This window comes from Pelmatolapia mariae, linkage group LG16_19, assembly GCF_036321145.2.
Source record: "Pelmatolapia mariae isolate MD_Pm_ZW linkage group LG16_19, Pm_UMD_F_2, whole genome shotgun sequence".
Lineage (NCBI taxonomy): Eukaryota > Metazoa > Chordata > Actinopteri > Cichliformes > Cichlidae > Pelmatolapia > Pelmatolapia mariae.
In genome coordinates, this window is record NC_086241.1 from 9,126,795 (window position 1) to 9,270,973 (window position 144,179).

Genomic DNA, 144,179 nt, shown 5'->3' on the forward strand with positions numbered 1-144,179 from the left:
AACATTATTTTAAACAGTTCCCTATGACCTTGTCCACAAATGTGCAAAACCAACCATTAAGTTTTGGATAGTTGGCATATGGTGCAACTATTGTGTGAAACAAGTCATTCCACCTGCATGTAATAAGAATCTTTATCACTGTTTCTACACGTTCCTGTGTGCGATCCCTCATTTCAGTGGAGGCAAACTAAAGCAAAGAGGATCCACAGGCTTTGTGCTCCCTATCACTCTGCATTAGCATAATGTTGTTTTCTTTGTCTTCTCATATTCTTCACCTTCTGATCTGCTCTGCTGCTCCACCGGTGACTCCTTTTCATGCTGCAGCTGAAGGCACGAAGTGTTCGGTGAGGTGCCTCTCCCCACCACCCCCCGACTATTCACCCATCTCCATTCACCTTGACATAAGCCAAGTGTCAAAAATAATGGATGAGAACATGTGGAAGAAGTGAAGTTTGCACTTTAAACAGACTTAAAAGAATTGACATATATACCCCCAAAAGCTTTACAGTGAATACACTAAAAACAGTGCGCCACTGTAACATTAGCTCTCAGTAAACACATGCATCACTCTTTGAAAGCCTGTCCTGGTGGTGCTTTCATGTGGCATTGGAATAAGTGGAAAAATCACTGCCCTACTGGAAGAATTCATGTAAACAACAGCTCAGAAAGTTGGAAAATTTTGTTACATGACTTGCCAGGTAGCTGACATCATATAGACAGAAATAAAGTAAATGTTCAATACATAGAAAAAACATTTGTTTAATGGGAGAAATTAATCTACCATATATCAGTTTTTTGCTTAGGTTGTCACACTTGGTTCCGGTTCATGTAGAATACCCTCAATTAGATGGAAAAGTTGTTTATTTAAAATAACAAGTCCATGGTGGGTCAGATTTTTGCCTTGTATGAGTGGTTCAGGCTGCTGGTGGTGTAATGGTGTGTGGAATATTTCCTTGGTGTACTTCGCCCCCTTTAGTAAATGCCACAGAGTACCTGAGTATTGTTGCTCTCCATCCCCTTATGACCACAGTCTACCCATTTTCTAATGGTTGTTTCTAGCAGAGTAACACACCAAGTCACAAACTCAAATCATCTCAAACTGGTTGAACATGACAGAGAGTTCAGTGTACTCAAATGACCTCCACAGTCAGCGGATCTCAATCCACCTTTGGGATATGATGGAACATGATTTTCCTATCACAGATGTGCAGCTGACAAATTTGCAGCAACTGTGTGATGCTATGATGTCAACCTGGACCAAAATTTCTGAGAAATGTTTTTTTTTTAGCACCATCTTGAATTTATTCTATGCAAAACCTGGTGCTAACCTGGTACTAGCAAGGTGTACCCAAGGAAATGGCCAGTGACAACATTCATGGCCCAAAGTTTTTCTATTACGAGATTTCAGGTGAAAATTCCTTATACCAGCGGTCCCCAACCTTTTTTGCGCCACGGACGGTTTAATGTCAGACAATATTTTCACAGACCGGCCTTTAAGGTGTCGCGGATAAATACAACAAAATAAAATGATACGACCAAGACAAAAGCTGTGGTATGTTGTAAATATAATAATAAACGCAAATTCACTGTGTAATTGTGTAACTAGCAATGTCCTCCTGAAATGCGCCAACAACATTGAGAGTAACATCCTCCTCTCTGTCCCTTAATGCTCTCTGGTCGCTGGACGCATAAATATTGCTTTCAAAATAAGACACATAACTACAACACGGGAAAAGACCCAGGGAAACCGAGTTAACGATAAAAACCCTGAAAACCATAAATTTCACACCCAAGCCTCTACTCTCACGGCCCGGTACCAAATGACTCATGGACCGGTACCAGTCCGGGGCCTGGGGGTTGGGGACCGGTGCCTTATACAGAAGTAGACGTGTACCTCACCATAACCATAAACAGGTCACTGGTGGATTAAGGAAATGTGTACTTTTTTAAGAATGACAGATAGACAGTCATTTCCAGTTAGTCATTTCCAGTTAGTCATTTCGATATTCATTTGAAAACAATCTGAAGGGAACACAACTGGGCGCTTTGTTCAGGACATTCAGGTCACAGACAGCTGAGGTCACGCTCTTATAATTGCACAGCATGACATACATATCCAACCAATTTCAGAGAAGGAAGCACACTGCATGCAGCCATAAATCAATGCCTGAAGCAGAGGCAGGTGAATGGAGAGAGAGAGCAAATGAAAAGAGAGAGGGAGGAATCAAAGATAAAGAGGTGAGATAGAGAGCTGGGGAGAGGGAGAGGAAGAGAAGAAGTGGCAAAGTTTTGTGCTCCAAACCACATTCGTCTCCTGCCAAACCCATTTCTTTCCTTGCCTCTGTTCTCTTGTTGAAATGTATTTATTCTGGGACTATTTCTCCTCTGTGAACTCTTAACTCATCACATGATGGATCATTAAATGATTGTACAGAGGCAGTTCAGTGCACTGAAATCATTTTTAATATTCCACATATACAACTCATGCAATTGCTCATGTAAGTGGGATGTCTTTCCCAATTCTTCATCTGATGTAGGCAGTGCGTCTCTGTAAACATGTCATCGGTCCTATTTCTAACCGGCATGTTTTCCAGAGCACATAATGCTGCAGTAAGCTCGGGAGCTCAAATTACAGATTATGTCATGTAGCCATTACAGTGAATAAGGCCAAAAAAAATCAGTCAACTGTTAATGGTGTTAAAATTTCCTCGAGTGTGATTTTCATTATAGTTGTGATTTATTTCTCACTAAATGTGAGGAAGGCAGTTTGTGGAGATGGCAAATGCAAAGCTGTCAGCTGAAAGTGTTTCCATGCCAAAAGTGTTTTCAGGGAGCAAAAATTGTCATATAAACCTGGAAATTACATTAATGCTTTTTTTTAGAGTGCCGTGTCAGGAAAATACATATCCATCTTCTTTTTAAACTATAATTTAGCCAGCATGCTATTTCCTTTGAACATCCTTTGAACATCCACCAAGTTACTGTTGATTCATTCATCTGTGATTCATCTACAGTTAGAGAAAGTCAGAGATAGGCTCTGTTGGGATCACCTGAAATCTTTTAATACAGAAATTGTAATGCCAAAATATATATGAAACTTGCTTAAAAAGTATTTCTAATTCTAGTTTATTGTTGTTGTTGTTGTTAGCTACAGGACCTCATGACCTTTTATGGAAAACTCAAAAGAAAAAAGTGTTTGATCTCTGAATATCCACTAGGTTGCCTGCTGGTAGGCAAAATCAACCCCTCTGGTAATTTCAGTTTTTCTGTCTTGACCCTGGTCTTATTTTCTCAACCCCTTAAAGTTACATCATGTCATCAGCAGCGTAGCAGGGTTTGGGTTTTTTGCTTAGCCACATGCTAAATAAGCAGATTTTTTTGGACTACATGATGTTGCATTTTGATTTAAATCTCACATATTTTGTCTGAACAGTTTTTCTGTTAACTTCTCAACATCCTCCAGGGCACCTTTTAGTGTTAGGTTCACATGTACATATTTATAAGGAATAGTCAGGACTGTCGTAGCCAAATGTAAATCTTCTAACAGTAGATTTCCAAAGATAAAATCCCTGGAGAAGACTGGAACTGAAAGGCAACATCATCTACTTTTTGAAACGTGCATTTTTATCATGTGGCTAAAATGCAGCCTTATCCTCTATTCATAAGTGATTTAGGGATGACCTTGTGGATGTCAAGATTTTAAAAGATTTTCCATAAAAATATTTGAAAATTAATTAAACCCAAACCTAGATGTAGTGGCAATGACCTGATGGACATCGATCTCATACTTCCACAAGGTCCTCCATCTAGGGTTAGGGTTTGACTTTAGCCACATGCTAGAGGCAAATTTCTAGAAACTAGCAGATTTTTCCTTTTTTTTTCCTTTGTATTCAAATATTTTAAGCACACAAAACTTCTATAAAAATGGGTGAACATTACCAAACCCAAACCCTAATTGTTTCTGAGAAAAATGAGATCCACATTTGAGGACATTCGCTTTAAATTTCGATAGAACAGTGGCAGTATAATGTCTTCGTAAGTGGATATCAGGCCCTTGTAGATCAAAATTTAGTATTTTGGTCTAGACAACCCAAAATGTGATGTCCACATATGTGGACGCCAGGTCCTAGGAGGTTAAGGATCTGAAAGGCATGTCAGAATGTCTTACACATTTATTTTTCCAAACTGTGCTGGCCATTTCAGTCAGAAAGAACAAATAAACAGCCTTCACAGTCCCTCCATCCTTGTAGCTTTGAGAAAACAGAAAAAGCAGAAGCTGACTGTAGGGAGCAAGCTATTGTTATTACACCGCCTCGTCTTGAGTTTTTTCACCCACGGTGGCGTGGAGCACAAATTGTGCGTGGCCGGAGCTGGACAAACCACAGAACGAGCATCCATTGTGTGAAAGATAAAACTGGCCTAGACTTTATTTGTGTTGCTGAACTACACCAAGGGAAATACATGGGTTACATTGGTGGGGGTGATCTGGGCAGGTGGATGGGCTTAACCTCAGTAACTTTATTTGTTCTTATCTTTTTTGGAGGTGACACTACTCAAAGCAGCAGATGAATAGTTAGGTTTGCTGTTGGCTCTCTAAACTGTATCCAAGGGTAATAGTTGTGGTACCAAATGGTTTCTGGTTTCTGCTTGTAGTCTGCAGAGAGTTCACGACCTAACTCAGCTCTAGAGAGAGCGATTTACACTCTGAGCCTCATTTGGCGAGACCTCGGGGTTTGGTCTGAGGATGGCAGAAAGTGCACTGACTGATAAAAGCATTGGAAAGAGCAGCTTTCTGATTATTTCCTGTTTCGTGTTAAGGAAAAAAATCATTGTTGTTCTAAGTTTTCACAGCAGAGCTCACTCGGGCAATCACATGTCCATTTTGTAGAATTTATCTAAAATAGCTTTCCCAGTATATGCCTCTTTGGTACTGAACCAATGTCATATAGTACCAATGTTAAATAACTAAATAGAAAACTTTTAAGAGGATTTTATCATATTATTTGTGACATGTAGGAATGTAGACACATTAAAGGGCATCTTATGTTGACAAGCAGGACTGTCTCATTTGCTGTCTTTCTGAGCGAGACATTTGGTAAATTTAATGATTGAACATTCTCTTTGGCCAATTTTGAAAGGATAGCAATATTAACAGTTAGAGTTGAGGTACTTAGGTTTTGAATATGTTTTGTTTGGTGGTGATGATTGAACTAATGGAAAAATAAAATGAAAGCTATATTCCTGCATGGTGTTCGATTTTTTTCTCCTGATTCTCACAAAGTCAAGAAAAAAAATCTTAGAATAAAATAAATAACAGAGCCCTGTAGTGTAATTACAGTGCAAGCCATAAAGTTGTCATAAGAAAGATGTGATCTTAACATATTTCATTTTGTGTTTCAAACCAAAAGAACTTTACATTGTGACTATTGCGCAACACCCAACCAGATTTTTTCATCATCATCATCATCACATTATGGAACTTTTAAAAGTTTATCTGTGACATATTTCCTGCCTCTCCTATGGGTCATAATAACATTTAGAAAGAGATCACACAGTTTGTTGTTTTTTAACTTTCATCTGATATAACTTTGTATATTTCTATGTGTTGTAATTACATTTTAAATTATAAATAATGTTTTCTACTATCTACTTTTACAAGTTTTCATAGTTTTTCAAAAGGAATTGGTCCTTGGTGAGACATAGATGATGGAAAGCTGTGTGAAATTCAGTATCTGTCTTTTATTACAACATTTTGTGCTTCGATTTCATTGCACTGAAACATGGCTTTGAGGCTAAGAGCAGAAAGATTTCTTGACATTTTTGCTCAGATTTAAGGAAGACTGTAATGTGTTGTTGGTTAAAGTATTACAAAGTCATCAGTTTATCTAGATTTTGGAGTAAAAATGATCGTAGGATACTGTAATACATAGTGCAGTAAAAGATAACCTAATATTTTTTTCTAACATTACTAAAATATGGAGCTTTTTGCAAGAAGCAACAGATGAGGATCCTATGATTTTTGTTATATAAAATGAAATATGACAGGGACATGATGCTTCAGTATATATTAGTGGGACTAACATAGTTTGGTTACTTGAGGGTCAATAAACAGATCACAGAGAGCATCTGACTGTTCTCAGGCCAGTGAGTGGAAATTCTCCCAGATGTGCGAGACATGGCCAAAAGTACGTGGACACCCACACTTTGAATCAATCGTTGTATGGGTGATGCCAAAACCAGTATCTCCCACTGTAACAGCTTCTGGGAAGGCTTTCCACCAGATGTTGGAGCACAGCTGCAGGGATTTGGTCTCATTCAGGGTTGATAAGTTCTGGCTCACACTCCGCGTTCCAGCTGATTCCCAAGGTGTTGGATGGGGTTGAGGTCAGGCCTCTGTGAAGGTTCCTTTGCAGCAAATGGGAAGAACATTTTTCTTTTTGAAGCTGGCTTCGTCATACATAAAAGTATGTGGACTGGTCACTTTTGTTTTGAGGTATTCGGTGTGATATGTCCTGCAGGTACAGCTGATGTCATGCTCATTTACACTCAGGTGATGCACAATTTGAACTCATGACCTCCTGAGGCGATACTATAGTTTCTCCAGCCAAAAAAGCACTGTGTCGCTTAGCCCAGAACAGCACTCAGTTGGAAAGTTAAAAAAATAAAAAATAAATAAATCCCTTGTTTATTACCTGATACTTCTGATCCTCCAGGCCATATCCCCTATAATGGGTAGCAGACATCATAGCTGGGTTTGAGGTGATTGCTCTAGGTCAGGGGCCGGCTTCACAAAGCCACACTTGTGTATTTGTGTCAGTGTGAGTCTGTGTGTGCAGGGCAGACATGAAAGAAATTAAAGTCCAGGGCCTGCCTCAGCATGGCCCAGTCCCCTCGGATGTCTTGTCTTGTCTCGTCGCCAGCCTCTGATTTCACCAGGACCTTATCTCTAACAACAGACCGTCCATTTGTGCCGACCCCGCCGCGTCTGTCTTTCCAGGAAAACATGGATGACACCCACGCTTAGTCCCCTGGTAAGAGACTGTAACAATGCTGGGAGGTTCACAGTAACTCAAGCGCACATGCCCACGCAGAAATGTCCACATCGAAAACACACACACAGTTTTTCTCCCTCTTTATAACTTATTTGTTCCTCAGTCTGATTCCTGTCCTACACTCACATTTGCAGCACTAGAGGTCAGACAGCTCTAATCACTGTGTGTGCAGGGGGCTGTACGGTATCATACCCAGTGCAGTTAATGCTTTCTTCCTATCTGCAGTGTCATACATCCACATTAATCCTGATGCCACGCAACGTGAGCATGCTGGAGTCTGATCAGGTCCAGAAAGTCCATACGTGGCTCAAACCAAAAAAAAAAAATCATGAATGGGGCTCTTACAGAGTTTTATTCATATCCTCCAGTGGCTGGGTGATTTATGATGGTGAAAATTAAACTTCCTCATGCAGTATTTGCTCACTAGTCTTCATCAGAGAAAACATTTTTCAAGCATTTGGGGCTCAACAGCATCCAGGACTAGAAGTAAAAACATGGAGAAATGTCCAGTTTCTTTAGTCTTTAACCTCTCAATCAATAGCAATTAGCAGAGCTTACTTTTTCTCTGAGTATGGGAGAGTTGGAACATTTCTAACTGTGGGCATGCGAGTGGAGTTTGTGTTTGAGTATTTCTCCTCAACATCCAGATGGGGTGTATATCAAAGGAAGTCATGTAGAACCAAGAAAATAAGGAGGGAAAATGCATTCCTGGTCTGCAATGAGGTGAACTCCGCCAAGCCTGGCCTCAAAACCTCCATACAGTCCTCAGACTCGTGTGTTTTGATTAAAAGTTGTTTACTCAATGAAAGGCCGTGTTCACTGGGTCTGAGATTCCAGCAAATAACAGTGCGCCTTCTTGTTTAATCAGTCCGGTTGGAGCTTAAAGATGCAATTTGAGAGTGAATTTCTTTTTCTTTCTTTTTTTTTGGTTCTTTACAAATTACAGACATTTGCTCAGTTCAGTCTGTTTTTTTTCCCCCTCTGTCCTGTCTTTTATTTTTCTGAGTTCTTTCTGCTGGAAAATGACAGATCCCTGCCGGCAGTTTATTTTCTCTTGTTGATTAAGTTGAGGCCCTGATGCTGATGGTGAAGCCTTGGACAGACCTGGGCATGCTGCTGCTCCAAGACCCGTGAATGCTGATGGTGTGAAAACACAAACCACACATGTCTATGCAGTATTCTCAGCTTTCTATCAGTGTGTTGCTTGTGCTTTACACCGCTGTACTGCTGGAATCAGGGCCAAGCGGTAGCAAGAGCAGGAAGAGTTTCTGTTTGCAGAACAATGAATACTACTACTTACCTGTATCAGGTAAGTAATATTAATGCATGTTGTCATTATCAGAGAGAAAATCCCCAAAAATCAGATGCTCACCTAAAAGGAGCACTTGGTGACAGTGGGAAGGAAGAGACCTCTAACCACAGAACCAGGCTCAGGGATGGGCGACTGCTGTGACCAGTTTTGGGTGGGGCTGAAAGAGAAGAGAGAAAAGATGAGCATAAAGAGATGAGGACAAAACACAAATGACAGGATAGAGAACATATGAGAAAACTGAGCTTGTAGCATCCTAACTAAGAGATGCCTAAGGGTCACCTGAACCAGCCCTAACTATAAGCTTCATCAGGAAGGAAAGTTTGAAGTCATCCATCCATTCGCTTCCGCTTATCCTTTTCAGGGTCGCGGGGGGCGCTGGAGCCTATCCCAGCTATCATAGGGCGAGAGGCAGGGTACGCCCTGGACAGGTCGCCAGTCTGTCGCAGGGCTAACATACAGGGACAGACAACCATTCGCACTCACATTCACTCGCACATTTACACCTAGTGGCAATTTGGCTTATCCAATTAACCTATCCCCACAAGCTGCATGTTTTTGGACAGTGGGAGGAAGCCGGAGTACCCGGAGAGAACCCACGCAAACACGGGGAGAACATGCAAACTCCACACAGAAAGACCCCGGCCTGATGTTGGAATTGAACTCAGGACCTTCTTGCTGTGCGGCAACAGTGCTAACCACCGTGCCACCGTGCTGCCAGTTTGAAGTCAAATCTAAGAAAAATGGACTCTTTGTTGTCAAGCTACAAATAAGCTCCTCTTAAATCTTTGATTGTCTGTATTTCATGACTCCTGCTGCTAACAACTCCACAGCTGTAAGGTCAAAATGAACAGCCATGGATTGTTTGGGTCAGTTTCTGTCCCCATGACCATGTCAGAGTGAGATCTGAAAAACCATAGCAAAGAGTGGACTTTATCTATTAATCAGTGTAGAAACAGCCCTGTAACAGTGTGTCTTCAGCATCCTTTGTAAAATGGTGGTGGATTATTTGTCGATAAGACGTGGTCTGGGCCTGTTTCGATGCCACCCAACTGGAATATTTGGCATTTATTTTTCTTGAGCCCAATGCTTAATATTCACTTGATTTTGATTTGCTGAATTGCTGGTTAACTATGCTTTAACTGGAAACTCTCTTGTTCTCTTCTCGCTGTGTGAGTCGCCATCTGATCTCTGTCATTAATAGCTCATACAGACTCATGTTTTGTCTACAGTTCCCTCCTTATGACGATGTCTGTGTTCATTACCTCTAACATTCCCGCCTGCTTTAGCGTCTGAGACTTAAACAAGAATATCTGCAGTCACAGCCTTTTGAACGATGGAGCGTAACAGGGGTCTTTGCTGTGGCTTTGAGGCAGCAGGCGGTTTGTGGTGGGGGATTTTGGGTGCTAGCATGGCAGTGGAAAAAGGAGGCAGTGGTGATAATGTAGAACGGATGCCCGCTCCGCCACGGCAGGGACTGTTTTTGCTCTCCAGGGCAACTGATGAGCCCCAGATGGACGACCAGCTGCTTTGGGTTTCTGAGCCCAGGAAAGGCGGGCGTCTCTGAGGAAGGTGGGGGCATGTTTTGAGGAGTTGGTATGCAGGTCAAGGGGGCACCTCTGTGTGAAGGTGCAGACTCGAAGAAATGTTTTCTTATTCATGGTCCCTTAGCAACCTTATTACCAAATTATATTTTGCTAGGAGGGGTTTCTATTGTTGGCCAGAAGGGTCCTCAAGGTGCTCTGGATCACTAGACCTCGATAAGTGAAGTCAAACTATCCATCTGCCAGTTTTCATCCACTCCCTGCCTCCCCTACCTGAGGAGTAATTAAAAGGCCACCTGATATCCTTCTTGTACCTGGCTCTCAACCTATTAATACACCCAAAACACCAAACTGTGTCTCTTCCTGATGGCCTGCCCTCAAGATGAACCCTTCATGTGACTAAACGTCACAAAAAGATGTAAACCTGGTGATTGTCCTGCCAAATATCTCATGCGCGAACATAAAATACACAAAAAAACTCCTCTTCTGTTTGAAGGTGAGTTCTTTTATTTTCAGGCCACTGATTTGGACTGAGCCGCTTGTCAGCCCATCGCTGATTAATTTGGATGATTGCCCCTCGACTAACTGGGGGCTTTTTAGACATCCTGTGTGCTTCCTTTTATTTCCTCTCATCACTTACATAGAGACGATGGCCCTACTGAAAAACCTCTGTGTACAGTTCGGTGGATCATTATTTGTCATCCGTATAACCACAGTCCACAGCTGCGTACACTGCGGATTTTCCGCCCGACCAATAGAAACAACAAAAACAAACGGGGCCTAAGAGAAAGCAAATGTGAGTATTGAAGCGAGGCGTGGGACGTGGCAGACATTTGTAATGCACAATTCAGCCCCACGCAATCCCCCTTCTTCATCCTAGTTTCCCATCAACCCTTGCTCCCTGCATCCTAATCAACCCAGAGTAGAGAGTGGATATTAAGCCAGTTGAAATGCACCATTTCCCTGCAAATACATGGAAAGTAAATCAAATAAAATGAACTGTCTCTTCAAAAGACACACATGCAGCACACAGACCTCAACCCACAGACTAATTGTGTTTATTCAACACAACTCAACCCGCCCACCCGGTCTCCTCCCTTCTGGACCTTTCCATCAAGATGCAAATTCTAACTATTTGTGAATATCAATAACATCTGGCAGGGCTTCCCGAACAGAGAGGCTGGGATGTCTTGAGGCCATGCCAGTCACAGCTAAGCCCCCATGAATAAAGATTTCTCACACAGAGAGCTACTTCCTCTCCTTTCCTCGCACTTCAGCTCTAATTAACACAGGGTTCGAAAACAGATCCCCACTCAGGAAGTGCACAGAGGATGCGAGTGGGTCCCAATTCTCCAGGTGATGGAGGTCAAATGGTCTAGTGTGATTATTCAATTATCTGCTTTGATAAACATAATAAAACAAGCTTTAATGGGCACATAGATCCATATGGAGTTAAGTTTTTAACATCCACCATGATACAGTTGACCCATCTACAGAATTATTAGGGTTAGCTCTGTGGTTAGGGTTCAGTTTTATTTCAGAAACTGCAAGATGACGCCTTTTATAGCTCTCATACATTCATTGTGACTAAAATATTTTCCACAGAAGCAAAAACTGCATAAAAATGGGTGGACATGAACTGAACCCTAACCCTCGATAGGTTTCCAGTAACCTGGTTGATGTCAAGAGGTTTTTCATTTAAACTACTGTTTAAATGACTGGCCAAAGAAAATAGAAATATAAATCACAATCACTGTTGAAGCTTCAAAGAGCCCCCTGCCATCAAACAAAGAGTTACCTGCTCAGACCGGAACACATCTGGGCGCATCTGTCTCAGCTTAGATCTCCAGTCAAGTGGAGCTGCTTGTTAAGTTGCTCCAGATATTGGACAGCAAAGCCCCACCCTCCCCGAACCATCAAAGATGTGGCAAATTTGCTAACAACAGAAGATGATAAAAGCAAATGTCTCTCATCTGGAAACCATCCTCGTGCTGTCCCAGGCCACTGCGCTGCCGATCCCATGTATTGTTTGCTGAGCATCGATTACACATGCTTACCCTGCTCTGTTTAAAATGAACAAATGCCAAGATTCCACTTTATTCTCATGGTGGGGGCCGAACACGTGATGGGCTCCAAAGATAACACCAGGGGGAAGAGGTTCAATGTGTGTGTTCGCTCTGCTCTTTACAAGCATTTAACTGTCTGATTCCACAGAATGCCTCTCAGGCTTGGATTTCCTCATCGCCTTCCTCGGCAGTCTCAGCTTGCAGAGATGATTCCCAGCCTCTACAAAGGAGCACGATAGATACTCGAGTTTTGAAGCTCAAGCTAGGATTTATATCACACATTGACTGATTAATATCAAAACACTGCATAAACATTGTGATGATTGTTCTTTAAAATTCCACAAATCCAGTGCCAAGGTTGAAGTAGCTAACAACATCTGTATCAACTTATCAGAACCCACTAGTCAAAAAATTAATGGCGCCACTCGTTGGCTACGGAGAAGAAATTTTACTAAACAGCTTTTACAGAGTGTGAATTGATGTCTAATTCAATGCATTCCTCTTATATTAGTCTTTATTCAGAGTAAGACGGGAAAAGAAGATGATTTCTGTCGTGGTACGGAATTATTTGACCCCGTGTTTCTTAACTTAGAAGTCTTTACTTCAACATTCTGCTCTGATTTGTGGTTTATTTCATAGTTATAACTGTTTTGTGTATTCTTAGTATTTTTCCTGTAGCTGTCAGTTCTTAGTGGCATTAGACTTTAATTCCTCCCTCATTGTAAGATGTTATGTTCGTTCATGTGTCTGTTTTTTTTTTCAGTTATCTCACTTCCTGCATTACTTTGACTGTTAATGTGTCTTGTGCTTTCTCTCATATTCTGTGATTTAGTTTGCCTGTGTCTCACTGTTTTCACTCGTCCATTGTCAGAGTGTCTGTTTCTGTTCCTCTAATGGTTCTTCTTCCTGGCGTGTGTCTGTCCCTGTTGTTTCCAGTGTTCCCCTTTTGGACTTTTGTTTACCTTTTAGATTTCTGCTAACAGTCTTATAATAAAGAGTTTCAGATAAGTTAAGATTCAGTCTGCATTTCCAGTAGATTGTGACAGATTTCATTGAAAGAGGTCCCATCAAACCTCTTTCAAAAAATCTCCATGTTTTTCAGCCCTAGAAATATTTGTAGCATTCTTTTGCAGTAGTCATTGGCAGATGTTCATGTAAAAGCTGGCAAGTAGAGGTGGTTGTGGCACCTTCTAGGTGAGATGTGTGGATGCGGGAGAGATTACATTTCCACTATCCCCATATTTGAGCTGGAGGAGGTGACTGAGGAGGAGGTCAACTGCATATCTGCTTGGACTGCTACCCCAAAACAAATTCTTTTTCAAAAACCGCAAGATTTTATGTTTCAGATTGGGGCATTGTAGGTTTTTTTTGATAAAGGATTTTCCATTTGGGTGTTCCACACAGGCAACGACTATAAATACCTGCATAAATGGTAGAAAATGTATGAAGGTTTTGCTGTGATTATTGGTTCTGATAGTGTTGATTTCTAGTTTATTCTTTGAGACCCCAGTTAGTGTGTTGAGACAGTGCAACAGGAATTTCAGCACTTTGCAGTCATACATTTCTGCTTTCACTAAGGGCACCAGATATCTTTGAGTCATTGTTTATTAATGTTACTTTGTCCTGTCTTCATGGTTTGACTGTAATCACTAGAAGGTCACATTTCCCAAAATAAATGGAAAAGATCAAGTTGTAACCAACAGGTCTATGAAAGATATAGGTACCGTGTGTATTTGGGGTTCTGGCTGGCTCTATGTGGAATGTCCCTGCTGCCTCAGCAGAGCTGTGATAGTGCAAAACATCAGAACTAAATGAAAGAGTCACTCTGAGCAAAGAAGGATTTTCTCAGCAGCAGATCTTGGCTATGCTGAAGGTTTCTAAGGGGGCAGTGCACACAGCTCAAAAATACTTTGTGGAAACTTGATCAGTTGTATCCAAAGCCAGATCAGCCACACCAAAAGTGACCACATCACAAGATCAATACATCAGCCTTTGTTCACTGAGGCACACACGATCAGCTACATTAAGACTCCAATCAGCAAAGGCCCTGTCAAACAAAGGCTGTGTAGTGGTGGTCTCTGAGGAACTTTAGCATCTCTAAATTACTTCTCAGGAGGGGAAACAAGGCCAAGCTCTCAGGGTGGGCTCAGAATTACCAGCGTTTCACAGTGGATGATGAAAAAAGGTCCTTTTTACTGATGAAGAGAGTTAGAGATTAGCAGCAAGAACAGAAGGGTGGAAAATGACACCACAGTAAATCAAAACTGCATTCAAACATGCTCAGCAACTAATCCACACTGTTCTCGTTCTCAGGGCATCAAATACTGTCGAGGCAGCTGGTGTCTCGTGGATACAAACACGTTCTGCATTGGTGCTTGACAGGTCTGTCACTCCAAGCTCGTCACATGTGGACATGTAAATGCACTGGGTACATCTTATTTTTCATCATGCAAGGGGACCCGAACAATTTTTCTTTTTCATAGACCTAACCAAGGAGGTTTCAGTACCTAAATCCTGATGAGTAGTTTTCACAAATCTTTAGAATGGGCAGCTAAAGCATTACTCCAGAGTCCAGAAGGTGTGAGGGGCCCAGTGATGTGATTATCAAACTGGCATTCGAGCCATATTATATGGCATAGGCTGACAAACTGGTAATAGAATCCTGAAAAGTTTTGCTGGTGAAAAATATATGTCACCAGCAAAACAGGAAGTACAATATATATATATATATATATATATATATATATATATATATATATATATATATATATATATATATTTAAAAGCTTATTATATGAAACTACCTTCAAGTAAGTTTCACTGGAGGATGTCTCATCACTTCTACAAACTTACACTGCAATATTGGCAGGTGTTTGTGTTTATGTAACATTTAAATTAGGCTTGTTCTGCATGCCTTAACAAATGAGCTTAAGAAGTAAATGGCATTTCACAAGTAACAAATCAGCCTAACAATTGGTGTGAGACAAGAAAGGGCGGAGAGTCTTATTAAAATCAGCGGTATGGATTCAGGCTCGTCGGGTGGAACGTGTTGTTTAGAGCACCAGCAGAATGTGTAGGAAAACCCTCAACCAGCGTTTCACCTGACATTTAGCTGGGAATTAACTCAACATATTACAGTGCAGCTCATAAAATGAACTTGCTTTCGATCAAGCGCCGTGATGGCCATATTTCAGGGTGCTGAGATAAGGTCAGCTGTCACGGAGGAATGTTTGCCGAATAAAAATTGATGCATAACAAGATGAAAAGCAGGTTGAAGTTGGGCTTTCTCTTGCCTGCACGCTGCTGATCCTGACCTTTACTTTATACAACTCAATATGGTTCACCTCATATGTGTGTTTGTTCTATTCTGCCAAATTGAGAGAAGGCCCCCTTGGTTACCATTCGCCACAGAGCCTTTCATCCCATTTGTATCCCTCATGTATTTGTTATTTTGTTCCAGCATGGAGGCAGACTGAATGAAACTGCTTTTTGATTCTTTTCCCCATCTGCACTCGTGTATGTGTGTGTGTGTGTGTGTTTTCTTTTATGAAAGCTTTTATTTTTCTTGCAGAGCTAGATCTTAGTTGTGCTTGTTTCATTTTTTACCAGCTTTTTTCTTGGATTACAGCGAATGGAGGGAGATAAAACAGAGGCACTGAGCAAGTCTCAATGTGTTAGATGTACATTTGAACTCCTGAGCTCCTTGGCCAATTAGCAGGATACAGCAATCCCAGCAGTGTGTGTTTAAGACAGCAAGTAAGGGGGTGTGTGCATGTGCAGGTTGTTGTTGGTGTTTTTTCTTTTTTAAATTTTATTTAATTGTATCCTTTTTTTTTAACACTTCTGCTCTTACCAGGGCAAACAAAAAGTCTATTTGTGTATGTTTATCTGTGTACAAGGTAGCAATATCATACCGCAAGGTCAAAAATATGGAAAGTGGTATACAGTGGTAGAGGAGATGAGCAGTACAAATTGCAAGCATCCCCCCAGACATGCTTTCACATAACAGCGGACTAACCGTCAGGGGAAACAAGACACTACTCAGGAATGAGCAGAAGCACCTCTCAGAATCCGAGCATGACTCTGCCACAATCTACAGACTGAAAGCTCTCTTCACATCTTCCAGAGCACAAAAATGCATATTAATGTCTGAAGAATGGTTGCACCACTGAAAATTCATTAAGGCTTTTGGTCGTGCACCTATCCTTTGCATACCTTGAAAGCTTATAGTCAGATTGGTTTGTCAGCCTGAGTTTGTCTGTATTTGGAATTAGGATACCTGCAATCCCAGGTGGATTGCAGGTATCCTAACCTAACGTTAAATATATACAAGTATTTAATCATTACATTTTGTGTTAATTACAGATATTCTACAAAAATACAAATTTGTAGACCCTCTCTACACCTCCCTTCAGTCTTGTTTTGAGAGGAATTAACTCAAACCTGATTTTTTTGGTACAGCGATGAGCATAAATAACAAATAACAAACTAACTGAGTGACCTGAGATCATGATCATCTCTCACAACACATGCAGAAGGTATACTTCTGAGCAATGTTCCCTCTAATTTTTCATGTGTCTGAGTGAACACACAAACTCCCTGAGTGGACACTTGGACCACTGTGAGCAACAGCAGACGTGTGCACTGCGGTCACGCCAGCATCGAATCCATCCAAGTTACATGGTTTATTAAAATAATCAAATTACAGCATTTATGTTAGACTACTTTTAATTAACTGCTTTAGCCCACTTACAATGAAAATTTAAAAAAATCTTGTTCATGACCTGTGTAGTATGTTAACACTATTGGAAGTAAAAAAAATAACTTGAACTCCAATTTTGAAAACACAACTTTCTTTTTTATTTTATTGTATTTATTTTTTTATAAAGCTCTGACTTGTATTATGAGTATGAGTCTGTGGTCTGGGAGAGAGTCCTGTAACTCTCTGTCTGCAAAATACTGTATATAATGACCAGTGTTGGGCAATTTAATTATATAGTTACTTCTTCAAAAAAAGTAACCGAGTTATGCAAACAACAAAGTTTTTTGCAGCTATTTACCTAAAAATGCAGCCAAGGCGGTTTTTAAAATAAGCATTTCAAACTATTTACAGAACAATCAGCTGTTCTGCATCAAATTTGATGCCACACAAATTATTTGTGCCACTCCAAAAAATAATTTCTGTCCACTATGAGATAAAGGAGAACAACAGCCTGATACCTGCAGGCCTGACAACAGGAGATGTATCACTCCTGTAACACCTGTAACATTCAGCAGTCGCCTCATTGTTCTGACACACACAACAAAACTATTGACTACACTACACACTAACTACACAAGATTTGCACTAAACGTTGCAAATCTCTCACATCTCAAAACACCGCCATCACTCCTAAAACTTCCCCCTTTCCTAAACACCTAAATGCCATGTTGCCATATCATTTTTTGATTGGTCCATGGTACATTTTTTCCACCAATAGGAAAGGGTGGAGTTTTTTTGGTTTTGTTCTTGCTCACAGGCGGAGAGTGCTTTCAAGCGTTTTCCTTATAAAATGCCGTTTTTACCGTTTCTTCCCGCAGTAAATATAAACAACGATAGTATTCAGGAAGAAAACCAAACATTGCATATATTTTTATCATAACTCTGGTTTTACGTGGCCTATCAGCACAATTTAAAAACTGCTATAAAGTCCACACTTTTTCCGTCAATTGTTCCATCTGTCCTGCTCACATCTCCAATGGTTGTACACGTTGTCATTAACGTGGCTTCACTGCTGCACATAAGGACGCTGTCATAGCCTGTCAAGGACGTTGATTAGCTGCGTATATACGAATGTGAATCGCATTATTGGCTGGACTATGGGATAAGGTGGCATCGTTCTTATCCCATGCGGGAGCAGCCAGTCACTTACTGACTAACACTGCAAAACAGAATTGTTAAAGTTTTAATTTTAATTTCAATTCAGGTTAGATTTTTTTGTGCGCAACGCAGATTTTCTGTGCGCAGAGACCGTGCCTGCAGTGCGCAATTGCACACGCACACAGCTTAGAGGGAACATTGCTTCTGAGTTAAATCTGCCCTGTTGAAATGTTGGAACTGTAAATCCCTCTGAATCCCTACACTCTAACTTGATGTGCACCTTCACAAGAAGTGTGATTAGCTTGTTCGGTATTATAGTTTCCACCTATTCATTTCCAACAAATGTGTTCACTCCCAGTATTTTTCTGAACAACTGGAAGAGAAAGGATCAACTCAAAGGAAGCATGAAATAAGGTAGGGCTAGTCTAAATGGCCTAGGATGGAGTCAGATCTCTGGCAGCCAATTATTGTTTTGACTGTATAATTGCAGAGTGATGCAGGCACACACACAGATACAGTATAAATGCTGACAAAACCAATGGCCAGCGGGTCCTAGCACTATATATATATATATATATATATATATATATATATATATATATATATATATATATGTATATATATATATATATATATATATATATATATATATATATAAGACAGATGATCAAATTATGCTTAACTAGTGATAGATTTGCCTCAAAATATAGTAAAGAATAGATTCTAATAGTTCTCTTTAACTAATATTTGATAAGTTAAAGTGGATCTGTCGTGCTTTTTGCTTATTTCCTATCCCATCGGTGGAGGCCAGTGTGAGTCAAAACCTCAGGCTGCAGTTTAAAGCCCACCTGCTCTTTGAATCTTTTGTTTGCCAGGAGCAGCCAATCAGAGGGCATAACCTTCAAGCAACCAAGTTTTAACTAAAAAGAGTGTGGATTAATGACAGGAGTACATTTTCTATGCTTTAAGCTTCACTGTAACTCAACAAGGACATTAATATATTTCTGCAGGTTTTCTATTTTATTACAGGAAGTGGTCCATTGGTGTAGTGAGGATCATGGAACATTATGTAAAATATATCTGTCTGGGTTTGGGGTTTTTTTTTTGTTTTTTGGGAGGTTTTTTTGTTTTGTTTTGGGGGTTCTTTTGTTTTGTTTTTTGGGGTGGCAGGGTTACATTTTAGGCTTTCATTTGATCATAATTTCTTAAGTGATATGAAATATCACAAAACAAGGTAACAAGGAATGAAAAAACTTCTGTGGATAATTTGTAAGTGTCATTTAGACTTTTGTGTTTAAATGACCCCAGCATACAGTGACACATAATTCAATCAAACATACCCTCATTTTTAAAATTGTTTTACTGAAACAAAGAAAATTAGTTTTGTGAGAGGTAACAGAACACCTTTTAACTCTTTTTGTGCAACAAAATGATTGAAAACCACAATTAATGCCATTAGAACATTTCAGAATATTTTTTCACACATAAAGGGAAAACCACAAACAGAACCATTATGACGGTATTTCTGTATAAATGCCCCAGGTGATCATTTTAGTTGTTATATAGGGCAGTTGTGTAAGGGTTAAAGAGCTCTGTAGCTAACTGACATTAGCGCCTATTGTTTTGTCTCTGCTGGATCTCATTCAGATACGAGGCATCGTTATCATCATCATATCACACAGAAGTAAAATATTTTACAATTACATGTTTAAACAGGCGTCCTCACATTTAATAGAAATTGTAATTCCTAGCAAATGAAACAACTGTCAGTGAATCTAAGGGAGCGATGTGGAATCACTGTGAGACCCCCTCCCTGTTTAATGTCTCTTTCCCTCTGGCACATTTAGTAAACTGTTCAAATCACACTGATCTCCTGCTGCCTGCAAGGATGTTTCCCTTTGTGTTTGCACAGTGGGTCCACAGACAGTGAGTAAAAGAAATAAAAAATATATATATAAATATGCTCAGAAAATAACAAGGCCATGTGTATACCTGTATGCCCCTCATGAGCCCTACTCTAATTAGACTGTAGTTATTGCACCTGCTTTGTTTCCCAGTTTTCTCTCTGCTGTATGAAAGTTTCAGCTGTTGTTTAGTTTGATGCTACTTGATGCTCAAACTCCAATAACTTCCACATGAAGAATTGCTTTCTACTCTTTTTCCCAGGCTAATGTGACACATTTAGTTAATAGCTACTTAATAGTGCTTCACTGATCACAAATGACAATTAAATATAATGCGTTTTTAAAAAATATTTTACATTAGAAAGAAATATTTAGTCATTTTTGCCATGTAACTATTTAATTACCAGCCAGCATCTTTGAATGTTGGCTACTTTTTGTTCCATTCTCTGTAAAAACGGATCCACACTGCTTCAATAATGTTAAAAATTTCAAATTTGGATTAATTAGTCCATCAGACTAGTTGGCACTAAAGTATAGCCAGGATTATAGTGAATTAATTTGTCTTATGAGTTGCTGAGTGAAGGGATCAGTATGAGTGGCCTTCACAGTTGCAACATAACCTATTAGGACCATTTCATTTTACCATTACTATTTCAGCCAGCATTGTTATTTTGTTTTCCTGAATCCGCAATTTCCTGAATTCCTGAGTCTCCTTCATCTGTCCTTCACCTTGTGATATTTTCCACTGAAATCAAGTTAAAGTTATTAGGAAAGGACATACAAGGTCATTTATGAACTTGCCACAGTATCTCAAGGGTGAAGAATCTTTTTCTGTTATATGTGAACTTCACCTTTATCATTTACAGAAATCATGCCATTGGCTTCCCGTCCACTCTCATGTCTTCCACCTCCTCCCTCTGATTTCTTCATGCTGCATTTCAGATCCTGTGGCTCGTTGACTTATGAATACATCAGAAACAGCTTTATTACCTGGGTCAAGCTACGAGGTGCAGCTTCAGCGATAAGCATGCAAATGAACTGCTGTTTACTGTGTTTTGTAAGGCAATATATGTTTATATATAGTGCTTAGATGTCCCCAGGGCAACCGCAGCCAAACATCAATTACTCTCAGAGGTTGTGGATGATTGCACAGGCAGGTGGCGATGGATGATGTGTTTGTGAAGTGGATGATGGGTGGAAAGACACAACATTTTTTATGATTACATGTAAAATATGAGCGAGACAAAGAGACTGTGAGGGAGACAGATGACACAATAACATTCTTTCCTTAGGTGTTGGACCCGGATAAGTCATGATAAGATCTAGGCAATAACAGGCTATACTCAGATAAAAAGTACTGTAGTGTACCTTTAGGGGTACAATTATTTATCACTGGGGTGGTACCATTTCACGTGCTGCAGTTTTCCCTTTGCTGGGAACAACAAGGATACAAATATGCAGACTGTCAAAGTAAATGTTTATTTTATTTGAATGCATTGTTCAGCCAACAACAAGGAAAAAGAGGTGCCCGCTGAGGTCTTAATCTCTAGAACTTCAGATATAAAAAACAAATGAAGACATTCTGTTAAGATTACAACAGCAGGCTTGGACCTCTAGAGTAACACTTTTGTACTTTCCTATTTCTGGTCTTACTGGCCAGACTAAGACTTGTGTGTGTAAGTGTGTGAATGTGTGTGTGAATGGGTGAATGACTGAATGTAGTGTAAAGCGCTTTGGGGTCCTTAGAGACTAAGTAAAGCGCTATACAAATGCAGGCCATTTACCATTTTATCTAAAAATAGGCTAACAGGACGTAGATAGTGACTAGCTGTGGTTGTTCTAAGAGAAAACTGAAAACAATATTGTTTTAACAATATGAATATCTCATTTTTACATGTATACCAGTGTATGTTTATACCACTAAATCTGAGTGCAAACATGTATGTGCTGTTTAGGACTTTTAGGACTTTTTTGGTTTTCATCACTGAATTGTAAGCCTTTTCCTGATTGGATGTCCCTTTACCTCGATGTCTAATTACAAGTGGGGACAAATAGGACCAATAAACTCAGTGATAGAAAGTTACAGAGCTATCTGGCAGCGCCTCTCTGGCTGTAATAGAAAAATCGCAACAAGTGAGATGGAAAGTAAGGCAGATGACACTATACTAACCAGCACTGTTCGGCAGTACTCGAATATAGCAAATGAGTGGTTGCAGTGGTGTTTCATCTGGGCAAGCAAGAGAGGTACTGCTTGCCCAGTGAAATCTAAAAATAGACATCAGTTAAAACAAATGGTTAAACAATGGCTTGAGCTTGTCAAGCTGTGAGGCCAGCACCTCTTTTGCTATTTCTGTTCATAGTAGATTCACTTCTGCGTTTTGACATGAAACTGACAGAAGATCAGCATACCGGACAAGCTACCACTGGATCTTTCAGTTTGTGTGTTGTGTGGAAACAGAGCTAGCATTAGCAGGTAAACAAGCTTTTTCCGTTTCATTAACACATCTTGGAGAATCTCTAGTACCTAGCTTTAAAGGTGCATTCATTATGTCTTTTACTGTAGCCTGATTTTTGAGACTGTAGGATGGGGCCAGACCATATGATGCCTCTGTTATCCAGCATGATCATCCAATAAGAAGGGCCTGTGAGGAAAGCTCAAGACAGAAGCTCTGGCCGAGGACAGAGCTTGTTAGCCAGACATGCTGCTTTGTCCCCAGAGCTGGTTTGTGTATTCACCAACATGTACAGTAGAGTGTGTGCACCCAGAAAAAAATGGAGGAACACTCTCTCTCTCTCTCTCTCTCTCTCTCTCTCTCTCACACACACACACACACACAAATCATGAACAGATTGAGAAACAGGTCACATAAGTCTGGAGCACACACATTAAATATCCACACACACACACAAGCAGTGTGTCATGAGGCTGCCTTCGGCTTCCAAAGTAGGTTTATTAGACTCAGCACAGATGGACTATCTGTACTGAGTCCAGCTGAAATCACTGTCAGTGTCACTCAAAGCTAAAAGCAGGAAGACTCAGTAGGTGGCAGAATGCAGATAGCCACACACAGCACTCACTAGTGATACTAATAGCTTCACCTAATTTGCTTTAGCACTGCAAAGTCATTATGAACATTTCACAAGCTGATGGTGGAGGCATCCAAATTCAAGGAAACGTTATGGCACAGAGATAAAAGTTTAGATGGGAAACCATGGATGTGTAGGAATTAAAAGGTGTGTAGATCAAACTTCTTCCTGCTTAATGCAAGTAAGATTGAAGGCTTTCTTAATGTCACTTGGAACATCCACAAGATCATCAGCAACTTATCCATGGTCAGACTTGTTTTCCTTTTTCTTTTTCTTTTTACCCAGTGTTAAATAAACTTCCACTTTTCCACTTTTTTCCTGTCTACTTGATTACAACATAACATAGCCTAAAAAGTCTCAAAATTATACTACAGACAGGAAATAATCCTCCTGCAGCAGTCTGGAAGTTGTGGTCACTGTTGCAAAGGTAAAAAGAAAAAAAGATGAGAATGCATGGCCCTAAACTAATGCAATATAGACACCATGAACCCATGAGCAAAGCATTTGCTCATAGGTTTATGCAGTCCTCTTCTTTTGGCTGCTCCCTCCAACCCTCTGCATATCCTCCATTACATCCATGATTCTCCTCTGTGGTTTTCCTCCTTCCTGGCAGCTCCATATTCAGAATCATTTGTTTGGACATATATTGAAAGAAGGGATAGTGAATATATTGGACAATCTCAGCCTAGCCTCTCCAACTTTGTCGCCAAACAGGTCTTTTTACAACCAGAGGAGACGCCCCCTGCTGTACATGGAAGCCGTGTTCATCTTTAATGTACAGTCTGTGGCCTAGCATTAAGTTTTGGACTTCTTTTTCTTCTTTGGTAGTGTAGGAGGGGTCAAGCAACAGAAGTATAAAACAGCTCCCCCCCCCGTCAAACAGACGAACTCTGAGAAAGAATACCTCTTAGTGCTTTTTCGGTGCAGCTCTTTTCATCTCTCGCTCCTTCTCATCTCTTCCACTCTTCATCGCTCTGTGGGGAAGATGAAAGGAGACACTGGCACTGGCTGTGAACTGGACATGAACACAATATTTCTTTTGTGTGTCTCTGTCTCTGTTGATGTTTTTTTCGTCCCAGACAGCACAAACAACTTTTTGTTGGTGCCACTTAAAACCAAAAATTGAAAGAGACTAAGGAGATTTTTTTTTGCAGAAAAATTATTATTACACCTTCTGCCTGGTTCACCATCAGTTAAATAGTTTTTATCTCTTGTGGATTGTTAGTTTCAGCTGGGTCCTATCTCCTTTTAAATGAATAGAGAGAAATGTAAAACTTTGCTCATCAGTTTTATAGAAAAACAATGCCAAGTTACATTTATATGCATCCTGCAATACTGCAAAGCACACTTCATTTGTTTTCCAGTAGTATTCACTCATAAAGCTGTATGCTTCTATTTAGAAAACTTTAACTTCATTGATGTTTAATCCCATCAGGCATAATTCTGGTTAAAACCACATGCCTGAAAGCTCCATTCTCTAGGTAAGCTGGAGAACTGGTTCTGCACAGAGAACCTTGGAAACACAAGTCCCAGATGCAAAACATAAGTCAAATTAAAATGTATTCATTTTAGAGTTGTTTGGCCTTTCCAGTAAGTGTTTTGCCCCCTACCAGTATTATCAAAGGTGTCCATTGGAGTTGATGCCTTGATGGTCCAACCACACAACAGTCAAGGCTAAAAGTCAAGCCAGCTTGCATTGATGTTCATGTTGACATGTGTACATTTACCTGAGGGATTCCACATATATAACCTTTATCACTGCTTCTTTTTACTCTATTTGGTATTCTGGGAAGAAGCTCTGGAACGTTCTGAGCTGATGTATTCATCATGAAAATTTAATCACTCTTCTGCTTTATAGTCACTATCAGGGTTTCTGTTTAAGAAGCCCAAACCTCAGATTTCAATGTGTAAGCTGTGAACTGGTTACCGTCGACCGCCACTGTTCACATTTGCAGTTTGCAGTTGATGATTTCATTAATTTTCTCTGGATGAGTTACATAGACGATGGCGCTTACTGGACTCTTAATTACAGCTCACTTCGTCCATACATATTTCCATATAAATAGGGCTATCGTCCAATAAATTATTAAGTGTTTTCTCCAAGTTTCACTGCCTCAGAAACACTTTTTTCAACACCTAAAAATGCAGAGCCTCTCGAATTTGTCCCTTTTTGCGTGGGACTCAGCCAATCAAAATCCTTTCTCTGATTATTTTCCAGGGATTAGGGGTATTTTTCCGGTAGTATGTAATAGCCCTTGTGTATTTTAACCTCCTTTTAATCAGCGGGGAAAAGGAACAATCAGTTACATCACTGAATGCAGAGTGCCGGTTTGCCCCCAAGCCGAGCCAAGTGTGCTGCTTATTTATCCAGCATCTAAGGCTGCCCTGGTTTATTTTATCTGACTGAGTGAAATTCCAGTATCAGCCCAAGTTTCTTCAGGGCGGTGGGCCTTGTCTGGTCCGTTTTCTTTCTTAGCAGATGTGGAGAAGTAGACTGGAGGTGGAGGGAGTGTGAGCACAAGGGGGAAGAGCTGTCTGACTGTGGTCCTAATAGTGGAAATGTTTCAATGATTGGTAATTTGATCATTTAAAGACTGGTGACAGACACATGGGCAAACAGGCAGAGTGCAGTAAGAGAAGGAATTGGAATGATGTAATACATGCATGTTGTACTACTTAAAAAATACTTTAATAGTATTATACTTATTAGTTTTTATGTTTTTTTGTCTTCTGGTCCAGATCGTAAGAAAGACTAACTATGCTGGAAGGAAATGTGTTATATTTGGGGTTTCCATACAACCATACATCCATCAATTTTCTACCACTTATCCAAGTTCAGGTTGTGAGGGCAGCAGACCAAGCAGAGATGCATAAACCTCACTATCATTCTCCTCGAGCGCTTCCGGAAGAATGCCAAGGTGTTTCCAAGCCAGTGTGTGCTGGGGCTGCCCCGAGGATTCGTCCTGGTTGGACATGCAGGAAATCACAGTCTAGAGGTCAAGTTCAGTGATTTGAATGAGTGGTGAGCAGACAGCTAGAAGCTACACCCACATATATTGGCACATCTCTCAGTGGCAGGAGCCATTCTTCTTATTTTTATAACTTTATAACTTCTTTTATAATTTTTGTTGGATTAAAGTAACGACCAGAAATTGCACACTCAGAAATTTGTGATTCTAATAAATACTGTAATTCACAAAATAAACACTTAGTTGCTAGTTTCAGGTCTAATTGAATGAGCTCATGAATTCAACAGGAAATTGTTTACTGAGGTCACGAGGGAAGGAGCTGAGGGACATTGTCTTAAAGACTTCTATACAATGCTTGCAAGTCATTAGAAAGAATGTAGGTTCAAGACATTTCTTTTTCAGCTTCACTTTTTAGAACCAAATGTCCATACGTTCACCTTTTATTAGGTCTTTGATAAAAATATAGCATCACTGTTTCCATTTCATTTCACAAACGGAGCTAAGAACATTCAAATATCCGATGATTATGTTAAATTTCACCTCCCACTGAAAACAGGAGTTTAGCTGGCTGCTCACGCACACACTGACATGCGCTACATTGATTGGTTATTGCTCCTTTTACGTCCTCGTCTGATTTGCCCGTTGATTGCAGGAGCAGTGAAGGCTGATGATGATGATGATGGAGTTCAGGCTGTCTGGACATCCTGATTGGCATTAAAGCCTCGGGGTCCAGCCACCAACACATAAACACACACACACATAGATTCAAATGCACTGGCATAAAGACTGTTTCAATACCCGCTTCATCGCTACTCAGGAATCAGCGTGCAGACAAAAACACAAACAAACGACGAACTGTCAGTTCTTTAGTCTTTGCTTGGCCACTTTGGGTTCCCAATTAAATTTCTCTCTATCCTGCCCATGCCAAATGTGGCCTAGTAGGTCTTTGATGTGTATTAGCAAAGTGCTAAATCTGTTTGATCTCTTCAATTAGCCCCCAACATGATGTCTAGACACCAAGGCCAGCGGGTGAGGATGAGGAGGAACACCCCTTCTTTTTGTTTCTGTCTGCTCTGTAAGTCTAATAACTCCCAAGGGATGCTCCACATACTTCAAAACACACCGGACATGGGGGAAAAATGGCTTTCACAGTGTGTTTGATTGCAGTGGTAATTAGTCTAAATGATACCATCACTTGGCCTCTAAATTTGACTCAGGGGACAAATAAAACAGTAAATAAGCTCCATTAAAAACTCCGTTCAGTTATGAATTTCCTCTATGCTTTGGTTTCCTCCATGGTTCATGCAGATCATGGTGAATGATTGTGTGAAAGAGAAACAGATCATAGACCTGGATGTAAAGTTTGCGTTCTCTCACAGTGTCCTTCGTTTTGTCTCATGGGTGATTGACAGGAAGCAGAATGTGACTAAAACCAAGCACAGTGCTTCTTCTGTGCCTAAAAACACAGCTGCAGCACATTTATTGATAGAGTGGTAAATGCTTTGAATATGGTTTATCTAAATCAGGTAGGCAACCTTTCTGATGATGAGTGCCATCTAAAATTTCCTCAGAAGTCAATGTGCCATATAATTGCATTAGCAATAAATTTAATAACGCTCTATATTAACAGTTACACACTATATAGAAAAGCATTATAGAATTATATTTGTTCGCAGATGTTGGCAGCTATCAGCGAATAGTTATCAGCTATTTTGAAACAAAAAAGACACTTTTTATCCATAACAAGAACTCCATAACAGCAAATGAAATGTACAACAGAAAATGCAAATGCTATTTATGGTCTCCTCACAACAGTGATAAGAAAAATAAGCTGGGCCAATATGGCAAGTTTGTTAATACAGAGATACACATGTTAATCTGATCTCTGGTCTCCCGCTCAGATACAAAGGTCTCTGAGTGTCCTGCGTTCAGACGGCTACCTGAGGACACTCTTCGTGTGAGAGAAAATCTGCTCACACAGATATGTAGAGCCAAATACTGTCATTAAGGCCTCTGCAATGTTCTGAAGACAGTTAAACTTGTCAGGTAGTAATGTCCAGCAGGTGAAAATGCAGCTCCATGAACACGCACAGCTGTGGATTCCAGCTGTGTCTGTAGTTCTGCAAGCTTTGACCCCCACAGAGTCGAGCTTTTCAGTTCAATCAGCTGCATTTCGATGTCCTCTGTGTCCAGCCAGTTAATGCGAGACAAATCCAGCTGCTAATTAAAGCTTTCTGGTTTGATCAGAAAAGAAAACATTGGTCCATACACCTGAAAGTCCCGAAAACACATAGTGAATTCTGTCTCGAGTACGGATGTATCCGTGTATTTCCGTGGTGCTGATGCAGCGCTGAGCAGACAGCTCCTGAAGCATTTGAAGTGTTGGAATGTGAAAATTTCAACATCGCTTGAAAAAACTGCCAGCTAGCAACGTCCCTCTCACCGGTAGGCTAAGTTATTTTTAGCCAATTACAAGTTGAATCTAGTAGTTGGGGTTGTTAGATAAGATACCGTCATTAAGAAGCGGCACAACTAATGTGTCTATGCAAGCTAATTTGTGATGTGCACCGCTGGCCTGGCCATTAATTTTTTAATGCACCTTCTCAGATTAATTCACTGCATGTCATGCCCAGGGCTGGACTGGGACAAAAAATCGGCCCGGGCATTTTGACTAGAGACCGGTGTTCTGGGAATCCATCCTACCTGACAAACCATCCTACCTGTTGTTTCTGCGCATGCGCACAACACGAAATTAAGTGGCGAACCGTACTACCTTTGTGAATATTAGCCAGAAAAATACTCTGACGGTCAAATTAAGTGCCAAACCATCCTACCTTTGTGAATGTGACCTACAAGCATACTTTAACAGCTAAAATTTATTGGCAAATCGTCCTACCTTTGTTAATCTGAGCTAGAAGCATATTTTCACAGCTAACATTCAGTGGCGAACCATCCTACCTTTGTGAATATGAGCTAGAAGCATACTTTAATGGCTAAAATTAAGTGCCAAATCATCCTACCTTTGTGAATGTGACCTACAAGCATACTTTAACAGCTAAAATTTAGTGGCAAATCATCCTACCTTTGTTAATCTGAGCTAGAAGCATACTTTAATGGCTAAAATTAAGTGCCAAATCATCCTACCTTTGTTAATAAGAGCTAGAAACACACTCTGACGGGTAAAAGGACGTGCCAAACCATGCTACCTTTGTGAATATTACCTACAAGCATACTTTAACGGGTAAAATGAAGTGGCAAACCGTCCTGCCTTTATAATTATGAGCTACAAGCATACTCTGATGGGCAAAGTTAAGTGGCAAACTGTCATACCTACTTAAATTTGTGCTGGAATTACTCTGTGACAGCAGAAATGTGCATAAACTACTTACGGTAGGACGTTTTGCCAAAGTAGGATGGTTTGTCAGAACACCGGCCCACCAGGTATTATAGGAAAAGCCATAAAGCCTTTGAATGAAAACAGATGCTGTTGTGACAGTGATGTACAGTCTTGTTGGTATATGTATGATTTCTATACATTTTAGATCAGATAAAAACTTTGGTTGTAAGATTCAGATAATTATTTAATAAAAGCTAGACATTTTAAATGAGAATAAGAAAGAAAAGTATTTCTTTGTGCCCCCCTCTCCCTGTTAATGCCCTACCTGGCCCCCTGGCAAAACTTTGCTAGACCCGCCCCTGCACAGTTACCAGCTGTCAGCTACATAAAAAAAGGATCCTGGTGTTATTTGTCTCTCAGAAACAGTTCATAACTTCCCTTCAACTCATTCATGTCGCCTAAAAGGTAAACCTGTTTCTCCATCACCTGTTCAGCTCTGATGATTCAGTAAGGACATCTCCTGGTTTCATCTTCATGTTTCCCTCTTACCACATATCCAAACCGATATCATGACCAACAGCTTTACAGCTGTGGCTCCAGCAAACATGAGCTGATACTAGAAATTAATATTAAATAAATTCTAACAACAGCTGATCAAGCTTAAACACTTAAAGCTTAAAGCTTATATCTGACCCAGACAGACTGCAGGTCATAATTTCTTACTTAAAGTTCAGTTCACCTGACACTCGGACCAGCGGCCGCCTGGGGTCTCTCCTCCTCCTGCCTCCCCTTTCCCTCATCCACCTGCTGGCCTCTGTGGAAGCTCCGCCACAGCCACCACCAAACAACTGAGTTATTTTTACACATCTGCCAGCATCTGGCCAATCAACCACCTTTCATTGTTTATACCGTTACAAAAAAAAAGAAATCATCGGCCCATAAAAACGAAAAATCACCATCGGCCATATGCCCAGTATGCCCGATGGCCAGTCCAGCTATGGTCGTGCCATCAGTTAACCCTTCGCGTGCCACAGCTGGCACACGTGCCCAGGGTTGCCAACCCCTGATTTAAAGAGTCACAAATACTCCACAGTGGCAGGACAGATTAAAACTGTTATAGTTTTACTAGTGTTTACATTCACTGCTGCCATCTTGGATTGTTAACCTTGGGTTCATGGGGTGCTTCAACTTCCCAAGTGGGAAATCTGAGTTGAGACGTTTTTTGTTTTTTTTTCCCAGATGAAAATTCAGACTTCCAACTTAATCGGGAAGGCAGCATTAGATTTATGGATTGTGTAGCTGTGAGGTGGGTGGCGGAGATTGTGATGTTCCCACTTCGTCAGCCTGTGTGCCACACTGATCATCCCTTGTTCGTTAGTACTATGCCTTTCACAGAGAAGTTTGTAAGTGAGAGAGAGAAGCAGCCAGTGGATGAGCAGTGCAACACGTTTAGCTGACGTTGATGGACTCCTGAATAAGACACTCTATGGCATCTTACTTTTCCTGTGAGCCTGCAGCTAATGGTCTGCATTAAAGTCAATATTTCATTGCCATTCTGTTGTCTGGCAACAAAGGGAGAAAAAAAGATCTATGAGAACACATTTATTGTGAATTTGACTGCATTAAAATCCCGTAAGTGTGTACAGCTAGTAAGAGAGAAACAAACAGATGTAAACAGCTAACTGAAAGCCAGCTGAGTTCAGCTGCACTGATGCACATAAAGCAACAGATGATGGGAAAACGAACAAGTGTTAGCTTGATTATTCGTAGGCTATATTTAGTGGATTTTCCGACACGTTACCAGAGCTGTTGTGTTTGTCTTGTTAAAGCCAGTGGAATCCACTGACGAAAACACCAATTTTCTGTTCTACAGTGGTGTTACTGCTGTTTTAACACATTACTTTGGGTAGTACATGCCCATGCATGTATTGCTTGGTTGTTTATACTGCTGCAAACTGTGATGAGCCTACGCAAAAAACAAAAAACATCCTTATGTACTTTAAGGGCTTGTACCTTTGAAACTCCACATAGCATGAAGGTAAAGTTCATTATTTATAATAAAGCTATTATAACAAAAACATCAGCTGATTCTGAGGGGATAATATTGAAAGCGTTGATTTACTATTAACAGAATGACCCTGACGTAAATACAACCAAGTCATCTAAAGTTTCACTGATTCACCAGTATCTCTTTCGTTTCGTTGGTCGAACGTTACTGTACCGTACAATTGAAAGGGGTTAGCGTCTTGCAGCAGGAGAGTTAGGTTTTGCTGTGCCCAGTGAAAAAATGGCAAGTCTTTGGGAGCATGGGGAGGGGAGAGCAAAAACAAAGTGTCAACCAGCAAAGGAGCACTGACTGAATACTTTATGACTCGCAGAAAGAGCAGCAGCAGGTTCCCACCGCCACAGTAACAACTGTGAAAAATTCAATTCCTCCTGCCTTCCCCACTCAGACTGTGGAGGATTAAGGTCCAAGAGGCACACCAGGCTACCCGCTGGTCCTCTCCAGCGCTCTCAGGACCCAACATACAGCAGCCATTCACTTGGTGGCTGTTTTTAATGCCTGACTTATGCCCATGATTCCATTTTAGTGACATCTGCACAGCAATCCTCTTTAAACTGCCTTTGCTTCGCTCTCTCCATTTTTTTTCTCCATCTCCTTTATTAAATCTAATCGAGATGACACGTCTCACCTTTCTCATCCCTTCTTTGTGCACCATTTTCTTCTCCGGCGTCGGCCGTGGAGAGCAAAGCGAGGTCGACCTGTGTGTTTACATTAGCGTGGAGCCTCTTCCCTACTGTGGTATTGATGTGGCATTATGGGACTGGGACTGGAGGGAGAGAGAGGCTAAAAAGATGAGTTTTCAGAGTGCTTAAGAGAGGCGAGGCCCCACGGGAATGCGGTTTGTCTCCCTCTGAGCTGTTTTTCAGCCTCATACCTAATAGGAGCCGACTGGATAAGAGTAAGAAGAGATTAAGGGTACTCGGTGTGCTGGATTTGGCAGTGAACAGCATCCCTACTGGTCATTCCCAGAGCTGAGCGCTGTAGACGATCAAAGATGGATTTTTTTCTGGTACAGTTTCCACAGAGCTACCATCCCCATGATACAACAACTACTGGGTTAAAGTGATGTGTCCCAGTTACTCCAGTTAACTCGAGCTCCTTGTGTTTATTCACAGATTGATTGACAAGACTAGACACGAGGCCACAGAGATACTTTGATAATTTTCCATTGCAGACATTGATTTGGCTTTTTTGCTATTTTAGGCTGTCTTCTAGTTTTGAATCCCTCGGCAATTTATACAAATGCTCCTTTCTTTGATTTGCACTCGACAGAAACTAAAAACCAAGAAACAGCAATGGAGCTCAGCAGAGCATGTGTAACGCTCAGAGAAGACATCTCTTTGCACATGGACAGAAACCTTCTATTTGTGGGTTCAAAGTACAAACAAAATGAAATCAGTCCATTTTAGTGTCTTTTGAACCGTTTAAAAGGATGCCCGAGCGAGATTTCAACGTATTAAGTATTAATAGGGAGTCTGTTGTGATGCCCCCATCTGCTGTGCGACTGGCTGTGACCAAAGACCTGAAATAAAAGAAACAGATGGAAAAATACACAGCACTGACAGGGAAAAAGCATTTTTGATGTACTGAGAATCACATGTTGGAAATGGAAGGTGCACAGATGTGATTTTAAAGCATTCTGTGCCGTGTACATTTCTGTAATAGCTGCACACAGCTATGGACTAAATAATCTGTAGGAGTAAAAGCCAGCTAAAAATACAGTTGTAGAAATGGACTAAAAAGAAATGTTCCATTTGTCTGATTGCATTTATCTATTATTCATTTCAAGGACAAATGCGAGCAGGGAAAATATTAGTGGATGCAGCAGGGACATATTTGGATTGTCAATGTCACAAAAAAAAGCCTTTGCAGCAGTACAAATGGGGCCTATGAACATGTGAAAAAAGTAACAGGAAGAGAAAATATTTATTTTTCTTTAAAAAAGTTATTAAGTACAAATATGTATATATATATATATATATATATATATATATATATATATATATATATATATATATATATATATAAAGCGAACAGCAAAGCAGTTTGAACAAACCTTTAAGCAAAAAACTGGCTGAGTAGCCTAAGCTGAAAAGTAAGACATAGGAAACTAAGAGTATTTGTAAGAAATCGAGGAAATCCTGTTAGCATAATTAGTCAGGTCTGACTGTGTTGTGTTCAGATACCAGCAGTTACATAGATGACCCAAAACTACAAAAATACACGCTAACACATGCTACCTGGCTAAAAACTGGCTAAATCTGGTAGCACCTGAATGATGTCATTAGCTAGGTCTTGTCATTCCATCAGTTTACTGTGTTTATACAGCAACAGTGTGCAAATGCAGTGTGAGATCAGCATGTGGTTTGGCAAGCATCTGCAAAGCCATCTGCTAACACAACGTTAGCAAAGAACCCAAAATGATATAGAGGCTGACTGCTTTCTGAACACGCATCTTAGGACATATAACAAAGTAAGTGGAAGTGTGTGTATTGTAATAGTGCAACAAATTACTTTATTCAGGAAGTAATTAAATAGCATAATGCATTACTGTTAAGTACATAATGGCTAATGTGATTTACATAAATTTTTTGATTTTCAACACCAATATTGGCCTGACGCCATTCTATATCTCAGTTTTTCCTGTGCTGCATTTTGCATATGGTCTCTGCAAGCTGGTGTCACAGACAGTTACATTCAGACCATGAAGTCATATGGGCTCCAACAGTTACTCCCTTTATACAGCTGAACTTGTGTCAAAAAGTGCTCATCTTGATTTTCTTTTTCTGTGTTTTTAAAAATGGGAGCTGTTTTTTAGCTTTAGCTGCTGTGTTTATTTGGCTGACTGATGTCTGACTGTGCCGCATTCAAATAAAGGCATGTTGTAGCTGACTCAAAATCGTGAGCTAATATGTGTTTATTATCAAACACTTTTTCACTTTAGTTAGTGAGCTTCTTCCTATCGTACTGTATTTACATAGTAACTGATTTGTAGTTGACTCAAAATCACTAGCATTATGCTAATTTGCAAAAATACTCTCAACATTTGTTAGCTTTACTGGGTTATGATAATTAAGTTAACAATGTGAAAATGAAAATAACATAAAAAGGGGAAACCTTTCTAAGCCCAAAGAGCTGATTCAGTTCATCTGGATGTTGCTTTTTCAGCGGGAGAAACACTCAGATTAACAGAATGAACTTTCTGGCATTTCTCTATCGAAATGATTTAGCATTAATCAAAATAAACCTTTTTAACATTTGAAAAAATACATTTACTATTAAAAAGCAATTTGACTGATAATCACATAAGTTATTATATTCCCCAGTGTATTTATATAATTTATTTCATAATTGTGCATGCCTTTATTTAGTATTGAACACTTGGAGGACCCTAGGATAAAATTATAAACTTCAAAAACCCACAGGTTTCTCAAGTTTATTTTCTTTTCCTTCACTCTCCATCCAAAGGTTCCTTCCTTGTGATTAGAGCTCCTGTAGGTCTCACACAGTGAATCATAAAGCCTTCAGGCATATGAAGCCTGATCTCGAAGCATTTATGTAGATTATTATACGTGCAGTCTGCTGTCTCTCATGTTTCATGTACCGTGCCCAGAGTCCAGTGTTCCCACCAACTCAAATTTGTCTCTGGCGTAAAACAACAGAGGTGTCATTTATCAAACTGACACAGTAACATTACAGGGGGTTTAAAACTGTTGATGGAACATAAACGTGATCTATTGACTGTAAATGCATGTTAAATTGGTATCAATTATCCCTTAAATCAAACTTCCTCTTGGAATGTGAAGCAAAGGTTTTACAAATCATATAAGCTGCTTTTGGTACAACTTCAAAATATTACTAATTGAATTAATTACAAGTTCAAATAGAAAGCAAAAGATTTCACGTATGCCACATGAAACCATAACTATATAAGAAGCACTCTGAGAGACAGCTCACTCTCTGGGCAGTATTTAATGGAATCATATTGTATTTTTAATATATTCTCTTTGTTTTCTTTGTTCTTTTAAAATGTGCTTTAAGACATTTCTAGTGCAGTAAGAACAACTGCAAAGTGTTCTTTGCTCTGTTGAGCAAAAAATTATACTTGATATTATTTTGCATATAATTATTTTTTTCTTATTTTTTATTTCTGTGGGTATGGCACATGTGTAGCATTTATTTCGTTGATTAGTAAAATTTCTTTAAATGTTAGAATAAATATTAACTGAAAAAAGGTTTTGATCATAAGTATATGTTGTTTTCCAAAAACCAAACAAAAATTTTCACTGTCAAGAATGATAATAATAATAAAATTAAATCTGAAACTAAAAGAAAAGACAATTGCATGATAGAGCCATGTGAAAGTTTTAAGGAAGATTTTCAGCACCAATCCAAGACAGGCCCCGCTGTAGCCAAGTTGTGGAGCTTTAGGAACCTTCATCCCTCTCCGCTGCTTTAATTTCTTCTTCTCAATCCCCGCCGTCAGCCACAACTGTGCCTGGAGGCTTCGTTCAAGGGTCAGAGTGTCGGGATTATCGAAGAAAGCGACAGGGGGAAAAAAATAAAAATGAAGGGGTAGAACTGCCTGCACCTCCCTCTCCTGCTCCCTTTCCTCCCTTCTCACCAATGGCTTTCATCCATAAACTTGTGCCAGCTGTTGCCTCGCGCTAAGCCCAGCTTAAGAGAAACAGACCTAAAAGGCCCAATGAAGAGCTTGGCTCCACCATGAGGCTACTGCGCCACCACCAGCTCTGGCCAGGACTTGACAGTGCAACGAGGGAGGCTCTGGATCTGGGAAACAAATCACTGACCTATTGCACAGTGGACGCAGTCTAAGCACAGATTCATTTCCCCTGACTCAACTTTTTCTTTTTGTTCTTAGGAAGTGTGTTTTAAATGCTTTTGGAATATTTATGATGCTTGTTGTCATTCAATGAGGAGACACATTTCGATTTTAGAGGCATAAAGGCACTGACGAAACAAAAGATGCACTGAACCTCTTGTTATGGCATGTGATACTCTCAAACTCTAGTTAAACACATCAAGTTGATTTTTCAATAAATTTGTCCCTTTTTTATATGTTTGGGGATGTAAAACCTCTAAACCCTTAATTTAAGAATGTAGTTTGCAAGAAGTTAACTGAATTAAAAGAAGTCTTTAAGTTGTTTTAGTGGAATATGGGGGGCTTCAAATTTTTATGAACCACTACAATTTTCATTTCAATTTTCAACAAAAAATGTCAAGTTTATGAAGCTCATTGTACTTTTATGCTGCTAAGATGTACATCAAAGTTGATTTGGCATAGGTCTTTCTGATGATGCGGATATCAAGTTCTTGTGGGGGTGACACGATCTGCTGAAAGACCCCATAGTCTTCTTGGTCCTCTGTGACTCTAGCCAGATGTTTGGGATGAAGCAGACGCCTCCCTGGTCATATGATGTGCCTAGAGTTTTAGCACAGTGTTATCGTTTTTGTTTAAGGTTTTGAAGGGAAAATGGCGAAAGTAGTGGGGAATGAATGAGCCATCCATTTTCAAGCAACCACTGCTCATGGAGGCTGGACAGCCACGAGTTGTGGGTGGTGGTGGTGGTGGTAGTGGGGGTGGAAGCTCGGTAGGAGCGGCGATCAGAAAGCATGTGACAGTTTGGGGGTGAGGAAAAAGCCCGTGGGACAGACACATCCCGAGTTCAGTCAGAGGTTAGTGTGACAAGAGGAGGGAGCCGCTGTTGCTCCTTCTACCACAACTGTGCCACCTCCATCATCATCACCAGCATCATCATCATCATCATCATCGCTGCCAGAGCTATCACGGAAATCTGCACAGACACCACTCAACTCTCTGTGAACCCTGACGAGTTGGTTAATTTGGCTACCGGGTCATGAGCTTTTTGGGATAAACTGGTTACGTTTTAATCCCCTCACCACCACCCAAAAAAAAATCAGGGTGAATCGGAGGCCATGCTGACCTGAGATAACACGCGCAATCAAACGCTGTAAACATTGTTTAAATGTTTTTAAATGTATTATCCACATAAGAGCCATTAGATCGTAAAAATATGAGCAAAGTTATATATGTTGTTATTTTAAACATATTAACAGCAACATGCAATTATATTATTGCATGTTATATTAATATTTTAAATCAGAATAGTAAAAATGTTATGGTTTTAAAGTAATAGTAAAACATATTTATAACATCTTTATTATAATACATACATAATTATATACACTGATATATTGACTTTGTTCTAGAGAAATTTAATTGTAACAAATTTAAAAAATATTAAAAAATAAAAATAGAAACACTTCTAATCCAATATGCTAATTTACAAATATGCATTACAGCTAACGAGATTATAAAAATATTTTATTCAAAATGTTATTACAACATATTTATTTATAATTGCAGTAATAACTGAAATATTAAAAATATGTGTTACATTATATATATTTTGATAGAAATTTTATATTACTAAGAAATATGTGTGTATCAAATATAAAAATGTCATGTAAAAATGTCAGCATCATCATGCTTTATGTCCATCCTTAAATACAACATTTGAAATTATTTATGAAACTGGAATTTAAACATATATACGTACATTATATACATATATATGTACATTATGAGAAAAACAAGAGAGTATCTTCAGTTCATTTATGAAATTTAGTTTTAGTTACATAATCTTTGCATTTCACAAATGTTTTTATTATTAGTTTTAGTAATTTGATAATTGGCCAATGCTATATAAATGTAAAATAAACAACAAATGAAAATGAAAGTGTTTCATAATTAGCGATGAGTTTAAAATATAGTGCTTTCATTTCAGTTTTTTAAAGAATACAGGAGACATTTGTTACTTCACGAGTCATTTATTTTATATTTTCAAATAAAAAAATCTCATTAGTTTAATTTATAATTTCATTATATTGCACTTCTCTAAGCAAATATCTAATGTAATTTCCAAACTACTCTATTTACGTTACAGATTATGCATTCAATTATTTATCGTACAATAAGAAATCAGAAGAACAGCCTCACTTCTTTTACTTTCTTATCTTCACAGATGGAGCACAGTAACAGATTTCGATATCTTTCAGCTGCAACACGCATCAGGTATTATGAGATGATTAAAAAGCCTGTGGAGTGATTTGGTTATTCACACATGGTAGCCTGAACTCAGCTTTAGTAATCTTCTAAATATGGAGCACTGGCCTCGTCCAATCGCATGCCCTGATCTGCTCAGCTCCCAGAGATACAGGCGGGTTCATTTGGAGTTCATCATGGCCGCCATGGCGGCGGCTCTGTTGAGTGTGATGAAGGCACAACGTCGGGACATAGCAAACTGTGCCCGCAGCCTCTCACAGCACCTGTAGAGATGGAGGTGGTGTTAGGCTTTCAAATCGCCAGTTTTTGACATACTTTCTGTTTCCGTGCCCTTCGGTGGCGGTTGTATTTCTCCACTCATGCTCAGACTGCACATTCCTACAGTTTAGTGATCTCATAAAAATACTTTTCCACGCCCTGTGCCAACATATAACACAAACCAAGTTACTGAAATCCCTAATGGAGTAATCTGTGTTTGTCCTGCTTTTTGCCTCAGCCGGGACGTCGGGGCGCCGAGTGAGTCCTGCATGTCACATCACGCCCATCGCTCACAGCGCCACATATTCCCAACAAGACACTGTTTTACATCCCCCCCAACCCAGCTCATAGTCGACCTCCTTGTGATACAGGAACATGTGAAGTGACAGCATAGATGAAGAATGTTTGTCCTCATGTGAAAACTCAAAATCCCCCCTCCCACATCTGTCATTGCCACATCTCCAGCTCCCCCAAGAGCAATAAGGGCGCAATACCTCCTGAACTAAACCCGCCCATTACTGAAAAAGACCTTTCACCCCTCCGTGTTGTCAACAGGTAAGTAAACCAGGCTGTGATGTGATGTCATGACCATCATGGGCGATCAAATTAAATTAAGGAGGAATTTGATTGTCCCCATTTGCCTAAAACTTGAGTTGAATACACATAAATTGAGAGACTGAAGTCTCTACATTTACACAGGGTATATTTTATCATAATTAAAAGGAGTCTAGCAACTGTGTTGGTTCACAATCAAGTGACTTAAAAGAAAAGACAAATTATTTGAGCAAGACAGCCTCTCATTTGGACCCAAAGGAAAAAAAAAGCTTTGCAGAAATTCCTTTTCAAAGACAGAAATTTTGTTTTATATATATATATATATATATATATATATATATATATATACATATATATTATGATGGCTGCCAGCTCAGTGATTTAAGTAATTTAAAAGCAACCAAAACTACTTTTTGAACAAAGATTCCTCAGTGAGGAAGCAAAAGCCCAAACCCAACCGTAACAAAACACAAAAGCACATGTTGCTTTCCTGAAACGCCCTCACATCGCTGTAAATTAAACTTTATGTATGACTCTGGGTGTTATTAAAACCTGAACATACTTTTTTTTTACCATCATCAATACAATAACAATCCGAATAGTATACATATATACATACATTTTTTTTAAAACACAGAAAGAAAAAGAAAAATCTCCAATAAAGTTTCATGTAAAATTATGAGGCTTAACTGTGATTTTTCTCATGAAAGTTTGCCTGATGTTGTGACATAAAAGAAAGACAGAAAAATGTTCAACATCATAACATAAAACACATTTATGACCTCATACCATGATACAAGTGCCTAGTGAGTTTTACATGACGATCCATTATTTATTTATGTTTTGTGACCCTTATTTTATTTCACACTTTTTCCATTCATCTGATGTCCTTTTTTTGGTTAATTTTCCAGTACTGAGCTATTTTGTTTGATAGTATATTATATTGAAATATGCAACTTTAAAATAAGTTACACTGTTACAGATTGAGTTAAATGTTTTGTCTACTACAGCATGGAGATTTGTTCATATCTGAGATAAGTAACATATATATTTTATGAGTAAACCATATCACGAGACATCTGTCTTATGAAGCTTATATTTTTTGTAATACATACAAGATTTACAGTCCTAACCTATAATCCAGTTTAATGTTTAATGAACAGTTTAATGAAGCAATTTATCCATTATATTCATAAAAAAAAAAAAAAATCTAATGCAAACGAATATGAGCCGATGCTAATGGAATATGTTAAGAACGACAGTTGGAACAAATGAAAATAAACAGAAAAAAAGTTGATTCTGTTCATTTGGACATTTTCAGTGGGAGAAACATTTCTTCAGGACAGAAAGAACTAACTGATATTTTTGTGTATCACCTCTCCACATGAAAATATACATTCACCGAACACACACGGTACCGGCCCGTTTATTTTCCTGACCCGCTAATATATTACTGCACTCTAAAATTTTAATATGAGCCATGTATGTTTTATATGATACATATATACAAAATGTTATGTTTAATGTGCACATCATATTTGTTCTACTTTTTTCATATGGGGTAATATCGTACTCAAATCCAAAGTTTTTTTAAATTGATCAAATATTGAAACTATTAACTAATGCAAGTAATTAGAAAAAAAATAAGAAAAACACCCCTAAACAAAACATTGATTGCTGACTTCTGATACATGCATCCAGTTTTTTAAAAAAACTATAATTAAAGAAAATTATAATATATGCCAAAAGTTTCCATTACAAGAAAAAGAAATGAACACAAATAAATGTTCTCTGATGTTAATGCACAAAAATAAGAAGTGATCTCTAATAAACGCAAACAGTATGTAAAATAAGCAATAATTTAATAAAGTGTATGTATAGCATAGTGCACATAAACAGTTCCTCACGCACACCCGAGTGTTTTTTGGTTTTTTTTACATTTATTTATTGGTTTTAACAGGTTTTACATGATACACCGTGGGCATAAAAATAAGAACAAAATAAAATAAATAAATTAAAAGAAAAAAAAACCCCACAACAACAACAACAAAAACAACATAGTAATAGAAACAAAAACAAAGCAAACCATAACACAAGGGAAGGGCAGATATACAAATCAAGTTAGTACTTCAGGCCGTTAAGTCCACAGTGTATACGTTGCAGTTCTCCAAAAAGTTATAGAATTTTGACCATATAGCCCCAACTTGTCCAGTTTATTTCTTAATGCACACCCGAGTGTTGGGTAAGGGGTTATATTTACAATCCATTTATTTCCCCCTCTTTCTCGGGGTGACTAAAATATCACCAAAGTCGAAACTTCAAAATAAAACTGAACCCCTTGAAGCTTTTACCAGCGTTGTCTCCTGTGTTTCCTGTATATTCGCTGCATATTTTGCCCTTTAAATGTTTATTTTAACCTTCTGAGTAGGTCATCGTTTATTTGACAGCATTACTACCTTCTTTATTTGTATATGACTCTAAAGCATTTATATCTGTACAACTGTGTGCAGTAACAGTGCAAAGCTAGTGAAGCACTGATGTACAAAGATGCATATAAAGTGCACTCAGTAGCAGATAGCCACTCTGAAACAGACCGCTCATCAAAAACAAAAGAAAAATGATGACTCCGACTGTCTGGCAGTCCCGGCTTATGATACAAAAATAATTTAGCTCTGATTACGCCACCAACTTATTCGGTATGGCATGATGTGCTTCAGTGGCTAAACTCAATACGGCTCAATCAAGGGCCTGTGTGATATTTCAGTAATGATCTGAGGAGCCATTGTGTTCCCTCGTGAGCAGCCCCCTCATCATATCTGTATCAAGGAGTCCAAGCTCCATGCAGCACCAAGCTGTTATGTAGGTTAGCTCCACAAAAGCGCCTTAATCCAAAAGCAGAAATAAATAAATAAAAGTGTTTAGAGAGAGAGGTGAGTGCTCGGTCAGCCTGTCTGCACAGCCCACACACACTGCCACAGTCGTGTCGCACCCAGAAGCGACCATTAGGACTATGCTGATCTAATGTGGAGTGAGTGTGCCGTCTACCGTACGAAGCGGGCGCCGACGGGAAAAAAAAACACTAGCTGAACCCGTGAATACCTCCAGTGAGTGTACGCAGCCAGTCATTCCTTCCTACATGTAGATATTAGTGCAACGGAAAGACCCCGTCATCATTAATCGCATGTTTGAATGGCGAGGGTCCCACGAAACACCGCAAAACTCTGACATGTTTTCCTAAAACGCATGAATAATGCACACTTATGAATGTAGGCCACATGTTTATGTACAGTAACAAATCATCTGGTAACTGCTGTCAAAGTGGCTGAGTTCAAGTTCACAATGGAGACGCTCTGGTCGCAGTTTGTACAAGTCACACAGAGAAACTGAAATTCATTTTAAGTATTTTAAAATAGAATTAAGAAAGAAACAACATTTAATTTCATGTCATTGTAATTGGTCTTCTGTAAATAATTTAATTTTACATTTTATTTATTTTAAATTTATCTTAACACAACTAGAAAATCTTTAAATTAAAAGTTATGTAACAATACATTAGTAATTAAAAATGAGTGTATAGGTATAATTTTATTTGAACAAATTCTACATACAATTTTTGTGTATCATCTACAATATTTATGTATGTACTATATACCCACACACACACTCAAAGTACAACATATCTTATAGAGTATATAATAAATATTTAAAATATATATGTGAAATTTTACAGTTAATATACTATTAACAATAATTAAAAACTAAACATAAGCTATTTCATAAAACAATAACAATAATTTCAATATATTATTTGAATATGTATTATTTAATAAACATTTTTTAAAAATATGTATCATGTGAATTAATAATATACTTTTATATTTATTCACAATTTTTGTGACATTTCTCCTTTTTGAATTACATGATAATTTAATAAGACAGCATAATATAATAAAACGATATTTTGACTGTAATTACAGAAAAGTTAACTCATACGTTTTTCAACAAAGCTTTTAAATTAAATTCTGTTTCTCATGTCTTCATCTTGAACTTTATACAGCTTCGCTCATATTGATGGAAATCTTCCTTTGTGTGATAGAAATGGTTTGTTGTCACCGATTATTGTGTCAGTAGTTACATTATTATTCTCTGGCTGAAATATAATAATCAAGAAAAAAATTATATCTATTTTATGAAATGCTTGTGTGTTTTGGACAGTTTGAACTGGGTTAAAAAATTAAACTAATAGAACATGTGCACTAAATCTGCATTTTAAAGGGGTCAGTGTAGTTCTGTAGTGACGGCCTGTAACAAATCACTGAATATTGAACAGTGAGTGTAGCTGCTGGCGCTTTTTCACAACACGTTCCACACGATTTAGGATCAATACTGTCGCACTTTGCTCGCTGCACAGGTGTGACGACTGCGAAATGAATCCCAGAGGAGAATTAAAGGTGTTCACCTGTTGAATCCTTGTCTCCTGTGAACAGGGTTAAAAACCAGAGGCTGTCATTCATATAAAGTGTGAACTTGCCTTCATACTTTTGGAGAAAATATGATTTAACTGAAGCATGGACTGGGGCTGTGATGGAAAACGGCAGAGCGGTTCTCTGGCCATTGCCAGTTGAAATACTGCTCTGAAAGTGCATTACCTTTTTCCACACATCCCTTTCAAGCCTTTCCAAAGGCTGCACTGTTACCAAAATACATCAGAGGTGAGTCTGACTTGTCTGCATCTGAGTGTGATTTCCACTTCCTCACTGCAGTTTCGGTTGAACACAACTTTTCTCTTTCTGTCGTCTCTCTCTGGTTGAGCAGTGACCTTGCAGTGACCAGCCACTCTCGCCCACTCAAACGCCGAAGGACACGACGCTCCGACAGCACCTCCACTCAGGGAGCAGAAAGCAAAAATATGTCAGCTTTGGTTTTTTTTATTTCAAAATGTTTTTCACTTTCACCTTGGAGATGAATGTTCCATGCGAGGTGACGTTCAAGTGCAAAGCACGTAAACAAGTTACTGACTGACAAGAGGTCAGCAACATCAGCAGTGAGAGACTTTTTAACCTGTTTGCAGTTATTTAGTCTTTTGGTTTGCAAAAACACAGTAACTGCTTTTCAGTGTCACAGCAGCGACAACAGGCAAAAGATAAAATAAAGACGAATGATATAAAAAACAAATGTTTATAAACATTTAAATATTATTTTATTAATTGTTGCAAAAAATGTATTAATTTAAGAATATGATATATCCTTAAATCAATAGTCCAATAAGCTAATGTTAAGTGAGAAGCGAGTCATGTTTCAAAATGGGGTGAATATGAGGTCAAAGGTCAATAACGACATTTATAAATAAAACACTTTTTAACTATTTGGAATTATTTGTGGACTTTTCGAATACAGAAACACAACAAATTGCATTTATTCTAGGCTTTTATGTCAATATTGGTCATAAATGAAAACATATTCTTGAAAATATAAAAAAATATAAGTCATGTGCCGTATGCTCTTTAAAACTTTATGTGTGTGTTAAAGAGCATAAAGATGGGAAAACGTAAGAAAAAACTACAGATCTGGACGGCATTAATAATAATAATGATAATCAAATAAGCTTTGATAAGCATAGCATTATTAATATAAATATCATATCATATATCATAATATGCTGTAACTGTTCCCATATGGAAAAGAAATAGATAAAACTTATAAAAGACTTGTATCAGATGTGGCCTACTTCATATAGTGAATCATATAAGGCTTATATGATTTACTCATGAAAGTGGCCACTTTCATATATTGTTTTAAGTATGCAAAACATACAAGTTTCATTTATATAACTTTTCTAGGGATCTTATATCTGTTGTCACTCAGATACAAACTTTATAAGATTTATATATATCTTTTCCATATGGGATTACATAGAAATATATGTATACTCTTTACATAGTTGCTGATTAATCTAATAAGTTTATAATAATAAAACTGGAAGCAAGAGTCAAGATTCATTATATTTATATTTACATATGAATGCTAAAATTTACATGTCAGTGCTGTTACTTTAGCTATTAGCTAATTTAGTTATTTGTACAAACAACTGCAATAAAACCTTTGGCTGAGCCAAACTGTCAAAAATTCAAACTTTACAAAATGCTAAAAATCCGTACTTTAATTAACATTTAAATAAATATTATTAAAATAAAACTGACCACTGGGGTTTGATACTGCACGCAGCATTAACAAAAATGAGAATAAAAATTGGATTAACTATATTAAAGCCATGCTGTAACTGTAAAACTGTCACTGAAATATAAGTTTTGTATTCAAATTAAAAGTTTTCAACATTTAGAAATGTGTAACAAATACTGGAAACCAGCGCAGAGAAAAAAGCTGATTATAAAAACAGAGTCAACAGTCCCAATTCGATATGAGGTTTTTGCATAACAACTTTAGAAAAGACTTCATATAGTTACCTGCTATAGTCTGGTTAGCTAATCATAATAATGAATGTACAAGGAAAGTTCAATATGAGATCAAAGTAATATTTGACAGTAAGATGGCTACTTTTATACTAATTGAAATTACTTATACGATTGTAGCTGAAAAAATACGGCAGACTGTAATCAGCACACACAGGAGGCAATTAAAATAGGAACATATAATTAAACTTAATGTTCCCAACAATTTCAAATAAACCATATTCGCCACTACTGTTTAAATGTTGATTTTAAAAATAAAATTGCAGGATTTTTTCTTTAATAAAGTGACAGTGAAGCGTCGAGGTCAAAAGGTCATTGCATGTGAATAGAATGAGGCAAAATGAAATAAAAATAGGATTAATGGTCTAATAAGCTAACTCTTTTTAACACTTATATACAACATCATTTATATACAAAATAAGGTTTTATGGGTGAAATTATTGTTAATAAAGGGTGTTGTTAAATAAGCCGATCCTCATAAAATTATTTAAGGCATTGACTTCATTGAAGCAACAGTCAAGGTTTGAAATAGTCATCTTTATCGTGTCTGCACTCAGCTACTGTCGCATTTCACAAACTATAAATAAAATGTTGAATATAAAAACTGGAAATTTCTAAAAAATACCACCTCAGTTTTACAGTTTCTTCAAAAAGTTTCTCTGAAAGTATTACCCCTTTCATTTGATTAGATCTAAATTAATTTTAATCAAATCAGGGCAGAACAAATATAAAAATATAGCAAAATTACCCATCCATTAAATCACATCTGATGTGCGATAAAATCTATTTTAATCCACTTTCATTTCAAAAATGCAACACAGGCGATAAATATTTAATGAGCCTGAAAAGAAATGTCGATGTTTTGCCAGAACTTTATAATGAAGAAGTAGATGTAGATCGCCAAAAAATGATCCTCATATCCGTGTTTAAATATATCTGATTATAATGCATATCTTATATCATGTTCTCTCCTCTTTTTAGCCGAGCGCGCCTCATGCTAATGTGAGCTGAGCCCTGCATAAACAAGGCGAATGCCCGGCGTGAGTGTCCACCTGAGATGTGAACAGTACTCACAAGCAAAGCTTCACCTGGTTATATAAAGGCTGGGAGAGCGTAGCATAGACAGAGAAATGTGAGAGAGACAGATCCACATAATAATGCTGGCCTATAGCTGAAGGGCCACTGCGCTCTGTGGCACATGCTGGCCTACATACACCCTGAGTGAACTCTATAAAAAAAAAAGCAAAAAGTGCTGCTTTTCAGACCCTCCTGTCCTCTGTGTGCGCTGCGTTCGGCTGAGTGAGTTTAAGTAGAACATAATACACCGTGAGCTGTGCGGCTGCCTCCAGACTGAGGCCCGCTGGAGTTTGTATCTGAGCACGGCGCTGCTGAAACGCGATAGCGTGCAATCATATAGGTATGGCTGTAATTTCTGGCCCTGCCTGATGATAATTGCCTGCTTGGCTCTTCAGGATGCTCTGCCGGCTCACCCCGAGCTTACATCCTGTTCTGCTGCAGAGAAAGAAAAAGGGAAAGCGCCTTCTGACCTGATCTTTTAACAGCGACTGTCCTCTAAAATACACTGATGATGTGACTAATGATGAATCATGAGTGATGACATTCATGTGCTGTTAGACCCATACCACAGGTGAATGTTTGATTTAATAATAGTCATAATAAAGTCAAATACATTTAAAATGACCTGAGAGTGATAACGCTAACTGTAGCAGAGGCAGATGGAGGGAGCTCTTCTAACCAAGTAAAAATGGAAGTCGAAAATAACGATAGCTCATGCATTTCATATTTGATATCTATAAACTTTAATCAAAATAAAAACACACTAGCTGTGGTACCACTTGTCGTGTAGGGATCGTGTAGTATGGTTTAGGGTAGTTTGGTTTTCGATTGAGGATCGAGTGTACACTTGCCTATGTATAGTGGAGTCGGCTTTTTAGGCTGTCTCTGTATGTTTATTTTACTTGTGTTTAGTCTGTATTATTGCTTACTTCAAATTCTGTTTAACTTCTAAGCGACTGCAAATGGAAGCTAAAAGTTAATATATAAATGTGTTTGTGTGTGCTAAGCTAGGTTAATTATTTGTCTGTGAAATAAGATAAACAATTGTGCATTTTTCATGCAGGTAAACATAATTTTAAATAAGCTATTTAATACAAATAAATATAGCAAAAAATATATGTATATAATTATGTCATGTAATGTCTGTGTCTGTCAGTATATTATTATATACAGTCTACATTACTGCGTTTTATTTTATATATTATTGGCTACATGTGCATGTATTAGTGTCAGACTATCTAACCTAGCAGTTTAAATTAAAATACCTGTGTTAAATGAATATAGCAGGGCAGAGGTGTCAAATTTAGCCTGGCGAAATGTGTGGTTATAAAAGTCTATATATCATGTATGTATACTGCATAAACTTTACCATAACCTCAATATATATACAAATGTAAAAACATACATATTTTATGTACTCATGCTTTCTAAACCGGTCAGCTCTAACATTCCTGCAATATAGTCACCTTTCAGATTTTCTGCTATAGCTTCCATAGTTATGTCAGTCAAAAAAAAAAAGTATTCCACTGTGACTAGCATATCGACCAGTTAAGTGTTTAAAACGCTGTTTATAAGTCTGCTGTATGTATAAAAAAAAAATTGATTTACTTTTTCATTTCTGTTTCATGGATACGTGTACGTGTTTATGGGAATGTCGTTGTAGTTTTAAATGCCAACAAAAGCGTAACAGGCCACTTTTTTTAAGTGAAAAGTGATGATTAGCATTTACATTTATTTATACAGTCCTGCAATTTATTTCTGTTACCTTAATTATATTCATGAGCATTTTTAAAATTGTATCCACTAGATAAGCATTTTTTTCTAATTGCACATTTGAAGAATGTTTCCTGTAAACATGTCTTTGGATACGTTATTTATACTTATGTATATGCTTTACATTTGTATGTTAGCAACAGTAGCTGCACACGAGTAGCTTTTTTGGCACCTAGCAGGATGTTCAACAGGAACAAATATAGTCCCAGAGGACCTTGGGTTTGCCAGAAACCTTGTTTTTACAGCAACTGTTTAACATCTGTTGTCTTGACAGATGTTACCCTGCCTGTTAACCTTTAAATCATGCGGTAGCCACATATTTCTCCTTTTTGTTTTTAATAAAAATGTTTCATACCGTGAATTTTTCAGTCTACTTCTTCCCCCGACTTTTCATAGTTTTTAAAGGCATTGTTCCTAAATTATGATATTTTGCCGTGAGCCATGGCTAACAGATTCCCTGCTACAGAAGTCTTTATTTTAAGTGTTTCTGCGCAAATTATTTTATTACCAAACCATGTTTAGTTTAAAACTGAAGCGTGGAAACAACAAAAGGTGAAACTCGCTATGATGACTTCACTGCAAGTTGTCGTTGATCAAAGAGTTACTGAGTAACAAATTCATCTGTACTTGGCTCCGGAAATAATACTAGCACACTTTAATAGGTAGACGAGATCGCTTTATAAAAACGGACAAACGAGGATTGCCAAGATAAATGTAATTTTGCTTGTACAGTTTGTGTTTTGACATAAAAATGATTATTAAAAAATTAAAGACATTAAAACCTTTTCAATAAAGGTATAGATAAAGGAATCGGTGCGAGGATGAAAAAGATGCATTTATATTTATTAAATGGACTGAACTTGGTGGTAAAAATGAAACATGATAGATACTGGAACAGTTTGTATAGCAATAAAAGGGTGAGGTGAGAAGTTAGCAGTGATAAAAGGGCACGGGAGCAAATAAAAATTAGCAAGACAGATTCAGTAATTATTTAAAGATAGGTAGTCTTCTAAAACTGAAAAAAAAATCCAGTTGCAAATAGAGTAAGTGCACAGAACAAAAGGCGTTTCTAGAAGTACCGAAATGCTAAATGTTAATAAAACAGTTCCGAAACAGCAGCATCAATGGTAGTATAAGTAGAAATTGTATTAGTAACAAATGGTTTGTGCTGAACCAAAAATATGAGGAACAATTAGCATTCAGTTGTTTATGAAAATGTTATTACAAGTCATCATTATATCAGTGATAATCAGCTGTAAGTGAGTCAATGAGCGTCTGACGTCGATGAAAGGCTGCAGTGTTTCAGTGAATGGGAAGAAAATGTTGGTGACTAATGCGAGCGGACAGAGGCTAGAGGACACGCTGAAGAAAGATGGATTCCCAAGTTTCAGTGGAGAAAATAGGTCAGCCGTCTTTAATGTGCCTGAACTTTTGACCTGGAATAAGTGGAGCTACTGTTTCAACAAAAGCTTTGCCGTTCCTCATCAAATTTGCTAAACTACTGTTTTTTCACCTCACAGATTGTAGGAGACTGTTACTGCTTTGCTTTAATTTTGCGACTCCTGAGGTTTAAAAAGCAGGCGGCGGTGGCGGCAGCAGTGGTGTAGCGAGCCTCCGCTAAGCGTGGCGGTGATAAAAGATGAATGAACGAGGAGCAGATAATTAGTTCTTTACTGTGGCTTAGGTGCGGTTTAATTAAACGTCTTTTATTGTTTTAATTGTTCAGAAATCTCTCCATCTGCAGCAGAAAGAGGCTCTGAGGTGGGTTTTTGTGCAGAGCTGTTTGCGTCATGCCGCCTCTGACCTCATTTCTGTCCACAGCAAACCTCCATTTAACAGGGCTGCTCTGTGTGCACAAATAACAAGATGGCGGCGTACGGTACCTTAGCATGTCGCTCATCTCTGGCACCTCTTCTTTCTTTTAGATTGAACCCCCTTGATGAGGTTTTTCTGGCCAACTTGTGCCAACGCGTTTTACGTGAACTCCACGGCGTTACAGCATGCAACACAGACTACAATAAAATGAGCGAACACCTCGTCCTGCTGTCGCTGTCTAAAAATCGTTTTACCTAAAAGCACTTTGGCTGTGTGTCCATCCCCTGTTTTTTGCCTCGTTGTGTCTTTTTGGAGTGCTACTTGGAGCCCTCGCTCTCTCTGCGGCGGGGCTCATAATATCAGATTGCACAGCCGGTCGTGGCCAAATGTGAATTTTATACTCTACTGAACACAGGCTTTACACTTTCATTAGCTCACATTCTCCTCAGCAGTGCAAATGCCATGTCGCCGGTTGAGGGGGAGGAGGAGGAGTGGGGGCCTGATAGCGCCCGATGGGGTGAAGGAGGACGGGAGGGCGGGACGAGGAGGAAATAAAAAGAGATTCCGAAAAATGCAGTTCACCTCTTGGTGTGTGTGTGTCTGTGGATGTTAAAATGTGGATCACTGAGAGCAGAAACATACCGGATACAGGTTGTTTCAGGCCCTGAAGGTATGAAGATGTTCGATCAACTCACAGGTGCTGACGTCATCAGCAGGAAATTGCACTCTTGAAACTGCACAGGGAAAATTCACCAATTCACCTGAAATAATGAAGCGAAACCTCATTAAAATGAAACACACCGGTTTTATTAAAAGATCATTTAGACAGTCTGCAAAAGACCAATATAATTAACTTTATTAAATTGCGCCTTAATGCCTTAAAATTTTAGCTGATCTCACACCTGCTGATAATGTACAAAACACCAAAAAATGACCTAACTGTATAAATCAGAGCAAATCAGTCTGAACTCACAAGAAAAGGTATATCATTCTAGATGATCTGGTGATGTTATACTTTTATCAACATGGAATTTTAGTCAAGTCATCAAAGCTACACTGTTTGTCATCTGCTGTTACCTCCAAGCTTCTGCTTGAAAACATCTTTAGATATGCGAACGATTTTCTGCAGAAACACTGAACAGGAAAATATGAAAAAAGAAGCACAGGAATATGGATCTAGCCAACAAGGGGTTACTCTTGTGCATTGAGGTCTGAGAAATGTGTCCACTGACCATATAACTTGTCTGCCATTTTGGATGTTTAACAATTGTGGTGACGTTAGCTGTGTCCCAAAACGTCGGCTGCATCCTCCGGAGGCCGCATTTGAAGGCCGATTACGTCACAGCCAGGCGACGAAGGCTGTCCCAATTCGTCGACTCCTTCAAATGCGGCCAACAAATGCGTCCTTCATTTACCCGAATTTGAAGGATGGGTCCGGTGTGTCCTTGGCGGCCCACCATATCCCAGAATTCATAGCGCGGCCCAGCCAAATTTCAGCTGCCAACAATGGCGACCGCTACTAAGTTTTAAAATTAGTCTTATTAATCTTTCTGGGTCGCAAAATAAACTTTTAACATATTTTCAGGCGAGAAAGTTGCTGTGTAAATTACAAATATCTGCTTGGTTTATCAAGACATCGTATATTTGCAAAAGTGTGCCGACGTTTTCGGAGACGTCTGTTACCCACCCGCTCGATAGCAAGCTGGGGGGTTCAATGGTCACTCCAGCCGGCGCGAGCAGCGGACTCCCGGCTTCATCGTTTTCAGACCCTCGCTCTTTCGCTACTCAGGTTAAACATGATATATAAGTCAATCGGATAACATAAAAATGTAATTGTTTGCCTTTTTCGGTGTTTTATTTGTTCCGGAGTAAATCGGTTTGGCTGAGATCAAAGTTATTAGATTATTAGATTAAATAAAACTTTATTAATCCATCGGATGGGTTCCTCCGGGATTTTCACACAGCTGAATAAACGTTAAACAGAAAACTGATTAAACAGAAGTGTGAGCCGGTTGAGAATTTATGCCTGTTATATTTTAGATAGCAAGGAGCAGACGGCCGAGTTTATTAAACTCCACCACAGCGGTGACGCAAATCTGAAGGCTAGACCGTCCCATTTCACAACCTCGCTCTTCCGGCCTTCTTGGTCTGCGGAGGACCCGGCTCACGTATACCGCGAAGCCCGGGTCCTCCGAAGGATGCAGCCGACATTTTGGGACACAGCTTATGTAGGATCAAATTAATAAGGCACCAATCATTGAATGAACCCATAGCAACCACCTTTCGCTGAGGACAAAATGTGTATTTCTAACACTGGTAAAAACGTCCATGTGATTTCTCTGGTTGCTAGCATATTGCTATGGTCATAGTCTGAATGGATGTCATGTACTTGTCTACAGACAGCTACTCTCCATGCAGCAGAAACTGGAAAGGAAGAAGGTCTCCCTTCAAAGTTAATGTCTTTTGAAATATGTCGGCTGTAGCACTGAAGTTTTTACTTTGAAGGCGAATCCTCCATTTCCGGTTTGTGTTGCATTTTTTAGAGTGTCACTTCCACTGGGCTAGTAGTTAGCAAGTGTTTGCAGACAAAAAAAAGATGAAAAACAAGACGCAATCTGCGATGAACCAAAGCAAACACTAGGAGCCGATTTTATCCAATGAGAGCCACCAACCTGCAGGAGCCACTTCCAGCCAGGCAGGTGGACAACTTATGGTGGACAACTCTGAGCAATGGCTCATGACGTCTCATATGAAAGCTCATATAAGTCTATGAGAAAATGAGCCCACGGCTCACTTGATCTGTGGCCTAAGGAAACTCTTCTCTGATGTGTTTATGGTCTCAATCATTGTGTCGTGTCCTTTCCTGAGCTTGTGGCTTCATAACAGGACTTCACCAGCCAATGAACCATGTTGTCAGAGTGTCTACGTCCATCTTTTTTATACAGTGTAGGAACTTTGAGTTAAAATTATGATGTTTCCTGATCAAATACTGTTTAGTGTTGTTTTAACAGCACTGAGTTCCCTCATTAGGATTGAGTTTTTTCTTTCACTTTTCACCTCTTCTGCTGGAGAACAATAATCAAAAGGTGAAGTGCACATGTGTGGATATGACAAACGGAGGAGGGGAGGCAGAAAGGAATGAAAATCATTTGTGTCAGTGCTCCCCCTGAGAGATGAAAGCAAATGCTGGCTGTGTCTTAAGCTATTAGGGTAAGAAGCGGCGTTTGGCTTGCCTCCCCCTCGTCCCGCCGCCATGCCAGACATGGACGGGTAGAAAATACTGCCCCGCTGCCACAGATCTGCCCTTCTCCCACTTGAGAGAATTAACTTTCACTCTGGCTCTGTGAAAGTGCAACGCTAGGTATTTGTGTGACTTTTTGCCCCGCCATGTTTCCAATTATACGCACGCTGCACTGTCGCGGCGAGCGATGATCTAACGAGACAGCGACATATCTCCAGGGCTCCGCTGGACGGCGGCACAAGGTTGTCATCTTCCTATCAGCACTTGTCTCTTTTAGTGTGCTTTTATTTTGAAACAAATAAGAGAACAGGTCTCTTGAAGCCAAGGGAATGCAGGGGGCGGGTTAAAGTCTAGTCACATGGGACAAAGCGGATACAAGCCACTTCCTTTTTAAGGTTTGGATTTTTTTTAAAGAAACAGGTTCACGCAGAGGGCAGCGATTAGAGATATGAATGGAGCTAAAATGGAAACGTCTTCGGGGCACTCGCTGACCTGTCAGCCTTATTTTCCTCGAGCGGATCCGATGGCGTGCCGCGATGCCATCACTCTTTCTTTTTCCTCTGTTTCCACATCTCCATCCTTTCCTCTAACCCTGCCAGGCCGGGGTTGGCACACAGAGGCCACCTCCCTCCTCCTCCCATAGCCCACGCACACACACAGAGACACACACACATATACTTGGTCCATTGTGAGCAGCGCCGAAAGCAGATTTGCTCTTTAAACTAATGGCCCGTTATGTGAAACAGACCTGATTACTGCCTGACAGAAGGAATTAAGGCCATCCGAGGCCAAACGAGTGTGCCAGCATCCATGACCTGGCACAACCACTTAGGCTGAATTTTATTTATACTGCACGCAGTAAACATGCATTTGATATATTTAGGAGCAGAAGAGAAGAAAAAACACAATATTCTTGACTTTGGTGGGACGTCATATTGATTTGACTTTGCCGAAGTGACTGTTGATGATTTATTAAAGTAGGAGAGAGGAGGGAGGAAACATAAAACTCTGTGTTAGAGATGTTAAACAGGAGAGGAGATGAGATCTGCTCATCCTAATGCCAGCCATGCTTACCTTTAAACACCAAAAGGACTTTTAAGGTCTTGTGTTCTGAACTTGTGAAGCACTTTGAGTGGGCAATAAAAATTAAAGCAAGGGCTCCTTATAAATGAAGTCTGTTCAGCATTTCTGTTCTGACATTAAATTCAGATTCTAATTTGTAATTTTCATTTTCAAACTTTTAAAAGTCAGCAGTTTAAGACAGAATTACCACAGGCCCGCTTTTCACTACAGCCAAACTTTATCAGGGTTTTTTTTTTCCTACATCAATCGGGGAGCTCACCTAGAGCCTGTAACATATCAAGGATATCTATCCTTATCCTTACATCAGGAATCAGGAGTCACATTAATGCTTATAAGTGAACCCAGTGAATTATCGGTACACCTAGAAGTGTTTTCATATGATTTTACAAAGGAAGATAAAACTATGGTATTAGTACAATATGAAGAGATTACCAGCAACACAGCAGCATGTAGTGTCAATGGTGTGTGTGTGTGTGAGAGAGAGAGAGAGAGAGTGAGTGAAAGTAAAGTATTAAAACCAATGTACAGGTTAGGTATGTAGCAGAAGTTATGACGGTTATGTAACCTGCTCTGACTTTTCAGGGTTATGAGTTAGAAGAAGATACCTCAGTATGCCTGAAATCCTGCTGCGTAGTACGGACTTCTGGGTTTGCTGGGAATCCTCTGTTAATCATTGATTAGCTTCTGACTGGTGAGCGATTAGGAGCAGTAAGGGGGGCACAAGTGAGTGGTTTCCTGTAGTCAGTGCACTGTTACAAGACAAAATCATTGTAGTGAGGTTGTATATACATTTAGATGTAAATAAGTACATTAGTAAAATAAACTGCATTTACATGCAAGTGGACAAAATAACAACATAATACATTATATGTGCCCATATCTAAAGTTTATGTCAGCAGGATTTGTGTTATTCTTATATTAGTTTATATTTTGGTTATTTATGTTGTATAGCAATCCTTCCTTACCTGAACAAGTGGTAGACTCTGAGTGAAGCTGTCAAGGCCATTAAGTCTATTGCTCCGTGAGTTTCTGAATCAAGCAGAGACTTAAAAATGTTGCAGATTCTTTCATCTCTAGCAAAATATTTAGGCTTTACCAGGTGCAATAAAGGTCCAATAAAGTTTCATATCCAGCTGTCCATTGAAAAGAAGATTTAAGAAGGTTAGCTAGTTAGTTTCCATCTAAAGCTGATATACCATATTCTGACTGAAGTATTCCTAAATACCGAAAAAGTTCTTGTAAACAAAGATGATTAAATAGCAGCAAGATTTGGAGGTTTAGTAAAGTTGAGCTAATACACACATGCTAAGTACTATCTGGTGGCTAGCTTCAGAGCTGTAGTCAAGCTAATATACAAACATGAGCAAAGGAAAGATGGAGAATGAGAGTAAAATTTTTATCAGTGAAAGTAGGTGTTGGTGTTTCCCAACGGGCAGAGACAAATCCCAACATATAACAAACCAACAAATCAAACTTCAGCTAAGAGAACGTCTGAGATGATCCATCCACAACACCAGGTGAGTCATTAATATGTTGCTGCGTGGTTTGGATTGCTCGCTATGAATACGTTGATCCTCAGGGTAATCTCCACACTGAAATGTAAGTCAGCCCATGAGCCCATGGGCTGTAGTCACACCATAGGTTTTTAAAAATTAAAGACGTGTTACTTATAAAAAACAAAAAACTGAAGCATGTTAAAAAGACAAGAGCTTTATCTAACATGTGAGACGCTTGGACTGAAAACAGACAGAGCAGTTTAGGAGTCCAGGCTCATATTTGGCTCTTTCTTTTATATTCCTAATATTTTGAACTGATTTACAAATGTAAGGGGAGATATGAATACAGCTTTTCTTACATTAAAATACAAAAAATTCCTAAGTGATTAATAGGAGCTGTAAATGTACACATGTATAACCTTAGGGACAGTTACTTTACTAAGGTTCATATATACTTTATACATATAGTTGATGAGGAGAATATTTCTGCTTTAATGATATTTAGTCCGCTTTAACATATTTGTGATGGTAAAAGGCAACAAAACAGAAACTATCTGTGGCATGATAAGCACTTTGCAAGAGCATTAGCATGCTTTAAATTTCACTCTACTTTTCTGAAGGCCAAGGTGAAGTCTTGGGGGAATTTCTCAGTTTTTAATGTCTGCTATATAAAGTAAAATATGCTTTTTAAAGATTTCTGAAATTACAGAGCTTGAATTCATTGTTGATATGTTTTATTTATCTCTGCAAAGGTATCTGTCTGTATATGAAGAGCCTGTGATGCAGGGGACATAGGAAGCTTTCTCGTTCATGTTTGAGGTCTGTTAGTCTAAGCTCTAATAATCATTTTCTGGACAGTCTTTGGCAGTCTGTTTTAAACAAGCATTTTTCTGTTTTTGAGATTCATCTGAATTTATAGACAACAGGTGCACAAAACAGGAAGTCTATGTCTGAATCACCAGAAGCTACACTGCAGGCTCCTAAAAAAATTGGACCTTGTTCCAAGTGGGCTTAAGAGGCCACCGCACAGTAAGAGACTAGCAGCGATGTCAGTTAAATTTAGAAGCTTGCAGCTACAACAGGTGAGATAATTGTTAAAAATGCAAGTTGGGTAAGGCCACAACTTGCATTTAGTCTCATAATTTTGGGTTAAGAAAAAATTAAATAATGGAATTGTGTGAAAACATGTTTGTTAACATGGTGATGCTTAAAATCAGACTTTATAATGTTTTTGTTAATTAATGTAAAGTCAAATGACAGAAAGAAGGTTGAATTCATTTTCCTTTCAGTTAATTCAGGAGCATTAGTGGTTGTGGTTGGATGCCATATTAATATTAATTGTAATATTAACAGCATTCTGCTTACAGCAGTATAAAGTTGCTGTGTCACATGACCGGGCCAGTGTGCAGATGGAAGTTGTGATTCATTGCTACTACTGCAGGGACTGATGGGAAGAAGGCCCCACTGGTGGAATAGCTTCACATCAAAGAGGAGAGTTTTGGGTCACATGCTGTCGCTCCTCATCCATCAGCTCATTCCCACTCCACCCAGTAACAGTGATGGGAGGGGCTGGTGCTTTAAAAGGAAAAAAAAAAAAGAAATAAAGGAGAAGGCCAAGGAAGAAGGTGGGCCAAAGATGACGGGAGGGCAGTCATGTGACAGAGCCTGTAATACCACTACACAATGACCTCACTGATCTGCAGGTGCCGGAGTGGAAGTGATGTGACTTTGTGGTGACCTCCGAGCACAATATGTCTGAGCTGCACACATGCATGCACACACAGTTCTGGGCGTGAACGTGCATGACACTCAACAAAAACTCATGAAATTAGCAAGTGTGGCTTTTGAAAAGCAGAGGAAATACAGGAGAAATGCATTAGAACACACTTAGAGATCCCACATCAGATGTCACAGAGATGTCTTCAGAATCAGCAGCTTACAATGCAGAACAACAACAAACAAATTCATGTCAGTTTCATTTATACAGCATATTTAAAACAACATGAGTCAAATCAAAGTGCATTCTAGTCAAAGGAAATTTATTAACATACGAAGACTCCAAAACAAGGATCACATTACATTATAATAAATAAACAAAATAATGGAAAAACCCTGAAATGAAGTTTTAAAAAAGTGTCTTAATTAAGAATAAATTAAATCTAAAAATAGAAACAACAAATTAAAAGAGCAGAATTAAGTCTTGTACACCTCCATGCCCTAAGAGACTGTGTCTGCTCCCAGACCCAACAAAACAAGCCAAAAATCAGTAAAAAAAAAACCCAAAAAAAACCTCTTTAAGTGTAAAAGTCACAAAGAAAGAACAAAGTAGTATTCCCAACTGCACCAAAGAGTATGGACATGGTATGGAAGCAATCTTCCACACCAGCTTATCAGTTAACCAAAACACAGGCAGAGTTTAATTTCATTTTAAACCTGATGCTTAGCCTTGTCCACCATAACTGGAAAACTCGAAACAGTTTTATTTGTTGATATCTATTCTCCACCTGGCTTTTACTCAGAGTTTCCATCTGAGTTTTCAGACTTTAAATTAATTTAGTGCTCAGCCCAGATAAAATAGTTATTGTGGGTCATTTAAACATCCATGTAGACACTGAAAATAACAGCCTCAACATGGCCTTTAATGTATTATTAGGCTCAGCTGGCTTTTCTCAAAATATAAAAGAACCCACCCACCACTGAGTAGATGGCTGCCCCTCTCTGACCCCTGGTTCTTCTGGAGGTTCCTTCCTGTTAAAGGGAGTTTTTCCTTCCCACTGTTTCCCAAAGTGCTTGCTTAACAGTCAGTCACCTGACTGATCTGTTGGGGTTTTCTCTGTAGTATAGTAGAGTGTTTACCTTACAATATAAAGCACCTTGAGGCAGCTATTGTTGTGATTTGGCGCAACATAAATAAAATTTAATTGAATTAAAAGAAATGTTCACACAGGATTTGATAAAAATCATGAAGCACTGCAGACTTCTCTGAAAGCAAGTGCAAACAAGTCTTTAGAAGTGATCTAAAGATAATTAAAGACGGGACTTTATTTAGAAAGGCACATGTTTGCAGAGTGCAATATCAGAGAAAGCCACATCACCTTTAGTTTAGGTGATGCTAACAGATGCCAAATTCTTTACAACACGTCTGTTTGGCAGTCAGCTCATATTTAATTATTATTGTCTTTTAAAATTCAGTTTCATTTTGGGTAGTTTGATTTTGAAACATTTTATTTTTTCATTTTACCTGTTACAGTTGTTGCTATTATTATTGTTACTTTAACACTTCACACTTCACACAGTGACTTACGAATACGAATATAAGACCTCTTACAATATTTTCATTCTTTTTTGTTCAGGTATGATATTTTGTTCAGATATGATATTTGTCATTGGTGGAGATAGTCAGGTAGAACAATGTTTCTTTTTTTCCCTCATTAATCAGTTAAGGGGACAACCAGTGTGACCGGCATGAAAACCAACTTTATACCCCAGATGTTTTAAAAGAACATTCTGATCTGTGGTCTCAGATGCTGTGCTGATATCGAACGTGACTCAAATGTTACAGGAACCAAAGGCGACAGATGAAAAGATATAACTCTAACAGAACAGATTCTCTAATGTGCATGCTCTGAGGTAGAAAATGGTTGTGTTGATGGTTTGGATGCAGCACCAAATGAATCCCAAGTGAGGCCTGATGGGAGCTTTCTCTGGCACAGAACCTAAAGGATATAAAGCCTGAGTGAAAGCTGTGAGAAGAATTCAATAATGGAGCAACATTTTTCCACTTTTCATTTCAAAGTGGCAGCCTTTGTTATTGCCCTGCACCTTCTGGCTGGCTGCTTCAGGGCTCGAGGCAGCGCGAGCTCAAGTCTACCTCAGTCCAAGCTGCTCTGTTATAATAATATTCCAGCCCCACTCTCGGGTTTCATTTGCTTACACAGCACGTTTTTGCATGCGTGATTATTCTGGTTTCAGTGGAAAGTTTTTGCTATGTCTATGTCAGCCGGCTTATTACTTTTACTGCTGGTTGCTTTTAGTGCTGTTAATGAGGAAACTGGAGCTTTTTCTACTGAAGTGCTCACTCTAAAGTGAGTCACATTAAATAATAGATGAAAAATAAATTGCAAGTAGACACACGGAGTTGCAGAACATCAGCTAAACACCCTCAAAATAAGATGAACGAAAAGACTCCCGCGAAAGGCCGTGCTAGGACATCAGGCCAGATAAGTCCAAATTGTTGCATCTCCAAGAAAATGTGTGGCTGTTTTCCCAAGTGTTTTAATAAATATCCAGGCATCCATGAAAGGAGGATTTATGAGATTTAGTTTACTGAGAAGTTAAAGCAGACATGTGAAGATAATAAAGGTTACACGCAACTTGCTAGAGCTACAACATAACTGTTTACCTGATTGACCATGAAGGGTACTTCTCACTATTAAATCAGCCAAATCTCTTAATTTGTATTTACAGAAAGTCCATTTAGGCTTACTTACTTACTTACTGGTTGTCAAACTCTGTTTTTATTCTTCTTTGTTGGAGTTTTAAAATCAGATGTCTCGAGCAAAGTTTTCGCAGAAATCCTCCTTTCTGACTGACAAAATCAACTTAATGTTTTATTCAATATGAACTGGAAATAGCCTCAACACTAAATACAGAGTATGTTTCAAAATCCATATGTATAATCCATATAAATATAGATTATGAGGGAGATTACGATTTTAAAGTTATCCTTGGAAGTCATCGGTGAGTAATGAAACACGTCTAAATTTTCTAAAATACAAACTTCTTGCCAAATCTCTTTTATAAATAATGAGTTAAACTGTCAGAAAGACAACTGAGTTTCAAACACAAAACACTTGAAATGAATGAAACCAAACCTCGGACTCGTTTCTGTGTTTGAGCACGTCGGTTATTTATCGCCGCTTCCTGTCATCCTCTGCCTGTGGGCTGCAGCGTGTAACAAATGGAGCCGCTGAATCAATAAATTACATTTTCTGAGCCAAGGTGCATATTTTGTGGTGGACCCAAAGTCATCTGATATGAGCGCGTTTTATCCTATTGAACATGCATGAGAGATTTTCATACTGTACCCTCGCACATTTAGCGAGGGCTGCTAAACTTTACCTTCTTTAGCACATCAGCACTCACATTTATGAGCATTATCCAGTCAGATTTAATAATCACACATCTAATAAACAAACACACGGGATAAGCAGCCTGTACTCGATCCAGCCCATTAAGCAGCATATTGATTTTATCAGCAACAGTAATGTAATTTGCAGAGTAATTGTGGTAGTAATTGAATGAATTCAATGGGAGCACAAAACGTCTGTGTTGCCACTTCTGCGTGATAATCAAAACAGAGCTGGCAAAGCAATCTCACCCCGGGGTCCATTTAGCTTTCAGTTATGTTACATGAGCTTCATCAGCCTCATTGAATTATAGATGTTCATATTTCCCTGTTTTTCCCAAACCATTTTAAGGACTTTTATGTTTATTAAAAAGTGAGATTTAAACTGATTTCTTCACCTGAGAAACAGAAATCTGATCGTGTAATAAACTGGAACTCCTAAAATATAGAAACAAATTTAATAATATTAAATTGGAATAAGGATAGAGCTACTAGTGATTTTGTTGTGCACTGTGTGTTGAGATAAAATTCCAACGTTTCCCCAAATTTTGGAAAAGCAGTTAAAGCTGTCAATAAAATATAAAATGAAAAGACAAAAAGCCCCAATGGTAAATATATATTAAACATAAAAGAGCAAAATTGAATAAAAAAAAAAAAGTTTTATCCTGCTCTGCTTGATTGTGGACGATTATGATATAAACAGGTGGAAATGAAATTTAAAACATCTGTCTGGTTCTTTAATCCCTGTTATAACTTACAGGTTTTAGTATTTAGGTATGTATGGATATTTAGGATTGTAGGTTTTATTAAGTATTATTTAATAGTTCACAAAAAGGAAATAAATACATTTAAAAAGCACAGACTCAAAAAAATTGAACTGGCTTTGAATAAGCTAATTTGAATAAGCCTGACTTCATTAGGTCCAAATACTCAAGTTCCTAAAATCAAACAAACTCGGGGCCCACAAAGAGTTGAAAATGGTCCAAATTCGTCCAACTCCAATCAAAGGAAGCGTAGCTGTTCTCCCAGGTGTTAAAATAAAGTTTAATGTCTGTCATCATTGAAAAAGGATTTGTGGAGGTTAGCCAAGTTACAAGTTAGCAGGGAGTTAGCTGGCTGGTTTCCATTTAAAGATGGTGTGACTCAAGTATTACTAAAAATCTATAATGTACCGCTCTGCTTGAACTTTGAACATAAACAAAAATGTAAAAATGAATAACATTTGGAGGGTTAGTGAAGTCAGACCAGCTAACATATGACATGCTTCCCGGTGGATAGCTACAGAGCTATGGTGAAATTCAAATAAACACATTGGCAGAGGGAAGAAGGAGGATGAGAGTTAAACTGTTCTCAGTAAAGTTCCTGTTGAGGGTTTAGTGGACTAAACCTTATCCAAGAGAATCTCTAACTTTTCAAAAGATAATGCTTTTTGTTTAATTTCATGCAGATTGATAAAAAGAACAGCATTAAGCAATTCTTAGACACAAACTTCAATGGAGCAGATGGTCCATTGGCCCCTCCCTGAGCCTGGTTGTGCTGGAAGTTTCCTCCTGTTAAAAGGGAGCTTTTTCTTCCCACTGTCGCCAAGTGGTCATCTAACTGCTGGGGTTTTCTATCTAATATTGAAGAGTCTTTACCTTACAATATCTAAAGTGCCAATAATTGGAAGTATGGTTGCTGTGATTTGCCACTATGTTAATGAAACTGAATTTCCACCACAACTAACATGGAGAAAAGACTGATTGTTATTCAAGGCCACAGTGTTTGCTGGGAAAAAACTGAAGCACGTTAAGAAGACATGATGCTTGAACCTGAAAATAATGGCTGGTTTTACACTAGCAGATCTTGATATCTAGTAATCCCCCATGACTCTTCTTTTTTTGTTCTTATGAGCAAAATTATTGTCTGTGAATGAGGAAACATGATAGAGCCTTGGATGTGTCGGAGCGGTTCAGTTCCACTTGTCCAGCGGTTGCCAGTCTGAATAGATAGGGGTATCAGAGTTGAGGATTGGGGTCACCCAGAAGTCCCAAACACACACTAATCACGCCTCAGGTCGCGGTGCTGGAAGCGATACATGGCGGCCTCTGAATTTCCAGCCACAAACATCACAATTTCCAGGCAGTGCTGGCGAGCGAGGGGCAGGAAAACGGCCCCGTGTTTAGAGAGGCGCTCTGTTTATGGTTTATGGACAGTTTCACAGTTCAGCCTGAAATTCCCCGCCACGCAGAAGCGGTGATATTCCAGGCGCCTCTGTGACGCTCGGTGTCATTACACCAAACTTTTCATTATTTTAAATGTGTTTCATTTACTGGTGTTTTTCATTCATGCAATAACCTCGCTCTCTGTACAAGCTGCACTGAAATATGTAAAGAGATTAAGTGAGGGGGAGATTGTACAAACAAAACACGGTTATTAGACGTGACCTACCACCTCTCCCAGAATCTCCCCCTCTGTGGCTCTCTCTTTTATTAAGATGATTAAACATGAAATGAAAAAACATTCTAATTCTTTAGATTGCAGTTATTTCAAATGAGGCAAACACAGGTCTCTCTTTGACAGCTGAGGGTCTGGAGTGCTCACTCTGCGGTCTGAAATTTGTGTGAACGATATTTGACAGGCATCCTGAGGGGAGAGTGAATGCTATAGAGCACAGATTAAAAAAATGCTGTATGGGTTACAGGAAAGCATCAAGTTGCACCTTGGCTTCCAGTGGAAAACCTTCAAAAAGACAAGAAATAATTCAAGAACTTAAACATGCTTTATGTCACACTGCAGTCATAATAATAATCAGTACATCACAAATTCAAAGCAAAGAGCGTCACAATCACCAGCAGATTGGCTGCCAAGGAGCGTTCTGTATATTTTAAAGCATTCAATAAGTACAACTGCTATCTCAGAGGCCTGCAGGCTTTAACTAAAGAGTGCCATAAAAAAAAAAAACATCTGCAAATGAACTGGTTGGAGGCTTTAACAGATGACAGCACTGGAGGCATTCTGTAAACACTTTAATTCCACTTACATTTGCAGGAGCTCATCTGTGTATAAAATAAGTTGGTGTGAGACCCAAAAAGAAGTACAAATACTCATCTGGTACAGTTCTGTGCAGACAGATATACCTTCTATCATAAAATGAAACACGTAACTTCATATGCTTAATACACGGAAGATCTGCAGGTCAAAATCAAATGTAAAACTCACAATTTCACATATTTTATGTTTTACTTATGCTCAAAGTTGCTTCAGAGCTGATTATTAATGCTTCTAATTGTGATGTAAGAAATTCACTTTTTCGCTTAATATGAAAATATTTCACCTTGGCATGTTCAGCAAACAAACAGCACACCATTATCAATGATTTTCATCGTATCAGTTCCATAATGCGAAGGCGCCCCAGCAGAATTTTTGTTTTAAATTAGAATAAAGTTTGCAGACAAAGCATTTCCTGTATTGAACTCTGTGGGGCTGTTGTTGTAGAATAAAGAGCCATGCATAATAACAGTTTGTTGTTGTCCTGTGTGTATGCATGAAATGCCCCTGGCTCACTCACAGCCTCTGTGGTTTCCTTTTTTAAGAACAGGCAGCGAGAAAGCCAGAAATCCTGCACCGCATGAACTCACTCTCAGTGTTTGAATAATCAACGCACTGAACACTACAGCATGCTCAGCCGGTTCCTTCAGCAATAACAGACTGTTATTTAGTTAATAATACAACAGAACACAGCCCACAACACGTCTACAAAATACAAAAAGTGTTTGATTTTATTACCAGTGTGTGCCAGTGGGCTGCTTTGGGTGTGCTGGGACTGTCAGTCTGCCTTCTGCTGCCTCGGTGGTGTTGTGGTTCAGTGTTACTGCTGAAATAAGGTGGCATTAAAGCTTAAACGTTACGGTCCATTCAACACAGTTTGAATAGAGAAGGTAGCTGAGGGCGCACAACAACAGCCATTCTAGCAGCTTAATGAGGCTGTACCAAAACACAGAATGAAACAGATCTTCATAAAGTTATTGGAATAAAGGAAAATTTACATTGAACAAATTTAGCAAATTTGGGTTTTTTTGAGTAAGACGAGAACATGGAACTTCCAAAGAGAGATCTAAAAGTAGGAGCTGGAAGCTGTCTGCACATGTCCAAGAAGATGATCACAAAGGGGAGATCAGTCAAATTAAAATCAGGTACGAATTCTGTTGGAAGTTTTCATTCACACATCCTGCAGCCTACCTGCCAAACAGCCCCTCAGCAACCGTGGCTGTATCTTCTTATGCCCCAGTGACTTCTGCTTGAATGAATAAATGAATGAATTAATGTGTCTCCAACAGTAAAAGAAAACCAGGACTGCAGTGTCACACAGCAGTGGATTCCGTGCCATGGAATTGTTGTGTTGACACTTGAGTGTCAGGACTTGAAGCATGTGAAACCACTGCTGTCAGAGACACAGTGAGGAACACTTCATCTGTTGCACTCATGCAATTGTTTCCAATTTATACCTGAACTGTGGGACAGCGGTGAGATATCATAGGGCAGGACAGATGGCAAAGTTGTTTTTTGACCTCTGGAAAGAAACATTTTCACTAGTGGAAGTCAGACTGTTCTGATTCATGGTAATAGCAAAGTAAAAAGTCTGATTACAGCAATGCTGCTGTTTGATGGAGATTTAGCCAACAGATAGAACAGTTCCTGCTGGCAGGGCTCGCTGAGTCAACACAGATTGAAAACAAACAACTGATTTCCACCCTGACTGATGTCCGGCTGCCTAAACGCAGCTTAAAGACATCAGATACCGGATCTCGGCCCTTTAGAAGAAGAAAAGAAACCTCTAAAAACCCTTATCTGAGCCTCTGTAATTCTTCAGGATACCAGCGATTCAGTAGAGTTAACAGATATGTTTCTGAGACATGAATGAAAAAACAGGCCTTTTTATTGCGGTGTTGGAAGGCAAAAGCATATCAGTGTTTGTCAAGATGTCCTTGTAACAGTTGGGCAGTACCACTAAAGTCCTTCTGGAAGTCTGACTTCTTGGTAGCCATTTTGCTGTTGACTAGAAGGAACTTAAGAGTGTTTGCAGAAATTTGAAGCATTTTCTAAATTAAGTTTAATTTAAATGGTCACAAGACAAATCAGATTAGAAACATTAAAAAATAACTTCAGGCTGTGTGGTTTAAGCTTTCAGAGCTCATAGTTTTACCCAACTGTAGTAAAACACTGCTTGGTAAAGTTTGCTTTAGCTACCACTAGCCACATACAGCCAGTTACTTGGCATACATTTCTTATTAACATCATATCTGAATTATGGTAATTATGAGCTACACCCCGTCTAAATATTAGCAACAATATTGAAGCCAGAATTTGGCACCAGCTGGGAGTGTTTGTTAGCATGTTTATTTCTGCTGTAAATGTGGACATTTTAACATGGGAGTTTATACTGATTAACTGCTGGAGCCAGCCTCAAGTGAGCATTAGCGTAAGTGCAGTTTTAGCTTATTTTTCAGGACTGCTTTCAGTTGGTTTTTGCGTCTAAACTCAGCTTTTTATATTTTAAGGTAAGAACATAACAGTCTTTCTTGAATGGATAGAATCTGTTCCTGGTTTTACAAAGTTTGTTTGGTATGCTGTGTGTGCATTTTCCCTGCATCCTAACCGCATCCACCAGCTATATTAAACTACATCTTGGGAATATGACCAAACCACAAGTGTCTCACATGAGTTGAGTCCTCAGAATTACCCAGTGGTGCATATGTGGTCCAGCAGGTACAGTAATGAGATTTAAATCAGGCTTGTTATGTTAGGCTGCTAATTAGTCTTGTTTGCTCTCTGATAGGGAGAATTTTCAGATTTTGTAGAAGAAAATTTAACTACTTGATGATGTTAATGTCCAGAGGAAACAGGAAGCTTATCTATCCAGATGTACTGCAAATGTTTAAAATTGGTATAATAGCATCTTTCAGCTGAGAAATGAGCAATTTCTTTAAGGCTTCCATGAGGGCAGTTCAGTGAATCTGCTTCTGCTCTCCCTGTTTCCTGATCCAGCCAAGTGAGGCCGAGCCCACAAACAGCCCAACAATAAGAGAAAATATCACAACATCCCTGTGTCGTGCCTTTTAGTTTCCAGTGAAATTAAATCTATTTATTGTTGGCAAACATCTACAGTATATTTTATGTTACTTATTTATTTATTTTTGCTCCGTCATTGTGGCCTGTCAACATGCTGCAGAAGGAAAAAATATTATTTTAAAAGCGTGTATGGAGTCCAGCCCTGAGGCGACTCGTGTCACTTCTTGGATTTGGTCTCAGTCACAAACATTTGGCCTCGAATGCTCTTGAACACTGACTGTTACCCACACAAACACCGTTACAGATACTTTCTGTGCCTGATTCAAGCAGCAGTAACGTACATGAGTTTTACTCGGTTTGTTTTCAGCTAAACCTTAGCAGAGTATCACGTTTCCTGGTAGTTTAATAAATTGCAAACTTAAATGGAGTAAAGTTACTACATTGTCCCGTGGGGTGACATTTCTCTTGGATATAGTGGGGGAAACAAAAACAAACAAAAATCTTGCTTCACTATACATAAAAATGTAAAGATACCCAGTATTAAAGGATTGTATGAGAGTGAAATTCAAGTGAAGAAACTAGAAAATGACCAAAAAGCTATTTCTACAGATTAAAATCCAAGTGAATGAATTTGCTGGAAAATATGCTAAATCTGTGGTTAACTGAATGCTCCAAGTTTGGACAGTTGCCTTGTGGTCCCCTGTCAAGATGGAGACCATCGATGGTGCGAAGTGTCCAGCCTTCCACAGTCAGCTTTCTGACCAGTAGAGTACTCGTATGCTTCTAGTATTCATATTTGTCAGTGTAAACTAAAAATCGGAAGTGTAAGTGGGCAAGTATATGATCTGAGATGCACTATTAGACTCAAGGCAGAAATCAGCAGGTCTTAAAAAGGTAGATGTTTTTCAGCAATAACAATATCTGGCTTTAGTTGACACAGCTGAGGTAAAAACTGTATGGCTCTATTTTAGAAAATCTTTATGGAGGTGAAGAATGAAAGAATGACTTATATCCGCAAAAACTGTGCATTTATTTGATTTCAGGATTACCTGACAAGTCACAGAGTGAGACTGAGGTTTATGCTCTAGTGTGTAGACGAGCTGTACTTTATCCCGTTTCTGAGTGGGGCCTGTGAGCCAGGATGGGTGGTCGATAGCTCTGATGGGATTTTTCTCTACCTCAGAGTTATTTCTGCCCGTGCTTAATAGATCTAATTATGGCCTCGTTTAGTGGATGAAAGGGTTGCTTTACTGTGGTCTTGGCCAGCAGAGAGCTACAGAGAGTGAGGGAGAAGATGTTGTTTATCCATCATTAATTTTCTAATGTAGTTTATGAGTTTTCCTACACGCCAGGCATCTCTTCCAAGCAAAACTTGATGAGGTGATGGAAATAATACAGAAAGAGTTCTGATCTTTTTGTGCTTTTCAGACAGATTTGAAGTTGGCTGCAGTTGATTCTTTTAAGAAGCAAAACTGTAGAGTTACTGTGGGCAGCATCATGACAATTTACCACAAAGTGTAATCACTGGGTTGTCGCTGGTCTGGAGACGATCAGACTGGTTGAGAAGCTTTTACCTGCTGGGAACAGCTGGGGCTGGTTGGTAGAATGCTATTATTTTGAAAAGCAGTGTGGGGGAGAAAAGAAAAGGTAAGTGTGTTATTTTGTGAATACTATTTTTGTTTGAACAAAGATGTTTTGCGTGAACATACATCAAGTTTTGTGTGTGAAGTGGGGAGGGCTACATTAAGGGAGAGGTTTCTTGAGTATTCAGCTGTATATATCTTTAACTTTTATAATTTTCAGTCATTGTGTTTATGTCCTAAAGCCACTTTAAATGCTTATTCTAGGCTTTTATCTCAGGCTCCTGCTCGAAAATGATATACCCAAAATAAATGAAATGATAGTGTTTCATGTCGGAGTGTCTCTATTTTTGGCTTCTCCAGCTTTTTATTAGCACTATGCATGTGTGGCATGTCTTTAGATTGAGTTTTTAAAATTTGACCTCATGATCAGGGGATTTCACTTTGTGGTTTGGATTAATCACTATGAAATGTCCAAAGCAACATGTAATGAATTATCTTGTTGTCAGTGGATCACTTCAGATATTTTCTTGGTGTAAGTTTGGTCTCTTTATGTAGGGCTATGTAGCATTTTTACTCCTTGTCCTCCTGCCCCACATACTGAGTGAATTTCCCACATTTTGATTTGTTCCGTTACTCTAAATTATTCCCTTTTCACTTCAGTTTTATTTATATAGCGGCTTCTTTTATTGTGTGCGATACGCCCAAGGTGGAAATTTACAAGTTACAACAAAGCCACAAGCTATGATATTTATGGAATATGATGAAAACTAACACATTTCAAGCAGAATATCAGTTACAGTAATGACTGTGGCAGTTCCAGTGACTGAGTGAAGCTGTTAGAAGGTGAGTATTATTTCTCCAACAGAGATGTGACAGTTGATAGATGAACCCCTACACTAACCCAAATGACTACAAGATAAAACAAGAACTCTGTGGGAAAAAAACTCTGTAGTGTCATGGTCCTGGGTCATTTTGACCCAGCGTTCTTAGTTTTCTTGTGTTTTTGTATTTTGTTCTTTATTTATTCTATGATTCCTAGGTTGTTCAGTTTTGTTTATTAGATTTCCCCTCATGTCTTTACCCCTCGTGTCCCTCTCCACGTGTCTGTGTGTCCCCATGCCTCGTTTCTCCTCCTTGTGTTTTATTCCATGCTTTCCCCAGCCCGCTATGTCTGTGTTCTCTTCCCCTCTGGTCTGCGTCTCTGTGTACTTCCTGTTTAATTAAGAGCAAACAAAACAACTGCTGTACAATGCCGTCCGCCATCTTAGTTGATATGGTCACATGACTGCATTATATGATTAAAATGCATCATCGTTTTCGAAAGCCTCCGTTTTCACAGTCCACACTGCGGCGTGAAAACAGTTTTTTCAAATTTATCCACTTTGGAGAGCGTTTTCAAAAATCTCAGTTTTCCTTGACCAAAAACGACGTCTCAGTGTGGACGAAAGGCCAAAATGGAGAGAAAACGAGTTTCGTTTTCAAACAAAAACGTATTAGAGTGGACATGGCCAAAGTGGGCATAATAACATGCTAGGTTAATGCCACCTATCTGAACAAAAAAAGACTTTAAATTTCAGGAGTTTAACTTTTATGATTACATAAAGGTTTACCTAAACAAATTTATCTGTTCATATTACATCTCCCTTTTTGTTTAACTTTGAAAAGCCTTTAAAATTAAAAACAAAACAAAACTAAAACTGGCTTTGATCTTTAATTAAAGTGGATTAAAGTTAAAAGGATGGGACTACAACCAGGAAACATTAAAGTTTAAGATGTTATCTTTACTTCTTTCATTTTTTGATTAAAAAAAGAAATTGAACAACAAATAAAAACATGTTGAAGGAACTTTTTTCTTACACTGACAAACACTGAGTAACAGTTCTGAATAAATGCCTTATTTCCTATTATTTAAGATTTTGTTAACACTACAGTCTCCAGCTTTGTTTTTTAAAGTGCTTTCACTTCAGCTCTTGGACACTTTCCCATTGCCTCAAACAGTGAATGGTTATATTTTCCATGGCTTATAAGACTTCTGTGGTTCATCCTATGATTTACTTGTGTATTTTTCTCATGTGGCCTAATTATACATATGATCAAGTAAACATTACGTTGCATGAAAAAAATACAAAAAGAGGCCACTTTCATCATTCTTAGGAGGCTTATTTGGAAAACAAACATTTATTAGGTCTTTACTTTTCAACATGAGCTAATAACGTAATATCAACAAGTTCCATTTTATGTCAGCAGAACATGAAATATACACTCTTCATTTGCAATTTAGTTTGAATAGTCAGTCCCGCGGAGTTCAAAGAATCCATTTTTGTAGGAGAACCCCTTATGAAGTGCTAAACTTAGGCTCATAAGAAATAAATTAGACTTCAATCAAAACAGTAAAAGTGATATGGAAATAACTGCCGTCACGGTGCCAGGACCTCTAATTGTAATCTGCTCGGTTGAAAACAGGCCACGAATGCCTCCGAGCCGCACTTCCAAGAGCTGCGGGAGAGTGATGGACGTCTAAAATGAGCCGCTTTTGTACTTCACAGTGCAGCAAAGGTTTAGAAGTTGTGCTGGACAGCAGGGGAGGCTTTTGAAGAGAGAACTTAAACAAGAAACTGAGCTGATAGAGTAACTCTCTATTATGCAGAAAGTATCTTGAAATTTGGTAGAAGGTAGAGCCCAGGGTCATAAATCTGTCACTAGTAATGAAACACAGGATGTTGCAATAAATTGTTTGAAGGGGTCTCAGGGCTGGAGTGGAAACATGCACCTTGATGTGAGCAGATGTGGGAATATCATTTTAAGACTGGACAAAGAAATAAAATGATTGTAACAATGTTTAATATAATTCAAGAAGAAGTGCATGCACATCAGGCCAGACTTTTTTTTAATGAACCTGATCTGCCTGAATGTCTGCCTTCTAATTTAAAAGCTACTAAATTTATCCCTATCACCGAATAATCTTCTCTTTAGACAATGTAATCACGGGCCTTCATCTGTTACTATAGTAACTCTGTCAGACCTCGCTATGTTTCTGTGCAACAGCTCCAGGAAATATGAAGCTTCTATTTATCCTTCCTGTTTTCCACTGTGGCAATTTCTGTCTGTAGAACAGTCATCATGAAACTCTCTGTGTCACTGCCTTCAATTAAATTACATTAACATTAAAATTAAGCAACGTTGAGCTGAGAAACTCTTACCCTAAACCAGGGGTCAGCAACCTTTAACACCCAAAGAGCCATTTGGACCTGGTTTCCACGCAAAAGAAAACACTGGGAGCAAAATACTTTTGACATCTAAAATGAAGATAACACTGTATATATTGTTTTTTACCTTTATGCTTTGTGTGAACAACTAAGGTGTGTTGCTTATGAAATCCATGAAGTGCTACAGAGAAAATTACATTTTATTTATGTAATTAACACATTTTGAACTCTTAAATAAATACAACAAAAGGAAAGACACCCAGCTGAACTAAAATGATCCACGTAGCAAACAAAAACTGTTGTGAGCCGCCACCCTTATATCGTCTTTAGTCTTTTGGAGCCTTGACCTGACTTTTAAAAAATAATTGGGAAAAAAAGCACTATGCTGCTAAAAAATGAAAAATAGATATTTGCAAAATTCTGCCTAAATATGTATTTTACCTGGTTAATGTGTGTGGCGGGGCATGGTCTGCAGTGCCGCTGCAGGGGAGGCGGACGCACGTGAGCGGCACCCGCAATCACACCTCGCCGCCTTAACGTCTGTGCTATCTATGCTGTTGTGTTGGTATATGTCGGGCTGTGAGCTGAAAAGCTACAGCCGGCTGTATGCGTACAGCAGCTGCGTGTCAAAAGTGGTCAATAAAGAGAAGCTGTAAAGCATGTTCATGGAAACATCGTCGGGTCTGCCGTGATATGTTTACAATGGGACTTCTGCTCCTGAACCTCTGCGCACAGCGTCTGCAAATCGGGGCTTTCATCTTTACGCAGAACTGTAAACTGTCATCTGTGAGGCGTGAGCGGTGTTTGTTTTTAACATAGTTCACGGTGGAGAACAGCTGCTGACATAATGTGGATCCGAAGATTCATAATTGGCCTACCTGGGGTTGAAAGTCTCGATAAATGCACGGCGTTTCGGCGGGTATACCGGCTTCCGCGAGTGTGACGCTTATTTTGAGCGATGAAAAAATAATAGAATATAATTATATTTTTATATTTCAATATCACAATATTTTTCCAATTTAGAACTACAAGTTAAAAAAGAACTAACATAAATAAAATACACTTCAGCTAAATACTTCTAATTTATTTTCCCAAACCACGCGGAGCCGCACTATAAGGACTAAAGAGCCGCATGCGGCTCCAGGGCCGCAGGTTGCCGACCCTACATAAAAATCCTACATAAAATAGTTATGTAGGATTAGGGTTGCCAACTATGATGACATGGGCCTCAGAGTGTTTAGATGGTCTGCTATCCTTCTACAAATTCTGGTTTGTAACTTGATTTTAAACTAAGGGTATCTTTTATTGATTATAGGACATTTTTTGTTGCTACTGTCTAGATTTAACTTAAAATATGAGATTTTTATAAACTCAACACTTATGCTTGGTCCAAGGTAACACTATCTTAGAAATGGAATCCACATTAAAAACCATTACACAAATGTGGCTTCACAGACGATTTAAATGAGAATAACGTCAAGCTGCAAGCTACAGTTAGCCAGCTAGCTTGGATTTTACTTTTTTTTTTAACCATGTAGGCTAATGTTAGCCAACATTAGTCAAAACAAAGCCAGGTTTATCTAATGAAGTCTGCGTGTTTAAACAGCAATTTTACCATCAGCAGAAACCTGTTATCAATATATGCAGCACTTCTAAATCATGGAGGGATCATTTGGTTTTTGTTAACTTAACATTAACTTAGTAACATTAACGTAGCGAAACAGCAAGCATCTGCTGTTGGTAGGTTCCTCATGTCCATGTCAGCTTAAATAGGCATTACACTGATACTCTAGTGTGCTGTAAATACACTTTTCACTCAGCTGCTGACATACAAAACACTGAATAGAGCAACATCATATTACAGGACTGCCTATGTAAAAAAGCTTTTGGGTACCAGGTAAATTGAAAAAAGCTCAAAATTGAAGAAATAGAAACTAAGGGTGTTATCACACCTGCACTGATTACTCAGTTTAAATCAAACTCTTTCCCCCTTGGTGCGGTTTATTTGTGCAGATGTGAACACTCATTTCCCATTATGCAGCTCAGAGACTTTAAAACACTTCATTCCTACTCCAAATTTTGAAAACATAATTGCAAATTTAAGTTAACATATATATATTTGCACTATTTTTTAAGTGTGTTTCTTGGCTGTTACTGATATGCCTATAAATTTTTATTCTCCTGTGTAATGTATACTGAACAATTCAGCAAACTATCATTAAGATGTGGGAGGTGAGACCCAGCAGAGCCCCAAGGTTCATTTACACCCAGTATGCTGTGCCTGCCAATTCATGACCAGCTTATGTGTGTACAAACTAAAATGGAAAATTGCATCAGATACCCAGATGGACAGACATTTGTGCATAGTAACAAAAGGAACTTAAAACACAAAAAAAAAATATAAATACAATGAAGAAATGTCAGCTCCTATGCTTTCTGCATGGAAGACGTCTGCTTTTCCAGATTTTTCAAACACAGGATGTGGAAGTAGTCTAAATGAAAAAAAGGATTAATGCAAAGACCAACCAACACCAAATTCAAAAAGTAGCACAGGAATCCAAAAACAGGAAACCGCAAACCCCAGGAAAACTCACAGACCACAAACAGAAAAACTGGCAAAGAAACATAGAAAGAGTGGACTATACACACAAGGGTAATTAGTGATGTGATACAGGTGAAGCGATCCACAGCAGCCGAAACTAATGAGGGCTGGCTAGACACAAAGGAGGGGAAGGAATGAAGATAATATTTCTAAAAATCTAAGACATACAGAACGCAAGTTGAAAGTAGAATCTGCTTATTGTGTGAAAGGGAGGTAATGTAAACCATACCACTGACAGAGCAATGAGGAATGCCTCGGCCTAAAGTAGTTAGCCGACATGAGTCAACAGATATCAGCTGAATATCTGAGAATAAAACCCACACACAACCATAGATACACACACACACACACACACACACACACACACACACACACACACACACACACACACACACACACACACACACACATCATATTTCCCACAAACAAGCATTTGACTATCCTTGTGAAACCACTGAGATGTCCTTCAGTTATTGTGGACCTGATTAATTGATACACGCACTTTATACTTATTCAGGATCGAGATCAATCAGCTTAGCATGGGGATGAACAGTAATTTCACAGATTAGCATCTGCCACCATCATATAATTCCCCTTGCCTTTTTTATCTATATTAAGTAAACATGGGTCTTAAACACGGGTTCAAACACTGGCTGCTGTAGCTGCATCTGTTAATATACAGACTCCTGGGCTTACTGGACAGGCAGGTTGTCACTTTCTCCATGACCAGGCTCATGACCGTTGGTTGACTTTCAGAATGGATTGTTTCCTGCCAGCTTGAGAGCATCTAATATTTCCAGTCTTTCACATTTCTAAAACCGTTTTTGATTCAGTCTCAGGGGGCCTTTGGACTCCTTCTGGGAGAAAATGGTCTGTATGGCATTTGGTTTTAGTCATTCTTTTTTCATTCTTACAGCATTTGTGACTCTTAGACAACTTCTAAATGAGCGTCTGCCTTATTCTCTGCTCCTTTCTCGATGCATTTAGTTGACATTGTCCATGGGCATTTTGCCTCATTTTTTTTTTACTTGCCAACAGGGAAGGTGTGCAGACTAATATCACTTTCCGTGTTTTTTATGGAATGGGAATTACGATCTAAGGTAGCAGAGTGTAGCAGGTTTTTCAAATTTAAAAATCTCCTGGGGTCAGAAATAATAACCATAGCTCAGGAGTACAATCAACATTTTGCATGCAAAGTTGGCAGACTTTGTAAGTCAAAATACATATAAAATGATTCAGAATTGCAAGACAGAACTACACTCACCAGCCAATTCATTAGCTACACCTTGCTAGTGCTGGGTTGAATGCCATTTTGCCTTTAGAGCTGCTTTAATTCTTCATGGCATAGATTCAACAAGGTGCTGGAAACATTCCTCAAAGATTTTGGTCCATATTGGCATGATAGTATCAAACAGTTGCTGCAGATTTGTTGTCTGCACATCCTTGATGAGACTCTTCCATTCCACCACATCTTAAAGGTGCTCTACTGGACTCAGATCTGGTGGCTATGGAGGCCAAACTCATTATATCCAAGAAACCAGTTTTAAAATATGGCACATTATCCTGCTAAAGCAGCCATCAGAAGATGGGTGCAGTGTGTTCGTAATGGGATGGAGATGGTCAGCAACAATACTCAGGGCAGCTGTGAAACTGTTTGAATATGAAGTCTCAGTTTCCTGTTCTTAGCTGACAGGAGTGTCACCTGGCACGGTCTTCTGCTGCTGTAGTCCATTTGCTTTAAGGTTGGTTGTAATGAGTGGTTATATGAGTTACTTTTGCCTTCTTATTGGCTCAAATCAGTCTGTGCATTTTCTTCTGATCTCTGACATGAACAAGGCATTTTCATCCACAGGACTGCTGGTCACTGGTCACTTTCTTTTTCATACAATTCTCTGTAAACTCTAGATAGCTGTATGAGAAAATCCTAGCAGCTCAGATTTCTAAAACATTAAGTCTAGCCCATCTGGCACCAACAACCATTCCACACTCAAAGTCACTTAAATCACCTTTCTTTTCTATTCTGATGCTCGCTTTGAACTTTACCTGGTCATCTTGACCATGTCTACTCTTAAGGAAATAATAAACAAATTGAAAAGTTCTAACTCCCGCCACGACATTCTTCCTTCCCGTATTATTAAGGATACTCTGAACATCACTGGACCCTGTATCCTACTCCTAATGAACTCATCACTGTTATCAGGCTGCATTCCGACTGCCTTCAAACATGCCGTTGTGCAACCTGTTATCGAGAAAAGTAACCTTGATCCTAATGTTCTTTCAAACTTTAGGCCCATCTCTAAACTTCCTTTTACGGCAAAAATCTTGGAAAAAATAATCCTTCATCAACTGCTGATCTTTTTAGAGACTAGTGGAATCAGTGAGAAATTCCAGTCTGGGCTTAAACCACGCCACAATACTGAGACAGCACTATTAAGAGTTTTTAATGACCTCCTTTTAACTGCTGATTCAGGGCGCTCAGTGGTCCTAGTTTTATTAGACTTAACGTTAGCTTTCGATACGGTTGATCACAATATTCTCTTGGCAAGGCAGGAACATGTAGTTGGACTTAAAGGTAATGTCCTTTCACGGTTTAAATCACACTTATCCAAAAGGTCTTTCTCTGTCGCAATGGGGAAATACTCCTCCTCTGCCCCTTTCCGTTGTGGTGTGCCCCAGGGCTCGGTGCTAAGTCCTACGTTATTTTCTTTGTACATGCTGCCCTTGGGACTCATTTTCAAAAAGCATAATATCTTGTTTCACTGCTATGCCGACGACATCCAAATCTACTTCCCCCTGAATCAGGATGTCCAGTCCTCATTAGTGCCTTTTTTCAACTGTCTGCGGAAAGTTAAAGATTGGCTATTACAAAACTCTCTAACTCTAAATGGAAATAAAACGGAAATTATGGTTTTTGACAGTCCCATTCCCCTGGACCAGCTAACTAATACACTGGGGTCCTATGCCAGCCATCTCTCTTATACCGTTAGAAATCTTGGAGTGGTCCTGGACAGCTTGCTCAAGTTAGACAAACATGTTGCCTCAGTTGTGAAAATGAGTTTTTACCAGCTACATCAAATCTCCAAGGCAAAGCCCTATATTCCACATAAAGACCTTGAAAAGCTTATCCATGCCTTAATTACTTCGAGACTAGACTATTGCAATTCTCTGTACATGGGCCTCCAATTCTCTCTCCTCCAGCGTTTGCAATTAGTTCAAAATGCTGCAGCACGCCGCTTAACTGGCACCAGAAGGCATAATCACATCACCCCAGTTCTAGCAAATCTACACTGGCTCCCTGTTAAATACCATATCGTTTTTAAAATCGTTTTGTATACTTTTAAAATTTTAAATAACCTGGCGCCCAGTTACCTAACAGACCTCGAAACGTAAAGCCCAAAGAGAGCGCTCGGGTCCTCTAACCAACTGCTCTTAGTGCAACAAAGGCCCCGATGAAAGACTAGAGGTGACCGAGCTTTTGCAATTGCCACACCCAAACTCTGGAATAATCTTCCTATCGATGTCCGCATGTCAGATTCCATTCAATCGTTTAAATCACGCTTAAAAACTCACCTGTTCCATCTAGCTTTTGAAGCAAATTAGTTTGGACTTCCACCCGGTCTGCAGTTGTGCTATGTAACTGTAACTATAACTGTTGTTAATTGTCTTTAACTATTTTTGTTGCCTTTGTTGTAATCTCCTTTGCTACCTTGTGTGAAGCACTTTGATGGACACTGTCCTTTTTAAATGTGCTATACAAATAAAAGATTGATTGATTGATTGATACATGCCCAAAATCAATGAGTTGCTGCCATGTGATTGGCAGATTGGATATTTGCATTAATGAGCAGGTTCTAGATATGTTTTACTGTGGTTTTTAGCATTTGCCTTAGCAGAAGAGGACACTTCAACAGCTAAAATCCTCTGATGTGTTTGCACTATATTTCTTAGTTAAATGACTGACATCTCATTGATGTTATTCAAATCTCAAGTCTTGCATTTCTAAAGTCTACCTTACTTTTCTGACAAAACCCTGACTTGGACAAAAAGGCGTCTCTATTTGTTTTAAACCATAGAACGTCATTGTGTGTGTTGTCTCAGAGTGATTTCAGAGGGGACAGTCATATGCCGGACAGGGAGGTCACTGGATCCCACGGCGTCTGGAGGAAGACTGAGTAGGTCATTACTGTGGAGGTTGAGGCTGCCAGAAACACTTGTTCCGAACCCACAGATGAAAGCCAACCCAGTAATGACAAACAAATTAGGCTAGGCTACACGGAGATGGAACCTGCAGATGTGGTTGCTGTCCACTTCGAGACATAAAAGCTGCTGTGTCGTCCAGATTGAATTACATTACTCATTTACACAGCAGCGCATTTTTCATTGGGGAGGCAGACACAAGATCCACTTTATGAGCTCTGTCCTGTACATTGAGAGCAGATGCTATGCAATGTGAGTTTTACACACCTCAGTGATTCCTTAAGCCCTCGATCAGCAGACTGCTCAGATTTCTGCTGCAGCTTGCATCCACGATCAGTCCTATGGTGTGAAAACAGGTGCTTGAATCATCCTTGTGATTGTCCAGCCAATTTAACAGTCTGCTTAATGCCAGACTATCTCAAAGCCAGTAATTCAGGGGAGCAAGAATCTGATCATGAGTCTTCTTAAGTCCATCGCTCGGTAGTTATCTCTTCTGTTTGAGTTAAATCACCCTGATTTAAAAGGGACAAACCCACAGAAAATAAGATCTCTGCAGTCTCCAGGAATTTACTTTTCTTTTCAATAAATTAATAAATCTGCACCAAAGTAAATAAACAGCTTGTAAAAATACAGGAGCATTTAATAACTAAAGAGACTAGTATTATAGGCTGTGTTTCTGTGCAATCTATGAATGAAACCATAGATTTATATAAAAAGTAATATTACTCTGTGTGTGCTTGTGAGGGACTGAACTGAGACGTGAGAAACACAGGTTAAGTTTTGAAACTATCAGGTTTTATTTTACTCCAGAAAATACAAAACTCAATTTACAAAAGGGTCAAAAAATAAATCTCAAAGAAAGCGATCAAACAAACAGGCTTGATCTCATAGAAAACTCAACCAAACTTTGCTTTGACAAAATTAAACTGAACTGGAAAACAGAGCACAACAGACAATTAAAAACTGTCTAATCAGAGCAATGAAAACATGCAGAGAGGAAAGAAATGTTAACAAATCAATTACAAAGAAACAAAATACAGCAATTAGTTGATCACTGGAAGTTCCACATGTTCACTCGACATGAAATCAATCAAATTTGACAGTTGTCATCCGACCCAAGGTCTTTTGTTTGTGTTTTAACATTGTTGAGCCCTCATAACTTCATAAGTAGAGGTGATAAACGCATCCAGGTCAGAAGAACACATCTGACCTCTGTTTAAAAGCTGCAAGCAATTTTACACCCATCCCAGATGTCACAATCAAAAGGCAAACTCAGTTTTTTCTTCAGCATGATTATTTCTCAAACCAACTTTGAGCATAAATATCAGTTTATTATCAATAAAGTGCACCAATTTTATATCTGACTATTTGATTATAACATCTGACCCATCCATGGTGGACTACACACAGTTTGGGAGGAATAGTTATGTGTCTAAAAGTTCTAAGAAAGAAAGTTTAAGAAAGTGATTCCATTAGATGTCCTTCAATAAAATGTGTACAATGGGGGGATACTATTGTTTGGATAGTAAACTATAGTATGAGATTCAGTGTATTACTAAATATGCATTATGGTGTTTGGGTGTTGCACTTTGCATACCCTGAGCACTCGCGTCACAGCCAGCTGCATGCAGAGACCAGAGTCCAGTTCAGAGGATGACTTGTTTGTAATCTTGTAGTTTCTTGTCTGCCTTAATTTGACTGGAGAAACTTTATCTTGGTTTAACTCTTAGTCACATTACCATTGTTTAATTATAGTCCACAGACAGTGCATACCTACCTACAACAGCAAATGTCACATTGGCAGGCGGTGAGTCACGACGGGGTAAAAGTAGCGGGGCTTCGTTAGATGTGACACCGAGAGGCTCCATCTCACAAGTTTCTGGATGTTTTTTCTGCTTTTACCTCTGAACCTTATTAGACAAAAAAAAAAAAAGTAAAAGGAGAACCCGGAGCCGACGACAGGAGACGTCTAGAAGAATTAATGAGGTCAGCCATTTTGGTTGGTTAACAGTATTATTTTGCAGTGGTTGGGCCAGGCTGTTGTCTGCAGGAAGAGAGGAACATATGACATTTGCCTAATTAACTTGTGCCGCTGGTGACGAGTTGGACTTCTACCATCACGGCGAGGACCCGCCGAAGATGTTTCTGCTGCTAAACCATCATTAAAAGGAGAAGCTGTTGGCTAGTTTCCCCTCAGCCTGTCATATTATGACTCATTTTTTATCTGCTCTCTGTTCTTTTAGCACTGAATCTTGTGCCAGAACATCTGACAAGGTTCAGAACGAGGGCAGAAGAAGATTATCAGGTTGCTGTGTTTTTCCCCTGTTGAAGTGGGGAGACAGGGCTATGTCACCTGTGCAGAGATGATGAGCTCTTAGGGCAAAGCCTCTGCTTTGGCCTAAGAGCTGAGTTAAACCAGGCAAAAACAGGTGAAAAGAATAAATTTCTTTGCAGGTCTGTGTCTCTTTTGGTTAAGACTGTGGGGATCAATAAGTGAAAGATTTGAATCAAAATGTCACTGGCTGGCTGTGAAATTTAAGTGTAGCCTCGAACGGAATGTATCAAAAAATTCCATAAAAGTAACGTAAAGGACTTAAAAAAATCAAACTTGAAAGTATGTTCCACATCAAAAAAGTGAAGCCAATGAGTGACCAGTAGGGGAACTCCTCTGGCTGTGAAAAGAAGTCTGATTGTATAGAAGTGTGTTAGAAAATGAGCCTCCTACTCACCTGAACTCTAAGCTCAGTAACTGCTTCCCTGATGAGTTTATGGTCTCAGTCGCTAACTGAATGAAATGTGATGATCATTTCAAATGATCAAGTCACTGCTGTCTGAACATGCAGTGTCCCACACTTTCTCTACACAATGCTTTAAGACAGGACTTTACTTATTAGTGAGCAACGTCCAGGTTTAGACACTCTCTGTCCATGACCTATCTGCAAGTGGAATTTTACCCAAATAATGTCAAGAGCATGTCCTTTTTATTTTATTTTTTTTAGTTTCTGGATTTAGTTTCTGGAGTCAAGCTTTATCCAGGAATGTTTTAAATGATTCTTTACTTTTGCAAAATAGAGCAAAATTGGACATTTTGCATCATATTGACAAATCCAGCCATCCATTTCCACCTGCTAATCAAAAGTTGGGTCATAGTGGGTATTCCGAATATCCTTTCCAGTTCCTACTGGGGGATTCTAACACCGTCTTAGTCAACATGAGACCTGTAATCTCTCAAATGATGTTTGGGTGTACTGTAGGGTCTCCTTCTAGCTGGGTGTGAGTTTAAAACCTCCAAAGGGAGACGACTAGAAGGACCAGATTCATGAACTAAATAATTTGACGCGGCGGAGCAACAACTCTACTTTGACCTACTCTGAGGTGCTCACTCTATCTCTAAGGCCCAGCAGAGACAGCCCGAATGGATGAACCTTATTTTAGCCGTTTATGTCTGCGACTGTGTTTGAAAGCTCCTCCATTCAGAGTTCAAAGAGGTCAGGATCCTGTTCACCAATGAATATAAAGTGGAAAACATTAGAGGAAAAATAAGGGGACATCATTTACCAATAAAGTAAAAAAGCAGGATGCATGCTTTACAGTGTGAATGATAAGTAGCTAGCTTATAATCATACACTGTACCTTAGTTTCTTAGTCGAAGATTTACTTTCAAAACACCAAACTGGTGACAGCACAAATGCTCACATCATGGATGGGTGACGTCAGGGTGACCACATCAATGATGGAAGGTATCAATATTAAAAATTAATTAAAAATGAATTTTGTTTTACAGTTGGTTTGATGCTCTGATTATCTGTACAGCATACTTAAGACATACATAGATATAAGACATACATGGTGAATTTAGTAAACGAATTTAGTCATTGTAGAAGTGAAGTAATTTCTTCCCTCAAGTTTAACTCTAGAATTAATTTTAAGTGCTTCCTACAAACACAGCCAATTCATATTGGCATGTGTAATTCCAGGGATTAACCATCGCATTGGATTAAATCCTCTGTCAATTCTGTCCCTTAACAATGCTGAGTGTTTTCATAGCTGTGTGACACTGCATCCTCCATCCTTCATTGATTGGCTCATTGAAAGAAGAGATCATCCTCTCTCTGCCTGGCCCCTGCTTATCTGACAGGCCCCAGCATCGTAAAGCTGATTGGAGTGGCAGACCTGCGCTCCTCGGCGCCGGAGATGGCCCCTTTAGTGGCTGTAAATGACAAGCTGACTGACAGCTTGGGATTTAACCCTAATTACACCTGGCTAACCAGAGCCAAAACAGAGCATTTATAAGGAGAGCCCTTCGGCCGACGGAGAGTTCCATTCAATCCCCTGGAAGCTTCTATTTCACCTTCATTTTTATTCCCCGTCGCTGGAGTCTGACAAGCACCATGAAGAAGAAAACAACTTTATGCTTACCACCGAAATTTAATAACAGGTTTACGTGGGCAAAACAAAACTGCAGAGTTTGACAGCTCAGGGGACAGAGAGTGAGCCTAGCCTTGTGTTAGCATCATCGTTCTGTTTGAGCTACTGACGACCACAACCAAACCCCTTCCTCCAGGTATCACATACAGATGTAAAATGAAACCGGAAGAACTTAATCTGTCATAGTTGTCGGTATCACCACTATCTCTCTGCCTGAGCTGTAATTCCTGTGTCTCTAGCCGTTTTCTCCTCGCAATCACTCTCCTTCTTTCCCCTGCCACCTCACACCTCTCTACCTCCCAGCTCTCTCTCTCTTTCTCCCTCTGTTCATCTCTGGCAGTCCCTGCGGGCAGATCGTAGCCTGGCAAGGCGCAGTGGCTTTATTGAACGCCGTCTCCTCATCTTTCTTTTTATCGAGCGGCCCGGCCATCGGTGCAGCCTGCCAGCCCCCTTCCTATTGCACCCCATTTGTCTTCATGTTTGGGCAGCTTTTCTCAGTCAGTCACTGATTGCACAGTGGACAACACCCTCTTCGTGCCGGCCCACACCAGCACAGACACATATCTGCACATGCACAAACACGTACTGGACCATATGTCTGGAGTATGCAGTGTGGGGGAGTGCAAGTTCTGCCGATGCATCATAGTTGTTAGTGATTGTGAAACTAATGCGCGCTTAAACACATGAAGTATGCTCCAAGCTGATCTTTGAGAAACCATATGCTGGGTACTTTTTTTTAATTTTTTTTATCAGGGTTAGCACTGAGAAGGCTCCAAGGGTTCGAGAACTTAGTTATCAGCTGCACAATGTGACTGCACACTGTGGATTTTCTTACCATTATAAACAACCAGAATAACCAAAAGTGTACACACTTCCAAACAGTTTGAATAAACATCTGGGAACTGAGGAGACTGGCTGCAGGACTTTTGGGAAAGGAACGTTGCCCCATGTCTCTTGTCTGATACTGGATTGTAGTTGCTCAGCAGTCCTGGGTCTTCTTTGTTTGTTGTTTTTTTTTTTTTTTTTTTTATTTAATTCTCCAAATGTTTTCAGTCAGTCAAAGGTTTGAACCACAGCTGGACCAGTTCAGCATCCAGACCCCTGCTAGATAGATGCAGAATGATGCTGGATAATTGAGTATCTTGCTCTAAAACCTGTATATATACCTTTCACTGTTGATGGCGGCTTCCCAGATGTGGTGCTGTCAATTCCATAGGCACTGAGGTATCACACCCCCCCCTTCGGATGATACATATTTCTCTTCCAAGAACAATAGACGACAAGAGGACAAGAAAACAAGACAGCAAACAAAGTCATATTAATGGTATAAATAGCTGACAGGGAACAGGTGAAGCAAGTAACACTAGTGATGACAGAAGGAAGAATTACAATAAAACTGGAGGTGACTTAACAAAAACCCAGCATCATGATATGAACTATGAACACTGCAGCTACCCATGACATAGAGCTCTGCTAGATAAACAGTGGCTTTCTTGCCTTACAATACTCATAAAAAAAAAGATTCTTAGAGTCAGATTTACTAACAGTCTGCACCAACACGAAACCTTTTGCCTCTAAAATGCTCCTGTGGGGATTTACAGTGTCAGCTTTGCGACTGAAAGGTGTGGACACTGATATTTTTCTTATTACATATGTTTTTGTAGGAGTTTCCCTTTCAGAGCACACAATTTTGTGAGGAAAAGATTTAAATGAACTGCACAAATATAATTTACTAAAGTCTGCAGCACACAGTTTACTAGAAATTGTGTTGAACTGAACATAGAAAAGTCAAATTTTGTGCCCGACGTGGTCATTATGAGAACAAGCTTGTAGTTGCCGGGGTGGATGTCTCAAAGCTCTGCGCAGAATACCAAAACTATGCCTCTGTCCTGTAACTCTTCATTGATTTCTCACCCTGAATGTTCAGAGCCACACGTTTGTTTGGTGCCTGATAATTCTTGTATTTTGATGAGACACAGGAGAACCAAACTGAACCAAACTGAGTACTGGAGAGAGGAGAAAGTGGTCGGAAACCACGATAATGTCTCTGCGTGTCTTTTCTAAGCCGTTCTCTTTGTGACCTTTGGTAAGATGGCAGTATCTGATATCCTGAAAATGCGCAGTTAGGGGCAGATTTTTGTTGACATGATCTCAGAGCATTATCCAGAAAATTTAGCTCATGCTGAGCTACATGTGCGAAAATAGCAAATTTATATCGGCGCGTTTGGAGCAGCGTGAGCTGTGTGTCTCCTCAGTAACACAGACTTCAACAGAGGAGCTCGTGTTAAATCCCCTGCAAAGTTATGAATGACGCTCTAACGGCAAAGTAAATCGTCCGAGGAGAAAAATCAATTTAGAAAATTGCTTGAATTCTTGCCGGCCTGTTTCATTGTCATTAAGAGATCAGACAGAAGGAGGGGATGAGATGAATGTCTCCTTGTGCTTAGGGGGCAAGTGCATAGCTTATACAGCGGCCTCTGAGGGCTTATTAATTTTGTCGGTGTTCCACCAACCTCTGCTGCTTCTCCTCTCTGCCTTTTTAAAGGGTCTGTCCAACAACGAACAAAGGAGGAATGTGAATAGTCGATGAGAAACTCTCTGGAGGAATTTACTCAGTCGCTTGTGTCGATCTTCACAATGGTGAAGAATCCTGTCTGTACTTGGCTCTGATCTCTGCTGTTTTCCGCTGAATAACAGCAAAGTGTGAAGCAATGTTTGATTTTATCCTTTAACTACTTGAAGCAGCCGTTCTTTGGTACTCAGTGATGGGACATGAATGCAGTATGCCGTGATAGGGAGGAAGTGAACAGATGTTGCTATTATCTGCAGCCAAGATGTGCACAATCCATGAATGCAGCTCCCAGTCACTGTGTTCCTCCGTCTTTGTTTTCTGCAGCCTTTTGTTGCCCAACAACAGCCTGAATTAGATCACTGTCCACTGTTTTGCTCTGATGATTAGCTCATAAGCTACTGCAAGCACCCGTGATTACTGAGGCATGAGTGGAACAAGAGACAGCAGAGAGTGACTAGTTGTCATGCACAAGTCCGCCAATAGCCATCTGTTCCAACGTGTAAAATCAGTCTGTGTGAGAGCCTCGACGTATCCCAGAGGAACCGCACACACATTCAGCCACAGAGGAAAAGGCTTATTTAGGCCAGCTATACCTACAGTCAGAGTATATCAAGAATGAAGGAAGAAAAATTCAGTTACATACTGGAGAGCCAGCCTAACCCTACAGTTAGGGTTAGTTTTGGCAACATGCTGAACGAAAAAATTTTAAGAAACTAGCAGATGTTACACTTCAAATGAAGGCTCAGGTATATTTTGCCATCACATATTTTTTGTGAAAGATTTTCCAGTTGGCTGTCTTCACATAGTCAAAAGGTGTATAGAAAGGGATGAACAATAACTCTCTCAGGTCAAAGTTGTAATCAGTGATTACAGTGATCACTGGTGATCCCAACACTAATCCTAATCAACTGTAGCTAATGAGAATATGCAAACATGCTCTCTCTCTCTCTCTCTCTCTCTCTCTCTCTCTCTCTCTCTCTCTCTCTCTCTCTCTCTCTCTCTCTCTCTCCCCCAAACTCACAAATTGTACAAATAGTTATTATCTAGAACTTGTCCAGGAGCAATCCCAGTGCTCTTTAAGTGAGATGCAGAGGAACAGAATTGCATCCTGTCACCACCCCATCAACCACGAATGTATTTATCTAACACATCGTGTCACAACACGGTGTCTCTACAATGCAGTAACCTTCCGCATTTGGTATTTTAAGAAACCTTCCCTTGACAAATTTATATCTGCAACTTGTTACTTCACTAGGTAGCTGGAAACCTGCTTATGGACCCAACAAACATTAAGCTGAAGGTGTGAAAAAGCGAGTGAGAATCTTTTAAATCAGTTAGAGAGCAGCTAAAAAGAGTGAGTACAGAGAGACCAGAGTAGCATTTCAGAACATTGAATTTATTAATATATAAAATTCAATACTTTAAACCAACTAAAAGATGAATCCTTTGCAGATAGAACAATAAAAGACAATAAAAAGAAGGCAGGGCATTAGCAATAACAAAAATAAAATCACACAGAGAAAACTAGCAGTCCAACAGTATATTCTGTACATGCAAAGCAAATACTCTTTTTTAAACCTGTCCCGTTTGGTTCTTTTGCCATCAGAATTATTGTCTAAAGGCGAAGAAAGATGCCCAACGGATTTACTTTACCAAATGGACCATCCCAGCCTTGCCGTAATGGTCCATTTGATTTACCTTTTATTGTTTATTTTATTTTATTTTTTATTTTTTTACTTGCTAGATACGGGACAGGGGAAAAGAAAAGGGAGAAAGAAAGAGGGGGGAAAAAACAAAACAAACAAAAAAAAACAGCGGAGAAGAGGGACGGGGATAAAGGGCAAAAAACAAAAAGCAACAAAATAAGCAGACAAAAAATACATATATCGATCACCTGGATCACCTGTTGAGAAAGAAAAAAGAAAACAAGCAGAAGAAAACGAGAGTAATAGAATAAACAACATCACAATGATATATGGGAATATAACACTAAATACTTAATATTAAACATTATTGTGCAGCACGTAAGATCGACAGTGCACAGTGTGCTTTGAGGTAGGAGCCAAAAAGGGTGTAGTTTGTGTGTGTGATCACCTGTGTGTACACCTGTGAGCATGAGCGCGCTTGTATTTAAAAGGTTCCTTAATGTAATGATCTGCTAGAGGGTGTGGGGGGCCACAGTCCCATCCTCCAGGGCATGAAGCAGGTATGGAGGAGATCAAAACTCCAGACATCCAGAGGCCCCCAGAACACAAGAGACCAAGGAAGACCAACAGAGGGGCAGCCGCGCCATTGTCCCAGAAAGAGCTGAGGAGAGTCCCAGATGAGGGATCACTCAGCAGCCGCGGAGCAGAAGCCAGGGGGGGTTGCAGTGACGTGCCCGTGAGCTCCGCCGGCAGCCAGCTGTGCCTGAGTGACCGAGCCCCAGGCCGAGAGGCCGAGGGCACCCCACCCCCGAAGTGGCCCGAGCGAGCCCCAGGTTCCAGGCCCCGATAAGCAGCCACCAAGGAGTGAGCCGGTGTGTACCCGGACGCCCACCCCCGGACACAAAGAACCACCAACGCATCGATGTCTGAGGGCGTCTGCCACCGGCAGGGGAAGTGGTGGGGGGAGATAGGCCTCCAAACCTTGGAGGGCCTGAGATGTCCCCAGAGAGGTGGCGTCTGATACCCAACCTGACATATAGACACAGACATACAGGCACACTCAAATACAAACATCCATTCCCACCCTCATGCTCTCATAGGCAATTACTCCACACTCAACCAACGTGGAGACAGACATAAAGAGACGCTGTACACACAATCACACTCCCCAAGCGTACTCTAAGAACCGGGTCTAGGTACCCTTGCCCCTGGAGGGGGAAACTGCACCCAGACCCAGGTGGTGTTACCCTTTTCCCTGCAGTGGGGAGAAGCAGACTGCCCCGACTCCGCAGCAGCAGGGAGGCCCCACACCCCAGACCCCAGTCGGACGGCCAACTCCTCCTCCTAGCCCCCCCGCTCCAGCAGGCCGCAGAGACCGGGGGTGTGAGAGGACTCCAAAACCTCCCTCCACCCGCTCATATGTAGTGTTGATGTATATGTGTTCTAAGGTGCAATTAAAACCCAGGAGGGCATGGAGCTACCTGCCAGAGAGCAGCAGGTAAGCGCATAGCCCCTCCTGATAGCCCTCAATGTCTACGTGTATTTAAAATTGAGAGGTGGGCAACGACGCCAGGGGTGAGGTGTACACCCTGATGGTAATTTGGAGTCCGTGTTGTGAGCCCACCCCCAAGATCCTATATGTATGTGTTATGAGAGTGTGAGTAATGTGAATGTCTAAGTTGTGAGATAAATACTAGAGCAAATACTCTAAAAACCATTGCAGCAATATAATAGATGCACTCTCATGCACCTTCATCAGCTGTATTTCCCTGTAAATCTAATGTTACTGTTACTCCTCCATGCCCAAAGCTGGCTCCAAGAAACAACTCTAAGGCTTCGTGGTCCCAGCTTTCCTAGATGTAGATTTTGCCGAGACCTCTAAAAAGCAAAGAACAATATTTTAAAATAAATTCTTATGAAGCATCTTCAATTGAGAAGTGGGAATGGGCAGACCTAAAGACTTTTATCACCTTTAGAAGTCTTTTACAAATCCAGCTTCAATCCAGTGATGGTTCTTAGTGGGCAAAAAGTGCCATTTAAAATCACACGGTCATTCTGTGGTCATTCTGTGACCTTTGTTCAATGTTAAGGTCCTGGGTGTTTTTCTTCCTCACTGTCAACAAGTGCTGCTCATAGGACAATACCGGATTGTTGGAGTTCTCTCTCTCTTACAACAGAAAGTGCTTTGAGATGTCCTGCTATGAATTGGTGGGCAAAGTAATTTTTGTAATATCTATTGTGAGATGGAGCAAAAGTGGAAATATTTCAGTATCTTCAGGAATGCATGCCACATGGAAATCATGAAAAACAGGAGATGTTATATTGATGTTCTCAAGAAAACATCTTGGATCCAGGAACCCAATTCATGCATGGTGTGGACGAAATATTTAGTCTTTATGAAAGGTACATAAGTCTTATTTATTAATGAAATTAATTAATACATTTTGTGTTATTTGTTAATTAATTGATTTAATATCAGCTTAAAATATCATAGTCAACCATTTCCTAAAGAACTAAGCCAATAGTCCTCTGACCTCACAGTTCTTACACTGTTTCTGTGACTGTGATCCAGACTGATAAAGGTCCTGTAGTCAAGTGGTCAATAAAATGGCAATTTATTAAAAAGCTGGTCATTTTCTCAAGTGTGTAAATGTTTTAAATATAAACATTTATTAAATTGCTATAAGTGAGTGCTGGTAAGAGCACTAAAACCAAATGATGGCGGTGTAATTACCCCTTTACTGTTCTCTTATTACTTGATTGCAATTTGTCTCTTTATGGTTTATTTATTGTATTTAGTCTGCAGCGCTGTGTTGTGTAAAAGTCAGAGCTGAGGTATTGCTTCATAAAACCTATGAGGGTACAACATAAGATTTACAGATACTTGCACCTGATTCAAGTCTTTCACATCAGTAACAGAACGCTGTTTTCACACCCTGCCAAGCACTGAGGTGGCAGTAACCTCTAAACTACACCGACTGAGGGGAAGCGGTGATGGTGGGGATGAAATGTCAGATTAGGTGTTTAGATAAAGTCGGGGCTTTCACAGCTTCGCGGGATGACATGTTTTCATAGCCAGAGGTGGATTCCATCAGCAGCGAGTGCGAACGCGCCTCCTGATGCGTCCCAGCAGCGTGACTGCGGAGTGAGACGGAGTTAAGGGGTGTTTGGGTTCATGCATGTTAATATGTGCTCACACTGACTGCACACTTTAGCTGAGGACTGTCATGAATATTGATCTGGAGGTGTGAGTCTGTGTGTGTGTTTGTGTGGGTGTGAAGCATGTGTAAATGACTGCGTGTCAGCTGTGTATATGTTTCTCTGTCTTGCGGGCTCCTTTGTGCCTGTTTGTTACCATGGTGGCCCAATTTCTTGGTTGTGATCATTAAAGTTTAATCTTAAGCAATTACATGAGGTTATTTTACTTTTTGCAGTAGCTGCTGCTGCGGTTTTCAGAGATTTTGCCTGGATTTTGGTATGTGGAGTTTAAGTAAATGTTAAGGATGGAGTTTCTGTAAAGGTCATAGCACTCACTGAAGACATTTATTGAAACTGAAGTTCATATTTTCAGAGGAAAGCATTTAAACTCTTAGTTAAGATGCCTGCTAAATCATGGATGGGGCAATTGGACTACCTCACCAGGCTATGACTGAGTTGTCACATTCACAATGAAATGACTTGGCACAGGCAGGATCCATATGCTTGTGTAACCCAAGTGGAAATCTCCAGGGCTCCAGCGTAGCTTTTGTAGGAAAAAAAATGTATTGTGTATGTTTGCATCAAGCACAAACCTCTTGGGCTAAAAATGAAGCCAACACTTAGTGCCAAACTCTGCAGTTCTTCTAACATCCACTAGAGGCACCAGCAGTACTTGAGTTCAGAAAGAAACATGTTCATAGTCCGACAAGGAAAATAGTTTTAGTTACTATTGATGGGTACCTCCTTTATAACTCTATGTGGGGGTGAGCAATTTATAACTGACATGTTTGGATGTTTAGATTTTGAGGGTTCAACTTAAGGCTGTGGCTTTTGTGGCCAACAGGGAAATATGGTGGGTGTACTTTGTGAGAGTACACCCTCCTACCCTCCTACCTACCTGGTGAGGTAGTCCAATTTCTAAATTTCTAGAAATGAGAGCTGCTCTACCCAAAGTGAGATGGATGTCATCTCTACTATCAAGACCGGGTTTTTCTCAGAAAGCTTACAAGTTATTGATAAAAGCAATAAACATCACAGGGACCTTACTGGTGAGACCTGAACAACCAAGTTCAGTTTCCCTGTCGCTAACCATCTCTTCCTTAACATTCCCTGTCAGTCCACATTTTTTGCATTATACTACTGTCAGGACCAGCAGCTCTACCTTTGAAAGAGCTGCCTGTTCCTAGTCTAAGTGTTCTACCACAAACCTTTGGTGCAGGATGATAAAACAAACCAGGTGATATGTGGAGAGGAGCTGCATGCTTCACAGGAGGTGATGGTAAGCTCTGAGTTCTTGCGAGCTGTAGCTACAGGCCTTGGTATGATTGTCAGATTGTCTAACAGCATCTGACCCCGCCTCCCCCGACACCTTTCCCCATGTGGGTTGTGGGAGCACTGCATCCGACAATTTCTGTAACCTTTCAAAGTGGACAACCTGAAAATTGCACCTACTTACAGAGTGATGGGCCAGCTGTGCGGAAGTGAGAACATTTACGGAAAGTCCAACACTAGCAATGACCTGAAGCAAGGACTGTCCTAAATTATATCTTCTTATGGCCATTTGTGGCACTCAACACTTCTCGCCTCACTCTTTGAGGGTAGTACAGTTGAATACTGTGAACTGACATGTTGCCATTTTCTTTTCTAATATAAAATGGATCGAAACAAAGACTCTTTTCCTTCAGACCTTGTGAAACAAAAGACGATCCATGAAACTCTGCTCTAAAACGCTACAGAAGTGCAATACTTTAGTAGTGCAACTACACAGCCTTTATATCCTCTTGTCCCCCTGTCACTCTTATTAAGACAGTGTCCCACATTGTGGTTGGTTAGTTTGCAAAAGTCAGCCATGTAGGAGAGACATAGAAGTCTAGCATTTATTGAACATCTTTTGCTGCAAGTAAACCTTGCCCAGAGTGAAAAACTGCAAGTCACATGAAGACTATGCAGATTTTTGTGCTTTATGATAAAAACTGCTGGCAATAAAGCTGGTATCCCTGGAAAGGATCATGCTCAAAAAGAGAGCAGAGAATCAGCCACTGTTCTTTGTGACTTTGGTGCGTAGGTGACTTATGTACCATGACAGGCTAACCAGGGATGCCACTTTGTTAGAGCCCCACTTCCTTTAGAAACCTATAGAGGAAGTCTCCACCAAGTTGCACTCACAGGCATGTGTGATTGCTGTGATTCTCGATTGTGTCATTGTTGTGCATCATTTTGTGCATAGCACCGCCCTGCGTCTTTAGCCGGTTTTTCACATTTAGTTTGTTGGAAGTGGCCCTGTGCAAATACCCTATAGCTGCTGAATGGGAAGTATGAAATAAATAGATTTGAGGTTGTGACTGTATTACGACCAGCTGTGAGACTGAGTTCAATCTGAAGTTAAAATTGTTTTCATGATAATCTGCAGTTGTGTTTAAAATCAAACTCGTTCTAATACATGGATGTGAACTGTCCTTAAACTCTCACTCTCCAGCAGTTCTATACAGACTCTGTTTTTTCTGCCCAGGCATACTGCAGCCTTTATACTGTTTCCAGCAATGAAAAACGCACGGCTACTGTTTCTGCAAACTTAGTGAAAGTTGCATAGGAGGAGGTGATCGATTCCCCGAAGACTGTCACCACCACTTTAACATGTTCATGTATAATGGTGCATCTTCCTGTGTGGGCATGCAAGCTCTGTATACAAAAGCAGCACAATGATAGTGATCAATAATAGTTGTGCTAGCAGAGTGACCTGAGCACCCTCACAGACCGCTCAGAAATACATCAGCCAACTCCTAACAACACCCCAGCTCGTTATTTCCTCCCTGGGGCCCCCATGCAATACAGAGGCTAAAGGCAGCTGCAGCCCCATGTATGTATATAAATATATATCTGCAGTGGGAGGTGGAGTTTGAAGGTGACAGACAAAGTCTCAGTCTCTCCAAAGTGGCTCAAGGTTACAGCTCACCCCAGAGGTTTGTCACTGAGAGGAGGGAAAGGACAGCAAGACAGCTGTGAAACGAATTGATCGTCACCAAAAGAACTGCGAAGGAGAGGCAAAGAGCTGCGTGTCTGATGCTTGCGCTGACCAAATTATTGGACAGTCAGACAGCCGTTTCTTGTTTGACATCATCAATACTCGTTGGTCGATTTTCTAATGACATTAATGCATTCAACTGGCGGGACGCTAGGGAGTTATACCTCTGTTACTGTTGTAAACAAGTTCAAAAGCACCATTCTGGCTCTGTGGGTGATTTGTGATCCAAATTTGGATTCATTCATTCATCTTTTTAGTGAATCTGGAGAAATTCTTTGCCCTGGTGACTCATGAATCTCCCAAATGAAGAGCGGAAGCAGCCATTAGGTGACTTGTGAATGATGTCGAGTCAACCAAGCCCCGCCACAGCCAGTTGCCGTGTGTAATTGTTCACCCTGTAGCCAGTCCTATCATTCATCATGGGCTGGTCAGTGGAAGTCCGTGAGCAGGGTAAGAGAGAGGAGAGGACAAACGGTGCGAGTTGAAGCTGAGGTTCATTAAGATTTGGACCTTTTCTGCCAAAATTTGAGGGACTATAATGTCACTGGAAGCCAAATGATGCAGTTTGTGGTGACAAGAATGAGCTTTATTTTTTTTGACCTGACAGTGCTTGAAATGCCTCCAAAAACCCATGCATTTCCATGAAAGGTCAGGTTTTTTAGCATGAGATGCAAAAACATAATGTAACGAGGCCAAAGTTAATTATTTGGCAACAAAAACTCAGAAAATTTGAGTTAAACATACAGAAATCTAACCATTCCTTCTGACATGTGTGGCTTTAATCTTCACTTCTATAAAGGACTTAACTTGGAAACATTCTGTTTTCTTAAATCTTATGTATATATAATGTATGCATAATGTGGAGCCAAGGTAATACAGCATAATTATATAGCATAATTTTAATATGGATTGTGTTAGTGGGTATTAATGCTGTAGTATATTCAGTTCTCTGTCAAGGTTATCCCACACAGTCCCAATCCATGACTGATAGTGTTGTGTGTGTTCTTTTACTGTATTTGGCAGTGTGTTTGGGATCATTGTTGTACAATGACACCATTTCCAATCAGATGCTTTCCAGATGCTTTTCATAGTGGATCAACATCCAACAGACACAATCCACTTTTTATGTTTGAATGGTTCAAGTGTTTGTTCAACAAAAAAAAACAGAAAAAACCCATTCATTTGAATGTGTTCAGGTGCGAGGTTTGGACTAAAAGTGAGTGACAAAGCAGTCCAAAGCATGTCCAAAGAAATACTTTGAAAAACCATCAGAAAGCCTGGAGAACTACTACTCTAGAACACTTTTAAGTATAAAAAGAAGTAAAATTAAAAAAAATGAGGGGAGGCTCAATACTTTTGCACAGCACTGTATGTGCAAAGCACACTTGCATGCAGTGATCTAGTTTCTACTCTACTACTACTACTACTCTGCTACTCTATGGCATGCCTTAAAGTGTTAGTTTTTAGCAGAGATGTGTATAACTAGTCAAGTCGTATGATTAAACATTGTTACCATCACTCATCACCACCAGAAATACTGGTTAGTTTGATTAATTAGTTTTATTTCACCACTGTTCAACAGCACAGAACAGAAATCAGCACCTCCCCTTTTTCTCTATGATAGGAAGTTGCAAACAAGCAAGGTGGGAAATAATATTTAAGTGAAATTCTGCAGTATTCTGATGTATAAAATTTTCCATTTTATGTCAGGTATGTGAATGAACTCATACCCAGTAGGAGTAATGTGTAATCAAATTCTGCACCTTTATGTGGATGCTAATCTGCTGCTGCTACCTTAGCTAGCTGCTCTCTGCTACCCACTGTCACCTCGTGCGTGTCACCGTGCCACGCATTTCAGAAACATTTAAAACAACATTTGATTATCAAAGAATGATTAAGAGCTTCAAGTGGCTCTTCAAGCACACATACTATATCTGTACAGACTGTGTTTAAACTAACCTATTAGACCTATTACAGCTTAGTTTTTACTCTTGCCTTTAAACTAGCCACTCAAAACGTTCACATAAGCTAAGAATTTTTGCATTTTTAATCAATAAACATTTTTTTCTAGATGAATGTAACAGATACTCTTCTGCCTTATAGGGCTAGCTATATTCCACTGATATGATATTGATGATGCTGCTTAGTTAATCTTGTTTGTAAAAGAATCCTAATGTCTATAGAGTTATGGACTCTGTTGTCTCTCTGTTTGCAAATATCTTCTACTAGAAATCCAATAATATCATTCTAGTGAATTTTTTTGGTCATGAGTGACCTTGGATGGTGTCCCAGCCTGAATTGTTGTTTGAGTCAGCCGCTGACTGTATGCATATTTATGGCCTGACATTCAGTTTGTGACGTCTCCTGTTATTGGAGAAATGGTTTCCTATTCAATGTGCCCAGCATGTTTCCATTAAATACTTTATAGAAGAAAGAGGTACAAGAAAGCGGTACACACACAGTACACAACTGTGTCACAATTACAACGTATTCACTTACAACAAATCAGAGGATAAATGAGCCCCACTGGCCATGGTTTATTAAGTTGACATTGGAATACATTATTTTGATTTGAATTATTCCGTAATGTCCCAGGCTTTGCCAGAGAGCGTCACTGGCTTTACATCATTAGCAAAGCCAAACAAATAAACTCACATAATCATGTTCCTTCAGGGGAACGCTCGGCTTCACAAATGTCTCAGTTTATCTGCAGAAGTTAATGTTTCTGTAAATAATCCAGGAGCAAATGTTACATTAATATGGTCATATTTCTGTCTGAGTGTAGAGTTATGGGATTCACAAACTATGACCTGAACGACTGCTTTGGTGTTTTGATGCTTTCTCTCACAAAGTACATCCTCCATATTTCCCTGTTGGCTGGATTTCATGGAAGTATAGCCAAAGTTCTGCCTGAATATTGAAAGAATGTAAATGAATGCTAATTTTTATCCACAACTGTTGTTAGATTATTAGGAGTCATCACATACTGATGCTTGGAGCATTTTTTCTCCCATTTCCATTCCATCCTTTAGCATAATTTTTGGTGGTTTTCCTGATATGCAGGTTAAGGGTAGAGAGCTGAACTCATATCTAACACACACTGGAAATACAAATTCATTTTAAGGCTTATGTGGGTTGCATAAATGCTATGGATGAGTTTGAAAATTGAGTTGTTAGACAGTTTTTAAGGCTAGCATATATAGAGCAGCATTGGCAGTGCTTTGGCTACCTGATGAACATTACTCAGATTTTTCTCGCTCTGTTTTTGGTCTCCTCCACCCTCTCACTTGGAAGCTTTTAGAATAATCAAGAAAGTGTCTGCTACTTTTTCTACCTGATGTCTTTTTTAGGGATGGGAATTGATAAGAATTAAGTGATTTCGATTCCATTCTACATATCACTTATCGATATGATTCCTCATCAGTTCTCACTGGATGATTATTGGTTCTGGTTTCAGAATCACCACCATCTATAAATAGTTGACCACATGCTGTGTGGTTAACTGTTTGTGAATGTTGAAGGTATTTCCCCTCTTACAAATGGACTGATACTGATACAGACTGTTATCAGCTGACCTGTGCAGCTACTCCAACATTTTCTGATCTACCCAACTGAATTCAACAAAATATCAGATGTTGCCCAAGCTATATAGCTGATTTTCAACGCAAAGACACTACATAGCTAGTACCAAAGGTAGAATTCAGTGAGTGAATCTAATCAGCATCATCGTAACCCTTTATTGACCATGGGCCCATCGGCGGGCCCATTTTACAGGTAAATATAAAGGGTTGGTCAAATTGATGTCTTCTGTCCTTGATGTAGCCGATCTAAAACAGACAATCACTAATGGATCAACACAATACTGCAAACTAACCAGTGTAGCCAAGTAGAAGATTTTCATGCAACCTTTAAATCACACAAAATTAGTATACTTCAATTTGTTTTGCAAGATCTATCATAAAAACATCACGTATAGATTCAAAATAAGATTTAAAAAGTCTAAATGAATGAAAACATTACATGTAAGATAAAAAATTTATCTGCTGAGGAGTCTTTATTTCTAAAAACAATTTCTCATCTTCCTCTCCTGCTTTCCCCGTAACAATTTTTCCATCTCAGCATCACATATCAACTTTTGTTCCTCTCCCCGTAAATACAGCAGCTGTACATTTAACTCACTGCACAAAAGCAGTTTATATGTTTGCTGATATTTTTGTTGAGCTGTTTGAAAAGCTGCATTTGAAATTACCTGCCACTTGAAAAAAGCTTGAAAAAAAAGATATGCTCTCTCCTCTTCTGTAGTGCTAGCTAGATGCTTAAGTACTGTGACAGCAACTTTATTTACGTCTGCACCATGAATGCATCACAGGGATGAAAAGGTAAAACAGGATGTGTTGGAGATGTAAGTGATCTATGAGATACCATTATTTTCTTATTACTAAGCAAATACCTCCACACTATCAATGGAAGCAATGCCTGGCTGCAGCACACAGAACAAATAACTCATTCAGAAGTAATATTGCAATTAATCTGTTTATTAGATTTATTAACTCATTACCCGAATTTGTCAAAACACTGTTCTAGAACGTTCTGGTCCATTGATTATGTAGTAATTTATAAAGGAAATCTTGAATTAAAGTCTGACTTTAACTGATAACTGCAACTAATCATACTTAAAAATTGCTGCATGTAATAACTAAAGGATTTTGATTAATCATAGTTCTGTGAATAACTGAGCAAATGTAATTCTCTTTTACAGTTTTATTGCATACTAGGCTTTCTTACAAAAAAGAAGAAAAACTATTAATTTAATCATTTTAGATAACATCTGTAAGTTGTTTTATTCAGTTGAGTTTCTTTTTCTACTGCTTATATGTCCAGCAGTATACAGTGTATATGTTGAAGGCTTTTATTGTGACAAGCTGGAACAGGAAGAAGTCCTATCTAGTCTAGTACAACAAATTGGATTTCTGGTGACATGCCCCAGTTGGATTTGTAGTCTTGTACACAACATGACCCAACATGAGATGTTCAACTGGTTTTACAGATGCAATCATATTGGATTCATCTCTGTGAGAGCCAAGTTGTGAAAGTCTCTTTCCAGGAAGAGACTTGTCTCTTTTTTTCCCCCTCTGTCAGAAATCTAAGATGTCACACTGTGTGGATAGTGAGCAGCTGAAGGATACCTAAACTGGATTGGTGTATTTATCCAAATTTTTAGTTACAGCTTATGACTCGAGCCATTTTGCATCTTTACAGTTGAGTCCAGCGCGAATGACTGTGTGCAAACGGGATAGGAACAGTCAAGAGCTGGTAATGCCCAGCCTTGAGAAATAGTGATTGCTACACCAAGCATGAAGCATGAAAATATAAGGCTGTGCATCAACATTCTCTAGATGTGACATGCTTTATTTTCGAGATGTCACAGCAGTGAGCGATAAGCAGATTTACTATTGTGCGGTATGTCGGGGGTACAGGGACGGCTTCCTGCATCACACTATGGCGAATGAATCTCAAAAGCAATAACAACCACTGTAGAGGCTGTTTAGTTATTCTTTAGGCCTCTAAGGATGATTCGTGTGATGGCACCACACCAGGAAGAGCAAAGTCATGTGTAATGTTAGCGGGACAGGATGTACTGTTTTAATGACACGGTGGCTCCGTCCCAAGATCAGCTAGGCCTGTGACCCTGAAGGCTGGACCTGCAAATAAAAGACAAGAAACAAACTTTCTGCCTTTTCTCAGGCTGCGTGTTTTTGTTTTTTTCTCCACCACCTTTTTACAGCGATACCCCAATGGTGCTGAAGGAGACGATAAATACAGTTATTACTGCTTCTCTTTAGACCTTCCCTTTAAATTCATCTGGATTTGTTAGGCATTGAGATTAATTGCGGTCTCTGTGAGATAGCTGATAGCTGAAAGCTGTTTTTATCCCAAGAGTGTCCACAAGAAAAGACAATATCAAATCTGGAAATCAGACTGATGCTATCTGGCACTCTGACAAGCCTGCCAGACACCACTCATAAAGTCACAGGCACTTTACTGAAAGATCCATCCTACAGCTCAGTACACAGCTGATAGCCATGATGGGTACTTTGGGTTATTTCCTTAAATACGTATGCTTTTCTTGGCATTTTCTTTTAACACAGCTGACATGCTTTAAAGATTAATTGATGCATGTTTTAATCTTTGGATTTGAGTTATTTAAAGGCAGCAGAAGAAACCAAAAAATGATACAAAAATACTTGCTGTTGTTTTCTGCTGACAGCTGGAGGAAAGAGATTAAAAAATTGGGTTTATGACATTTTTTCATTTCAGTAAATGCAGAGATAGGAATATGTACTAGTGTCCTTCACTGTGATTTACAGTTTGGGAATCAAATATAAGTTTGGTAGGTTTTCTTCTTACTTTAATCCCCATATCTGATTAAGGATTTGTAATCTTCTCTTGGCTCTTGACGGAGGCGGTCACACTTTCTCCTTCTCCCTCTCCATTATCTTTCCTGCTTGGGTTCTCATGTCTTTTGTATAGTCTCGCTTATTCTCTAACCCTAAGAGAGTCTTCCAGACTTGTTCTTTAAAAACCTAAAGAAGAATTATGGATTTGATCAACTGGTCCCTTAACGAAACTGACAACTCCTGGGCTTGGGAGAGCCTGATTGTCCTGCGGAGACATTTGCTGCTGGATACTCGATGGTCGGTTGCGTCGGGTGTCTGGCGACACTCGCGATGGAGGACATTGAACAACATCTACCAATTCGGAACCATGATAACAGAGTTCTGGCTGATTGGAGCTGGCTCGGACCTGGCTTATCGAAGAACAAGAAGCGGCTACAGCTGTTCAAAATCCCACAAGGCTGGCCGACATGATAGACGATGGGCAGGGCTGTAAATACTCAGACTGTGTTTTTGAACGCAATATGGATACAATCTTGGAGAAGCTCATGGCTCTGCTATATGGATAACATCTTGAAGAAGAACAACGGGAATTTAGATACCTGGTGGCCAGTGATGGACATTAGATCTTACTGTAAAATTGGATGCGATGTTATTATGCTGACAAGTGGAGCAGCTTTTTCTGGCAGGGCTTTCCGGCGCACACAGCGGCCACAAGTCTTGATCTTCTGCTCAACATCCTTTGCCATTTTGGGCCAGTAGAATCTCGTACGGACAAGGTCGAGTGTACGTTCAATCCCCATATGGCCCATATCCTCATGGAGACTTTTCAGGACTGATGGTCGAAGCCCCTCTGGAAGGACAAGCTGGTATAAAAGATCTTCATTGTCCCGCCTCCTCCTGTAGAGAACCCCATCCACCAGCTCCAACCTGGACCATTCTCTGAGCAGGAACGGAAGTTCAGGGAGCTCAGCTCTGGCTGTTGGTGGAATCCTCTCTCCCGTCTCAAGCTGGTGAATAAGCTCTCGAATACAGGGATCCGCGTGTTGTTTCTCTTTGATGTTAAGAGTAGAAACGACAGGCAGCTGGTGAAGGCCTTCGGAACAGTAACTGTCAGGGATGGTATCCACTTTAACTGACAAAGACTCGACAAGTGTGAGGCCAACCTCACCGCAGTCGCCCGGCCGTGTGGTTCTGACCAGATGACTTTGGCAGATCGCCTCCACAATCTCTTCTGGAAGGACATCAGAATCAGCTGTGTGTTGAGAAATGAACTGACGAATGAGTTCATGGTCTTTGGACCCTTCATCATTGAAGCAGGGGTAGGGTCGTCGCGAGAGCGCATCAGCGTCACAATTTTGTTTGCCAGCCCTGTACAGGAGTTTAAAGGAGTACGTTGACAATGCAGCCAACCAACGGTGTCCAGCAGCGTCCAGTTTAGCTGTTGTCAAAACGTAGGTCAGTGGATTACTGTCCGTAACCACTGTAAAATCTGCTCCGTATAGGTAATCTTGGAATTTCTCGGTCACACTCCATTTAAGGGCGAGGAATTCCAACTTGTGGGCTGCATAACGGCTCTCACTCTGCGACAATCCGCGGCTAGCATAAGCAATGACCCGGAGTTTCCCCTCTTGCTCCTGATACAACACAGCTCCCAGTCCGGTCACACTCGCATCGGTATGCAGGATGTATGAGCGAGACGGGTCCGCAAACCCAAGGACTGGGGCAGTTGTAAGCTTCTCAATCAAGGTTTCAAATGCAACTTGACAGCTGGTATTCCACCTCTCACCGAAGAGTTGATTTGGCCTGTAGGTGGATGTCTTGTGGGCTTCCAGGGTCTTTGATCTTTGAACCGGAGAATATCCACGAGTCAGGTCATTGAGTGGTTTGGCAATGACAGAATAGTCTTTTATAAACCGGCGATAATAGCCAGCGAAGCCCAGAAAAGATCTCAATTGTTTCAGAGTTTGTGGAATCGGCCATGTCTTGATGGTCTCTATCTTCTCTGGATCTGTTTGAACTCCTTCTTCAGAGACAATATGACCCAAATATTTAACAGATTTTTGGAAGAATCGACATTTCTCCGGTGCCAGTTTCAGCCCATATTCCTTCAACCGGTTCAGGACTCTCAGCAGCCTTCGTTCGTGTTCCTCAAGAGTGTCTGAATAGATGATTAAGTCATCGAGGAAAACGAGCACTTCCTTTAGGTGGAGGTCCCCCATGCATCGCTCCATCAAGCGCTGAAATGTGCTTGGGGCGTTGGTGACACCTTGAGGCATTCGGTTAAACTCCCAGAACCCAAGAGGAGTCACAAAAGCAGTCTTTGCCTTGTCTTCCTCCTCCATCTGGATCTGGTAGTAACCAGACTTCAGGTCGAGTACTGAAAACCACTTAGAACCAGTGAGTGCTGAAAATGATTCTTCCAAATTAGGTAAGGGGTATGCATCCTTGATGGTTTGGAGGTTTAGTTTCCGGTAGTCTATGCACAGTCGGACCTCACCGTTCTTCTTCCTGACCACCACGATAGGCGAAGCAAAGGGAGACGATGATTCCCTTATAATGCCGGCCTCCAGAAGCTCATGCAGGTGCCGGCGGACAGCTTCGAAATCTTGTGGATGGATTGGCCGGGCACGTTGCTTGAACGGTGTATTGTCATGGAGTGGGATGTGATGGGTGACAGCTGATGTACATCCGAAATCCAAGTCATGATATGAAAAGACATCCGAGATGGTGTTCAGCTTTCCTATGACTCGTGTCTTCCATTCAGGTGACAGTGGAGAATCACCAAAATCAAAATTCAGGCTGGTGATAGTGTTCCTGCCTGGAAGACAGGTCACGCGGTGTTCAGACAAGATACAGTGGTAGGTTTCCAAATCCGCAATGACACTGTGAGGTGGAATGAAGGTATCTTGCTCCGACTCATTTGTAATAACTACGGGAACCTTATATGGGGAAAGCGCTGGGAAGTTGATGAGACAACTGCTGACACACAAACCACCGGGTAAGGTGGAAGCAGGATGCTGTAGGAGAACACTCTGGCTAAACAATGGAGTGGAAACTTTGGCAGAGCCCTGGATGACAATAGTGCGGCCGGCCGGAACACGCACTGGAGCCTTGCTTAATAGCCTCACATTTCCAATGCTGCCATTCTCCTTCTGCTTGTGTGACAGCTGTAATGTTTTCAACACCGCTCTGTACCCGTGAGTGCCAGGCTGATAGCTCGGATGCTGGTTAAGATACTGTTCATACAGTGGTTCCAGAGTATTCATCCCAATTAGCACAATAGCGGGGACGTCAGGATGTGCATCTGGAACAACTAGAGCCAATGTTGTCACTTCATATTCTTTACCCACAAAATCTCTGGGGAACTTGATGGAAATCTCAATGTATCCAAGATATGGAATGGTTTGACCCGCAGCACCTTCGACTTGGAGGAGGTCATGGAGTGGTTGAATTTGTTGTTCATGAAGATGCTTGTTGTAGAAGGATACAGGTATTGTAGTTACCTGTGATCCTGTATCAAGCAGGCATTGCTGTGGATGGCCTGCTAGGTTCACCTCTATTGTGCACCTTGACCCAACTAACCCATGAGGTAACATTGTGGTTGCCTTCGGACGAGTGTGTAGGTCTACACAGTGAACAATTTCCTCCTTGTTCCTTTCCTTCTTTGCGGGACAATGTGGGTCCTGCACAGTTCCTGTACGTCCCATTACAGAAACTGCATCTAGTTTAAATGTCCAGTTGATGAATTCCGCTTCTGCCATTTTGGTTTCCTTTCACTGAACTGTTTGCGTTTTGCATTGACCAATGCAGGATTGGGTCTGTTCTCACACTGTGGTCTAATGTGTCCATCTTCCCCACACCTGAAACAGAAACCAGGCTTGGGGTTAGGGGATATATTCCCCTGTGTATCCGTTCTTTGCTTCTGATGCTGCTTTAGAACAGGAGTACAGGACTGGTGAGACTGGGAGGCAGTTAAGGCGGCAAGTTTCTTTTGTATCTCCGCCATCTGCTGGGTGAGAGTGGACAACGCAGCACAGACCCCTTTTTCTTCTTCTACTGCGAACTGAGCTTGAGCTGCAACTCTGTGTCTTGGTGTTCCCAGATGTTGCTTCATCCTCAGGGTTTTGCTAGCTTTTCTGTCTTCTTCAGTTCTTAATAGGAGCAACAGTTCTGCAAAAGAAGGTGGGTTGGATTTTCTCTGCTTCAGCTGAAGCTCAGAGATAAGGTTGCTATCCCAACATCCCCTACAGAATTGGCTGAGCAGGTGCCTGTTCACTTCACCCTGCTTGACTCCTCCCCGCTTGACAGCTAAACTCAGGGCCACCTGAAGTCGCTGTAAGTAGCCGGATGGTTTCTCACCCGAGTCTTGCAGTGTGTCCATGAACTTCACATAAAGTTCTTCCCCGTCCTGTACAATTCCATAAGCAGAATCAAGATGTTGAATGTAAGTCTCTGCTGGTAGGTCGGGGTTAAGGTGCTTAATTATGTCCGCTGCAGGTGGTAAAAGACTATCGAGAATGTATCTGGATCTTCGTAGTTCTGAAATGGCTGGGTCCTTTAAGATGAGATCCACTCCAGAGCGCCATGTATCATAGTCCACCTCATGCTGTGGGTGTGGCAGTCTCCCAGAAAACATGCGCAGCCTATGGGATGAACGTATGTTTACATCTTCGCTCTTTACTATATGCTCCACAACATACCTCTGTACTTCAGGTGGATTCAACTCAGCTGCAGACATACTGATAGAATGTCCTTCTGTTGCTGTAGAATGTAGGGCAGCTGAAGCAGTGACAGGCATAGCCATGTTGTGGGTTTGTTGGTCCGGAGTGGCAGCCGGTTTGTGCTCAGAGGTGGCAGCGCATTCCTGCTTGAGCCCTTCTGGTTTTCCTGAGCGCAGTTCTGAAACAGCTCCATTTATTTGGGTCATTAGTTCTTGGAGAACCTCAGCAAAATCCCGACCAGACAATTTTGCTACTTGTTTTAAGTCAGCTAAATAAGTCTTAGTCTTTGTGCACCCGACAGTAGCCGCATAGATTTTAGACAAGCTTTTTATATGATATTCATTATCTAAGGGCTTAAACATATACGGCAGAATCGGACCCAATAAATCAAAAGCAGACCCCGTTTTAAACTCAACGACGAGCATATTATTAAACTCAGAACCGGGTGAGTTTATTGGCACGGAGCGTTCAATAGCACCATACTGGAGAAGAAAATCTTCAACCTCCTCAACCTCATATGCGGGGACGCCACTGACCAACACCGCGTTTGGTATTTTAACACCTAATGACTCCAACAAGTCCATGTTCATAGTAATATGATGAGATGGTGAGACTGAATGTACACAACAATATTATACTTGACACAACCTCCTGGCTGGCTCGCCACTAATTTGTCTTATGTAGCAAGTACATAAGCTAAGATAAATTAAGTTGATTATAATTGGTTGAGCTAATTCAGAAGATGTCAGATTCGGCTCTGGGAGGTGAGTGAAGTATAATAAACGTACAACCACAGGTATTGTGATTACGGTTGTTATTTACAGAGAAAATAAAGTGCAATTACCAAATACCAATATTTACAACAATCTGCAGACAGGAAAAAGATAAAACATGATTCAAGCTTGTAAAATATCAGCAGCACAGTAGTGCAGCACCCTCCTCCAACCCCCGGCAGACAATGTCCATAAAGTTCATGTTTTCATGATTGATATAAGTCCAACGCGTATGACAGTCTGTAACAGGTTGAAATTGGAAGTGTGATGATCAAAACTGAGATTCCAAGACTGAGATCTCAGAAGTGAGATTTGGGGGACTGAAAACCAAGGGGGAGAGTGTAGGCCGCAGCAGCCTCCTACCAGACCGCAGGAAGTTGTAGCTGGGGTTCCGGCTCGTTGGGCCTAGCTCGCCATCCAAAGTAGTGGTGTCGCTGTGGTCTCTCCAGGGCACCACTAGCCTGCACTATAATCACAGGACCACGATTAACAAAATTCATCTAAATTTCCCAAGCTAGCTTTAGTTCCAGTGTACACAATAAGGTTCATGAGAAAATACCAATATACAACAAATACATATCCAACCATTGTAATAAATTAAAATAAATGACAATCTCTAATAACAAGACTACAGCCACGTAAAGTGAGAGTAGTAGTAATGTAGTAGGCCTCAGCCTTAGCTATCCCATCAGCTAATAGCACTGGCATACTGATACGGGTTACAAATACAAACAGACATTCAGACTCAACTCACCATTCACTACGTGCGATGTCACATACGAGGCCCCACGCATCTACCCGCGGCGGTATCAAAGTACTGTTAAACGCAATCCACAATTAATTCAAAGACAAGCCAAGATAGTAAACAGCGAAAAGCGCTCGCCCCACGTACCTGTTGCTTCCATCCGCTAACGCCTCTCCCCCGCATCTTTTCGAGGCGACAACCCGGAAGGCATATATTAGTACCTCGCGAATGTGATTGGTCACAACAGGCACGTGCAGACTCGCGGCGTGGCATGCGTCATGACGCGTTGCGATGCCTTCACGGACACGCTCCGGTTGGAATTTAAGATTCCGATTTAGTTATAGATGCAGTTCTTTTTTTATGTGGGTTACATCCGCACTAACCAAAACAACTATCATCTTCATCTCATGCGGCCCCCCTGGCGCCAGCTGGATGCTCAAGGCAAAAGCTGACGGGAATAACAATTCTCCTTTAGATAATAAGACTGTGTTGTGACTTTCTCCCTCCTCATTCAAGGCCAACAGCGTTGACCTAAGATAGTTGACTTTTGCCTAACCGGGCGAAGTGACACTTTCTCTCAGCTGAACACGGAACACACTCACACGCACACATATGCATGTACACTGACACAGACCTACACTCAACCCCCCACCCCCTCCAAACGCCTTCGAAGCTTATGTCTTTTATGTAGTGAGGAGATGTGCTGATTCATGTGCTATGTGCTGAGGTGTTTTTTTTCTGTTCTCAAACTGATCTCCCTGTTGGAGGTCAGTCTGGGGGGAGTTATTTTTTCTCCTCGTCTTTCCTCATGTTGTATATTCTCCATTGTTATACCTCTCTGACCTGTCTTCCCCACGTGATGTTTGTGTAATGTATGTATGGTCGGAAGGGTAAGATGGCGCTGGCAAAGGTCGGCAGCCTTAACCCAACAATTTTCCCACGCGTGGGACTAATAAAGGTTATCTTATCTTATCTTACAAATTGTTCTATTCAATTGTCTAAACACAAGTCGAGGGAAAACTTAGTAAGGCACCAAAATCTTCAAATCTGTTACTTTGTGATTTTCATGATTCTCAGAATTATTCTCAAAATGAATTTTCTGATTTAATTTGAATGTTACTTGGATGTTAATTAACAGGTATCTGTTGTCATACATATATACATTTTATCGATGCATCATCATGACCAACCAATTAAACCTCAGCTTCACACTCAGCTCAAAGACGTTAGAGTGACTGCATTCATTTTTCACTTGTTAAAAAAAAAAAAAAAAAAAAAAAAAAAAAAAATATATATATATATATATATATATATATATATATATATATATTTAAATTACTGGAAAAGGTGAAACATTAGTTGACTCACACTTCATCCACAAAGGACTGCTTATCATTTTAATTACAATTTGCTATCTCGTAATGACTAGAAAAGATCTTGTAATTACTGGTTATCCTGGTTGTACAGTAAATCCAGCAGGGCAGGAACTACTCTTTCTTGAGAATTGACACCATGGCACAAAACACAAACTACCTGTTAACACCTCATTTATGCTGTTCGTTGTAAGTGAAAAAGCATTTCCATCATGCTGCTTTTGTGTTATCTTTTATTAAGTGTCTCCCAGTAGTTTAGTTTTTTTAATATGAAACAATTTTTTTTGTTTCAGCCAATGTGAGCAAATGTTAGCTAATTAGCTATAACTGGCCAGTTAGCTTCCTATACTTTTTCTACACCTTTGACTGTAACTGTACTACATCATGGCTACAGTTTGCATACAGTGTTTAACTTGTATGACTATGTGATCAGACTTTGTTATTTCCTGCTTTATTTTGAAATCACTCATCTCCATGATCCCAGTTTTTGTGTACTTCCTGTGTTTGCAAGAATGTATTTGTACTCGTAATAGTTGAGCTGTCTGCTCATTTTGTGTTTGACCTTTGCCATAGCTGAGACACAGGTCGAAGACAGGGTCTTTCTTTTGTTAATGTGTAGATATGGATTTCTGCCTTTTCTCTTGGTTTCTGTTTGTAATGTTTGCTCTTTTGACTGCCTTTATGTGTATGAACTTTATGCTTTAGCTAATGTTTTTTGTGATATATTTAAATCATTCACTGAGTGCTGACCATCACACTGTACTGTGTATTTTAGTTTCTGATTGGTTTAACAGTGACTACAGTTTGATGCTGTACAGTCAGAGTGAATTATAAAGGCTGGAACAACCTGAAGACTACCTGATATATTTTTAGTCATTAACAGCATAATGGGAAAATAATGTGTTATTTATTCAGTTTTGATTGAAAAGATACAAGATATCTCTGGTAGCATCAGAAAACCTGAAGTGATCTTAATGTGGGACTATTCAGCTGTTTTAGCTCCTCCCATCTTTATTTTGATTGGTTGTCCCTGACAAGCAGAAGATTTGAATGGCAGGTGAGTGGGCCTTGAGTCATTAATTCCGTAAATAGACAGATTCTTATATAGCACGTTTCTGTTCTCCTTTGCACTCAATACTTTACAGAACATTTTTACACCTCAGTCGTTTCTATCTAACATTGAAACTCCAATCAACGTATGACAGAGGAACTTGGGTTTATTGTTTTGCTCAAGGATATTTAGGCATACAGACTGGAGATTGGAAAACCCAGGTATTCAACCACCAGCCTTCTGATTAGTAGATGGCTTACTCTACCCCCGATAGTCTTTTTCTCACAGTTCTCCCAGCGGCATCCCACTCAGGAATCATAACTATAATAACTGTATAATGTTTTCATCAGAAAATCATCACCCTGGCACTTTACCATACGTAATAATCCTCTAACCGTTACCCTGACATCCTGTTAATGGAGTTTTGGGTGCTATTAGTGTATATAGTGTACAAAATGGGCTGAACTGAAGCATGGTTGTTATATTGAGTGAGTATTTTGTGCACAGCCAATTGTCTGCTGGGTTTACATGATACTGATGATGATGGTGTCAGATGTGGTTGCTAGGAGATTTGCGATGCAAGTCTCTATTTTGTGTTTACTCCCCACAGTGGAAATCCATTATAGTCCAAAGTGAGGTTAAAAAAGCCTCTGTGGCTGAATGAGTGAACTCACTGTGCTTCAAATCTTTGACTTAAAGATGAAGAGATTTGTTTGTCCTACACTGTATGTCATGGCATGTGTTGTTCCTTGATAATAGGATGCAGATTTTCTATCTAACAAAGGTAAGGTCTTCAAAGTACCAAGAATGTAAATTGGAAAACAAAAAAATGTGGTTGAGAAGAGAAGAGATGCTTGAAATGTGTGGTGCACAATATCTGCTGTCACATCCTCTGACAGTAGCAGCCATAAATGCTTGATGTTATGTGCAAGTGAGAACATGAGGATTAGCTTTTACCAGAGGTGCTGCCAAATCTGACAAGACAGGAGGAGGCAGGGAGAAGCTAACAGCATGAACACTGGCTGGTGAGTGTAGCACGGGAGTGGTCAGGTCCAGGAGCACAATGGCAGAGATATTCAAAGACACGAGCACACGCCAGCAAGCATGAGCGCATGCACCAGGACCACAGTTTTAATGGCTGATGAATTTCCTAACTTCACAGCAGCCTAATTTATGAAATCTCAAACCTAGAAATAAGCTGTGCAACCTGGCCAGCAATCAAACCACCAGTGAGTTTTATCAGCTGATCGACAGCCCACAGCAATCAAGGCTTCACATGTAGGCCCAGTGAGTATTCGATCAGCCCCCGCAGGGACTGCTCAACACAGTCTCATGGCAGTTTGTGAAACAGTCACAACATTCAGTCAATTAATTTGTGTTTCTGGGAACAATGTTTCACAGTTTTTTCGTGTTCCTGGTCAAAAATTTCTCCCCTCAGCACAGTGTTTTTTTTAGACTTGGGGGCTCTTCAGATGTGGTTAACAAACAAACAAAAACAAGTAACCCTCAATAAGGTTTCGGCAATAAAGGGTAAAATGACAAAGTTCTCACTCTTGGTGATTTAAAAACTACCAACTTCCAAAATTTCCAGTTTAGTACAGAGTTGGCTCACCTTAACTCCATGGGCCTTCACAGCATGTTGTGTGTCGAGTTACATTAATTATGTTCTTGTGTAAAGCTTTGTCCTGAGTCTGCACTGCTGTTGTGCTGTTTCTAAATATAGACTATTTTAACTTCATCTCTTCTTCTCTGTCTCTTGCTCTTCGCTGCAAGTTAGGCCTACTGTCTCTACTCCACTGTGGAAGACGGGTATCCAGTACGACCTGTATACCATGATAAATTGAACATAGCCACCTTTACTGATTGGTGCTAACACAGCACCATTGCTTTGTCTTTCTTTAGCATAACCTTATGAAAAGATGGAGCTTTGGGTTAAGAATAGGGATGTTTCTAATAAATTTGCAAATGGCTTAAAAAACTATATTAGGCTAGTCAGCTGGTCACAAAGACAGAAAACCCTCAGAAACTATTTAAAACAGAGTACACATGAAATGTACAAACATTGACAAGGCAAATATTTAATGCGTACTTTAGGTGCTATATGAAACCGTTAATCACATTCTTCATTAACCTCCTAAGATCCGAACTCCTTCATGGCATGCATTTTTAATTTCTCTTTGATATTTGGGCTGATTGGGACCTGATGAATTTAAAAACAAAGAATTACCAGATTTTTTTTTTTTTTTTTACCTGATTTTTGTTTCTGAGAAAAATGAGATCCACATATGAGGACATTCGTTTTAAATTTTGATAGATCACTGCCAGTATAATGTCCTCGTAAGTGGACATCAGGCCCTTGTAGAGCAAAATTTTGTATTTTGGTCTAGACAACCCAAAATATAATGTCCACATATGTGGATGCCAGGTCCTAGGAGGTTAATCAAATCAGGTGTGGCTGACATGTGCAGCACTTTGCAATGTGAGTAATGTTGCAAACACAGGCAGTATCAGATTTTAGAGTTTGGCTAACCTTAGTATTGCTAGCAGCAGTAGCCTAGCCTAGCCTAACAGCAGCTAGCATCCACATCCTGGTGCAGAATCTGGTCACACCTGGCTTCGGCTCTCCGGTTACATTCCAGTTAATTCTGTAGAAAGCCGATTTACAGCTTCTCTTTTTGTTTAATACATCAAAGTACTGCAGAATAACACTGGTTAGCAAGCGGTCTGCTCATTTAAAACTTCCATTCAGAGAGAGGGACTCTTAAATGCTCCAGGGAGATTCGCAGTTGTACTAATAACCCCGCCCACCAGGAACCTGCAAGACAATACAGTGGGATGAGCGGGGGAAAACCAATGACAGTCAAAACATAGCTGGAAAACACACCTGGTTGGGGCAGAGCGCAAGAGGGCTTCAGCTCTGAGCAGTGGCAGGTAGTCAGTTGCTTCATAATATTTGAATAGATATGTAACTACTATTTTACAGTAAACATTTCATTTACTGGTATTTCTGGCATTGACCAGCAAGGGCCGCTATTTTAAACGTAGGGTCGCGCATCCTTAGCTAAAAGACACGCATTCACAACAGTAACCCTACACACTGAAATATGACAAGTTGAGAGTAACAGACGTGTCTCACTGATGCCAAAACCTGGCTTGTCATGCTCCATTGTTTTACATCTTGAGAGCATTGAAACTCATGCTGCTGGGGTACCAAGTATGTAAAATTGTGATGCCAGAGGACCAAATGTCCATATGTGATGTGTTAGAAAGTGTTTGACAGACTGACTGCCGTTTAAATCAGTCAGCAATTAACAAGGAAACTTACCTGATCGGTCTGAAAACTCTGCTCCCTTTGAAAATCCACTAACTAACAAACTGTGTCAAATTAACTAAACTGCAACATGCCAGTCATTGTCAGAAGAGAATGACACTGATGTGCGCGGCTCCTCGGACCTCTGGCATTTATTGACTAATTGTTTCCACAGTAAATACACCCAAACTCAGTTTCAGAGCTGCTTTGCTGAACTTGTCAAACACATTTAAATTTCTACGTCTGTGATGTGCCTTGAGTTTGAAAAGCCATCTGGCACTCTGACAATGTGGCTCCGTATTAAAGGCAAACCTGTCATTTAAGTGCCAGTAATTTGTCAGTATCCCAGTTTAGGTTTTCCCCTCACATATGAGACTCTAAACAAACGTGGAGCCTCGTACGGTTGCCACGTGTCCATGATGCTTAAAGCAGGTGATCGGACATTTTCCTTAGCAAACAAAGGCTCAAAAATATATGCAATGAAAAGGTGTGGCTACTAAAATTAGAGTACCATCTTTTCTACATTGCTTTTTATTCGTATTTGGATCAGAGTTGAAGTGTTGGTATGGCTTTGAGCAGGTGGCATGACGTCCTCATGTGTGAAGGTGAGGCCCTATGCTAATGAAAATATGTATGCGCTAATGTGACAGGGACACCATCTCCTGTCCCCAGGTCAGTCCGTGCTCGTCCGTGTGCTCTTTAACAGCTTTTAAAGGCAAAGCAGCCATGTAGCCTGGAGGGCAGCGGCCATATCCTGCAGAGATTAGACAAATTAAAGCAGCACTTAAAGTATATGGACCTGATTAGCCCCGGTAATGAAATCAAGCCTGACACCATGGTTCCCCTTTTACACACAAACACGCACACACTCAGTTCCCTCTGCCTCTGATGTTGCACTGCTCTCCATCGAGCCTATAAAGCCTGATAGCGAGCTGCACACACAGCCTTTCTCTCTCCCTCTTTTCTTTCAATCTCTCACCCTGCAGCTCATAAGCCACCTCCTTCTCCCTGACCCCCTCCTTCTTTACTCTCTCTCTCCTTCTCAGTCGTCCTCTCATTTCTGGAGTAAGTGTGCTCCCTAGTGTTGTTTCCACCGCTGAGAGCCAGAGATGGAGGAGCAGAGGAGAGGCTGCCTGTAATCATTCCTTTTGTCTATGAAGCAATACCTTTGCAAAAGTGGCTATTCTATAGAAAATAGAGGATGAAACCTTTGTACTTGTTCTGTGCAAAAACGCTTTCAGAAGTTCAGCCAAAGCTAATTTGAGGGCTGATTTATGTTCGGCTCAGATAGTACCATATATCACTGTGTCACAGAGGGCAATGCAAAGAGTCAAAGCTTTCTGCTCTATGGGAATCATGAGCAGCATCTTTTTTCTTTCCCTTCACCTTGCTTACATCTGTGGGAACTTAAGTATCCAAAGCCTGCTCAGAATGATGTGGTACGGTGGTGTGTTTGCAATATATGAGTCATTCCATGGAAAAATCAGTGACTCCCTCCCACCTACCCCCCTCAAATCAGTCGCAGGGGGCTGTTTGTATAACTTTAGTTTTTACCTTCATTCGATAAATATATTTGGATACATTCACTTCCAACAGAACCAGGCTGAGGAAAAGGCAGCCATCTGCCTCGACTGGCTGGAAAGGCAAGGAAAAGAGAAGAACAAATAATACTTATTATAGACGTCATTCATGCAATCTCCATCTAACTTTAACAACACTTTATGTAGTATGTTGTACAGACTGTAGAAATGCCACAAAGAGATCCAAATACCAGAATAAACAGCCGCTAATTTTCTAACACTTATCCAGGTCCAATCCACAAGAAGAAGCTCACTTCCTTATTCCAAGCCACATCTTCCAGCAGTGCCCGAGGTGTTTCCAGTGTTGTGCCATTTTTGGTAAGTGGTGACCCACCAGTTATATGAATTTTTCTTTTTGAAGCAGTAGCTAACTTGGAGTGAATATTCCATTCATTTCTGTTGGAGAACCATGGCCTCAGACTCAGAGAGTCACTGCAATTTAAGCAAGTATAGTCTGGAGATCATTAATCAACGAAGAGTATGGGAGCACATCGTCCACAAAAAGCAGCAGTAAAAAGGTGGAGACCTTGCCAGATTTAGGGACAATTAACAATAGACTCACTCAGAAAACTTTGGACACTACCTTAATCTGGCAATAGACACTCTCCAACATACAAAGTATGTGGTACAACCAGTCTGTGGGCTACTTTATTGAGTGAAATTCTGGGATTTTATTCCAATTTTGCTAATTAGCATGTATGATGCTTGCTATCCAAGTTAGCCAGCACTAGCACTAAGATGGTGGGGATCAAAAGCCTTTAGAAGTCCAACCCCAAAACTGATGAATGTTATGGTGACTACATTCAGCTTTAAATGGTTGATTAGTGGCGTAATTCAGGGGGTTGAGTGGGCCACATTTCATGCTCCAAAGTTGGTTGCTGTTTCTTAAGTTTTGGGTTGTCTTCATTAAAGCACAATGTTGTTGCTTTGAATTACAAGGACAAAATACAGAAATATTGGTGACTAGACATCAGATGATGTAAGAAATCTGATGCAAACGAATGTCGGCTCTGTCAATGAGGTAAAGAAATGCTCATGAATAAATGGATGAAGCCTGAATGAGGACAGTGGCAGCAACGGATAACATGCAATTGCTAATTAGCTCAGTGCAGAAATGAACGAATATACTATAAGAGTCATGCATAAATTTAACTTTACTGACATGCTGTACGTGTATTAAATCATACTCGCTCATTCACACAAAACACACACACAAGCATGATCAGCTGTGTGAAATGACAGCGTGTCACATTGCACTCCAACACTATTCACATTCACAGCTGCACTTGTGCTGAAAAGCAGTCTGTCGTCGAGCCTTTTTATTTGACAGCTGTTCCAAAAGGACTGCAGCCCTATCTATTGCTTTTTTATTATCTACATGCATTTTTTTTCAACATGCTCCGACACTTGGAGGGCTTAAGGGATAAGGGAAATAGCGTATCGGTTACTCAGGCGCTGTGAAAATGCATGTAATGCTCTCTATAACCCCATTGTTAATGGAAACAAATCCAAGAACCACCCCGGCGTGGACCACATATCTCTATAACTTTTATGAAGTGACGGTCATTTGGACACCAGCTCTCTGCAGGTCCCATCCTTTCTAATTTCATTTTGACCTTTCCATAAATTCACACCCATTTCCCCAGCCAGGGATGCAGCACAGGAAGATCTTTAGTATTTTAAATTGAAAGGTTGTAATTGAAAGAGTGCCCGGAGCAGAGAAATTATAGGATATTCATTTTTTTATACTGATACCCCTGAGAAATGCAGCAATAGAAGCAAGTGAGGACACCGTGCATTACTCACTGCAGGGGGGAAAAAAACCCTGCTCTGGACCTTTCCATCAGCCCTCCCCTGACATGCAGAACATTACGTACACAATGTAGGAGTAATGCTCTTTTGTATTTTTCATCCATGAAATTGTGCCCAATGAGTGCAGAGATTTAGGAGCACCGCTTCTGTCATCGCCTTTTGCAATTAAGCAAAGCCACACAGGAGAGCGGCAGGCTCGCCTTTCCCATCGCCACACAGGAGTAATTTGAGAAAGCCAGCCTTGAGGCTGTCCTTTAACAAGCTCACCCAGTTCGCCATATAGCCCAACACTCTGGAGTCAGCTGGCTTAAAGTGGCTGCATGTCACTCTGAGGACCAACTGACAAACATACAGAGCCCCACTTAAATCTGAAACTATAGGCATCGAGATGCCATTCATAATGCAACAACTACAGAAGGGGAGTCGTGCTCTTACATGCGAGCAGCAGTGCTCCATGTGCAAAAGGAGTTATTTGGAAAATGCTGCTGTGCTGATGTGGAATAAACGCAGCTAAAGACAGCCGCTGTATTCTGGAGGCAGCTGGCTCGGTGCAGGCTTGTGTGTTTGTCAGCTGGCACTCCAGAGGACTGTGCATTTCACTGTCACACATGAATCTGTGGAGATTGTTGTCCTGTTTGCTCCGCTCCTGCTGAATCTCAGTTTCTCCACCCGCCACAGGAAATGTCCTCCATCACGATTATGGGATGAATGTAGCCAAAAAAAGAAGGGAGGGTGTGGGGTAGCAAAAGACAAACTGCAGATCGAAGGGGGGGGGGGGAGCAGAAAGGGAAGTGGCCTCTTGTTTGGCATGAAAAGAGAGAGGGTGCACTTCAACCAGAATGAGGGGTCGATTTGATTTGCAATTATTCCCCAGATGATCAGCTGGTGTTTGAAGTTGATTGGCTTCCTGGAGTAGAAAGTTCTGGAGGGGCTTTGACTCCTGACGACCTCAGGGCAAGCGCGGTGTGACCCGGGAGCCCCGGATGTGCCCCGTGCACATCAGTCATGCAATCCATCCTCGTCAGAATCAGACAACAGATGTCTCTTCCTGTTGGCTCCATCTAACTGACCAACCTGTGACCTGGAGAAGAAGATGCAGAGAAGCATGTATGGAAACAACAGAATACACACAATCACAATTTTGAGAGTCTACAAGTGGACGTAGAAGAACAGAAACCTCATATGTGTTTGTGAAGTCTTTTCATAGGCAAACACGCTAACCCTTTGAAACCCTGACTGAGCAGCTGCGTTAAAGACAAATCTAATTGACCTGCCTGACTGGCTGTGCCCCATAATGCAATAGAAACTTAAGCCTAGAGATCACTGCTAATGCTATCCCTCTATCCCAGCAGATGACCAGGGTGTGGATCTAAAGGCAGATTTGATTACCTTGATTAGCGTGTTTGTAATTGGCTAATGTGTGAAGCAGGAAAGTATGTGAGAGAGAACAAGAGAAAAACAGAGCAGGGTCCCTCAGATATTTTCACAATTTACCAAGCATGAAAAGACTGTTTATTGTGACACAAAAAATCGCTTACTGCTATAAATGTTTTTTCCAACTAGAGTTTGGTTTTGTCCACTAGCATCATGCTAATAAAACACACTTTGCAACTGCAAATGAACTTTATTGAAATGAAGAACTGAGAGAGGCAGATGGGAAATTGAATGAATTCTCAGTGCCTTTTCCATCTCAGCTGTCTGATACCCGCAGTTTTCCCCTCCAAGAGCCTTAATTTCCCCTCAGTCAATATTAATCTTTTGCTCGTGACATTTGCAACACCGTATTTAGATTAGATTTCTTGATTTGCAGCACCGAGCTGTGTCACCCCGCAGTCTATTTTTACAGTTCTTAGATTGAAATCGCTTGTCCTGTAGCAGTGCTACTGTTGAACCTATGCCACCAAACTAATGATTTCTGAGAAATCATAATTACAATAAATCTTTGCCAAATAGCAATCAGAAAAAGATGGGAGATAAATGTATGTATGCAGGTAGGTAAACTCACTGCAGATGTGCCTTTATACAAGGCAATTTGCACTCCGGTAGCTCTAATAATAATCTTGAAGTAGCAGGATCCCAAATTGTACACTCCATGGAAATCAGATTCATTTTCATAATTTAAATTTTAAAAAACAAAACACTAAAGTAAAAACATAAAACAAATCTCATGGAATTTTATTAAAATCATGAGTACAAGGTCAAAGAATCCTAGATTGTCAGTAACTCTTGCAATTGTTGGTGTCAGAAAGAGATGGCAAACAAACCCCCCATGCATGATTAAAGTCTGGATCTGGATGAAGTTTGTGAATTTCCATTGCATTTGTTATGATGACACGTTTTGTCCTTTCTCAGAATGGGTAAGAATATTTTTTAAAAGTTAATCAGGTCTGAGGTAGGCCTTATAGAAAAACAAACCTCGGTGGTGCTAAATGGAAAAATAATCACAGGTTGCCAGTGAACACCAGGTCTTACTCAATAATGTGCTCTGAACAGGTTAATGAAAGATAAAGTTGTTTGGTCACAGTAACAGCATGAGCAGAAGCTCATGCCTACTGTGAAGCCTGGCAGAGGAAATGTCCTGGTTCGGGGTTGCTTTGCTGCCTCAGGAACTCCAACCTGTGAGACCATCTGTCCGAAAGTTAAGGATGAATCATAGGTGGATGTTTTGAACAGGATAATGATCCTAAGTACACTCTGATCATAGAAGGAGCAGCTCAGTAAACACAAGTCAAGGTTTATGGAGGTGTTAAACATTGAAATAATTTTGAATAGAAGTTTGAGGTCTTTCCTTGTGGGATCTGCCTGAAAAATCTCAAATCCTCATTCTTGGTGTCATTATCAGAGCTCATAAGCAAAGGTGTTGGCAAGAAGTCAAAGAGTTCACCTCAGCTTTGTCTTCAAAACCATGGTCAGGTAAGACACCTGCACTACTGCTGACGCTACAGCAATCTGTTGATCCACCTTCCTATCACTCGTGAACAGGATCCTGTTTGAATTCTTTCACTTTTGACAGCCTCCTCAACCCAGGGCAGGAAATTTACATTTTTCCACCAGAGGCTTGGAGGAACTGACTCTCACGCTATCTGCTTCAGACTTTCGTGCATGCACTGTTATTCCTAAGATGAAGCCAAGAGACCCAAAATGTTGTCTATGACTTCTACTCAAAGATGCAAACCAAACTGATTTGGCTGATCTAGATAGCCATTTATATTTAGTGAAAATTGGAAACATCTCGGTTAACACTGGCACTCCAAATTGCAGAAGGTAGGCTTCTATTGATGTTATTTTTACAGCAGACATTTTGCCTTCTCTTCAGAGGAAATGGCAAAGGTGTTGCAAATAATGATGGTTCTGTGCTGCCTAGGTTGGTATTAACAGTAAGACCCTGTTACAGAAGCAGCTAAATGAAGCTACAACCATTATTCATTCTACGACAGCTAGAAAATCTTCTTTGGAACTCATTTCAATACAAAAATCTATAGCTTTAATACAAAATTTGTCGTGTTGATCTATCAATATGGTAACAAAATAACAGTCAGTGTTTTCCAGGTCTACAAATGTCTGAAACAATCTATTAACATACAATAGAGTTCATAATAGTTGTAATTATACAATTAGTGAGCATAATCTGAACAAATTTGGTAACAGTTTTCATTATTATGTGTGAATCGCACCCTAAATACCCAAAGGAAGTGTGATTAGAAAATATATTTCCCCACTAAGCTTCTCAAACATACAGTTCAATAAAATCACAGCCTGTTAGGTCTTTTTATTTCACCCTAATTCATCGTCTGACACATATATGTCACCTTAGCCTATTAAGTTGCACAATATATTGGAACAATAAGTAGGCACTTACACCAGAATGATTGAGAAAAATGCATGCATCAGCCTTTATCCACTTGATGAAAATAACTAATACGGCAGAACATAATAATGACAGGAAATCCGCCCATTCATCAAAATGAGGAACGGTGTAATTTCTTCGCTCATCAAGCACCACTGACCCTGTGGATGGGCGATCTTTATTACAGCTGGCACTTTAGTGAGGTGCGCAGAGTTATGTGCATGCAATACCCAGTCATATAATAAATGTTCAATATCTGTTCAACACCCAGATTAAAAACAAGCCGCACTGAGCGACTGTTTCAGAAGAATTTTGCTTCATATAGCAAATAAGAAGCTTGACACTGAAGACTGTGCTGTGAAGGTCAGAGGTATAAATATAAATGCATCTTTTAAGTCTGACAACACAGTTTCAGCACAAATCCCAGCTGGAGATGAAGTTTTCCTGTGTTGAGGAGAGTCTCGAGGCTGTCCTCCCCCACAAAACAACCCTGTAAGGTGTTTTTTTTTTTTCCAAGCTGCTATCCTCTTGTTAAGCAATGATGTATAGATGCATCTGCTGCGTTGGATGAGACTCCCTTTTTTATCGTGCTGCAGTTCTTTGTCTCTTTTTTTTCTTTGGAAAAATACCCTGAAACTATTCAGCCATCACTCTCAGCCTCTTCTGCTTTTTATCAGTTCTCTTCACGTGCAGCACGTTTCAAAGCTCAGTGTTTAAAAACTAGGTGTAACTATAGCCCATTGGCTCGCGCTATCCTGAGCACCTAATATTTATGACTTTAGAGAGGAATCACTATTTTTCATAACTAATCCATACCATTCAGCAACAAATGATGGTTAACCTCATATTGTGGAACATCATCTCAGATTTTCTCTTTGATCTTTTGTTGGCATCTTCTTCCTGTTATAGAATTTTTACTTTTTTTCTTTTCAGGGACCCTTAAAATGAACTTTAGCACAAGGAAAATGGAATATGAGGGTTTAATTCTTCACAGTAAAAGTGTTTATATTGGTCTAACTATAGCTCTGTAGCTAGCCACTAGGAAGCACATCATCATAGGTCAAATAGTCTATTTTTACTAACCATTTTTACTACTTAGTTTTCCATCTTGGCTACCTCCAAAATTACTTCACAGCTTTAGGTTTACATTTAGTTTTTTTTGTTTTTGTTTTTGTTTGTTTGTTTTTTTTAGAAATCCTTCAGTGAGAATATTGTATGTTATCTTTAGATGGGAACTTAGTATGCTAACTTCCTGCTAACTTCCACCTTAGCTAACTCTCCCTCATAAATTCTTTTTCTCATGAAGGCCTAGGCATTAAACCTTACTCTAAAACCTGGGAGAACAGCTACACTAATCGCTTTATTGAAACTGAAAGTATTTAGACAATTTTTAACTAGTCTTGCCCAAATCTGGACTCAAATAAAAAAAATCAGCTCTGGCATTTTTGGTCCAGGAATGGTCCAGCCCACCATGAATGATCAGTCAAAATAAAAAATAAATAAATAATGATATCTTAGTTGTAGTGCAGCATGCCACAATAACCTACACTTTAGTTGTCAGCAGTGATTAAGGTAGCCATTTATTTTACTTAAATCTCTCCCTTCCTAATTATGTTCCACCATCTACTTTCTTAGCAAGTTACTCACACCTCCCTCTATCTCCCGCTGCACTTCTCCAAGGCAAGTGCTAGCAACAGCAACCATTAGTGACTGTGAAGGCTTCTTACTTACTAGTTGTTACTGGTACTACTGCTGATGGTCCATTGCCTACATGTCAGTAAATCTGACACATTTTACTGGATTTATTTGTAGTTTCTCTTTCTTTTATTCTCTCAGATTTTCAGCTCCACCTTTCTGCTTATGTTTGTCAATTTTTGTCAGCCACTTCTTCCACACTAAACTGTTCTGCAAGACAGGAATGGTAGGGGAGAGGCCGGTTATATTAAGAAATTTGACTGGACAATCCAGTGTGAGTAATGAAAATGAACCAATGGGCTGCTCTCAGTGCTTGTAGAGCTGGTGAGCAGTGGGTCAAGTGTGTCTGCCCCCCTGGCAAATGTTCAGTATGCCAGAATACCAGTCGAGCCCTGGTGGTGCCCCAAAGTTTGTTTGTTTTTTTAATTTTTGGAAGTGATGGAGCATTTGGACCTCAAAATACAATACAATATATTAAAATAAAATAAATATTAAATGGTTTAAAATACAAGATATTCATTATGAAGGATGCTCTTCACTTGCAGAGAAGGTGTGAGATGTTAATAAAAATACCTTGTTAAAAAGACGATCTTTGGGAAGCATCACGAGCAGGTGTTCCTCTACTGTTCAAAATATTTCAGCAGTGCTCCTGGGAAAATAGTTGGTGACAGGGGATGAGTATTTTACCAGCTAGCTCAAATCCATGAGAGGAATTAATAAGCAAAGCAAGAACACCCAGTGCAGGCCTTGATTAAATAAAGTAAGCTAGTTGAGGTATTACAGTTCTGCAATATAACTTCAAAGACCCCAAAATGATAATGCACATAATGTAACACTGTTATCAGAGCCAAATCTATAAAATAAATATCTGTTTTAAAAATGGGTTAGTACTAGTCACAAACTAATGGGATATGATATGAGGATGTGATTTGCATACTCCCTTAGTTCAGAAAAAAATTGTTTCATTACAGAAAATGTTTCCTAATCAATAATAAATCATTGTTAGAGTGTTTCTACACAATGTACTATGTAAGTTCAAATGATCAGGGCTATTGAGGAATGTGATTAAAACATAAACACCACGAGTTTAACTAACAAGTGATCTAATTGTTACTTTCTTCCACTCTTTTTTCTTCTGGCCCTTTGCTCCACCAGAGTAATAAATCATTTTTTTCGGGACATACTTGTCATAATCTTTTTGCAAAGAGTTACAGTGTGCATGAAGATGGGCTCAGCTCTAAAACAGTCAGTAGAAATGGTTAATTCAGAAGTGTTAAAGTCAAACTGTTAACATATTTATCAGAGTATTCCGGTTTGTCTTGTGTTTGTTGCCCGTGCTAGCGAGGGGGCCTTGAAATCACCACAAAATACATGGTTAAAAACATTTCTAATGAATATATTTGAAAAAGAAAATTAAAATATAAAAGTTGAAGGCAAAGCAGTACAGGTTAAGCAGTTAGCTAACCATACAGTCATATAGTCTCCCTTGGTTACCAGATATAAGATATATTAAGATATATTAAATGAATATGAAACTTTATGAACCTTTGCTGTACATGTAATCTACGGCACTGGAGGATTGTGACTATTAGCCAATGTAGTGGCTCTTCTTTACTACATGGGCTACATTTCCAGCTCTGTTTATTTTTAGCAAAGCTGGAGCAGCTAAATACATGAAATGTCTTGACTGACAGGAAAAAAGTGGGACAGCCTTGGTTTGAACTTCTAATTTTTCCCATCCTTGTTTTCAGAGGTGACACATGGGTGAACACAGTTCAATAAAGACTTCAAACTTAGGTTCAGCAGTGTGCTAAATAAATATGATATTCTCTGAGGAAAATGTATTCAAAAGACTCGGAGTGCAGAATCAAAGCACAAGCTACCACAGAACAAGAAGCAGTTTATAACATCCACAGATGGAAGTGGCAGAAAGGCCCACTGTGGATTCAAGCTGAATTTATTCCTCTTGTCTCGATCACGAGAGGAATAACAACTAAGCAGCATACCGAATGATCAGGGAGTTCCTGTAATTACTCAGTAGTGGTAAAGTTGCAGTGAGTGTTTTTGATGTTTCAGCTGACACGTTATTTGGTTTAAGATTCTGTGATTTGTTTATTAATGAATCAGATTATTCATGTGTTTATGCTGCTATGAGTCATAGTCAATACTTTAATATGCGTGTCACGTACAGGTCGTTGAGATGGTTTTTAAAAACAACATAAACAGGAGAGTGAAAAGTTTATGAAGGATACGTGTTTTACATATTTTGCACTGGATATCTTATAGGATCGCTCAGTTCACCTGGATTTGTTAAACAGAGGTGTGAGGCGCTTGGTCATTTTGCTTTTTGTATGAAGAACTCACATTTTATCTGAGAGCTGAAACAAACACACAGAATTTCCAAAAAGCATAAAACACTAAATTTACTAAAACTATTCGGAGCAGGGCAATCCAAAATTTAAATGCACACCTGTCTTCACACAGTAGTGTCTTTTTTGGCGGTAAAGGCACTTAGAAATTAATCAAACATAATCAACTAACTAAAACTGATGTTTTAGTCCAAGTTAAATAATAATGTCCTTTCCTTTTTTCTGCTTTTTTGCAAAACAGTAACTTTCAAAAATTAATGAATAAGAACAATAATTATATTTTAGCATTAAAAATATCTCTTCACTTCAAAAGCTGGTGCATACTGGCAGATTAACCATTACTGAAACATAAAAAAATGGTTTAGGTTATTACCAGTACTGCTCATTTAGAGCAGTTGTGGCATAAGATTGGGTGACGGTCTAATATATTTGTTAATCAGTCTCCATAACCTCCATCAGTCCAACAAACATTTTTCCTGCTTCTGGTTCCGATCCATCACTCGTTCTCTCAGAAGGGATGTTTGGTTTCTAAGACTGTTTTCACTTTGTTTGGCACCATGTTAGCATTAGCCCACTTCTACTGACAGAAGACACTTAAGCTGAGGCTTGTAGACACCTGTGACCCGGTAGAATCTTTAGGACCAGTAGCTTTTGTGTACCTATCAACTGGATTTTTCTTTCCTCTTTCAGTGGTGGGCCATCTGCATTTATGGTTAATTGTGTTTTATTCAACACAGGTAGAGGAGATCCCTAGATAGGGTAGGCCATCTACTAATCGGAAGGTTGGAGATTCGATCCCTGGCTGCTCCAGTCTGTAGCCCAACTATCCCTGGGGAAGATACCACCCCCAAGTTGCTCTCCGATGCAGCCGTTAGAGTGTGATTGTTCAATTCAATTTATTTATACAGCACCAAATCACAACAACAGTCGCCTCAAGGGGTATTATACTGTAAGGTAGACCCTACAATAATGCATACAGAGAAAAACCCAACAATTATATGACCCCCTATGAACAAGCACTTTGGCGACAGTGGGGAGGAAAACCTCCCTTTTAACAGGAAGAAACCTCCGGTCGTCTGCCGCCCCTCCCTTGTATGTGAATATTAGCCAGAAAGCACTTAAGCATACTGAGCTACGACCTCGCGTTGTAGTCGTTACTCAAAAACTTGTTTGATACTTTTCTTAAAAGTAATACAGTACATTAGTTAATTACTTACTGGAAAAAGTAATTAATTCCACTACTTGTTACTTTCCTTCTGTGTTACTCCGTAACAGGACCTGAAACTCACTGTTGCAACATATACTTCTGGCTACAGTCCCACACACCAACACAAGCTGATATACTAATGAGGGCACACATATGATCTTTCACTTAGTAAAGTTGAAAACGAGCCCAAAGAGACTTCAAAGCAATCGCCACAGTGATTCTATGGAAAATATGAACAGGTGAAAATGGAAGCTACAAATGCTGCAAGCTTAAATGCTCATCACTGCAATTGTTACCTGTTGAAGATCAAGGTCTGGTGCTGGGCTGTGGTTGGCATTCACTCGCTTTAACATTACTCTGGGTTCTTAGCTAGCTTTATGTTAGCGTACTGTCAGTGCAGATGTTTGCAAAGACCTGATGTTGTGTTAGCAGCTGTTTCTATCCTGGACGAAGTTTGCATTTTACCATCGGAGGCTTTTCCTTTTATGCACTAACAATAAAAATAATGTCCATTTCTCCACTCCTTAAAAGGTAAAGATCTCTCCACCTGTTAGGGACCCTTGGTCTTAAATCTTTGTGAGTTTATTATTTGTTTTTGAGTAGGGAATTAAGTTCAAGTTTAATAGTCTCCTGTTTGAGTGGTTTGATTTTGTTCTCTTGTATATATTAGCTTTTGTTATTTCCTGCCTTTAGTCCCTTGCTTAGTTTTTCGTTGTGTTTAACCAGTTTCCCTGTTGTGATACCTTTCTGTATCCTTTCTGTCAGGATACATTTCACTGTGTGTTATACTTGTATAACTATGCATGTGACAAATAAAGAACCTTGAACCTTGAACCAGTCTCCATGTCTTCTTATCTCTCTGTGTCCTGTCTCTGTGATTGTCTTTCGGAGTCAAGTTCACATGCTTGAGTCTTTGTCTTGGTGTAAGGTATTTCCTGTTTTATATTGATAGTCTCTTGTTTTGTGTGGTTTGTATTGAGTTTATCTACCTTTGTCTCAGTTTTCCTGATTTGTTTCTGCTGTATTTACTACATGTTTTCCCCGAGCCTCATTATCTTGTGTGTATTTATCGTCTGTTGTGTCCTTCTTCTAGTTAGTGTGTTTTCTTGCTATATGTTTTCCCATGTTTCCTAGATTTTTTTAGTTTCCCTTTGCCTGCCCACCCACTGCGGGGGTTTGTTTGTATTTTTGCAAGCTGATCTTTGGGTTTATCCTATGCCCCCTGAGTGCTGCATTAGGGTCCATATCCTCCCTGTCACACTGCCAAACCTTGACACCACAGCTTTCTTCAGAAATCAGCTTATTGTAGCGTGTTTGTTAGATTTTTTTCTTTCTGTCGACGCTGTGCCACTAACTGAAGAAACTTTTCAACACAAGTAACAACATAAATTATAACTGTAATGTAATTACACTAGAAAACTGAGTAGGAGTGGCTAGTACAGGAACGCATTAAATTACTATGTGAGCATGTTACACCCACAACACAGCGACACAGAGGTGTTCCCAAGCTATACAAGCGATATAGTCCCTCTCGTGTCCTTGTCTGACCTGACGGCTCCTACCAGTTGAGCATGTCTCCTGTTTGTTTCATTGTGGAGGAGCAGCGGCTGTACTGAGCTCCCACAAATGTATAAAAGCATCAACGACATTTCTTTTAGTCAGAGTAAACATTTATATTTAATCTACTGTTAATTTACAAACGAGAGTTAAAAAGATATTTTAAAAAATAACTTACATTTTAACATTTTGTCTTATTACATGTGTGTTACCGATCACAGTAGATCTACAGAAGCACAACACCATTATATTAGAGTTTTTGGAGCTAAAAAAAAACCAAGAAATATTTTTAGTTTTGCACACATTTTCATGCCTGAGACAATTTTTTATCTACTTTCTTCAGTTTTCCTTATTAAGTTTGTCTTTGTGGTGGATAAAAATATGTTTGACACCTGCTGCCTGTGCTTACATGAACATCAGCTGAATGTGAGACATCGCATTAATCAACACGTTCTAAAGTATCTAGACCAGAAATGTACTTTAGCACCTTTCACTTTAGCACACATGTTGAAGTCCTGCCAACAACTTTAATGAACACGCGCATCAGAACCGGAGCATTTTGTAACGATCCCTCGATGGCGAGGCGACCAGATGCTGGCAGACATCGTTACTGAAACCCCGTCTTACACAGAGGTGGCAGAGTAAAGGGGGAGGTTGTTAACTCACATGCTGCAGGTGTTGGTGTTCTAGGATCAGTAAAAGAAAAATTCAGTCGCAAAATAATTTCACAGAATCTCCGCACAGTGACACGAATTACATACATAAACATGGCAATTCCCTCCTTCAATCTGCCGTCCATTCAGTGTAACAGTGGTGCGCCACTGTGTGGGCGTTTATAATAATGGGGTGGTTGGTTGGTGGCAGAGGGGGGTTGACAGAGCGCCTCACATGTATTAGAGTGGTACAAGCTCACTGATGAGGCCTGCTGAGAGACTAGCAAACGGCTTCATCTCGGTGAACAGGCTCACTCTGTGCAATATGACTTGATGAGAGAGGATATGATTCACGGTTCCCTTTGGCTTCCCAGCGCGGATTCCTCCATTTCACCTCTTTGTCAGTGTCTCGCTTCTTCTAAATGGGGCTGATGGTAGGACTGTGGGGCCCCGTGTTTTAAGTCGCACCAGATGGGAACAAGTTCTCATTTCTCTTTTTTGGGTTGTATATGAAACGCTATGAAAATGGCACAGAGATGTTTGACATGTGCTGGAATTGGAGGGTTTGCATTAACAGCTGTGACATTAGCTGATTAATGTGAGGCAGAAGAGGGGCCCGAGGGCCAAAACTGAGCTCTACCTGTCGCTTCCATTGACAGTGACTTTGTCCCATCAACATTTGTTTCCTATTCCAAGAAAGAGAATGCTCCGCGTCTTAGGCCGCTGCAAACGTTTGTCTCAATTACAACTTCTCCACTAAAGAAGAAGTCAAAGGTTAAATATTTCCTCCCGCGCTTCCCCCTCAGCTACCAGCCTCAGACACAGATATGTCTCGTCAAAGGTCGCAGTCTTGAACTTTAGCTGCCGTAGCTGGACAGAGCCGCGCCAGCAGCTCATTCATAAAGGCAGGGCGTGCGTGAGAGCGCTTCGTGTTTACAGGCACTCGCTTGATTTATTAGTGCAGCGTTAGCGTCCGCAACACATTAGTTATTCTGCTCGCCATTTAAAAAGCCCATTCATTACACGTTAATTAGTTGTTGATAACAGCCACGGGACAATGCCAAAATACGGGAAAGATGGGCGAGATCATGTCTGTTGCCAAAGCGTGGGGCCGTTGAGAGCCGAGTATCAGTACTCTTGGCTGTGGCGGCTCCTCTGGGGCTCATACTGTAATTTGGTAAGTCATAAACACAGGAAGTAGAGAAATACATTAGTCAAATAAGTGCTAATGGTTTAAGAAGCTTTCATTCATGGGATTTGAAAAACTTAAAATGCACTGGAAATCAGCCATTTGGGAGTTTGTGCTAAATGTACTGTCAACATTGATTTGGCAGGCAGTCATATAAACTGTGTTTTCCAGCCAGGGTTACACAATATACCTCCTCTTACCTTAAATATGGAAAGAGGAGCATAATGATAGCTCACTGTAATCCTATTATTAACTTTGACCTAATGGCGCCATTGGCAGACTCCACAAAGGCCCGTGCCAATGTTGTTATAGTTTTTCATTTCTTCATGATATTATTTATAACTATTAAAAATGTCTGTTTTCTGTTTTATTTCGAATTGACTAAAAAGTCAGTTGTTTCTTTTGGTTTCAGAAGAAAGTGGTTAATTTCAGTCTAGCCTTTTTATCTAATGAAAATATTTTAATTTAGTTTTTTTTGTTTCATTCGTTCTTTATTTTTAAAATATGGAAAATATTTATCAAGGGCAGTAGTTCAGAACAGCTATTTTATATAGTTTTTCTTTTATATGGTTTTCTTTTATAAATTATTGCACTACTTTTAGATTTTTGTTTAGTTTACCTTGCTCAATCCCAAACAGCACACAAGCCTTTTTGGACTGCTATGACTTCTTTGTCTTTATCACTTTATCATGTCAAAGTTTTGGTGGGAAGTTTTTGAGCATACTTATTAAAAAAATTGCTACATTAAACGATTATTTTTCCCCACGAGGAATCCCAGCTAGAAAATGATCCTGGTGTCAAATGTAGGCTAAATGAGCCAACTATCCCACACCTGTGAGTTTTGAATGTACTATTTATCCAGAACGCATTTTCTGGGAAGTTTTCTCTAGAAAACAGATCAGCCAACCAGGGTACCAATGCTTGTTTTAGTTCCTCTACATCACTGATGCAGTTTATCCCAACTACAGTATGATACTGATGCTCAGAGCTGGTCATAGAAAGAAATCGTGCTAAACAAAAAAAAAAAAAAACATTTTTCTTGGAGGGCTTTGAGCTCTCAACAATGCTTAAAAAATAACAAAAACTGAAAATAGTGCAAAATTTCAACCCACCACCTCAAAAATATTTGTAATGCAAACTTTTGCATTAATTGATCAGATGGGCTAATTGTACAAATAAAACCTTAAACCCTCATCTGATTTTGTGGGGGTCACACTGGATGTGATTGATTTTTCCAATCCAATACAAAAACTTTAAGAGTTGTTTTTGTTGTTACATAGATCATAAGCATTCATAGTATTTACCAGAGTATTTACACAGATTATAAGCATATAACCATTCACTCATTATCTTCCTCTTATCCAAAGTTGAGTCAAAGTGGTGGCAGACTAAGCAGGGTATTACAGACGTGTTTTCCCCCGCCAGTGTTTTCCAGTTTCTCCTGGGGAATCCCATTGTGTATCCAGGCCAGATGAGATATGCACCTCATGTGAGACATGACTGGAAAACATCCAGCAGTAATTGTCTAAGAGGGATCCAAATCGGAAACCTGAACCACCTCCGTTGGTTCCTTTCACATGAAGCAGTGACTGCTACGTTTGAAAAAAACTATAGTTCAGTCATGAACTATGAGTCATGACTGAAAATTTGAGGGTTTGTGTGTGAAGTAAACTGTTTTCATGATTATCAATCACTGGTGACAGCTTGTTTTATCGCATTACCTCCAGCCAAAATCTTAAATACTGTAGGAGATTAAAAAAGAAAGTGTCAGTGCCAAATATGCTGTTGGTTCTCTGCGTGGCACCAAAACAGCGCTGACCCATGAAGGCCTGGACTCTACATGACCTCTTGAGGTGCTATTTGGTATTGGGTACCAGGACATCAGCAGGGGATGCTCTGAAAGTCCTGGAAGCTGTGAGTGGAGCCTCGGTGGATCAGAATTGTTCCAGCTCGTCTACAAACACCCTGTAACTAATTCATGCCATCAGCGTCTCTCATCAGACCACTGATGGTAGCACTCATCACTGCTGACTGAGAATAACCAAGCATTGTTGTTTAGAGGCCATAATGACTGCCTATGTATTTGTCCCACATTTAGCATGGAAACTTACCTTCTTATGTTGCTGAGACATTGATATATAAGACAACCTATACTCTGTTCATTTATGAAGTACAAATAGCAAAAGTGTGTTTCCCCTTTTGTTTTTGGATGTTTGTCTTCTAGTCCCAAAGATCTCATGTAGTATAACTTGGAAATGGACGGATCAGTGAATTTATTGCATGTGTGCTCATAAGATGAGCTAGATTTAGGTTGCACTCTGAAAATCCTCCAGATGATATCCACAACGAATGCCTGCCTCCCCTTCATCAAATCATCAGGAGCATGGGACTGTCTCGAAGGTGTGATCGTGCAAGAGGATTTGGGAATGAAAAGCTTTGATGTTTCTGGAGAGGGTCATTTAAAGTGCGTGGCACATTTCCCCTGGCACAGATCAGGAGGTTAAGTTTTATCGGAGGGGGTGGAACTGTCTAGGGACTAATCTGTCACACCCTCGATACAAAAGGCCATATCGAAATCCTTTCATGTCTCATTCTACTCTGCTGGCTAACAGTTGTTGGCTAATGGATTAATCAGCTTTGATTTCGAGCTTCGGTTTGGAGAAAACATGAATACTCTGTAATATGAAGATGAAATGCCCGACCCTCACCTCCAAAGGCTGAGGAGGAAGGCTGTAAACATCAGCTGGCAGGACGTCTGCAATTGAACAGACCTAGCATGACATTAAGTTTGCCGAAAGGGAAGATCTCGCTGACAAGAGGCTGCCAAAATCGGTCAACGGGAGGTTTTTGGGTCAATCTGAACTTAATACTGTCAGATTTGGCTCAACGTATTTTGCCAATAACAATAATAAAATGGTCCCAAGCTCATTTTTCTACCATCTGTATTCTTTTACACGTGTAGACTAGACCTCTTGATCCTATAATAATACTTAGCTCATGTTGGGTTCATGGAGAGTTCACGTGGAATTTCAGAATAATTGAAATTAAAAGAAAATTCACGCAATGGTTCACTGGGCGAGTTCACTTCCACTAAATACATTTTCTCTCGCTCCAATTAAGAAACGTTAAAGAGGCACGCCAGGCAAATGGCCTCTTTATGTTTTTGAACATGAAGAACTTGGAGTGAATACAGTAATGAAACGTCTGTCATTTATTTATAAGTGTTATGAACAAATTTTTCATTGCAAAGCACATCGCTAGAAACAAGGGTGTAGTAAAAGTTACTCCATGCATGTGATCTACATGAATGTACATGTTAGGGTTAATTATTCAACCTCCTTCCTTCAGGACCTAACGGCACATAAGTGTCTGAGCAGCAAAAGTCTTACATTTGCACAGTTTCTTCAAGATTTTACATTGCAAATAAAGTAAAACATACATTTTAGACTCAGATTTTAAGGTTTTACCATTTTCTTTAGTTAATCTCTTAACCCTGTGAGGCTGAAGTCATCGGTAAAAGCCTGAACCCCAACTGTAACTCTAGACAATCAGATTACGTTTTTTTAAACTGCTCGGTCTTGGCAAGCTGGAAAAATATAAACACAGAGAAAAATATTTAAATGATTCCCTCAAAAAGTGTTTTATGTTTCTCCAAATATAATTAGGGTTTGATTTGCTTCTAATATTTTATATTGAATTTTCATCTATATAACACAACTAATTAGAAATCTTTGTCCCCAAAGCACTTGCTCATAGGGGGTCACATGATTGTTGGGGTTTTCACTGTTCTCTTTGTGATACTGTAGAATCTTTATATTACAATATGAAGTGGCTTGAGGTAACTGTTGTTGTAATTATGCACTATATTAATAAAACGGAACTGAATTGAACACCTGCAAATGTATACCAGAGAGTTAATGGAAAATGTAAAAAACCAGGGAGGTTTTGGAACAAGTAGAAGTGTTAAATTACATTAAATAAAAAAGCATTTTATCCACTGAAAAAACTATATACAAAATATATTTTATTTAAAAAAGTTTTTCTTTTGCATTGTGTTGCTGTGGTTGTCACTGTCACTTCCCAGCAAGAATGTTCAAAAAGTGCGGCACAATGCTAGACTATTACTAAATGTATGCGTTAATAATTTGGACTGGCTTTAGCCCCCTGTGACCCTGAATTAATAAGTGGTTAAGAAAATAAGTAGATGAGTGAAGTTACAACTAATTTTGCACTTTTTTTTTTTATGTCCATGCTGCACCATCACATTGAGGTGCAAAACTGATACTAGATGTTCAGCACTGATCTCAGTAAAGTTGATGCCACGACGGTAGAAATCATTATCCTCTCATTCAACTTTAATCTTAAGAATATAACAGCAGTGTCTGATTTTAGAAAATATCCACCCTCAGTCACAAACATGTTGACCTTTTGACCTCCAATGGCTTCCTGTTAGCTATAAACAAAACAAATAGAAGATATATTGATATGAAAGTGAACAGTGTTTCTTTTTTTTTATTACTGTATTTACATTCTCCGACTGTAAATCTGTCTAGCCTATACAACACATTTTGAAACTATATTTTAGTGTGTGCGTCACAGCCTTCCTCTATCACCTTTAGCCTCTATCACCATCACTATTGGTGGTTAGCATGGATGCATACACGTGATTCATCCTGAATACCCCCAGGTATGGGCTCTAAATACCAAAGAAAGAAAGTTGTGCTGATAAATACAAAAGTTCACATTGAGAGGAAAAATTTGTGTGCCTCAATCACAGGGAAATGAGCAACAGTGAACAAAAAATTAAATCATTTTGAAAAACAAGCACATTATTGTTGTGCTCGCAGGCGGTGTGTAGCTGGAGAAAACAGTAAAGGACTAGCTTGTAGTGACCTAGACTTTAGTCAAAATCAAACACTTTTGTTTTGTTTTGACTATAATTAAAACTATTGAGCCACTACGTTTGTGATCTTAGAAAAATATTTTTAATTTGATTCATTTGCACAAACATGGGTAGGACTCAGCGTTCCAAAGCAGGCCTAAACATATGAGATTAGATAGGACTTATTAAATGCAGCAAAAACATGACATTATTGTACAATAAATAGTTCACTACAGGGTAGGTGATGAAAAGTTTTAATTATTTACACCTGTTAGTGTTATCGATCGGCTTGTTTCTTATCAGCAGGCTGTCGCCTTCATCACGAGGCTAACATACATGTTTTTTTTTGGTAACCAAAGCTTAACTCAAAAATGTCTCTTTTGGTATTAACAGTTTTCAACCCCTCTATTATAGTCAGATAGTTCTAATAATATTATCTTTGAGATTACATAAGAAAAGTATGGATGCTTTATTTCTCTCTCATTGAGCTAAAGTCGCAGCCTGTGGCCCACGTTAGAACTTAGAGGAGGTCAAAGCATGTAACAAGTTCCAAGGGCTTTGACAAATTTGTTAAAAATTTATAGCGGAGTGAAAGCGGCTCAAGTGTGGCTGTCAGAGCCGGCAGAGCGCTGTCCCCATCTTGTCAGCCGCACTGTCCCACAGCAGGAGCACAAACAGCATCGCTGAGACAGGAAGGCTTTTGAGTGCTCAGTATTCATTATTTACACGAGGAACGTGGCGAGGAGGAAATCCAGCGTGTTCACGGGCATCCAGCTGCAAGGAAAAGATCAAGGAAGAAGATCTATATTTTTTCTGTTTCTGAGCGGGAAGACTTTGAGGCAGGTTAATGGGCGGGAATTAATGATCCATTTCGCACGTGTGTTGTGATTTAATTTATTTGTCAGAACAGGTAAGATAGTCGCCGTGCTGTGATTTTTGTCTCTCGGTCAATTTTTATATGAGTGATGAAAATAAATCGTTCGTTACAAGTCCCGACAGATGAGTCAGAGCTGTGAATCACAGTTTTATAGTTTGCTGAAGATGCTGGTGGTAGCTGGATGTTAACGGCTGAATGCACTCACATGATTAAGTCATAATTTTACATGAGTAAGTCATACAAAGAACACCATAGCCGACGAATAAGGGCACATTTTACAAGCAGAGATATTACCACCTACTCATGCACACCCCAGCCACTATCCATCAGGTTGGGTTCAGCACTCGGAACAAATTTCTCTCTCATCATTTATCTGGTTTCTTTTCTTTTTTTTTTTTTTTTTTTTTTGAGAGCCGTCAAGCTCATTTCTGCTCCCACTAATCCCTCCATTCTAATGCTTGTCCACATCGGGGCTTGGCCACATTAAACCAATGATTAATGATATATTGATTGGGCTGTTTTCCACCACCGAGCCAAGGTGCTGAGTTGACAGCACACTTGCTTATCTGAGCCACCCAGCTTGCCAGAGGAGAATGTTTCCTGCAGGGGAATAAAGGCCTGGTACACGCCGGAGAGCCAAGGAGCATTTGTACGCTTTTGTTCTCCAACCGGGCAAAAACTAAATCCCCAAGAAATTTTAATTTGTCGTTGTGATGGATGTGCCGTGTTTCCTTGTCATTTCAAATTCATCCATTTGTGTTATTATCTGCCGTGCTTTTCATGGAGTATTTGACGGAGATCTTTCGACGTTAAACCAAATGAAGACAACATTAATTTTTCCTGATTCGAGAATGAACCAATAAATCCCAGGTGTTAAAAATGATTTCATTATTATGAAACTTGAAGATAATTTGTATTTAAAAGCAATATCTTTAAAATGCTTTCATAACACAATTTTTCCATTGAGAAATTTTTGCAGTTTTTTAACCACGGCTGTCCACTTCTTTCGGCCAAGTTTTTGGCTTTCACCAGCTTCATATTTTCAAACCAGACATCGCAGTCAAGCGATGACTACCTTTGTTATTATGGTAGTCAGTGTAATAAAATGATAGCTATGCCATAAGTTATACATTTCTTTATTGTCTGTTTGACTCTAAATGGACCATAATTTACAAAATAAACATGAAAAAACATTTGAGGTCATAAAACAAGGGAGAAGATCCATTTTGATCCTTTAGACGTCTGTCTTCTACTTTTGACCATTAGAAAGATTGCATTTTGCATCATAAAGGGAATTGTCATACAGTTTCTCATTTGTGTAACTGTTTTATTCAGCTAGTCATTTGATGTAGATTTCTTTTATTGTATTTTTCTTTTATTCCCTTTTGTTCTGTATATTTAACTGTATTCTGATATTATATATTTTAGTTGTACAGCACTCTTTATCTATATTTCTGTGTAAAGCACTTTATAAATACCTTTTATCTACTTATTTACAAATTCTGATCAATTTGGATATGGCACTTTTGCACTTCTTACACACACACACACACACACACACACACACTCTCACACACACACACACACACACAGGCGGCTGTAGCTGCTAGCTGTCTGCTAGGCTTGCTCGGCTAATTGTATTCCCTGAAATGGACCTCTGGATCGCGTTTGTGCTTTGGAGCCTTTTGGTGTAATTTTAATGAAATTATCTCATCAATAATATGGCTGTTAATTGTACTAACGGGCTGTCCAAAAAATGTGAGCACCAGTTTTGGTGAATGAAGTTTTAGGATGTTATTGAGCACCACTTATCAGATATCTATGTCTGTGCAATGTTCCCATACAGTCTGTGGATGCAGCTTAGTAACCAAGCTTTAGCATTAGCTGATAACTTTGTATTCTACCCTTGAATGCACTTCTTGCTTTAAAACTAACACAACCTGTTGATGACCTAAAATGTCACCTAATTTTTACGTCATAACTAGAGCAATCTCAACAGTAGCGATAAGTAAACCAAACGCAGCACAATAAATAAGTTCCCCATTTGTTTATGTCAACATGGCTATAGGTGATAATAAGTGCTAGTTAGCTTTGGATAAATTAGGAGCAGAAAGCCTAGATGACCTACATATAGAACTTTTTACATGGTGGTAAATGTAGGGTTAATATAAAAGATTATTCTAATTCTGTTTAAATTTAGTCACATAAAAATGGTGTAGATATTGTGTACTAATGCAGCCATGACAATGGATCTTGGTAAGAAGCCGGCCGCGTTTCTGGGTGTTGTTGATATATGGCTTTCGCTTTGCACGGTAGAGTTTTAACTTGCACTTGTAGATGTAGCGCATACTGTGTTAACTGACAATGGTTTTCTGAAATATTCCTGAGCCCACCTGGTAATATCCTTTACAGAAGGATGTTGGTTTTTAATGCAGTACCGCCTGACATATCGAAGGTCATGGGCATCCAGTGTTGGTATTCAGCCTTGCTGCTTACGTGCAGAGATTTCTCCAGATTCTCTGAATCTTTTGATGATATTATGGACAGCAGATTCCTTGCAATTGTACAATAAGAAACGTTGCTCTTAAACTGCTGGACTATTTGCCCACACAGTTGTTCACAAAGTGGTGATCCTCGCCCCATCCTTGCTTGTGAACGACTGAGCCTTTTGGGGATGCTCCTTTTATATGTAATCATGACAAACACCTGTTTCAAATTAACCTGTTCACCTGAGGAATGTTCAAAACAGGTGTTTTTTATGAGCATCCCTCAACTTGCTTTTGCTGCCCCTGTCCCAGCTTTTTTGGAACCCATTGCAGGCATCAAATTCAGAATGAGTGAAGATTTGCAAAACAACAATAAAGTTGATCAGTTTCAACATTAGATATCTTGTCTTTGTAGTGTATTCCTAATTGGATATAGGTTGAAAAGGATTTGCAAATCATTGTTTTCTGTTTTTATTTATGTCCCAACTTTATTGGAATTGTACATGGATTTACTTTAAGTATTGAATATTTCAATACTTGTAGGTATCCATTATATTTGCGGTGTCTGGACTGTGTCATTTTATTTCGGGAGATTTTCAGCTTGCCCTTCCCACTCATCATCACACTGTGCATGTACCCATCAGCCTGTTCTCTCCTGACCTTTACCATTTTGAAGAGCACATTTTAAGCAGGGGAGAGTAAATTACCTGTATGGAAATGACATTTTCATCTAATGTTCACTTTGTGGCGAAATTGGTATCTTCCCCAATTGCACGAAGTGAAAAAAAAAGTCTGCTGTTCTTTTTTTTCCCATTACATTTCTCTCTCTCCTCCCTCCTCTCACCCACCTACTATTTCTCTGAGTCACACTTGCTTTCTCTGCCTGCACACCCTCTTTCTCTTTCATGACCCACGTGTGCTTTTTCAGCAGCAATCTATTACCTACTCCACATCCTCCTCCCTCATTCGCCTGCAATCTGAGCACTGTTCAATCTCTCGTCCCCCCTTGTATCTCTCTCCGGCACTCTCTCCTTCACTTCCTCACCCTCGCCTGACACCTCACTTCCTCGTGTCTCTTCACCTGCGATCCGCTTTTCCTTATCACAGATTCCCTCCCTGATTGGCAGATAAGTATCATTTTGGAGGGCCTCCACAAGCCGCTGCCTTCTCATTTCCTGACTGAAATGGCTTTTCTGCCTATTTGCACTGTCAGTGATCATACAGAGCATTCTCTGCATAGAGCACTGATTCCTATCTTCTCCACAGATACAGTAAAAGGGGGCGATTGGGAGAGTCACCTTTAATGGATGTGCTCTCTCTCCCCTCTGAAATGCGAGTTTTGACTTTGGTTTTGGGAGTGAGAGGTCACAGAATTATTCTCTGAGAGATACAAAATTGCGACATGTAAAAATCTTTTTGCGGTCCTATTGCCAAACGAAAATGGGTTTTGTGTAGGATTACAGTTTGTCTATAGTGTCTGATGCAATGGTGCTACCTCCTGTTAAACTGATCTTTCCATGGTGCTATCAGCATATTAAAGTGCAAGAAGAAGCACTGAAGGTGGAATCAGTTATGTTTTAAACAGATCAACAGCCAGAAGCTGAAAAAATAAAACCTGCAGTTCTTGTAATGGCCATGAGGGGCTCCAGCAGTTAGTCAGTCCCCCATAGACTTCCAAGTTAAAATGTCCAACTTTGTATCAGAAATAAACATGTTTACAGCCTGCTACAAAAATGATGTGAAGCATTTTAAATATAATTATCTGACGAGTAAGATGGTTGCTGTGTGGTTAGTTGTACTGTTCCAGTTTTGGTGCATGAAATTCTTAGACTTTTGTTCATATAGTTTCAGTTTATTCAGCCTAATGTTGAAGCTAATATTAGAGCAGACCACATTCTCATCAAAGTATGGTCACATTTCTCCAAAAAGAGGCACTTCACAAATCAGTTGTTTGGAAATCTTCCTTGCAAACTTTTTCCACAGATTCCAAATATGGAGAGGATTCTGTGAGTAAATGTTTTTCATTCATAGACAAAAAATGATTTGTGTTTTGACATAGTGTGGTACATGCACTCATCAGCCACAATATTAGAACCAATAACTGTGGAATGAATAACATTGCTCATTTATTGAGAAACCTTGGGCCCTGACAGCCATGTGGATGATATGGAACAAATCTGTCCTCCCCGCCCCCGGGCATTGTCTTTGCAAATTTATGATCAGACACAAATTATTTTTCATATTCCACATCACATCCTCATTAACTGTGTCAAATTTTCATTATAGAATCACAATCTCACAGATGTTTGTACTTTTCATGTCTTCAGTGAACTTTAGGGTTCACAGGCTTACCTGCAATTGAGAGAATCTGAATTTTCAACTCTAACAAAGTTGCATCTTATATGAGTAAATTCAGCAAATATAGTTAGTTGCAGCTCGTTAGGGTGGAAAGCACAATATGTGGTCATGCACCCATTTTTTTCCTATTGTATATGTACAAAGATAACTTCCATAGGTCCTTAGGCTTCAGTCTAGAGTTCATAGCATGTCATTTGATCAAATATCTTTTTTTTCACAGCTTATCTGGTTCAGGCTTGCAGGGTGAACACAGCCTGTCCCTGCTCATATTTGGATCTAAAAGTTGGTTGTTGGATCTCTGGATTGAGCTGATGGCCCCCTTGAGGCGTGCTACCATCTGTTCCAGCCCCTGACTCTCAGCACCCTCTTGATGCTCATAACTCGAGTGTCCCACAGGGTCCAGAGCTTTGGAAAAATTGGAACGTCCATAACAGGCATGGATGCCTGCATAGTGTGGCGAGAAATAAAAGAACATGACACAGGTTTTGTTTTGTAGTTTTCTCTCTGAACTGTGAGGATTTGTATTGTGCCTCTAGAGACTTGGAGCAGCACAAACATTGATCAAGAATGAAAGTTGGAGCTTGAAAAATATTCAGATCCTGTTGTTCTACCCAGAAACGATGCAAAATAGTGATCGACCAGCATTATTCCTATAACCCACCACAGAGAGTATGGATTCAAAGCGTTCTTCTTTTCCTACACAAGTAAAATGCTAAAGGCTTTGTGACTGTCCTATATCATAACCTTGAAGAGCAAGCCAGTATACACTTTATCAAACTCAACACTCCTAACCTTTAAGACCAACCTGAGGACAACAATCTTTGTCAGGTTTGCTGTTTTTCTTTCTTCTCTTTTGTTAAGCATCGAGTAGCTGTAATTTCCACACAGCCCAGTCCCCAGTGGTCCGTCAGTAAGATACCTGGAGTTGTTACAGATTTATGATTAAACCTCAAAGCCTCCACAGGTTTGCAGAGCATGTGGTGCTATTTGTTGGATTACTACAGTTGTGATATCAACAGTACACATCGCACAATAAAAATACAAAGAATGACAGAATCACGACACATTCGATCCCACTGGTAATAAAGACCATATTGCATTGTTTTCTTGGTGTCTGAATTTCTTTGCGTGAAGGATGCGTCCCTGTTTTCAATTCCAGGTTCTCTGTGTCGTCTCTCTGTTTTGCCCTCTGTGAACTAAAGCCGCGAATCTTGTCTGCATTAAGCACCCACTTCGTGTTGTCACGCTGACACTAATGCTGGCTCAGAGCCTGGCTTCAGCCAGCCCCACCCCGGGTTTATTACAGAGAGGGGAAAGTAAGTCATCGTCCATTTTCTGCATCTGCCGAGCGGCCTGATCCGCTGAGATGACAAGACATGACGGACAGGAGCAGAGATAGATTTAGGGAGATGGGGAATATGAAAGTGAGCAGGCAGAGAAGAGGGGCAGGAAGATAAAAGCACAGTGAAAAACCGAAAGACAGGCAGCACGGTAGAAGGGGAGTTAAAACAGGAGAGATGAGAGACCATGGGGAGAAAGGACAGAGAAGAGAGGGCTTGTTGAAAGGGAGGAGAGAGACAAAGAGATCAAGAAAGGCAAAGGGAAAGTGAGAGGGCGCAGAGAGCAAAATAGAGAGAGACTCAGACGGGGCGGGGGGGGGTTATCTGTCATTTAGTTCCAGTCGAGGTCTGATGGTTGCTCTCTGTGCTTCTATCAAGCGCAGCACTGATATAATGGTTAGCTGGATGCTTGGTCTTTTTAGTCTTGACAGACTGCTACAGATATAATGGGAGACTGACAGTTCATGTCAGATCGGGTGTCCTTGTGACCTGAAAACAAAGTGTGGGTGTTCAAGATTAGCAAAAAAACATCCACCAGAGTCACTGTGAACTCGTGCACATAGAGTATACATCCATATTTTTATTATCAGGGTCATTCCATAAAAAAATCAATCAGTGCCTCTCACCTGACCACCTGGAGAGGGGTGTTTTTTCTGCAGTAGCTGTGGTATATTTAATGAGGACATGCAAGATTTTACCCACATACCCTGAAACCTTTCCAAGTTCCCTGAAATACACTGAAAAAATGGGATTGGCCATCTCTTAGTTTTATATAAGCATCTTGGCAACACAATTGCCCCATGCTTTAAAGTTATGTGTAATTATATAGTGTAGAAACAACATGATATGCAGAGGGCATATTAAATTGCTCATATCATGTTCGAGTGAAGTAAGTCAATAATATAGCAATGTTAAATCTCGCGACACCGCACGTGATTTCATCTCGTGCGCTTTGGATCGTGGTTTGAGGAAGGCATCCATCTCAGTCAAGTCGAGCAGCGGCCTCTACTTTTTTCGGTATACCGAAAAAAGGAAATTGGGTGGTTGTTACATTTACAAAAGTCTAACTTGAACAAAATAATTTCATGTTTCTATGGTGAACGTGGATCTGTAGGATCTGTATGAAATTCAACAACTTCGTTTGCATCATGTCATCTCAGCAAGAACAATCTAGTTAGAGTGGTTAGTTGCTGGACTCATGAAATTCACAAGATCACATGAGATTTCAAACTGCAGGAAAATCACTGGAGTTATAAGAGGCAGACAACTACACACACCACGTGTATGCTATCGCTATTTATTGTGGTTTAACCTGTCAAGGACAAAATCTTACAGAAAATTGCACATCAAGCCTTGAAATCATAGCTTTCCTACTTTTGTTAAACTTGGATTGACAACTTGGTGGCGTGGTGGTTAGTACTGTTGCCTCACAGCATAAAGGTCCTGGATTCAAATCCACAAACTGGCTAGTTTGCAGTTGGTTCTCTCTGGGTATACTAGTTAAAAGTCATGCAGTTATTAGAGTTAGGTTAATTGGTGTTTTTAAATTACCCATGAATGTGATTGCAAGTGGTTTTTTGTCTCTATGTGATAGACTGGTGAGCTGTCCAGGGTGTACCCTGCTTTGGAACCATCACTTCAGGGTTTATGCCCCTGCAACTTGGATGAAGATAGGAGGTTGATTCAATTTTTCTGTTAACCAAACTATTATGTAATATGAAGACAACATGTAGTATTTAAGTGACCAAGTAGTATTGGGGTAAAAGTTGACAAAATTGTGAAGGATTAAAACATTCCAAGAGCTCAACTTACTTCATCTAAACATCTGTCAATCACGTTTTATCAACACAAAATGCACAGGTTTATTGAATATGAATAAGTTGTGTTGATTTAACTCTGTTGTTTAAGGTTCTGCCAAAGCAAAACAACTGTGTGCAACCCATGTCCACTATTGAATTAAGTAAATCCGACATGCTCTTTTTTTCAGTGTACACAGGACGTCCCCATGCATTGACTGAGCAAAGTGTCCACACACTGAACCGCCTGCAGCAGAGTTTTGATGCGCTGCACTAATGTGGCGCCACCAGAGCAGCAAAGATGCTAATTTGCTGCCCTGCATTATCGGAGTAGTTTGATTTAATTAATGTATTTTAAATTATTGTTAATTAATCTATTTTTTTTTAATTATTTGATCGACTTGATGCTATTGGTGTTGAGTGAATGTTTTCTTTTATTGTGTGCGTGATCAGCTGACAACCATGGTGAATTTCCTTTAGGACTAATAAAGATCTATGAAACTAAACATCATACTAGTATGACACTTTTGCAGCTGCCTGTTTACTTCAAATTAGTTGTAAAAATCTTTATATATTAAAAAAGACACATGGATTTAATTTCTTTATTGTAACAACAATATACTTGGAAGAACATCATCTGTCCATCTACGATGCCATTTTTTTTGTTTGTTTGATGGTTAGATTATAAAACGTTGCACTGAGGCAGCTTAGCTGAACTAGCACTATTGCTAAGGACACAACTGTGGCAGGACAGGAGGAAGTAAACTTTTGTTATTCAGAGAGACACCCCAATTCAGTCAAATCAAAGGTCCAGAAATGCCTGTGACATTCTTTGCTGCTGCTGCTGTTACTCCACACAGAGCAACAATCAGATGTCTGCTTTTTATCTCAGTGAATATGAATTGTCAATCTAAAAAGTCACAGATTAGCATAAAGGATGCTAAAGTATGACTAACATTAAAAGTACCCCTTATTATCCTTTTTCAAACCTTTCAGAATAAATAAAGGTTTGTAAATGCTTTACATGCAGCTATACGTGTTTCATACCAGTGCTGCAGATTGTCCTTCAGACATGTACTCAACCACTTAACCCTTCTGAGAATGCAGCAGGAACGCCTGACTTGTTTACGGCATCTGCTGGGTGAAGGCTGGACCAGGAGGGATGAATGACGGGGTTAAGGGTGCATTATCTCCTCCTCATCCAACACCCTGACACTTGAGCCCATTCTGCCGAACCATCTGTGACCTGATCGAAATTTGTGAGCTGGCAACCTTCAACTTGTGTACTGTAATAAAGGGACAGCAATACAATAGAAGCTGTAAGAAATGATCTCTATTCTCATACAGCCTGCCTTCAGGGGAGATGGCGACTGTAGATGGAGCTGGGAAGACACATTTTGTTCACAAAAGGTTCTTTGAGTTAAAGCCTTTTCACTTATAGGTGACTAACAGCTAATGACCCTTTGAAAGCTTTGATAGCAAACATTTCTACTTCTGTGATCACATTCAAACTCTACCTTAGTATTTGATGAGCTCAACTGCTTTTGTTCAAAACAGTTGCTTCATTTATCATTTGTGCTTCTGACAACTTTTCACATCATTAGGTCAAGGGTGTTATGGGTAAAATTAAATAAGCACAATATATTGTGCATGATATAATTTAAGAGATGCCAAAGGGAGATCTAGAGTGATTGAAAAAACATGCTCAGTCTAAGTTGTAACTCTTCATAGAGTTCTAATACTGGGACATTTTGTGTCTTTTGAAATTAAATAATAAATACAACACATCTCTGCTCTTTTTAAGTAGGTTTATATCAATATTGAAGGAACTGGACGTGGGAAACAACCCAGACTGTACATGCTGTGCAGATTGGAACAAGCTGGATATGAGCACATGTGTATTTTTTGATGATTTCTGGAAACACTTTGTGAATCTTCTGTTCTTGCATGGTCAGCTCATCACTCTTAGTATTGACTGTAATAATGAAAGTGTAATTTACTGACCACCACCAGCTAAATGGTCAACATGTTCGGGGGTAAAATGACAATTTTCTCCACTGTGCTGTTACTAATGTTCTGTCTCCAGCAGCGGTAATATAACATTATATCTGCTGTCACAATAAGACCGTGGAAAATCACCCACAACACAGCTGCAGGCTTCTTGAAATGAAGGGACTGTGGGCAGTTGTTTTCTTCATCTCAAGTTCTGCAAAGTGGTTTGTAGATTATAAAAGATGATAACTGACAAACATTACTTTACCAAGCTGGAGCTCAGATCATCCTGCTCCAACAATTATAATAAACAGCGTTTTTTTCCTGTAACCCTCTAAAAGGCTTGTAAAATTTCTGAAAGTGTCACAGATCAAAGTGCCACCATCACAGTGCTGCTTTGTCCAACCAACAGCCCAAACCTGAAATTATCAAAATGACTGGAATGAAAAACAGCAAGCTGGAACCA